We start from the raw sequence: 129579 nt of genomic DNA, 5'->3' as shown, positions 1-129579 counted from the left end.
GAAGCAGAAATGAGCTACAAATATTTCAGAAGATACATTTGGTAATCTGTGCTTGGCACAATGTGAAGCAATGAGATGGACATGCAGTTACAATTGACCAACCCAAATGGGGGAGGAAAGAAATATAAATACTAAAAGTCACTTGTGAGCCAGCGTGCATGACTGCAACCTCGCATAACTGAAGAATGCACTTTACATCCCATTTCCCAGAAATCTCAAGGCAAGATCTTGACATGTCAGCAAGTTAATCAAAGCCAATTAGAGGAGTGCGGTTGTGAATGACTGAAAGGGGTCAGGTTATGAACTCCTTCACTTCGTTCATTTAGCTGTGTTGGGGACCTGGCTGCCAATAAAAGAGAGCACAGTGCAATTCAGACAAAAGTGCGCTGTCACCCACGCACCAAGAGAGGAAGAAAGTCCGAGACACACATCCTGTCCCATGTACACACCCCCTACTGAGGACACACAGCTTTAATGGTGTTCAAAGCCAGTACATATTATTGTTTACAGATATAGACATGTATCAAAGGAACTACCTGCCCTCCCTTTTCCCTCTGTTGGTCTTATTTAGGCAGATATTTTACAAAGGGAATTTAGCCACTGAGGAGAAACATAAATAAGGAAATACTTCCTTTGTGTATTTTACACTGCCAAAGAAAGGAACAGTCACTGGGCCTTGTACTTGGGATTGTGAACAGTTGTAATGGCACTCTTGTAGATTGGGTTATCATCCTGCAATGAATAGAAAGTCAGTCTGTCAAACATCCCATTTCAATTAATAACAAAGTGTGACATTTAAATAGGACAATGACACCCTTGGAGTTCATAAGGCCAACAGTAAGCTGTATATACTTTACAATTATAAGTTTAGGTGCATGTGTAATTGGAACCTGATGCTAACTTGAAACTTCATCAGGAAGAAAATATGTAAAGTGTTACAGTACAATGTGGTAAGATGCAGTGTGGTACATTTCTGTGTGGTAAGATGCAGGGTGGCACAGTGCAGTGTGGTATGATGTAGTGCTGTACAGTGTGGGATGCTGGCAAACGGAGCAGTCCCACTCACCATGTCCCATTTGGCCTTCCCCAGTTCTTTCTGGAAGCGTGCAAACTCCCTCCTGTCGTGGATGGTGGCGAAGAGCTTCCACACCAGCAGCAGCACCAGTCCCAGCAGCACAACGGACCCAGACACCAGGGCGGTGATAAGTACCACATCAGGGCCTGCTGGACACTCTGAGGCAGTGAGGAAAACCAGGTCAGATTCAGGAGAGGACTGGCGCAGGGAAACTCACAGTGAAGCAAACAAAACGTAATATATTTCATAGGAGCATAACATATTGCAATGTCTTAGTGGCAATAATTCTTATATTTGGCAATATATGGTGACATATTACAAAGGGGGGTATTACTGTACTGCTTCTGTGGGACAAGCACACAGCTTGACAGGCCTACCTCTCTCATTAGCAACATGGATTAGGGCAGGCTGGTCTCTGTGCTCGGCCCAGTACAGGAAGTGCACCCAGCAGCCATCTGTGTCCTTCTCTTTACACCTGTGGAAGCTGTTGTCATTGTTTTCCTGGAGCTGGTCAGTGACTATGATGTTGAGATGGCTGCAATCTCTGTCGCACTTCTGGCCAAAATCCTGTCTGAAGACGTGACAGAGGACACACTCCCTATGGGAGAGGGACATGGGTCACCAAGGGCTGCGTTAACATAACATGACATGACATGACATAACATAATGACGAGAACAGGCCCTTCAGCCCAGAAATGCTCTCCACTATATGTCCTGGCAATATTTTCCACACATTGACCACTCTCTGTAAAGAAATACTTCCCAATGGACATGTGGAATTGAGCCTTTGCTAATTTCCATTTATGCCCCCTCATTCTAACATTACCTTCCTTCTCCGGAGGGGTTGAGGGGGGGGTGTCTCACCTGTGCTCGGTGCAAAGGTCAGGGCAGGAAGGGCAGATCTCACAGGTGGGGCCCTGGAAGCGGCTGTCGTCACACACACAGGTACCGCACACACAGTGGCCCCGGCCGCTACAGAGGAGGCCGCTGCGGGACAAACATGTCTGCAGGCCGAGCGCACACTCACACGCGCTCCCGCTGAACCCTGGGAAACACTGACACACTCCGCACTCGCACGTGCCCCGCCCTGAGACGCAGACACACATACACATTCACACATACTGCATCATGCAACATTTAACCATGATACATTTAAAAGTACTGTTCAAATAACATTCTTCATATTCAATTTTACCAAATGAAAGAAGCAGTAGTTTAATTTTCATTTTATTTTGGCTTTATTTTACCAGGAAGTCCCAATGAGATTCAAATTTTCTCTTCCAAGAATTTTTTTTCCAAAAATGGCTGCCAGTAAACATAAAACAGAAGCAGAAAAAGAGCAGAAATATAAAAGTAATAAAATTGTAAAAGTGCAGTAATAGTTATAGGTCACCATATATTTTTGTTTGAACTGAAGTGATCAAGCTGGAGCTTTGACTGGAGCTTATTCCAGTCATACTATACGAGGCAATAGCTCTAGTGAGTTATAAAAACCCAGCACTACGATGAGGCTCTGTATAAGTGATTATGTGATTAGTCTGCCCTCACCTCCACACAACAGGCCCTGGTACTGGTCACAGCGGAAGTTGTCACACTGGCAGTACTTCTCGTAGTAGACGTGGTCAGGATTCCTCCTGCTCTTGTGGCACACGCACTCCCCGCAGACACAGTCCCCGTGTCCGCTGCACACCTCTGAGGCGTTGTCCCGGCGACACAGACCGGTCATGTCACCCTTGTTCAGCGCGTTCTCATCACACTCGCAGAATGTACCCGTGTGACCCTCTTCACACCTACGATGAGACTAACCAAATGATTATGCTCTTATGCAAAAACATTGCATTATTACTGAAATATTATACAGTACATGGAAATATTGCTGAACTTTCTATGTTTACACACTGCATTACTTCTGAGCACTCTATACATACACACCACATCACTTCTGAGGTCTCTATACATACACACTGCATCACTTCTGAAGTCTCTATACATACACACCACATCACTTCTGAGGTCTCTATACATACATTACTTCTAAGGAACCACATAGCGGAACCCATTGGCGGTAAGGACACAGACTGTCAGGAAGAGAGAAGTGAGGTGGTTCTGACCTGCAGGCCCCACATTCCAGCACCCCTTTACTGTTACAGCTGGGACTGAGGGCCAGTCTGTCCTGGGAACAGTTGCACTGGCACACCGGCTGCAGCACAACCTCCACCTCCTCACTGAATCCCTGGGGCTTGATGAACACGCGCGCCTCACCACCACCGTCCTCACACCCCGTCGCTGTGATGCTCACCTGGAAGCTCACCTGAGGAGGAGACAAGCAAGCGAAGACGCATACAAACGCGTACTGATGCGGTGCGGGAATGTTTAGACCAAAAGGCCGTTTGAGAGAAGCCCACCTCATCACCGATGGAGATATTTGAGCACTTTCGACCCTCCTCCCCGGTCCGAAGCACGTGGTCCTTGCAGGAGGAGCTGAACGCTATCTGATACCCCTCTGGCATTTTGCTGTTGTCCATAATAACCTCTGAGGTAAGGGCCTAGGGGAATTGGTTCAAGTTCACAATGTTACAAAAATAAACTCACACATGGTTGGTCCATTTAAATTGCAGTGGTAAATAAATAAATAAAATGGCTGTGATGAACGCTAATGTATGTGTATTCATGCTGATGTAATCCTGAGCAAAGAAGGTAACTTTTTAATTGACTAAACCATTTCAGGGCCTGTCCAGTTGATGTTAAATGATAATATTTAAGCTGTGTAAGTCACCTGTAGCTTGATACATTTGACAGGAAACACAAACAAATTAATGCAAGTATGCCAGTGTCACCACAGTCTTCATCTGCAAAAAATGTTTATCTCACTAATGCATGAATGTGAGCTGTCGATAAAGAATAGTTAACATAAGACATCAACTACTTATCCATACGTTACAAAGGCTAGGGCTCCCACCTGATTCCCCCCCCCCCCCAATATCCCTGTTGTCTAACCCTAACTCTTAATAAAAAAAATTATAAATTAATTGCACTTACGATGACTGTTGTCTTTTTGTTTAGAACAGCTCTTCATGCATATTTTACGAGTTATGGATTTGATGCTTTCAACTGGTGGAAGAACCTATGCAATTGTAAGTCGCTTTGGATTAAAAGCGTCTGCCAAATGACTAAAATGTAAATGTAAAAATGTGGTGCTAAATGTGTGTTGTGTCTCATCTTGTTTTTTTCTATACGTCCCACAGGACTGCAATGGAAATGGTATAAATGGCTTCTGTAGGACATTGTAAGCATCAACAATAAACTGAAATGTGAAACTCAGGCCTGTTGTCCCATAATTAAGGAATACGTGGATATGGACATGTAGGGCTCAGGAAATTTAATATGTATTATATTCCCTCCATTGCGAATCTATTGGCCCTTTTTCAGTGGCAGGAGCCTTGGTAGTTCCAGGAACATGTTCCTGTTTGTTTCCACCAAACTTCTAGAACTGCGACAATGAGAATTTGAGAACAGTAGAAATGACTTATGTAGGAGGGAAGAAGGACTCACATTGTAAGCATCAACAATCAACTGCAGGATGTTGTGGGAGTTGTTTGACAATGTTCCAACAGCGCACTTCGGAAACAAGCCTTTTAAACCCTGTCAGAAATAATGAGACCATTACAAGTGCTGGTAACAGTCAGAGGCACTAATTTGTGCTACGTCAGAAAGTGATCAAGAAAACAAGTATTAATTTATTTTAATCATTTATGAAATATTAATACTCAGAGTCAACATTAAGGCAGTTTGCGTGTAGATGGTCATTTTCATTTACTATTAATGCCGAATGATTAAAGCAAAGGGCCAAGTGTGCTTGGACAGTTCCTACCTCATACAGGTGTTGCACATCCTGGGTCACAGCAAATATGGTCTGGATATTTTTCTGCTTCAACTTGTTAGCCACATGGGCTAGAGAGGGATAGTCCTATTGAGCCACAGAATGCAAACACTCTTATATTAACATGGACATTAACAACCCTTCTCATCACCATTGTACTCACAGAATCACAAACAAAAGCACAGAATGCTTTATACGCAGGCAGACATAAATAAGCACAGAAGGAGGAATACTATGCAGGATGCTTAACATACCTAGGGTTTCTTTGTATTAGTTGGCTTGACAAAACCTAACTGCAACAATGCCTGTAGCGGTACAGAATGCCTGTACTCAAACCGTGAGTACTGCGGACTAATTCTGATATGGGGAGATACAGATAGGATACAGATATAATTGGTAATCATGTGCATTCAGGATTCAGGAAATTTAAAATCTTGCCTGAAGCAATCACACAAAAGGTTATACATGAACTCAAGAAATGTGAAACTCAGGCCTGTTGCTGTCCCATAATTAAGGGATACATGGATATAGACACGTAGGGCTGAAGAAATTATCGGAAGCCCTGAAACAGGAACATGTTCCTGGAACTACCAAGGTTTCCGATAGTTCCAGCTACAGATGTTTCCAGAAATGTTTCGTGCACTGGAAAAGGGCCAATGTGCAAAAAAAATGCTAAAAGCTTGCTGCCAATTTAATTCAATATAGAAAACCTAGGTGATTTAAAACAACCAAAGTAAACCTCATTAGTCAGATTTCTTGTGATCATAAAATTCATTATGAGAAACAATGGCTGTTTTGGTCCAGAGGCTGATTGTTTTGGTCCAGGAATTTGTGCAAACAAGGGCACTTCAAAACACTTTAAACTTAGACACAGATGCATTTCATACAGTCAGAAAAGAAGGCCCTTAAGACCTACCTCTGGAACTATCCAGATTGCTGCCAAGATTATGTCTGGCCCCTCCTAACCATTTTATCAAAGGTTCCACATTGGGAGGTGACTTAAGTTAACATCTTGTATCTATTTGTACTACTATTTTTATATTAAGGAGGGACTTACTATAATAACTTTGTTCTGTGCAGGAGGTGAAGAAGCCTTCAGGTAAGCATATTAGAATATGTACATAGTGTATAAATCTACACAATCTTTACACGCATTCAGAAAATAATAAATTTCAGTTCATTACAGTCCTCTTGTGGTGTAATTACTTATTTTGTATTGTGTTGTATTTGTATCAACATTTAAAAAAAATAGTCCCAGTCAACTCTCCCTGCCTGTTTTGAGGTGCATTAATTGAGCATTTTCACATTTAAATAATATTTTTATTTTCATTTTTACATAAAGAATAAAGTATAGAGAAATAATGTCATTTAATGTGGCTTCATTTAATTGCTTCATTATAGCAGTACTTTTTGTGCTATATAACTTACATGATGGTTGCTCATGGTGTACATGTTGTTCTCCAGGTGGCATTTCCCATCGTTGGGCAGCACAATCCCGCCAAGTTTCCCGTCTCCTGCGAAGTGGAAGCCAGCGTCGGTGGAGAACACAAGAAGGCGAGTCACGTTCCTCCAGCTAATCGCTTCCTAGGTGGGTGATAAATACCTTAAGCCCCACAACAAATCCCTCACTGCAACCAGAAATCTGGTTAATTTGTGTGAAACAACTAGATTAGTTGAGGGAGGAGTTCAACATTGGGCAAATCAAATAATGCAGGAAATGAGCACAAATCAATAGCAATCGCACAAATAGTCTAATGAAGACAAAACATTTACTTTGTTGGGATGGGAAAGGGAGGATACAAAAAAACATGTTGATGTTTGGATGCTTAATTTTAAATCAGTATTGCATAAAACGGTGGTACAGAATATCCGCAAGAACTTCTTTCAGATGAAGCCAACCAATTGTGTACGGTATGTAAGGTGTAAGGTCTCCTGGGACAACACTCACTAGAAACAAAAGCCAAACTCAGCTGAGGGTCAAAGACCCACCCCACCCCACCCCCCTCACCTCACATGCAGCGACCTGCATCAGGGCGTCCAGCCCCCCTTCAGGCGAGTCCAGGTTTCCTGAGATGTTCTGGCGGCCCACGAGCTCGCTGAACAGGCTTCCGTTGCGGGTGAAGCTGAGGACATGGCGGAAGCTGAAGGCCGGAGCGCAGGCCTGCGGCTCCTGCCTCTTACAGGGGTTCTGCAGCATGGACTCTATGGTGCTGATGTACGGCATCACCGTTTTGTCCACAAACGCGCCAAACCCTTCACATGCACACCACAGTTTCTTTTATAGAAATTTGCAGAAAATTTGTAGATAGTCCTAAACTCTCAGACATAATGGTATGAAAAGCGCCTAAAAAGGTACAAATGCTTCTTGCTTGAGCCTATACTGTAGGTGAAGACAATTGTACCCCTGGCCAACAATATATAATTAATTTGTACCTTTTTTGCTTGGAAAAAGTACTCATTTGCACCCAAAGAGAACATTACTGTACTTGTAGTATACATTTGCTAAATTTGACCCTTCAAGAACAAAAATTAACCTCCACTGGATTTACCAAACAAGGAAAAAAACTAATAAACAAATCTTAATTTACAGAGAGTGCATGAGAATACTGAAATTTACATTTTAAAATGCTTATCAAATGCTCATCTGAGCAAGTCACACAGCTTACATTCTTTGTGTACAATCAATTTTTACAGCTGGATATGCCCTGAATCATTCATTCATTCATTATCCTAACCTGCTTATCCTGAACAGGGTCACAGGGGGGCTGGAGCCTATCCCAGCATGTGTCTTGCTCAAACGTATATCAGTAGTGTTCCACCTGGAACTCAAAGCTCCAACCTCAGATTTGCAAGCCCTGTTCCCTTACCATTATTCTTCATCCTATCTAATTCCATCCTCTCCATTATACTGAACTGCTGAAGGCCTGTCCCTCATATTTTAAACAAATACAAATCCAGATTAATTCTCCAGTCAATTCTTTCAGTGGAGATGTAGTGGAGCCTACACTTCAAGACTACACTTTAATCCAGATGGGCAACCTTATTCCTGAAGATCTACCCTCTGTTGGTTTTCACTTCAACCTTAATTTTTTTCACTTAACACCCGATTCTACTAATTAGCAGCACAATCTCTAGCCATAGAATGAGACATGTTTTATTAGGGATGAACTGAAAACAGGATGGCAGATCTCCAGGAAATGGGTTGGGTAGCCCAGCTTTAAGCTTTACGTGAGAGAGCACAAATGTAAATGGATGATAATGCTTTTTGCTCTGAGACCGGCAACAATGAAGCAATATGTGTAACACCATTCAAAGAATAACCAGACTGTTCACATCCTGCAGTGATTGTCTAACGAGGCGATATCCTGCACAAAGATGTGACTCACCCATTCGAAAATCCCTTGTGATGTTTCTCATCTCCTCCATCAAATCTGTTCCCAGCTGCTTCACGTTCAGCAGGTCGTCCTCCATGGAGAAGGACAGGTCCATGAGATAGTACAGGTCAATGGGGTAGCCCTCCACTCGCTTGAACTTCACTTTGAAAGTCTGAGGTTCCCCTGCCAAGATATTATGGTAACATATTATAAGGCCACTCAGTGTTCAGTGACACCGGTAACTGTTGGCAACGAACTGTTGCGCAAGAGTGGTCTTCAGCCCTACCTCTAACTAAACCATCAGCTTAGCTACCTCAATTAATTCCTTACTATAGTGGGTGGTTTCAGCCTGTTTGCCAGCCAGCTTCATAACAGACTCCAGTCTGGAATGAATAGGCGTGACTGTGGAAGCCCTGTGCTGGTGTGGGAGACCCACCTGGCCTTAGACGCATTAGGACCTTCTGTGGCTGCAGCTGTACAGTGGTGTGGGGCACATGCCGGTTCCAGTCCCTGTAGCGGGATGTGATCTTATGGTTGAGTAGGAGCGCGGTGTCACCCCGGGGGTCCTCTATTGAACCCGATGGGCACCCCCTCTCCACTAGAGCGCTGACCGTGTCACAGCGCTCCCAAGTAAACTGGCCAGGCCCAATGAAACTCTGTGCAGCGGACAACATGAATAGATTACACAGACAAACAGACCGACACGCATACACGCACACGCACAGAGACTAGGATGACGTACAAAACAGGGGGTGTAGTAACCCACTGTAATATGGAGCAATATATATACATGAAATATGAAATGAGTGATCACTAGAGCCTGCAATGACAAACGAGGAGGTGCTCACCTCCTCTGAGCACCAGGCACAGCGCGGCCCTGACGCCAGGCACTCGTCACAGCTTTGCGCCCCAGAGGCATGGCAGCCCTGCTCTCTTTCACCTGGGTGAGGGCAAAGCCAGACAGTTTGCCTTTTCCAGCACCACCAGCAGGGAGACCGACAGAGAAACATACCAGGGATCATTCCAATTGCTTATTTTTCTCCTCTTTTTCCTTGCTCCTGGTCCGCTATGTTTAAGGACAATTCAACTTGTTAAATGTTTGTTCTTGGAGCTAGAAGTAGAAGCTAGGAACTCCCAATCTTGCCTTAGAGCAAGGAAACATGCAAAAAGTATTTTTTCGGAAAGCGTGACATAAACCACCTCTTGCCACATCTGTCACTGATGTGGATTTGAACTGATTTCTGAAAGAGCAAAGACATTCCTTTTGCCTGATTCACATTCTCTCAATTTCTTTTTTAGCCTCTTTTTTAGCCTCTCCCGATGGGTGGAGCTAGGAGTACAAAAAGGAGCAAGGAAAAGAAAAAAGGAGAAAAATAAGTGATTGGAATGAGCTCCAGCTTGCAAAGGTGAGGCAGGCAGACAAGTATGTGTCACCAAAAGTGAGGTTGTGGACAAACCATGCGAGTGTCAGTGGTAACCTTACCCTGTTCTGCCTTGGTACTATCCCAGCAGCATAGCAGTAATACCACAACTGAAACTTTCATAATATCCTGACAAAAAACAATAGAATAAAACATTAAACAGCGATACATCAACGTAATGGCTTACTCTGGCAGAGTGAAATACACCATAATTATGCTTGAATATTCCATTGTATTGTACAGTGACAGCAATCACACAAATCGTTCTCAGTTGTATGCCTTTCAAACAAGAACAAGAAAAAAAGCATTGAATAGCCATTTCTTGAATAGCTTCAACTACAAAGCTTACAATTAGTGTAAAGAACTGAATGTTTCAAAACATCTACATGGCTATACAAACACCCAGATATTAAATTATGTAGCTGAAAGGAACACATTTTTTGTTGCAAAAAGGAACACTTGTACACCTACTTATTCATGTGATTACCTAATCAGCCAATTGTGTGGCAGCAGTGCAATGCATACAATCATGCAGATACGGTTAGGAGCTTCAGTTAATGTTCATATCAACCATCAGAATTTTGAAAAAATGTGATCTAAGTGACTTTGACTGTGGAATGATTGTTGGTGCCAGACAGGGTAGTTTGAATATCTCAGAAACTGCTGATCTCCTGGGATTTTCATGCACAACAGTCTCTAGAGTTTGCAGAGAATGGTGTGAAAAACATCTAGTGAGCAGCAGTTCTGTGGACAGAAACGCCGCATTAATGAGAGTGGTATGAGGAGCATGGCCAGACTGGTCCATGGAACATGGCGATAACCAGTGGTATGGCCATAATAGTGGTATGCAGAAGAGCATCTCTGAACACACAATGCATCAAACCTCTAAGAGGATAGGTTACAACAGAAGACTTAATAAATCCAAAAAATAAGTCTAACAAATACATACTAAAGTGCTCAGTGAATGTATATGTGATCCTGACATTACCTTATTGTCCACATACGTGCAGTCCCCTGTGCTAGCCGGTCCTTATCTCTTCAATGTATCCTGATGCTTGCGGGAACACTTGTGGAGACAGGCTGGGTGGTGTGATAGGGAAGTCCAATCTTCTTGGTTTCTTGCCTCTCTGGAGGTGGGACAGGACTGCCCCCAGCTCCCAGCTCAACAGCATGAGTGAGACTCAGGATGTGCCTGCTGTCTTCAAACCCCTCCCCGCTTCGCATGACATCAGAGACCATCCACTTCCTTCAGATGACCAGTGATGGAGTTCAGTGCTCCGGTCATCTCAGTGAAGGGTAATGCTGGGTCTAAAACAGCGAGTCATTATGGAAAAATGAATCTGGCTGGTGAAGCTGTAAGCCCAGATTGAATAATAACTGACTGGTCATGTTACATTAGCTCAACTGCAACACCTCTGTGGGTGGTCGAGACTCCAGACTGTGAGAGGTGGAGCATTATTACAGAGCAGCAGGGAGGTTTGGAGAACTCCACGTCAGCAGGATAGGGCACCCCCTAGTGTCCCCCTGACTTTGGCCTTTCCAACATAAAGCTAAATGTCCAATTATCTTCTACTAGCCTGCTTTATAAATAAATGATATAACCACATATTGCCATGATGGAAGGTTTGTAACCAGAGAGCAGACCAGGGGTTTGATTTGATTCAAGTGCTTGTTCAAACGAGGATGTGAAAACAAAGAGAATAAAATTAACTAACCTTCCTGCAACTGATCCAAGTTACAGCAGGAACACTAAACTTGGCACACATTTTTACACCACACTGGGGGAAATGATCTGTGAATTTTTCAGATGCAGAAATTACTACGTCTCTCCAGGCAACAACCTTCCTCTAGTTATGATTTCTTATGTTTTTTGTAACAGAAAAATAAGCATGGGTCCACATTACAATTAAAATAATGTTAAAATGAGTTTGAATTGCACGATTTTCTTGATATTGTGGATTAAAAAAAAATCTATTTACTCATGTTAAGACCAATATTTACTCCTGAAACCTGGCAGAACATAGGTACTTTCATTTCTTCAACATAATTCAAGTGTCTTGGATGACAAAAAACATACGCATAATGAAAATATTTAAAAAGAAATTATATCATTACTGAATGTCCCTTGTAGTGTAGCTTTCAGCATAGTAGAATATGGTTCCTGAGATTAAGACCAGATACAGGTGCCCTGCAATGTGGCTCCACCTGGTGGAAGAACTAAAGTGCTACAGAACAGCATGATCCAGAACATTTTCTGGAAGCTTCTCTCGTGTATATAAAAAACATTTGGATAAGTGGAGAAGCTTCCAGAGACCATCCAGAGTCATATCTAGTCATACCGATACAATGGCAATCTCTCTTTGCCCACGTTTACTGAATCTGTGCAACCCTGCCTGTCGGGGGTGTTTGGGATGTTTCTGGCCATTTTCGTCTTTCCATCACTTCGGTATGGTTAATACTGGTCTTATCTGTCTATACAACTGTACAAAACTCAACAGTTTTTAAAAATGTACTGAACAAAATCATTAATACTACAATTGATAAAATTGTAATTGCCAGCAGCCGTGCACTCTGCTCCTGCCAAATGGCTGAAGCTAACTGGGTGTGGGCTTAGTTAGTACTTGGATGGGAGACTAAGTTGCTGATGGGCCAGTTAGGGAGCCGATCTTCCCTCTGTTCAAATTATCCCCAATGCCCCAGTGCAGTGATGGGAACGCTGTGCTGTAGGAGACGCCGTCTTTCGGAGGAAATGTTAAACCAATGTCCAGACTCACTGCGATCATTAAAGATCCCATGACACCCTTTGCAACGAGTAGGGGTTCCCCAATGTTCTGCCTAATTTCCAAACCTGGCTCTTGGAGCCTGCCTTACTAATCAGCCCCCATTCAATTGGCAAAAAACATTGTTCTCTCCCGCTAAACCTCGGTTAGTGTGTGGTGAGCTTTCTGGTGCAAAATGGCAGCTGTACATCACCCAGGCAGTTGAAGTCAGTTTCCCCCTCATCAGTAAAGTGCTTTGAGTGTCTACAAAAGTGCTGTATTGTATGAATGCAATGCTCTATCTATCCATCTATAAACATATTTTAGAGAAAAGGGAGGCCAAATACACATGAAGCAGGGTAATGGTCATTTTTGGTACTTTAATAAATAACTTCAGAGACAGTATTGCAAAAGTGAACATAATGCAGAAAGAAAAAGGCACTTTAAACAGGAAAACAACGCGTGGAGTACATGTGCCGTTAAAAGTCTTTAAGAGTCCAAGAGGGCCTTTCCCTTAACACTGATCTTCAAACAGTAATGTGCTGGTTCATGTTCATGTTCCATGTGGAAAAGAGTGACCAAGCCTCTTCACTTCAGAATGCAACAAATAAACAACAACAATACAAAAATACAAACACGCAAGCTCTGACCGCTGAGGCATTCTGTACCCTTTCAAAAACAAATTAGCTTAAGGCGATTGATGCAAAACAAATCAAATAAGGCAAATACGGCAGCTATATTTGGTATAGCTTAAAATTTGAACACCGAAAAGGACCTGAGTTTTTTTACATGAGAAATTTCTACCTACTTCCAGTACACTGCTGCCTATTATTTTAACTGACATGATTCTGTTGACAAATATTTTTCCTCACATTTTAACATTTCCATCGAATGTTTCAATAATAATAATTCTAATAATGAAAAAGAAAAGAATCTCCTTATTTGCATCTTTATTCAGAACAGAATCTACTAACACACAACCCCACACTGCACCACTGTATGGCTGTTTGGGCCACTTCATGATGCGCAACGCTAGAGGTCTTGTTCTAAACTCAGGTCCCATATGACACTGCCTAAAATTCCATGTATAAAATGAATCCCCCTGTCCGTACGGGTTGTGTTCTGTGAAAGGCACAATATGACCTTAGGTCTCCTTGCCAGTCCTGTGGCAAAACAATTTCAGACGATTTAAAAGTATCAACGCCGAAAAACTGAAATCGTAAATTCCATGTTTACACATACTGTACATTTTATCCCCCAAATGATGCATAGAAAAAACTAAACAAAATAAAACTATGATTAGTAAAACATACGGAAAGAGTGACCTAATGCTATGATAATACTGTATCTACAAAAACAAATTAAACTGGGGAAAAAAAAGGAAAAGACAAACAAAAAACAAAACAAGCAAACAAACAAAAAAAACCCACCCGCCTTTGCCCGTCCCCTCCCGTGGACTATTTTGCATACAGTGTTGTATTGAGAGAACAGAGGCTCCGTCATTTGCCCTCATATTTGGGATTGACCACAGTTGTCACAGCACTCTTGTAGATGGGATTCTCGCCCTGGCAGAGGGGGAAAAACAAGTATGAGTGGGCGTGGCCGTCAGCTAGCAATGTGTCAGCTGGTGATAGAAATGCCATGACGTCAAGTTATCACCAGTGCTTACCGTTCCTCCCAAAATACACTTCCCACATGCAGAGCTGTTGTTTCTACAGCACTTCCCACAATCACTGAACTGGCAGTGATCTTAAACAAGATTTATTGCAATGGTAGTCTACAAACAGTACCTCATTAAAATATCTGTAGTTGTGATCTTAGACAGCTTCATTCCAAAAGTAGTAATCAGTGAGCACTCATGCCATATAAAACTTAATTCAGACTATAACAACATCAATATTATTAATGTTTTTTGTTAGAATTTAGTATATCATGAAAGTACATCTGTTCAGCATGTTAAAAACGTCAAACTTCACAACATGCAGTTGTGAGCTGGTTTAAAAACTGACTGGATCCCCGACATCCCTGCCTGTGAATGGTGTGCATTGAGAATGTGTGTGTGTGTGTGTGCGCGCACATTATCTCCCACCTCTAGGGTGTCTGTTGCCCTTAAACCGATTTATGAACTTATCATCTCATTGCAAGTCTCTTGAAAAGAGAGTCTTGCAAATGCGAGTAATATAACATAATGTAATGACTAACTGGAGCCATCCTGAACCCAGAACAGCAGGCTTAGCGTTGTCAAATACAAAGAGGATTCCGAGTTGTCCACCATGTTAAGTGAAGCAGCCTCAGGCCTGAGTAATATACCATGGTAATAGCGGCATAGGGTCATGACATTGACATGCCCAGAGCTGAATATTGATATTCTACGTGCCTTTACACGGGGCACATACACAGTTCACACTTCACATATTGTCCAGGATATATACTTAAGCAATGCAAATACCATGACTCAAGGGTAGAATATCAGAGTTTCAAATAGGAGCTGAACCTGTAATGTCCTTGGGCTACAAGCCTGGCTGTTTTTTATCTACTGGCCCACACATGGCAAACTTCACTTTGTCAACATGAAAAGAAACCAGGACCCTGTTTCATGAAGTAGGACAATGGAGTTAGCTGGATAACTGTGCCAAGTAAAACCTGGAATAGCTCTTTTGACTTCAGTCCTGATTTTTTGAAGGTTCTGCGTTTTACTCCTCACAGTTATCCAACCAACAATCTAGGCTGTAGTCCTGCTTTGTGAACTACCCCCCAGGTAAAATCCCCCAGTAATCTTGGTATGTTCAAATGGATGTGTGGATGTAAAAGATGGCAAGGATTTTGAGAGAAGGTGGAAAAATGAAGGAAGCTCGGAAAAGAGCCAACACAAACACTTGCTAGAAAAATCCCATGCAGAAAAAAGAAAGAGAGTAATACGAACTCAAAACTTATAGAGCCACAGCTTTGCGTCCATAGTTTGGATTCTGGAACTTATTAATAGGACTCTTGTATATGGGATTATCTTGCTATGGGCAGAAAATGGGGACAGACACAGAAGAACAGAACAGAAGGAGACAGATCAAGGGCAAGGTGTGAGAATGAGAACAGGGTGGAGCAATGAGCAGACAGAGGAGAGACTTCATTATTCAGAGAGATTTCACTATTCACATTCATGCTCTGACATCTGTACTCCTGAAGGATAACCAGCACATTAAAGAGAAATGCATGGACCCACTGACTGAACACACACACACACACACACACACACACACAGTCTGGCATTCCTGCTGTGTATATTAAAGGGAACTGCGTGTACCCACCGGCCACACACACACACCCAGACAGTCTACCATTACCGCTGTCCAGATGGGATTCCACAGTGGTATGGAACTGAATCCAGCGCACACAGAAACCATAAACAACCTCAATTGACGACTCATTTGAAGTGGAGTTAAGGGTGGCTGAAAAGGACACTTTCTGAAAATCCTCCTTTTTATCCGCCTTTGAGGTGCCTTCGTGTGACTGATGGCGTAATCATCGGCACGCCGTAATGAGAGTCCCCGAAGCCTCACCGCCCTGCCCATGTGACCAGAGACTCGCTGTGAGTAATCGGAACAAACTGAGTCGCCCAGTCCCTCCCCCAGCACTGCTGGTGTCCTTGTTATGCCCTCTGCTTAAGAATAGACAAGCAGTACCGGAATCTGAACAGCAGGGGGCAGCACCACCTCGGCATATACACTGGAAAAAACAGGCCTCTCCCAGAAAAAAAGGAAAGGCAGACACTTCCACTGATCCTCTGGGCCCCAAATAAGCCTGGGGCTCTCTGTAACAGCCCCGTCCACAGCAGCTGCTATTGTTGGCCGCTGTGGCCAGAGGTGGCATCCGCAGCGCGTGCGAGGCTGATTTTAAACAGCCGGCCGAGGGTCTGGAGCTCTGTGGAGACTGCTGCAGCAGCCCTGGAGGAGGCTGAACTACATTTCCCAGACAGGCCGGCGGAACAGCAGACCTGGCCTGTTAAAGACATCAGGGGCCGAGGGCCGTCCGAGATGGACAACCGCGCCCTGCGGCTATTGGGAAAGAAGGCTGTTTTCCGCAGAAGCCCCCCCGCTGTCTGTATTCTCCTGCACTTATCAGGTCGGGATAAGGCGCTCCGATCGGGAACGACAGGAAATATAGATAAAAAAGGCGGAAACTCTAATACCATACGAGCAGGGAAACACGCCAGCCCCTTACCGTGTCCCATCTGGCGTTCATCTTCTCCTTCTCGAACTTGGCGAACTCCCTCCTGTCATGGATGATCATGAGCAGCTTCCAGATGAGGAGCAGCGCCAGGCCTATCAGCACGATGCCCGCCACCACGCCCGCGACGATGGGAATGATGTCAGGACCCGTAGGGCACTCTGTAGCAAGGTATTGTGGGACATGAAGTCAGTGCCAATTCCTCAAATTCATTGCCTCTCACATCTACACTAAGGGGATTGAAAATGGATCACCATTTTTCATTGAGCGAAAATACACACAAATTAAACACATCCAATAGTTATTCCCAAGGTATATACACATACATCCATCTGTGTACACAGTTGGCACCCTTGCTAAATATGCACAAAAGTGCTGTAAACTAAAAAAAGAATAGTTATTCACAAGCTTGATTTTCCAACATGTGTATAGTAGAGCACTTTATTAATGATTCAATGGAGTCAACCGACTTACATTTTCCCCCCAAAAAAATAGGATCCACAATAACTACGTTGCTCTGGATAAGAGCTTCTGCCAAACGTAAGGTAATGTAACGAAGAGCCACGCGCGTTCCCTTCCAGGCAGCAGCACCCACCGAGCGTCTCCACCACGTGCACCTCGTTCTCGGTGTCGTTGTTGATGGCGTAGGTGTAGTAGAACCAGCAGTCGTTGGTGGCGCGCTCCTTACAGTGCATGAGGGGGAAGGCCTGCACGGGCTGGGGCAGCTTGTCCTGGTCCGGGACCTTTATCATTTTGAAGTAGCTGCATTCCTCCTCACACTTGTCCTTCTTCTCCCCTGTCCCGAAGGCCCGGCACTCCACACAGTCCCTGCGGGAGGGGGGCAGAGGCCACAGTTCAACCCTCCAAGTATGTTTTGATTTTATGACCGGTTTTCCATTTGGGGTCAAATTGAGCCCAACAATTTAAATCAACAGAAAAATATTGGAATAGAATTGTTTTTTTTTTGCACATAGTGTGGTGCCTGCTTATTATCTCCCATATTACTAGCCTTTTATCCATAAATATGAAAAATCTGTGTGAAACATCTCATTTTAGAGCCGAAGGAGCAGTAAGTGAAAGTTTGGCATGTGTGGGAAAGTGCCACCGGAATCATGCACAAAGAAATCAGAGAATAAAAATAAAAATGGTTGTACATTTTCTTACATTTTATGCAGTTACAGAAAGATCACACAGTATCAATACAAAAAAGGGTTAAGTGGTTTTTAAGAGATGTCAAATATAATAAGCGTTAACCCTTTCAGTCCAAAGCCAAACATGAAGTGGCTCCACCCAAATCCACCAAAGGGGTTTTGTCTTTGGTTGAGAAAATTGAGAAATTAGTCTTTTAATAGGGGCTCAAAAGAATATTACAAGTCATTTTGATTGGTTGAAAGGTATAAAGAGGGAATTCTAGGGTAGTTATGCTCGAGTGCCGTGTGGCACTCTTGAGACTTGGAGGGTCATATGCCCAGCCTTTACCATAGTCACTCGGGCCTACCCTCAGCTGGGTGGGGGAGGAACCGTCCGACATTTCACCGAGGCGCTTGTGAACTTTACAGCACAACACAACCTCCCACAGTGGACTACAACTCCCACAGGCACCACAGCAAAAGGCTTTCAAATCAGCCCAGTTCTCCTGGGCCTGAGCGGGTGAAATGACCCAGCAGGGGGAAACTTTGCACTGCTCAGCAGGCATCGCTGTGTTTACCCTACACTCATGCAAGGCATAGAGTGACCGTTGGATAAACAGCCTGGAAAAACGTTGTCCCTCCAGACTAAAGGCAGGAATTTTATCACTGGGTGGGAAGGCAAGCTTAAGTGATCTTTGCCTTCAAACAGGATGTGGTTTTTATCTGTGTCCAATTTTAGAATGTTTTTGTTTTGCTTGTTTTAGCCCTTTGCCTGACCTGCAGCTACACATGCACAAATTCATACTCATACATTTTCTGAATGCATTGCTTCTAATACAGGCAGAGCATGGCCGATTAACACAAACGCTGAAATAAAGTTTTAAACGATTAAAAAAATGAATACATTCATAGAATGTTCTCTAGTCTTTTGGTGATTTTTAAAAAGGAGCATCACATCTCTTCAGGAGATAGTCAGCGTATAAAAATAGCCAAAACCGTCATATTAAGAACCTGACAAGATGAGTCAGAAAAGTCACAGCGATGGAAAAAAAGGACTCCCCTGGGACTTGTGCAGCCCTGCGGTCACCCGGTCAGTTATAAGGGACAGGGACGCAGACGGCTGCGCAGACTCACTTGTGCTCTGCGCAGATCCCGGGGCAAGTGGGGCAGATCTCGCAGGTGGGGCCCTGGAACTTGGGGTCGGTGCACTTGCAGGTGCCGCATTCGCAGATGCCCCGCCCGTTGCAGACCTGCTTGTTGGAGGCGTGGCAGGTGGTGTTGTCCAAGGAGCAGTCGCAGGCGCTGCCCGTGTAGTTAGCTTCACAGATGCACACCCGGCATTCGCAGCGACCGTGCCCTGCCGAAGTGCAAAATGAAACCAGGTTAAAACCCGGTTAAACCAGGGGTGCACAACTCCGGTCCTGGAGGGCCGGTCTGCGAGCTGGTTTCAACCAATTACCTTCATTTATTTTTTTATAAATTATGTTGGGTTACTCCTGTACTTGAGCACAGTATAATCTTTCGGTTACATTAGCAGTCTGCAGCTGTAGCTGGTCCATATACAAATGTCTGCTCAAGACATTATTTAGCTAATTAAATAATTAAGAGCAGAAGTTGGCACAAAATCCTGAAGCGGATAAGCCCTTGCTGTTCACCTCTGAGTTAAGTCCACGTCTCGCCGCAATCGTCTTACACTGCTCTCTGTAGTCAAACCCATTTTTAAATGTCTACCCTCTCATAAATGATACATACAATTACCACATTATTGGGTAATGATTTATATTAACTCTGTCTCCATAAAACATTCATTACACATTAATGAGCATGAAAAAGCATGTGCATTCATGAATATGCTCTGTAGCCCGCAACATAACACAATCATGAGATAAGTAAAACATATTATAAAGCATTCATAACACAGTATAATTGTAATGCAATATTTTTATAAGGCTCACAAATGCATAATGGATGCTAATGTAAATCATTACCCATTATTCTTCTAAGCAGATGCATGGAACCAGATTATGCTTCACATATAATTATACAGTTGCTAATTTATACATTCGATTGCTTACTGAAGTCTGTTCAAGGGAACAACTGTGTAGCAGCAGAATAGTGCAGTAGTTAAGGAGCTAACTCTTGCCGTTTAAACTGATAGCATGACAAGACTAACAACAATAGCAGAAACCTTTAGATATGAACCCACAACCATCTGGTAACAAGATATGTTCCATAACTGCCATGCCACTGAGTAGTGGCTGCTACTTTTGGAAAGGGACGCGTTAATGGCGGGCCTCACCTCCGCAGAGCTTGTTGTTGGAGCGGTCGCAGTTGAAGTTGTCACACTCGCAGTACTTGCTGCTGTAGCGCTCCTCTGGGTTGTCCCTCTTCTTGCACTCGCACAGGCCACATATGCAGTCCCCATTGTTGCTGCAGATGTCAGTGCCGTTGTCACGCCGACAGTTGGCGTCCAGGTCGTCGCTGTTGACATCATCGGTGCGGCACTCACACTGTCTGCCAATGCGCCCTTCATAGCACCTGAGGATCGAGAGAAGCGCTCTGAGAAGGAGACTAGAGACTCAGTGATAAATACCCATCTAGGGCTGGAGGATACAAAGCCCTAATATCTCATACCAACACATGATACTTCCTCTCAGACACAGTATTCAAACTCCCTTCTTCACAAAATTATTTACAGAAGAACTTTGGTGTTTTGTGAAGTTACAGTGAAGCAAAAAGGCCAGACAACATTAATATTTGGGAAAGAAAAAGCAAAACATCCAGACAGACTAGCATAAGAGGAAGCTTGATGGACACCTAACTGGGTGCCATTTTGAGCACAGCACTGCTGCAGCCCAGTGAAGGAGTTCATCATGCTGACGTTGGAGACCGTACCTGCAGGCCCCACATTCGAATGTTCCGTTCCCGTTGTGACAGATGGGACTATTCTTCTCTCCACCAGCCTGGCAGTCGCACTCACATATGAAGTTGAGGACAATCTCCACCTCCTCTGTGAAACCCAGGGGCTTGATTTTGATGGTCTCTGACTGGCCGTGCTTTGGGCACTTGTGTGCTTCGACACTGATTTTGAATGACACCTGAAAGGAGAAGTTTGACATATCAGAATGCATACAGTGTACCGCACACACACTCGCACAGTTTATTTTCACACAAGTAGTGTGCAATGCTGTCATCGTTACGATTGTCATTACCGTTAATAGCATTCTATTAATGCAGTTCAAAAGATATCAGCAAGGAAAACATGACCACAGATATATTCTCTTGGGCATCTGGAAAAGATAGTTAGTAGTCCAGTTGGCTTGAATCACTGCGTTTAAGTGGAGCATTACAGACGTCCTACTACTGACCATGGATGTATGGATGCAAAGCACATCACTATATAAGTTGGTGGGCTTCTCAAATCAACCAGGTCAGGTTCATACAGTAGTCTTCCAGGAGTCTTGGTTTTCAGCAGCAAGCCTTATCTGCACTGTACTCGAGCGGTTGAAGTAGAGGTTAGGTTTCAAATAAATTAAAATTCCGCAAGCAGATGAGAGTGAGAGTCTAGGCAGACAGAAAGACAGGGACAGATGGACAGAGAGAGAGACAGTAAAGAGAGAGATTGAACTTTGAAAGAAGAGGGCTTGTGCCAACCTCGTCCCCGATGGAGATGTTGGAACACTTCCTGCCGTTGTCTCCTTCTCCCACCACGCCGTTCTTACAGCGGGATTGGTATGTGATCGTCACCCCATCGGGAAGCTTGCTGTTCTCCAGAATCACCTCTGAGGACAGGGACTACAGAACACAGCAGAGTGCTTACTTCACAGCATGGTAGAACACAGGAGTTCATAGCACAGTTTGGCACTGTACATTTAATTTTGTAAAAACCTTTTGGTCTTTAAAGTAGACAGGTACAAAAACTGCCTCGAGGGGTCAGCAATACTCACATTGTAAGCATCAATAATGAGATTGATGACATTGCTGGAGTTGGCAGAGAGAGTCCCGACGGCAGACTTTGGAATGAGATTCTTCAGTTCCTGGAGAGGAAATAAAGCAAAATTCTTGACATTTCCCAAAACAAAATTTTCTATATATGCTATTTTTATGTGCAAGAGAGTCATTTTTACCTTGTTGAGACAGATTTAGATTTCTAGCATGATATTTAAATTTGGCCCTAAACACATATTTGTACAACTGGAGTCTAGAATTACAAGCCTTTTTCCAGTGTTGTGGTTTGGTCACCACGAAGGGCGTTCCAAGTTAAAGTCTACCAGAATACCACCTCATTTCATCCTGGCTGAACACAATCCCTATTGGGAAACCATACAAGGGCATCGTTTAGCGTTGGCGAATTGTCACCCAAGAGGGATGGAACACAAACTACCAGAATACCACCTCATCCCATCCTGGTTGACCACTACAGTCACTATTGAGAAACCAGACAAGGGCATTGTTTAGTGCGGTGAACCAAACTGCCACCAACAGGGATGGGACACACAAACACTGATAGGGCACAAACACGCTAATAAGGAGCAGATGGTTCAGTCCCGGGGCAGACATTCCACAGGCATTCAAATAGCTGGATCTCTCCCAGACCTGAGCACATGCAAGGCGGCTGCTATCTCCAGTCATGGACTACATACACGTGCAGGCAGACTCACACAAGCATACCTTGTAAACGGGCTGGAACTCCTCAGTGATGGCAAAGATGGTTTGAATGTTGTTATCGCTGAGTTTCTGTACCAGGTGAGCGATTGAGGGATAGTCCTGGAAAGGGAGAAACAAAATAAGAATGGCTGATGATCAAATAGAGTAGGTCAGATGTCAGGATGGGGTGCTGTAAGTTGTACATAGACATGAGCTATGCATTATAGCTGGACTCTATATAATTAAAACAAAAGACAAAAAACATTTTAGAACAAACTATATTATGAAGAGTTTAAGGTAGTTACACACATAGTAGTGACTCATGGTGTACATGTTGTTCTCCAGGTGGCATTTCCCATCGTTGGGCAGCACAATCCCGCCCAGTTTCCCATCTCCTGCGAAGTGGAAGCCAGCGTCGGTGGAGAACACAAGAAGGCGAGTCACGTTCCTCCAGCCAATCGCTTCCTAGGTGGGTGGGGCAATGGGTAGGGTGGGGGTACAGAGGTTCATGAACACCTTTGGCTCCAGAAACAAATCCACTACAGTAGCTAAAAATCCAATTTGGTAGGAAAAAACTGATTATATAGGGAAGGAATTGACCATTGCTTATATAACTAGTGCCAGGTCAAAGTACTGGGAAATGGGAGGTCGCAAAGTCACAGAGTTTTCGGTCTCTTTGCGGAAACAGGAAGCCGTTACACTTACGCCGCAGACCGCCACTTGCATGATGGCGTCGAAGCCGCCCTCGGGGGAGTCGAGGTTCCCAGAGATCTGCTGCTGGCCCACCAGAGTGTTGAACTGCTTCCCGTCGCTGGTCAGTTTGAGCACGTTCTTGTAGCTGAAGGGGCTGGTGCAGTTCTGGTCCCCGGTGCAGGGGTTCAGGAGCTTGGCTGGGGTGGTGCTGATGTAGGGCATGACTGTCTTCTCCACAAAGGAGCCAAACCCTAATTTGGGGAAGGGGTGAGGGAGGATGAGGACGTGGCTGATGAGGACCAGACTTAGAGGAATGTCCCTGAGACAGCATACCATGTGGAAATCAATAGAAATCAAAGTGGCTTAGAACATCTTTATAACCTTTCCACTAAAAATAAGGATGTGAACATTCGTGAAAGAAAACACATTCCCCTCATTCTTCTTGGGATGAGAGACCAGACAAAATCAAGACAACTGGAGAATATGACAATGTGGATCCTTACCAATTCTGAAATCTGAGGTAATCTTTGACATTTCTACCATCAGACTTGTTCCCAGGTTTTTAACATTTTCCAAGTCATCTTTCATGGAGAAAGAGAGGTCCATAAGGTAGTACAGATCAATGGGGTAGTCTTCTGCCCTTTTGAACTTGAGATTAAAGGACTGGGCTTCACCTGCAGAGAGAGATAGAGAGAGAAAGAGAGGGGAAAAGAGACTCCAGCTTGAAAAATACCCTTCCTTCAGTGCAAAAATGCATTTATGAATATCCTGTTGGACAGCTTCATGGCCTTACAATGACTGCAAAAGAAGATGCCAGACTTCGCTTCTAGTAAAACTGCTTCCTCAAGTTATTGATTATGATGAACTTCCTAAGACCAAGACAACAGACTCGCACTGGAATTTTCGATTTTGGCTATGTCTGCTTGCCAAACTTTTATGGCCAGTTTCACAAGGCTTTCAAAAGTCAGCTGAGATCGAGTTTGTTATTGATTAATAACAAAACATCGCATCATCATGAAATAAGTAACTGCACAAACAACCAATAATTACATATCTACATAGACGTTACATAAACCAACCCCAAAATAAGTTATTTTTATAATACGCATACATTTTTAATCAGTGTGTACAGGATATAGGAACATCAGCACTTTAAAGACTGACCATTATAATAAGTACATATGGCTAGGCTTCAGATGCTCCACATATGTTTTCAATGACCTCTGAAAATCAATTTTGCATGCTCCATTTTTAAACCACTAGACAAGAAGTTTAAAACATTTTTCAGCACTAAAAGGTAATTTCCTAATGCACAGCATGTGGGGGACCAACCCCTTACAGGGAAAGAGCCAGGGGTGAGTTCACAACCATGAAAAAAAGGAGGCTGGGTTACCAGAGCGGAGGTTGAGGGTGAGCTTCTGTGGCTGGATCTGTGTGATCTCCTCGGGTTTGAGTTTCTCCGCCCCGTTCTTATTACGGTTGGTGACCGGCACGTCCTTGTTGATGGTCTGACTCCCCCGGGGGTCCTCAATCAGAGTCACGTTACATCCCTTCTTCTTCAACGACTCCAGCTCATCGCAGCGGGCTGACGTGGGCTCTCCCTGCTTCAGAAACTCCTGCAGGGAATCAGGAAGTCAAGCCGCTGCAGGTACCCGCTGAACCAAAATGGAGAACAGCTACACAGTTAAATGCAACTGGATAATTCCTACTTAATTTGATTCCTACTAAATTATTATCACTGAATTACTGTGCAGTCAAAAACGATGGGAATACTGTGGAAATTAAAAGCATTCTGGTTAAATGACCTTTGGACAACTTCACAATATTTTTTCTAGTCTTCCAACAGGACAGTCCAATTTTTCTTTCTGCAATTTCAAATGTTGAAGGAATGGAATGCACCAAACACTATTTGTTTTCTGTAACCACCTGTTGCCAAGTGTTCATTTTCTGAGGGGTCTCAGTTCAAGGCAAGTGAGGGGTACACCAAACCCACACTGTGTTCCCTTATAAGGCCTAAGAAAACACCAGTGAGAAGCAGAACTAGTCTGAGTACATAAGAAAGAAAGAAAACCATTTCATGTGCCATTCTCAGTCCAGGGAATGAAAAGTATTAACGTGGACAAAAAACCCACCATCAAAAGGTGCAAAAAGAGAAACAACAGCTATCCTGACACTACAATGGACACAAGAGTAGAGGGTTAAGACAGAGAGGCATTGTGCATGCAGGTGACATTTTTAGTACTTAAACATATTATTCAATTTACCTGGAAAGCAGGTTTGTAAGTAAATAGAGTGAGCGAGAGTGAGATGTTCAGGTTGTCCATGCAAGGTCTGGGGCTATTCTGGTATCGTTATGTATATGATGCCATTGTGGATCCCAAAGAAAACACTGAAGAAACTTTCAGAAATCAGAGGTACACGCCGTCTCAACCTTTGCTGTATGAGGCTACACCGAGTACATACACCAAGGGAGTGTACACCCTTCGGTAGCCTTCCAGATGAGCATTGGATAAAATTGGACAAGTCCCTGCATGAAGCAGACTTATTGAAAATCCTTGGGCGAAATTGTGCGGATATTAAACGCCAGTGAGAAGCAGAATCCACTACCAGACATTATAGCAATGGCCAGCGTAGAAGTCGCAGGGTTTGAGAGCAGGACAGAGTACTGTACTATTCACATTTTACAGGGGAATAAAGGAAGGGGTACTTCCATCCTAACCCCCCAAAAAAAGCACTTACTGGGTCTGTACACCACCCGCACTTCTCTCCAACTTGAATGCATTCTCCACAGGATTTTGCATTGGCCTTGATGCAGTCATTCCCTTCTACAGGGCAAAAACAAAAAAAGAAGAACATTTTAGAAAAAGGAATAACTTGCCCAATGTGACGCAGTGCACACACAGTATTTAGTTTGGAAGGCAGCAGCTTTCTGTTCCCACCCCCTCTCTATGGGGCAGGCTGGAGTCGGAACATTCCGGTCCTGTGTCTGTGCCATGTTGGAGAAGGACCGGGAGGGCGGCTCCTCAGAGCTATGACATCACTCCATCAGGCCTGCGGGCTTGCTCCCTCACGGGATGTTGAGTTAGCGCTGTGCTCTGATTTTCTGCGCATGTCTTTAATGTCACACTCCTTTACAGTGGCATTAAACTACCAGAGACATTCACTGCTATGATCGTGTGACCAAGCAGCAACTTGTTGAGAGTTAACAATAAATCATAAAACAGAGTTGGGGAAAAAAAAGAAGAAAATAAATTCTTACCTTGCTGGGCACAGCTGTAACAAATTATCCCCGAGAGAGTTGCTATAAAAAGTACCTTTAGGTCCATCTATAAAAAAAGAAGAATAAAAAAAGTTACAAGAGTAATTTGGAACACACAATGTAGATGCAGGATGATTAGTTCATGGAAGTTGGACACAGAAAAAAGCAACATTGAGTTGCTATAGGAAATGCCTGGGAAAACCATTGTGCTGTGCGCATGAATCATGCCAATTCCTCTGCTAATTATAAAAAGTGATCAATTAATAATTAAACATAGTTTAAAAGTTGAGTTCCCTTCATTAACCATGTGGAATGTGGACCATGCTTAAGTGCTTCTATTTCTGTGACCACATTCATTACTGACAGCTTGAGAGCTCAACTGAGCAGTGTTATGGAGGGCTTCCTAAATCAAAGTCAGCCATGGGATAGAGAGAGAACAAGAGTGTGCAAGTGTATGTATGTATATATGTGAATGTGTATGTGTGTGTGTATTTCTTTGAGCATGTGTGCGTGTGTGTGTATGTGAGTTTGTATGCATGCAAGTGTGTATTTCTTTGAGCGTGTGTCTGTATATGTGAGTGCACGTGTGTGTGTGTGTGTATGTATATGAGTGTATTTCTTTAAGCATTTTTGTGTGTGTGTGTGTGTGTGTGTGTGTGTGTGTGTGGGCCAGACGTGCTATTCTCAGGCTGTGACAGGATAGCAGAGGGGGCTTCTGAAATAGGTGGTGTGGGCTTAGTGCTGGGGCTGCAGCTCTCCGCCCTGTAAATAGCACAGGTCCCCTATGGTCAGTAGCCCTCCGTCTCCGGACTCCCCCTCCTCCCTTAGCTCCAAGTCATCTCTATCGATCCATCTGATGACGGGCAGATCAATGACTAGCCCTTAAACAGTACACTCATTGCTTTGTGAAGGCTAAATGCCTCATCCATACCGCTCCACCTCCCTCTCTGCTGGGAAAACACTTGACAGCTAGAGCGAGTAACGCCCCAGGAATAAGGTATGACACCCAAGAGTCTCTCACACGAAACCAAACCCTGAGTCGATTAGACTGAATTTCCAGTCACTCCGGTGTGTCCGGTGGCAATGCCGGGTGAATCAGTCCTTCGTGAGCGTGCCTGTTATATGAGCAGCAAGAGAGCCAGCAAGTCTATGACCCTCAATTAGATCACATAGCAGCTTTTAGGGCTGCAGAACCAAAATTAGCCCTTTAACAGCCAATGTCAAGCTAAAGGGCCACTCGTGCTACTCTTTATACAGTAGGTCAAGATATTTAATATGTTAAATGTTAAATATGCGCGGTAACCAGCATTTTCTTTTTTGGTCAGACCATACTTAATACTTAATAAAAATATTAATTTCAGAAAATCTAAAACAAACCAAAACAAAGTAGCATATTTGCCGAGCATGTACCAAAATATTTACCCTATTTCTTTTCTCAAGGTCTAGGTTTTCAGATACAATCCGAGATACAGCGTGTTCATTATGTCTCGAGAGCTGCACCAAGATAACCTGTGAACTCCATGTCCTGCTACTATTTGTCTTCTGCTGCTCGCTGCAATTAGCTCCATCAAGATGCTGGTTGTAACTTGTAAATTATAATATGAATCTTATGCACTAGGGCGGGAATTGGAATAGTCGTAACTATGATATCTGTGATAGAACACGTGAAAGCCCACCAATGGTAGTCTTGAAGTCTACATGCAACAGCAAGAAACCCTTCAATGTGTGGGTACAGGAAAAAAAACAGGAAATTATTATTCAAACTGCTATCTTTCAGCATTTCCTGTGTTATCAGAAAAGCTCACAGTGAGGCTGGCTGGAACTTTGAATCCAGCTTTAAGTTTACATTTGTCTTTGGTCACAAAGCTAGAGAAATGTACTGCAGTGTCCCAGTAAAGTCTTAGTCAAGTATTCCTGGTGCAACAAAATAAAGGTGTGAACAACCTGAAGGGTGTTTGAGGGAACGGTGTGTCAGTTTAATTAAAAGGAAAAAATAAAACCATTTTATGAACACTATTTTCAAGTACAAAAACACCAATGCAGCAGTTGCTAAGGTAAGTGCAGTCTACTATCTAGATGGTATTTTAAGCACACCTTCAGACAAGGTGGTGAACATCCCTAATATCATTAGATTAAGAGCCACGGACATCAAACGCAGCCTGGTAAAGCCCACAATATATAAAGTTTCATATATACGCTCAATATAGCACTTAGTTCTTAAGAATGTGATGTATATACTGTATGTATGTATGTGTGTGTGTGTACATGTGTGTACATTCACTTTTTTCTAAAAATACATATGTTATATTAAGGAATCTGATATTAAAACCAGATTGTACCCCTAACCTCTTTGATTCAGGACAGATTGGTTATGGTTAAGGTTAAAAACAGAGCCTCAGTAAAGAAGCCTGCATGAAGAGAGGAGACACAAATAAACACCAAGCTGGGAAGAATACGAGCAGACTCCTGAAGGCGACAAACAAACACAGACCTACTGAATGAAACTGTTCTTCTACTGCATTGTTAGTCTAGCTGGTTAGCTGGACCCGTTGCCCCTCACACATTACCCGTGAGCCTCACTCCGTGACTAACAGCCCTGCCTGCTTAACACGCAGGGGTGCGCAGCTCTCGTAAACACACCAGGCGAGGCGGTGATGTACTGCCTAAAGCGCGTCTAAAATGGGCCTCGCTGCTCCAAAATTCCTGAAGGGCTGAATCTCCACAGACCTGAACAAGGTCGAAGTTCAATCATGGCACACAGCGTGCGCAGCTGGTGTTCACGTGCTGCCATATATGGATGGGTGGCAGCCTCAGCCACACCCCCTTCCCCATAACGGACAGCTCGGTTAGAGACTGCTCTGGATTTGCTTCACTTCACTCCAGCGGGGGGGAAAGCATGCAGACCAAGCTGCTCGATTGATTGACTGCCTGAGCGGTGCTTAAGTTGAGCAAAGGGGGGGGGGCATCTTTGTTAAATATTTTTTGAGCTTGTGTTGTTGGCTGTCACAGTGAGGGCACTGGCCACAACAACACCACTTTATTTCTGCCCTTTCAGTAAATTAAATTGTCAGAGAAAAAACTCATTTCGGCTGTAATTCAAATACAGAAAAGGCTATTGTTTTTTTTAAAGGAGTCCGCTAACAGTGCTGCAGCAAGGGTTACTAGGGGCCAGAAGAACCGCCGTGTATCAACCAGACCACGGCCCAGCTGAGGATCAGTTTTATTGAGCGAGGAATCTAAATGGGAAAAGGGGGCTTTCAACTGAAGGACACAAATACGAAACCGTGATCGACTGTAAAATCGACCAGCGCAATGCTGCATCGGGCCAGACCCAAACCTCCTCCAAATGGAAAAGTGGATCACTACCAACATAAAAATGTTCTACTCATTATTCACTCCCACCCCACCCCCACCCGTGAGAAGATCCGACCACAGCTCCTTCAGCTAGAGCCTAGAGCCAGCATGAAACACGGCCCGGCTCAGATGTGGACAAGCTGTCGGAGCGTAGGGGGAGAGTGCCAAGCAATCCCTCTTGTCACACATAAAATTTGTACATTTGTAAACCTGAGCAGCTTCTTGAAAAGCCTACAATAGGCTAGCTTCCTATGGTCACTATAGCAGCATCACAAAATGCGCAACTAGACTCTGGCTTATTCAGTGTTTGTCCATTTCCTGAAAGTAGGAAGCATATGCCCTAGTCAAGACAAGGAATCCTCCTTTTCTATCATTGGTGAGTCCAGATCTAGAGCCAATTGAGGCACTGTGTAATTTGTTTTCTTAATTAACCATCCTCACTATATGCAAAAATGGAGCATAACATCACCTCACCTGCAAATGGATAGAAACAAAAAGATGATTTCACTGTCTTGGCTTTCAGTCCACCCATAAATATATTGCAGTAGAAGTGTGCTGGGGTATTTTAAGAGATACACAGCACATAACACTTCTTATCTTATGAGACAACCTCAGTTTGATTTTCTTTGGCGAACAGCCAGTGCACATTCCAAATCAACTCCCACCACAGGAGATTACTTTTGCAACCTGGACACCATTTGGTCAGCTCTCAGCAGCTGGAGTGTTTGATATGGAGTGGATATTGCAGGAAAATCAGGAGTGGAAAACATTGAGATTGATGCCAAGCATACCACATTTACAGCAAGAATGCCAGCGTATTAAAGGGCTTCATTCAGGGGTAATACATTCAGAAGAGGCTTAAAATAAGAAGAGGCTTAAAGCAATTAGCCACACTTCATGAAAACTTGTGAGGCTAAGTTTTCAATCTGAACACATTGGCTTTAATACGAGGGCAATCACACCCAATTGAAAATGCACCCACTCCATTCAATATCCCTCATAGAACACAAACACAAACAAATTTAGATTTTACATGCATTTTGTAATCTATGTACCTTCTTTGTACACGCGATGCACACATGAGGTTGAATGCTTACACTGTAACAATATGCTACCACCCCTCCATTTGTCAATTAGGTCTAAAGATCAGCATTAACACTAAATGGGAAAAAATATTTTGCGTTCATTCTTTTTTGCATTCATTAACCAAATAATGTCCCATAAATATACTTTAGGCAGTATTTATAGTGACTGCCTAACATTTCACAGGATGAGAGGAATGGGGCAATCAGTATGGATGATTCAATCTCCCATTGTGGGGCATTTTACAAAAGTGTGCCTCTCTACAGACACCCAAAAGACACAGATTGTGTTTCCCATGTTGACACAGGGTCTGCCAGGTTTGATGAAGAGACAGTACAGGCCTATTGCTCACATCATTGCGCAATCCTACCCCCTCACTGGAATGCTCCCAGGGCTGTTAAGTAGAAATAGTACTGTATAAATCATGAGTTTTCCACAAACGGTGCTATAGCTAATTTGGTGTCATTGGTGGTGTGGTATACTGGGTGCTGAATAAAGATCTTGAAATACCATTTAGAAATAAACCACAGCGAATGCAAGTTACATGTGAGTCAGCAGCCAGCTGTGCTACGTAGGTTAGGTGTTTTAGATGTACAGAGATAACATCAGCAGGAACATGGTTGATACCGCTGTCTCGCCAACCAATTAAAAATAGTTTCCAGAAGGAAAAGAATTCACCAAGTTTCTGGGCATTGTTTCAGCAATGCAAAATCCAAGTTCTTTCCAATCAATTTTTAGGATTATTGCCGCTTTTATTTAATTCCTTTCATGAAACTACATGTCTATCGCATTTTAAAAAATTGATATTAATATAGTCAAACAGACAACACAGAGGATTGTTCAGATCTGTGCTACTCAATACCACATCCCGTGGGCCAGGTATTCACACTACACAGCATGGTTGGAGCAAATACCTGCATACACTGTGGCCTGCAAGATGTGGAGTTGAGTATCGTTGGTTTAGATGCAATACAGACTATATTAGAAAATTAACCTTATTTTATTTAGGCTCCCAAAAAACCCACCAACGCATGAAACTAAAGATGCATGGAAGGTGTGACGGTGTGTGATGGTGTTCTGAAAAGCACCATTTCCACACAATATAACATTAACATTCACACCGAGTGTACATTTCCAAACCATAAATTTCAATGGCTTTTATAAAATCACAATGCATGTACCATCCGTAAAAATTCCCCCATCTCATTATGTTATTCGGCAGATGTTCAGCAGTTTCAAAGTCTAACGTGGTCCAGAGTTGGTACTGCAATATGATCTGACTCAAATGGGATACAATGTGACACCCTCAACCAAATCTGTGAATCTGATGGGTCCAGAGTCTATACGCGGGGCCTCCTGTCCCTCTAAAAACCGCTGAGTTGGCCTTTCTGCTCCTGTTGCTCAGAAAATTCTTCCCACCCAATCACAAATGGCATGCTGTCTGGCTGGCAGCCAAAACCCCGGAGTGGGACATAAAAGAGTCGGCATTATCTCCATGGTAACAAACCCCCTCCCCCCCACCCCACGCAAAAAAAAAAAAACAGCAACAGCAGGGGTATTTCCCTGGAGTGGCTGGCCTGCTTCCCAACTGTGTACCAATTAAAGCCTTCCTTTGGTTCCAGACCTGAAATCAATCCTGCTTTTGTTTTCAGTTTTCTTTTCTTTTTTTGTTAAAAGCATTGTCAGCGCTAATCTGAAGTGAAGTGCTCAAGCTGAAACTAAGCTGATGAATCCTGGCCATAAACCAATTTTAAATTTAAACAGAAATTTAATATGACAGTCAAGTCAAACAGCAAATTAAGGTAGCAGCCAAGACGTGGCATAGTTAACTATAATATTTACAGCAGGAAGGAAGGGACTAATATTTCACACAGGCTTGGTATAAGACCTGTGTAAACACGCTGTTCATAGTTTTGACTGGTACATGGTTGAGGGAATCCTTTGCATGACCATTAACAATCAATAACAATCAATAAACTAACAACTACTTTCAAACCCTGTACAGCCCCCCATATTCTCCCTTAGCTGTAGGTAATGCACAACTACCATTCAGCACATTATATGAACATACGTGTAGATACACTAGGAATCTGGGATACTCCACATTAGCTGTCAATTACATGAGAAATAGGTTGCATTTACAACAAAGTAATGGCTATGATATACACTCAGTGAGCACCATTAGGTATTCATTAGACTTCTTTTTTTAGACTTACTGCTGTTCTGCTGCTGTAGCCTATCCGCTTAAGAGGTTTGACGTGTTGTGTGTTCAGAGTGTGCAATGTGTGGTTAGTTGTGTCAATGTCACCTTCCTGTCAGCTTTGGCCAGTCTGGCCATTCTCCTCTGACGTCTCTCAATTACAAGGTTGTTTTTGCTCGGAGAACTGCTGCTCACTGGTTGTTTTGTTTTTCGCACCATTCTCTTCAAAGTCTAGAGACTGTTGTGTGTGAAAATCAGAGATATTCACACCACCCTCACTTAGATCACATTTCTCCCCCATTTTGTCGGAAAAACAACTGAACCTCTTGACCACGTCTGCATGCTTTTATGCATTGAGTTGCTGCCACATGATAGGCAGATAAAATATTTGCATTAACAAGCTGGTGTACAGGTCTGCCTAATAAAGTGCTCAGTTAGTTTATAATATATATATATATATATCTACTAGCAGCTTTTAAGAAAACCTTGAGGAAGCAATTTGGTCTGCGTTCACTGAAGAGTCAGAGGGAGTTATGAGTGTCCTAACATTGGACTGAATTTCAGCACGCACTTTGCGGGCTACTGGAGAAGAATGTTTTGTGAGGCCCTTGGCCTGATATTTCAAGCTGAAATGTACAATTACGCTGTGAATGACTGTTAAGTCATGGGAGGGAGCTCTTTGGGTTTTTGGGAGGGAGCCGTGTACACATTTAGCCCATTTCTGTAAAGCCTTCGTAACAGGACATGGTATTTTAATGAGATTCAGATGCTCCCGATTAGGCGGAATTGAAGATTCCCCTTGCAACTCTGCAACTTGCATCTACCAGTCATTTAACAAGCAGGTTACATCGGTAGGCTCTGATGTCTCTCAGAAAATAAATAAATAAATAAAAATACTAATAAAAAAAAATCTAACTCATCTATCTAAATCAATACAGGATTAAATTTGGATTTATTTTCCTGTTTTCAGGTCAAGGAAGACCATTAAACAAGGCAGTCAGTGATATCATGTGCCACATTCAAAATGTAACCGATTTTATGTCCTGGCCTATATACAGCCTGTGCCATTTGGGAAAGCAAATGTACCTGTTATGTACGGTTATATATACCACTTCATACTTCTTTTACAGTAAAGACCAACATTTTAAAAACAAAAGGCAACTAAACTTGAACGTGTATGCACTGCACCAAACACTTTGAAGTAAAAATACACAGGTCCAATAAGATTGTGCTCTCACAATCACCATGCACTCAAGCAACAACAAACAAATACAGAACCAAGCTGACCCATGTCATCATAATCATTTAATCCTGTGAGAACTGCAGAACATTACAAGTGCAAATATGGTGTATTGGCAAAGGGAATCATCTTGAAAATCAAAGGCTCCAGGTTTATACCCAGGTGAGACTTTGCTGGTGTATCATGCTGAAATTCCCAGTAAATATACAGTTGTATAGGAGAAACCTATGACAAATGTTTTGTTGTCCCATTTTTAAGCAAAGCAGGCCATGATAAACAGGTTTCATTTTCTATTTATAGCATGGCTCGCAAAGCAATTTTCCGTGCAAACCACAGCAATTTAAGGCTGAAGTGATGTAAGCACCTCATAGACACAACGCAGTTCCCATCTGCATGGTGAGATAGCGGTTTTACGGACATGCACGCATATTCCACTCTGCTGGACCGTTACCACAGCGAGAGTCCAGCTGTTTCCTCTTGATCCGAGCTGGCAGCCTGCATTGAATGTTTGGAATGTTTGAAATGTTTCGAAAAGACAACTTTCTCTTCCCCCTCCGTCTGCCCTTGTGCAGAATCGCAGTGCGCCGAATGGCACGTTTGCCACAAAAATGCAGGCTACTGTTAGCGCTTTTTGGGAAATGTTTTATGTCAAAGTAAAAAAGTAAGAAATATCTTATTAAGAATGCACCCATCCTCCAACTCTCCATTCTAAACTTCAAATTCTAGGGTAGAACAAGGACAGCAGACTGCAACACTGTACTTAAATCCCCAGGCCACCTTCAAGGAAACTACGAAGTGTGACCAAATGGGCTTGTGGCATTATCGGCTTACATTTAGATTTTCACCATTTTCATCATTTAAAAAGAGAGAAAATTCTGTACTCATAAATGGATTTTTATTTGACTGCATGTGAATTTTTTGTCCAAAGCCTTTCTTACTGTTACCACAGGAATTACAAATGGTCACCCAAGTGACTCTTTACCAAACTGAAATTTGTATGGGGTTTGCAGTCTTCAGAATAGAATGCACAGAGTAACAGTCTTAACAGGGTGTTGTCAGCAGGTCTCCCAAGGGATGGGTGTTGGAATCTCTGCTCTTTATTTACACTATCCTGATGTGGACATGAACCACAAAAGAGATACATTTGCCAAATATATATTAAAGTGCTGGAAACGTTCACAGCTTCCAGGAGTATTTGACAGTTTTAGTATTGCTGAGATATGCCTCAAGTCATACTTTTCCTAAGATTTGACAATACTGCTTCTATATTTGTTATTCTTTTGTAAAGGATTGTATAGAGAACGAGATAGAAGGGATCACAGTTCAGAAAATGTCTTTGTCGGGGACTTCCACCACTCGATTACATTATTGGCATTTGGCAGACGCTCTTATCCAGAGCGACATACAGTTGATTAGACTAAGCAGGAGACAATCCTCCCCTGGAGCAATGCCGGATTAAGGGCCTTGCTCAAGGGCCCAACAGCTGTACGGATCATATTGTAGCTACTCTGGGAGCTATCTCTTGTAGCTATCTCTACAGTACTCTGGGATTAGAACCACCGACCTCGCGTGTCCCAGTCATTTACCTTAACCACTACGCTACAGGCTGCCCTATGGCTGGAGACGTGGCCAATCTACAGAGTGTATCACACTTTTTTGGGGAACAATATAGCCATAGAAAACTGAGGAGGGAAATCTATCCACAGTGCAGGGAGCCATCATGCTCCTTACCAAACCACCATTTTAACCCAAACATATGGCGGCAGCTTAAAGCCTACTTACTGATATTGCTAACTTGCAGGTGACGGTCAAACAAAACACCACAGAAAATTCCACTGCAAAACAACATTAACCTAATTTAACAGATCAAGGAGTAACTCATTAGGTCTCTCTTAGTGGCTCGTTAAAGTGATCTCTACAGTGGTAGCAACAGGAGCTAATTTGGTTGAGGTATACAGTTACGTCATGATAATGATGTACACCTCTACCCTCGCTAATTTCTGAAAAACTACAATAGACGAAGGGACCTTCATCTAACTCAGAAAGAGAGATGGAGTAGCTGCTTTCCCAGTGTAAACAGTACCTTCACCCCCATCTTGTGATATCCGGTAAAAATAAATTCCTTCCTTCACGGATATTAAATAACCCTTGCAATTTGTCACAACAGCAAAGCAGCATTTTCTTTTCAGTAGAACTGAAGCACAAAAGTAAACTGAAAACCATAAATATAGAACATTTTCTATCTTTAGTGGCTAGCCTCCTAGCAAGTAATGTTAGACTCTCTCAAAGAACGGCTTACAGGCCGAGTAGTAACGACTGGCCCCTTTGTATTCAGTAGAAGTGGAAACCTGTGACTGCTGTTGTCAGAAGCCTTCCCATAGAATGTAAGCTCCAGCCCTGTTATAGTACATAGTAAAGCATACTATGCAAAAGCATAGTAAAGCATAAAAATAAAAAAAACTGGATGGCACAACAGAATTGAAGTACTGAAAGTGTCGCATTACAGCAGCAGATGGTACTCTAAAGTATACCATTTTGAGGGGTAGGATGCATGAAATTAAGCAGGTTTCATGGACTTTGCTGGTACAAAGGATTGTGACACTCAGTACATGGGCCATTCAGTAAAGTCAAAATTCAGCAATATAAAGTAGAAATTATTTCATAAGTGTCTCCATCTTAAAACAAATGCTAGAAATACTAGCAATACCATAACTGCCTTTGACCACAGAGGAACAGGTGATGTAGACTAGTAGTCGCTGTTGAATGTTCACTTAATGAATCACCTTAATAGCAAAATAAAACAGTAAAAAAAGACAAAACAACTCCACAAAAATAAAACAGATGTGGTTCTGTCAGTAATGCAGGAGGCCACAGTAAGGCTGAGTGCTGTGGTAACCAATGTCTACTAAACAAAACACTAAATAGTCCATCACTGAGTAATTGATAGAACAAATTGCTTATAAAAAGCCATTACAGTGTTTTACGATGAAGAAAGCATCTTGATTGGTTCACTCAAGTCAGTGATTGACAGCCCTGCCCAACTCCGCCCATTAAGGCACCAAAGATGCCTTGCTTTCCCAATAGCAGAGAGGCTGATTGAACTGAAATGTGACATTTTATCAATGGCTGTGGTCACATTAGAGGCAGCTACCAGAATAGGTAATGCAGAAAAACTGACAGACCTAATGGAAATAAGTGAAGTCTGCATTTAAGCCTGATCACATTGACTTCTACAAATTCTACTCTTGGCAATGTGTTAGTGAGTTGATTCACTGAATGAAAATATATTTCCCTTGGAGCACAGTTAGAGTATTGGGTACAAAGCCATTAGAATACCATTTTCCAAGAGCAATCTTCCTCTGAAAGGAACGTGTCAGACTGAATTTCAGAGTAATGGAACAATTTTCTAAGAGTCTAAAGTCTTCCAGCTTCCAAATAGCTACATGTATAGTAAATAAAGGCTGCTGAGAGGTAAGACTTTCCCAGTGAGCAATACTGAGCAATACTGCACATCACTTACTAACAACACGAGGTTAGCTGACTAAGCTTACAGACTGCACTCTGCATGAAAGACATTGACCCAATCGCTTCATTTCGGTTTGCTTTTTTTAGGAGGGAGGGTGGGAGCCTGGGCCCACAAAATCATACAAAGCCTTTGAGCCTAAGTGGGGAGTGCACCATGGAGCTAAATATGAGGGGCTGAACCCAACCCTTTCACTACAATCTCTCAGAATGACAGTTCTCCCACAAATAAGGTCTTTGTAGGTTGCTCTCATACACACCCAAAGAGAATGTACATTCCTTGGTCTGGCTTGGTTAAAAACTTTAAAACACAAATCAGTCAATAGAGCTCTTCTTGTACATGACAATAGCCCATCTATGGCAGGCAAATTTTCACCATTGACTGCATTAGGCTATTGCTGGGACTGCCCATTAGTGAATTGAAACACGTGATTTTTAATGTAACGGCTTTATAAAAGACTTGTGGCCCATTGACCATTGTGCTAACTGCTCCCCCCACCCTCCCTCTGAGGTCCGAAAATGTCCTCACTATCACGCAAGATCATGTTGGATGAGGTCACTCTTAAGCAGGGAATACACCAAGCCAACAGACACCCGATAGTCGCCCGGCAACAGGGTGGAGGGGTCTTGTCATCACAGGATCAGTGATCAACCCCAATTTTCTGAAGAAGTGTTCATACTGCCCAGGCCATCGTCATTTGTATCTATTCACATTTTTTGCCTAGTATTTTAAGTACAGTATAAGGGCTGTTGACATGGTCCATGCAGCAGCACGACACAAAAAGCTCTGCTCTAGATTTGTTTATCTGAATTTATCCACCTGGACACATGCATGCAGGCTCTAATTGCGTAGCTAGTAGCAATTAAGTATGGTTTTGAAAACAGTACCTGCAGTGTCTTAAGTGAAAAATAAAGTACTCATCTGAGTAAATTCTAGAAGTCCCTATAGGCAACTCTCCATTTTTCAGCCAAACTACCTGCAACAGTCATTAAGCACAGCTTAACTAAAGTTACTGGCAGTTCATAACCCAAGTTTTTCTTGGATATACCTTCAATGAATCTTTCTAGAATAATGGTTACGTCTCCTCTGGATACGCTTACCATGCAGAACGAACTGACAGTCTGTGCTGAGCCCATTGCCTTTACATGAAAGCACATAAGAATCCAAATAAAAGGAAGGGACTACTTTGTCAAATCCAACTTCATCTTCTTGTTTCCTTCCTTCCTCCCTTCTTGCAGGGGATCAAAGCTTCCCAGGCAAGGTTTAAAATTGAAGGTAAGCTGCAGGGAAATTGTATCAACAAAAGATCCCAACAAAGCCCAACTGCCAGTACAGTATTGTATGTACACTACTGTAACTAATGTGTGTTTACCACTTCCCTCTTTCAAAGGACAGAAAAGAAGTTGACACACAAGTGGGTTTCTATGCATGCAACAGACTAGGGCTGGACAATATGAGGAAAATATGCGATATGCGTTGTTGAATATTGTGATGACGACATGCCTTGCGATAAATAAACAAATATTGAAGTGTGCATGTCTTCCTACTACACTGCTAACATAGCCCCCAGATGATGAATAGCCTATGCCCACTGAATAAAAACAATTTAATACATTATTTCCAAAATTTCCATTTATTGAACAAATTGCACATTAACAGGCAATCAATTTCACACATCAATTTGAATAAATACTATTCAAGCAGTCTTTTGCAATATGTTTATCTTGCATGTTCATACGTCGATAAATATACGATATATCGTGCAGCTCTATGACAGACTAGTGTAACAAAGGAGGTGGAATGTATCACAGGGCTGGGTTGGAGGGTTCTAGTGAGCTGTCAAACTTCTCATAAATCTGACTGGCACTCTGCCCCCCAACAGCTGCTATCTGGGGCTGGAGTTCACAGTCATTCAGCTGGCATGACTCACGCCCCGCCTTCACCTCTCTTCAATTAGCTCCTCCACAAAAAGCATTTATGTACCTCCATTCCCACAATCTAGGACAAAGATTCCCCACTGTAGCAGGAGGGAAATTTGCCTTCTTCGTTTGGAGAAGCCCTTTGGATGAAGCCCAAATTCCGATAGGAAATTTAAAGGTGCAATCTCTCCCAATCAAAAACACCTGAATCCCATTTGGAGACTTGAGAAAATCCTCCATTTGTGGACCACGTGAAAACGCCATCACAAAAACGGGGGGACACTATGCACTCATGTCATTTTTGCATAGAATGGCTTAACCCAAAAACAGAATTGTGATTTGTTCCCTGCCCATTCTTCTATTTACTTGTTAAGTAACATCCAGGCAAAAGTGACTCTATGGCCCAGCAATTGCTGCAAGACCCAAGGAATAGCAAACACACAAAGGGCAGTATCAATGTGACTACAAAAGCATTTGGAATGCATGCATAATATTGCAGTTGTATCGATTTCATTTTTAAACTGATAACAGATTCAAATGGATGCGTGTGTGGGCCAATAAACCAAGATTACAGCGGATATGATGGGCTGATGTAGATCTAACATGCATGCGCCAGATAGGCAAGACATCGGCTGTGTTGCCAATGCTGTAAATTAAGTGAAAAAGCTGCCTAATCTGAAGCTCTCTTTGTATCATTTTTACAGGCCAGACTAATAAGCAAAGTTATTCGGAGACTCTGTCTAGACTAACACCCTCTGCTTAATAAAGAAGCAAGCATGGTTAAATATTTTCTTAGACAAATACAATTTGCTACAATTCATGTCCCTGCTTCTGCCATTAATATAAAAAGTCAGTAGCAGTTTGCTATAACAAAGAAGCCTTCAGTCAATATGATCAGTCACACACTGGTTATTGATCCACAGTTTCCAAATCACGCTTGCCTAAATTTAACATGGCTGTACTGGATGATCGATCAGCTGATCCAGACAGATATGCATGCAAAGTTAAAACAGGTGAAGCATCAATGGAGAATGACCTCAAATCCCTTTTACCCCAGGAGGGTGCAGATATAGAAGCAGGAATTCAATAAGCACTTAAAACGACAACCCACCATTGATCAGAGGGCCTGAATGTTTACAGTTCTGTTTATTCTTTATAGATTATTGCCGTTTATCTGGGTGGAAGAAATCCTTGTCCAATGCTGTTAGTTCTTTTTAAAAACACATTATCTATTGCTATAGTTGTAAAAAACATTAAGGTTAAGTACCTGTGTAAGAGTGTAAGAGTTTAATGACAGCGTCCTACATGGAAATCAAGCGCCAAAGCCCTGTGCTTACAAGACCATTTCCAAAGTCACAATGTCAGAGCTAGACAGCTATTATTGTAACGTGCCTATTTCAGAACAGTTGCACCAGCATAAGATTTAGATCCATCTAATGTGCCAAAAAAATACACACCTTAAGGCTCCCAAAGGAAGCAGCTGAGTGACACCTTGCTAAACTAGTAATCAATTCAGTCCAATCAAACATGCTGCATCAATACCGGCCCTCGGTTTGTTTACCACAGCTAAAGCCGGCTAGCCACACTCACAGATTACTTGAACCTAAGCACAAGTGTAGTATAAACCATTATTCGCAATCTGCATTGCTCCCATGACTTTCCACAGGGTTGAGTTTTTTTTGTTTTACGTAACACACACTGTGAATGTCTCTTCACAACCTAGGCCTATAGTTAACATGACAAACTAGGGACAAGCAATGTGGTCAAAAGGAAAGCTTTAAGAGACAACATTTTAAAACCAATAATCAAAACACCCACTCCAACTCAAGTATTTCATGTTGTTGTAGTAAGCAGTGGGGTTGTAAAAGCACAAAATCACAGAACCTTTTGTAAAAAGAAAAAAAAAATCCTAATTAATTCTCAGCAAATAAAATAACTTCAAGTTTTGTGCTACAAACAAACACTACTATGATTTTGCATCAAAACAACATTTGTGACAGAAGAGGTAAGGAAACTGTAACAACGGTTTAGTGAGTCTACTGAAAGAGTCAACAGCAATATGTAAAAAGCATTTCCCAATACAAAATGCAAACTCACTTTCCCAAAGCACGTGAAAACACTGTGAAATGTAGATATGAGGGAAATTCCACAGTAATGTCAACCTGAGCATGGAAAATTAAACATATGTCACGAACAGTCGATTGTGACCATTTTGAAGTCAAAATTGATTTATTAGTCCCATTACCATTGAAATCAATCCTATTTGGCAGCCATCAATGTCAAAACTGACATTCAGAACCATTTCAGGACAACAAATGTGCTAAATGATCTAATTTGATTGGGAAGTAGATCGTAAAACAATCCATCCATAACGCTGGCATCTCCTCATAAAAATCAAGACGAAAAAATAAATATTTTCAAAATTGCTATTTTTTCTTTTTGGCCCTTCCCTTCAGCCAAGTAGGTGCTATGATAATGTGCACTAACATTTTTTTAAATCATGTAAGAACAGTAATTTGTCTGAGGGATTTTGTTTGTCATTTTGTGTCCGAATATCACATCCATAATGCTGGAATTGCCCATGAAACGTCATCATGTTTCACTTAATATTTAACAGGATAACGCAGTAAGTAAGGTTTTCAATATTGGTATAACTGACAATTATTCAGATTGCAAAATACACCTAAACCATGTTACGCGTGTCATTAACACGAAAACAGAATGGATTCAACAACTTGGAAAAATAGACTGTCATTGGAAAAATACACATGGTTACAAATTTCCCTTGGGATAAGTACAGTCAAAGACGTTCATGGCTCTACCGTTAATATAAAGTTGGCTTATTGTACCAACATTATAAGTATATTTTATACAAGTAATTACAGTATTAATGACATTGTCGGCACTTGGTCTGTTTGACTTGGCGAATATAACCTCGGCGTTTCACAGATTAAAAAGCTTTTAGGTACCCAACCGAAGTTCGACACAACCAAAAACGGTGGTGGCTGGACAGCGGTCAGTCGCGTACATATTCACAAACACTCCCTAAAAAAGACCAAAGTTTATCACGGGGAATATAGTAGTTCTGCTTCAGCATGCCGACATTTTAACGCGTTTAGTTTTTCAGACCAAGAGCAAGCAAGTAAATAGCGGACTCGGAAAACAAAACAAAGCATACAACTTTTCCCCATAACAAAAAGCGTGCGAATCTACCACAAGGAGCAGAGCAGAGAGCCCTTTAAAAGTACGGTGGCAACCATCTCCTGCGGCGGCAACAAAGTAGAATAGATCCGTTATTTTTAACATTAATTTAAAAAACATTAACGGATCAGTTGGTGGTAACTTGTACTCAGATGTACAATCCAATTTCTAAATGTTTATTTTTAAATCATGGTTGTGGAGTGTGGCCTGGTCCAAAGCAACACTGCATCGAACGCGCCGGAACGAGGGTTCCAGGAATAGCGTAACACAGCCAGACAGTTAGCCTACATTACACATTAAAACATCGAGAACACAATTTTTCATTGTGCGACTCACTGCATGTCAATAGTGTATGGGGTTAAATCATACAGGCTTAACAGTAAAAGATTAAAAAAACTTTTTTAGACTCACACCACCCATCCCCACCAAAAATATCCAAACAGCATTCCAATTCCTTTGGCTATGGATAGAAAGACGTGTCGACTTGAAGGCTACAACAGGCATGCAACATAGTAGGCTACCAGTACGCTAAATACAAGTGGAAAACTGTTCTCGTATAAAACTAGCTAACACGAAAGTAACCCCTCAGCATAAATTGCTAACTGGTGTCTCGACACAAATACCGTACATCGTGCGCAAAAATGTGACAGGATAATCCAAATTTAAATATTCACCTTAAAACGCCAGATCGTTGTTTTCCCGCTTTTAAAGCGACATACGTGGATGTGGTGACAGGGTGGTCCACACAATCCTTTAAAACGACCCCGGTTCAGACGGCAACTCTTCTGCGCTGAGCTGGATAGGCTACTTTTTCTTGGAAAATATCACAAATGTTCACTCCTCTTCTTAGACCATTTTACGCCGCTCCGATGCGATACGGGAAATAGATAAACAGCTCGGACTGAAAATGAGTCAGGGTGCAAACGGGTCCAGATGCCCTTCACAGCATCAAATCTTCCCACAAAAACCGTTAGAATCCCTCCGTACCTAATTTAGATTGGGGACTGAAGAGACAACTCAGCAATCATCCTTGCTTTATCACAACCCGCCCCCACAGGAAATGCCAAACGTACGTCATGCGCGTTGAACAGTCCCACAGTCATTGAGTACCCTACATATTCTGACAGAATTGACCTTGTGATTGAGAGTTCAGTTTGTAGTTGTGCAGGGGCCGCGAACTGGAATTAATTTTACCTTTTGACTTGCACTTTGTGATTCGTGTAGGCTATTGTAATGGCAGAATGGACATTAAATTTTACTTGGTTGGCTGCATGTAACATGTAAATGTAGCTACATATTATGTGCTTATGTTTATTCGAGCCGGAAATGATATAATACCACCAAAGTTTAAACTTCCTGACAACAGTTATTTTGCATTTTGTCGTATGCAGCCAACCAGTAAAAATTATTACATATTACTATTTTACAATCGCATATTAATTAATGGTTTATTAGGGTGCAACCTCTTCACCCAGGACCATGCATTCTGAAAGAATTAAAACAAAACTACATTCAACAACCGTATTTTCCATTTCAGAAATGATATCCAAGACTACAGTTGCAAAACAGCAAATATTTTTCCCCCAAAATGTTCAGAGTTGCTGAATAAAAAATAAATGATTACCTCAACCTCAGGTTTTGGAAAATGCTTATTCATCAGTGTTCAGAAGATCAAATAGATTTAACTGCATTCACCACACCATAACACATTTCCCAACCCCACTTTGGTGCAATCACCAAGCAAAATAGCTTAAACGATAAATATTAAAATGACATCCGTGCCACCATCAATTTTTACTCTTTAACTCTTGTTTAAACATCACAGATGCTTTTGTCAATATTATTTGCAACAATACATCAAAATAATGCATTCAACAACAACAATCAGCCTACTACACAATTACTGTACATCCAGCCTACACCAATATGCAGTTCTGCAAACATCCAGTAATTTGAATTTATTTTTCTGTATGGCTTCATGGTGGAAGTAGTATTTGTATTTAGGTACAAACTCCAACTTGAAATTATGCAGTATTTGACACACTGAAAACATTCTCTGTTCCCTATTACAGTATATGGGTGTGGCGTACACTAATTCCCTCAATGTTGCTGGTCTCAGAGGTGAAAACAAAGGAACCACTTGTGCTCACGAGGGACCCCTTTTCCAAAATCAAAGGGGTCATTCAGACACTTTAACGTTTGGCATTCTTTCAGGCCTTAACACTCCGTTCAATACCTGTTCTGTTAGCAGACCTTCACTTTGACTTTAACGTCTTTTAAACAGTCAACAGGCCTGTGTGCTTGTTCATTCTAAGATTTGTCCTTTTTGTGCCATTTATAAGAGAGTAGAGTTGTTTTCGGAGTGTTTATAAAGAATATATTCATACTTCATACTTGTCCTATTTTATTTACTTTGACTTCATTTTTGCAGATTTTGCAGATACAAAAGTTTCCATCAATAAATAAACATGCACTCATAGCACACAGTGGAAACTTCTCTCAGCCTGTTTATTCCCCAGATACTTGGTTCTTATTTCTATGAATGGCAAACTTGTATCCCCTAGTACCTAAATAGAATAGGTACTAGATGCTGTTATTTACAATGTAATACATCATAAGTACTGCCCTTTGTTATCTGCATAACATTCCCAGGCCAGAAATTTAATTTCTAAATCTACTAGGTTCAGCCACTGTGCTCTTCATAAATTCAATGGAGTTTTTTCAGCAATGTCGATGTGGCAATAGTCATGATCATCATCTCCCATTGTTTTCTTCACTTACAGTAGATGGATAAAACACGGAACCCCCTGAGGTGATGGTAAATCACTCCTCAGATCTGTGCTGTTCTGGGAGACTGGAGCATGTGTTGTTGGTTGGAGACTGTGAGGGTTTCTCCCCACATACTGCATTTTCGACATCTGTTTACTGACTTCTATGCAACTGATGAGAATAGCAAAAAAAGCCTGGAAAAGAGGTCCACATAATTTCACAAGATAGAATACCGTAAAGAATTGCTGTAAAATTACAGTACTTTACTGGCAACTCTGCTGTCAGTAAATTACTGTAAAATTACAGTAATTGTTTTACAGTGAATATGTAGATACAACAAACCGTAACAGTGTGAACAGTATATATCTGAAAAGCATGGTCGTATGTTGACTTGCCTGTCTATACTGTCTTACAATAATTTACTGACAGCAGAGTTGCTGTAATTTCGGTATCCAAAAGTAGAGGTGAGGGAATATTCTGAAATGTCCATGCTTCCTTAAATATTTGTTCCATTGGAAGTCTTTGTATGACATATGTGTTATAAATGCATTCATGCCTTTGATGACTGTTGGTGTACAGTACCTAGAAGTCACCCATATGTCCTGAAAGGCTGAAGTCATTTTTCCTTTTCCTAATTGGTGTGAAAGCTTAATACTTGAGTACAGTTAGTGGGTCAGTGCTTAGACATCATGTATTTCAATATATACCTAGTATGTATATATATTTAAACCATGGAAGTGTTCCTGGATGTGCATCTGGCACTCACAATTTAGAGAAATATAATTAACTGTATTGTAAAGTATAGCAGTTTGTGTGTGGGTGTGTTTGTGTGTATGAGTGTGTCTCTATGTGTGTGTGTGTGTGTGTGTGTGTGTGTGTATGGGTGTGAGCTCTGTTTGGATTTCTAGAATTTGGCTTTGTTATTACCATAGGGTAATTACTGGCCTTTTGGGTTTTGGGGAATGTTTCTTTCGGGGCATCATTGGAGATTTCTTCTTTCTGATCTTCCTCACTCTCATATTTGAAAAGGGATCACCTCTGGACCATCCCATGGCTTCATAGAAAACAAATCATCTGTGATTATTAACAGATAATAATCTATTATTATTATTCTATTATTAATAGAATGGCCCCAGAACACAGTTTTTCCAAATCGGCTGTAAAGTACTGCTGAATAAACAGCAAGTAAATTATTTTTTGGCTGTCATCTGTGTTACACACAAGATTGTACTTGAACTGGAAGCATCATTCAGTTAAACACAGAAAACACAGAACTATTCTGCCAAGAGTGAGCAGAGAGAAAGGATATAAGGGGTTTGTTTTTCAGCTTTGAAACTATTTCAGCCTTGCCTGCAGTTTCTTTGTCTGTGGTATTTATGTGGAGGCTGTGGTGAACGTCCTTACTTTCTCAGACACATGAAAAGGAGGAAGAAAAAAGGCAAGAGAGATGCTACAAATCCCTAAATGTGATTTCCTTCCCTCTTCTCTGCTGTATGGATATTGCACAAGGTTAACTGTCTCCCACATAATGCAGTGTATTAATTTCAAAGCACCTTAAATAGAAATGGTGTTTGTAATCTATTGTCTACTGCAAATAAATATTTATTAAGCTCCTGCAGCAGTATAACGTTGGTTCCACATTACACATTAAGTTGCCCTAATATCTATTTAGTTACAAAATAACCACAGGTTAAGAACTGTGCCACTATTTATATGCATATTATTACATCGTAGTAACTAGGGTAAAACACGTGTGTTCATTGCTGTCACAGCAAAAACCTCAGAATGAATACTTTCATGATGGTATTTTTTTCTTATTTGGAAAATTATAAATACTAAAGCAACTACTAATATGATGAAACGGTCTTCTGTTCTCCTGCCCCCTTGTGGCCACTTTTAGTCAGCACACAGATATTGGACACCAGTGTCTTTAAAGCAATGCTACTTGAAAAAACATTAGTTTGCTGTGTGCCCAAATGTACACCTTGTTCTGTTTCGGCACATTCTTGTATCGGTGCTTTCCAGAACTTAACCGCTTCCTGCAGTAAAGCCAGTAAGCCCAATGTACTGTAATACACTCCCCCTTTTGAATCCAAAGCAATAGCACAGATGATTCAAATAGTTAGTTTGAAAAAATCAAGTGTCACATGATGAGACAAAAACATAAAAAGAGCAGGAGCCACATTTCCCCCCCTCATATGGATTCTTGTTGCTCTTGGCAGTGTGGCTATATACTAACTGGGCCCAGACATCTTCTCCTGTAAAGACTGCATCAATGAGAAAGGAGAAATGGATGAGCGAAGCATAAATGCTGCTGCTAGTCTCGAGCTATATGACCAAGACAGTCCTTTCAGCAATACACACCTGACTGAGGGCAATCACAGGTCACGCAACTCATATTTCTCTTTGATTACAATGAGAAAGGTAATACAGATGGAAACGCATGCACATACATCCACACGGACATGCACACATGCAAACCAATGCACACACACAAACATACACATGCACACGTGTACATACTCTACATATGCTCTCTCTCGCACCCACACACACACACATGCACACACACGTACAAACACACAGCCATGCACACATACATACATATGTATACATGCTCACACACTCACATGTTTGCTCATATTATCAATATAACAAACAATTTTCCAAACAAATATCAGTGCTATAATTTCTAATTAAAATACCAATGCTATAATGCTACAAATCACACAAAGCCATTACCAGCCAACAAAGTTTGGCTGTGATTTTCCGTAAGCCTTGTTTCCCTTTGAGACTAAATAATTCAGCCCGTTCCTTGCGTGACTGCATAGTCTTTAAACAGAGTCAAAACTAAGCAAAGGTACAGTGTGCTTCTCAGCTTTGCGCTCAAAAAGAAATATCTTCCAAAAGAAAGTAAATATCCACACAGGCTCTGCTTGGGCTACAGCCAGCGCCCTGAAGGAGTCTTCCTCATAGGATTATCCCATTAGAGGAGATTTATAGGATCTCCCTGAAGAGAGCACAATAGATCCTCACTTTTTCCATAATGCAGAGGGCAGCTATAATTCCATACTGCTTTTTTTCCTTCTTCCCTGCAGAGGCTGGGAATTCGTAGACAGCCAAATTGGCAGTGCTCGCTTGCTACAGACAGGCTCATTTCCGCCGAACCAGGATCTTCATTTTCACGAGACGGAAAAAAACCTACAGATGTGCTACTGTATATTGTAAAGTGACATAGCACCGGCTCATCAGCCTTTCTCATTAAACTATGCCATGTGTAGTCGACCGGGGATAACGGTCAGCCATGGAGGCGGCAGGGAAGTGTTAGTTTCATCCAGTGAATTCAGTCCCTTGAAAACATTCCCAATGCTTATTCCAGAAAATAGCACAAAGTCCAGAGGAGCTTGCCAATGTCTGAATACTTGGGCCAGAAGAGAGTTTCTATGTGTTTTTCTACACACAGCATCCCACAGCCGGGCACACAGCCTTGCAACAAACATATCAAGTTGGCAAAAAGAAGAGTATTAGCAAAGGCAGGCAGATCTCGGCAGGCAAAGACTCAACCAGTGGAAGCCCTAACTGTCACAACAGCCCATTCAAGTTGAATAAATGTGGTCTGAGAAAAGTCTGGACTGGTTTCAACCAGTTTTCAGGCTTTGAAAGAACAGGCAGAGAAATAAAGTAAGGAGACAGGGCCTAAGGACTTGGAGGTATAACTCCCCTATCAGCACTGTATGTCTGTTAATAGGCCAGCGCCACTTAATTACTATACCTCCTAAGGGTACGGCCACATCAGAACCATGAAAGACTGCCTGGCAGTGTTAATAGACCTCAGGAAAGAGACTCTGGCCTGCTGTACCCAGAGCAGCTACATACCCTGCTGAAAAAAACAGCTGAAGCTAGATTTTGAAACCGCTGGTAGCTGGTTGACCAGTTCACACCAGCTCCCAGCTTGACATGGTTTTGCTGGTTGATCGGTTAGGGCCGACTCTCTTGAAACAGCTGATAGTTGGTTGACCAGCTACCATCTCAGACAAGCTACCAGCAATAGCTGGTTGACCAGCTCATAGTCACCCAGACCAACTCATGAGCAGCTTGACCAGTTCAATTTTCAAGAATGTCAAACTGGTCATAGCTGGATTTTACAGTAGGGTACAGCAGCCAAATAGTGAGACATCATGTCTCATGGAGGAGCACAACCAGGCCATAAGGACAGATCTGGTGGTAAAGACTGAGTCTATAGAGTAATATGGGGGGTGGGGGGCTGAAACACACTCTGCATGACGTCCATCTCCAAAACCTCTCCGATTCACACACCATCTCACACAGCTCACTCACACAGCGGACGGACCGAGTCAGATAAGCTGCTCAACTTCAACTTCTGCACACAGCTCATTAAAATCATAGTTAATTTAAATTTAAATTTTAATGAAAAAATAATTGTGCAATGTCTGCATAATATTTACTCCCACTTCACCGCTGGAAAACTTGCATTCCCATTATTTTGTTTGCTACCTGTAGATAAGATGGGAGTTTACTTGTACTCCTGTTTCTTGGCATTGTCAGCTCTCAGTAGTCTTGTAAATAGTAAATAGTAACCCAGGGTGCAGGTTATCTTCCCAGAAGGAGCATTGCTGCTGTAAACCACTCACAAGGTATTTAACCCGAAGGACCTTGGTGGATGTATCCTGCTGTGAAAATGCATTCTGTTATGTTTTATTAACATATCCTCCACAGACCCAGCAGAAAAAAAGCTGAAGTATTTTTTTACATAACACAAGTGACAAAAATGTTTTTCAGTGTACATATTCATTTATCATTTATTATATTTCTACTGAATGTCCTTGGTAGTGTAATATATGCTTCTCGAGATTAAGACCAGAGACCCACTGAGAATGGCCTGGTCTTAGTAGAATATGTTGAAAGACGTAGGTGAGATTTGTGGTGTAGTCTATTTGACAGCTAGTTCTTAAGCCACATATGAGTCACCTGCATGGTTGTGGGTTCAGTCCTGTGCCCTGGCTCTGTGGTGCCTTCTCTATCTCTAATTACAAACTATGCTTTCTCTGTGTCTGAAAAACAAACATCAAAGGAAGGCACACTGTCTGTCTTTAAAAAAACATAGAAGCAACCTCATTTTTTAATACAGGATATAATACATGTACTAGCAATTCCCTCTCTAAAGTCTACTAAGTAAGGCCTGTTCTTGTTTACTTTCAATCCCTCTGTTGGCTCCTCACTTCTGCCATTTAACAAACCAACCACCGGCCTTTCTAACTCTCCTGTTCACTCTTCTATTTCAGACAGTCTCTTGCTGTTCTCTCCTTCAGACGCAGCCCCTTAAAGTAAGTAAGCAATGTTGTGTCTTTCCAGAACAACAGGGCTGGGTAAGACAGGGCAAAGGCTTGGGCATGATATCTGGCTGCACTGTGTTCATTAGCAAGAATGTATTTATTTTCTTTGTTTTTCTGTCATAGATCTCTGAGACCCATATTGCTCATGCAAACATTTGTTGATGTTGCAGCTTATTTAAGTGGAAGAAAACCTTTTACTTCCATCTCACTTTTTATAGTACTCAACACATTTTAAAGATAGATAATACAAAATAACAAAGGCTGCAAAATATGAAAAGTTAACAAACCCTAAAAGCTAGTAAATGTGTGGATGTAGTTAAGGGAGCTTGCCTATCTCTATACTGTTTATTTTTCTAACTGGCCCTCCAGTGGTGAAATGAGGTACCTTCAACCATCAAATTCACAGAATTCCTGCACTGACTGAAAACACACCTGTTTCTTATCTTTGCCCTTGTCCTTATTCCTCTACTGAGAGCTATAATTAATCCATGCAGCTTCATGATGGCCTCTAAATAAAATGGGGACAAAAGTAATTACCAAATGAATAACTAAAGAATAAAGTCTAAAGTGGTGTCACCAAATACATAGACAATATATTTTTTAAATACAGTATTTTAGCATCTTAAAGTATATAACATGAAGCTCCGTTAAATAGTGTACAAGAAAAGAAAACTAAACTAAAGGTGCACACAATGTGCAATTCTTATGGAAGGTTAATAATAATAATAATAATAATAATAATAATAATAATAATATTTTTTGCTATTTAAAGGTACGGTAACGATCTCTTTGGGTGCAAACGTTACATTACATTACATTATTGGCATTTGGCAGACGCTCTTATCCAGAGCGCCGTACAACAAAGTGCATACCCATAACCAGGGATAAGTTTGCTGAAAGACCCTAGAGCAGAGGTGCCCAATCTTATCCTAAAAGGGCCGGCGTGGGTGCAGGTTTTTGTTTTAACCCAGCAGTAACACACCTGATTATACTAATGAACTAATCGTGGTCTTTAATCAAGACCTTGATGAGTAGAATCAGCTGTCTTAGTACTGTGCTAAAACAACAACCTGCACACACACCGGCCCTTTCTGGATAAGATTGGACACCCCTGCCCTAGAGGGAAGTACAATTTCAACTGCTACCTGTACAACAAAGATAAGGACGAGAACAAAGAAACAAACAAACAGAGCAAAAGTGACCAAAGTTAACTATCCAAACACTGCTTACCTAGCCAACTAAAAATACCGATACACAAAGCAAGTCACAGAGACAACAATTAAGGTTCACAGGGAGGTAGGGAGGTAGGGAGGGATGGGGAGAGGTGCTGCTTGAAGAGGTGTGTCTTCAGCTTGCGCTTGAAGGTGGGGAGAGATTCTACAGAATCTCTACAAAAAAATAAAAATAATTCTTCAAGCAAAAAGCAACAAATTTCATACATATTGCTGTCTAGGGGTAACATTTTTGTACCTGTAAAAAGGGTACCGCCCCAGTGACAGGCATTTGTACCTTTTTAGGCACTTTTCATAGCTTTATTTCTGACAGGGTAAATGACAGTAGCCAACATTTATTAAGTAATCCTTTCGGTTTAGAGGCTTGAGACTGCTCTTTGTACATCAATGCCTCTTGTGCTTTACAGGGGTATTTAGAGTATCTACAAAGCAGGCCTGTAGGGGGATCCCAATTGCCTGTGGGACCCATCAATATAATTGAAGTACCTGCAAAGTTTCCTTTTGTAGTCAAGCGGTCTCTTCATGGCTATTATCAGGGTGATTAAAATCATTACCATAGAGCAGGGACACTCAAATTCAACACCAGCAGTACTGCTGCTTCTCATTCTCCCCTTCTCATCAGGACTTTTCTAAATCTGGGATGCCAGGTGACTCAAATCTCTGGCCAATTAGTGGCATTAATTGATAAATTAACTATCAGGTAGAAAAGAAAACCAGCGGTGATGTTAGCCCCCAGGGTTAGATTTGAGCATCCCTGTCATAGAAGAAGAACCTACTCAGACTCAACTGCTTATAAGTATCAGGATGAAGTGATTTACTGTTTCATCTGTCATATTGTAGGAGCTCTCATAAGCTGCTTATGAGTGCTGCTGCACCAGTGAGTATGTTGATGGATCTGGTCGGGTGATTTATTATTATTATTTTTTAAATATTCAGAAATGCTGTGCAGGAGCCCTTTTGTCAATGTTATCTGAGAGCTGAGACACTTGCACAACATAATTAGCATAAAAGTGTGGTTGACGGAGCTAGACGCTTGCATATATAAGTAAACAAAACTGTGACTCGAGTCTTGCAGAACTATGAACCATTACATTAGTTTGTTTCCTTTCCCATCCTTAAAATTACATTTACACAATTAAAAGCATATGAAACGGTCCTTTCAGCTATCCGTCTAATTCTTACTCCTTTTTTCAGAATGTCTAGTTTTCATTATTGAGAAATGTTTTATCTGTGTCAAAATCATACAGTACTTTTTGATAAGCCAGCACAGCTGGGCTTTGATATGTTGAGTTACTTCAGAGACCTGTGGGTTTAGGCCAGGGTTTACCATGAAGCATGATCTCTGTAAAATGTGCTACATACGTACATAAAATCTCATTTGAAACTTTGATTTGACATACTGGCGGCACCGATGGCGCAGTGGGTAGCACTGCCGCCTCACAGCAAGGAGGTCCTGGGCTCAAATCCCGGTCGGCCGGGGCCTCTCTGTTTGCATGTTCTCCCTGTGTTTGCGTGGGTTTCCTCCGAGTACTCCGGTTTCCTCCCACAGTCCAAAGACATGCAGGTTAGGCTGATTAGAGAGTCTAAATTGCCTGTAGGTATGAGTGTGTGAGTGAATGGTGTGTGTGCCCTGTGATGGACTGGTGACCTGTCCAGGGTGTATTCCTGCCTTTCGCCCAATGACAATGCCCAAGACAAGATAAACGATGGGGTCAGAATATTCATTTGTTAATTTTGCTTCGCTGCAATTTATTTATTTATTTTTTAAATCCAGTATGTCTGCCTAAACGTAGATATAACATAAACATGTTTAACTTTCTTTTGTAAATATGGGGGCAAGTGGCTAAGAATTGAGTGTTAAATGCTTTGAATGACGTGATAAATGTTTAAAAAACAGAAACTTCAGAAACTTCATTTTACTACTCTCCACACAAAATGCAGAAATATATTTTCTGTAATGATAGTATTTATTTTTTGATGGTTCATGCCTGATTGGGTCCTTCTGAAAATTGACTACTTGGTAAATTTGCCATTCATTCAAAATTCAATTCAAAATTAGTGTGATTTATGTCGAGAATCTGAAGGAGAGACAGGCATTTACGCTTTATGGATAGCACAGACATAAATTATCAACATTTATGTCTCAATTGAAGTACATTAAATATAGCCATGATATGCTGTGCACTGCATTGGATTGAATATAGCTGCAACACAGTGTATATTTATAACTGTGCAACATCGTTACCATGTTATACCCTGCATACATTAAATGCCTCATTAAAAAATCGCTGCCGTGCTGTAGCTCTGGAATGGATAAAATAGAATCATAATAGATTGTCACCGCGGCGTAACTCTCCCGTGGTTTAAATATAGCCATCAAACACTGCGTCCCAAGCTGTAGCTCCTGCCCCAAAGACGCTTTTGATTGACTGCACCTGGATGTGATTCACGGGCCAATGCCCGTATCTGGTTTCCGTGGTATCCGAGGCAGCCACCTGGGATGGCGCAGCTGGTGTCGTACGAGCCTCAGCGGGATCCTCTGCACACACGCGCGGGGCTAGCCTAGCCTGTCCCCACGGGCGCGCAAACGCAGAGCGTTCAAAGACAGTCAAATGCACTTCAACAGATTACACAATTACCTTTATACAGCACAACAAACAAATGGCAGTAGGGATTCTCCAGAGACCGCTATTGTTAGTCCCAGTTTATTATGCGAGACTTTATTGTTCGAATGAACCTCTTTTTCCTGCTGTTTTTATCCAGAGCAAAGATTTACATACATTGCATTAGATTGGCAATTTAGAAGATGCAATTATCCAGAGTAGCTTACAAAATATGTGCATTCCTAGTGGGTACAAAGTTTCAACAGTGTTTGGAACATTGTACCCTCAACGAAAGCATCAGTGCATCTGAGATCTATATGTCAGGTGCTGCACATGATCAATATGTCAATATGTACGAGACATGAAGCTGTAGCCAGATGTGGTGGAAAAGTAGTTGAGCCAGTAAAATTCAAAGTGGCTTTATAGCAACACAAGTTCCAATGACTGTGACATAACTGCCTGACTGGTGTGTGACTGCTAGTGTACCTCTCCATTTAACCAAAGACACCCTTGTGCTGTTGTCCATATTGCCCACTCAAAACAGGTTTAGTTGTGATGACACAAAAAACAGCACCGTTAGAATTTTGAAAGGGGCGCTTTTATACCCAACCATTCTTAGGTAAGGACTGGGTCTGTATGGATCAGTGCTAAATTAACTCTTAAATAGTACACATGGTCGCTATTGGACTCATGCACTCTGTTACAGTTAAATTAACACCGGCCTTTTACTGTGTGTTCAGATTCATATCCCTCTGAATATAAATGTGCTGCACGCTACATGCTTAAAAACAATAAAATATAGAAAATAGTCCCTACGAAGAAATATGCTGTGGATAGAATCAACAATGATTAATTTGCAAATGATTGTTGGCCGTGATGGGTACGTAATGGATTATTTAGTCAAAGAATAATTTTCACAGTAATGAGTCTCAGGATTAAAGCTTTGTTATCCTTGTCAAAACAGAAGTCTTGGCTTAAAGAATACTTAATGCACTATCATTATACTGATATATTATCATATCATGTTGTAAAAGTGGGCTGTGTCGAAGTGTCCCTGAGCAAGACACCTAACCCCTAAATGCTCCTGACGAGTGGATTGGTGCCTTGCATGGCAGCCAATCGCCATTGGTGTGAGTGTGTGTATGAATCGGTGAATGAGAAGCATCAATTGTACAGCGCTTTGGATAAAGGCGCTACATAAATTCCAACCATTTACCATTTACATCACTCCAGCACATCTGCACCATTTACATTTTAGAATGGCTTCTTTCCACATTCTTTATCAGCACTAGCTAAGCATTTCTTTTTAAAAATGACAGACAGATGCTATACCTTGCAACAGATGCATAATTTATATGAAAGTATAGGCTGGGCTATTTAAAACATAAAAACAATAGCTACTATCTGAATATCTATTGCAGAACCTGTAAATGAATATTTCTTAGTTTTTAGTTGCTTTCTTAACTCTTGCAGAACCAGGAAAAGTAATTACTTGTCTGAAATGTCCCTGTTGAGACACTATTATGGACTGGACCCATATACATAACGGTGGGTTGTAAATCAGCCATTTCTGTTGATCGTCTGTTGAAGTCCTTTTCACAAGTTGGATGGGTTATTCTTGTTTTTCTATTAATGTTTTTGTGTCATCCACAAAAGGTTTTCCACAAGTCCTTGCACCAGAGGATGTTTTACAGATATGCATGAATTCATGAATGCAGTTTCATTTTCCTTATTTGGGAAAGCTACAACCACAACATTTTGCTAAATTAGGCGAAATAAATGGTTCCTCTGATAGCCCTGGCTGTTGAGGGACAGAAAAACATATTGTCAACTTTGCCAGGGAACTTCTGTATCCAAACATTTGAATGAGTGTTATTGCTAATTGTTACTTTTTTTTTTTACATAAAAAGAGGGAAGCAGCTACATCTTTGGTTGAAACCCCTATCAGGGTAAAAACAAGGTGTGCTGCAAATTCAACTTGAATTGCCTTCAAACTGCCCTTATTCCTAATCACTTTACATACTTATGCTTACATACTCCAAAGCAGAGTATAAATAATGCAAAATAATAAAACATCAAAAATGTCTTAACAAAACATTTATTTGAGCTGAATCTTTGGAATGTAGTAGTCATAGATCAGTCATGTTTAGAACAGAAACAGATGAATTGTTGAGACAGATCTTGGGTGTCAGAGTACAAACATTATTTAAATTTTTAAGGCCTTGCTGTTTATTTATCTTTTTTTCCTACAACAGCAAATTACAGAAGCAGTATTGAAAATAAAAACTTTTTTTGTAAAAAAAATCAGCACAAAATTTTTATGACGGTACAAAAACGAAGCAATAATATACCAGTTAAATGGAAACATTACTATAGGAAATTTGCTTACCTTTTTCAATAATGAAAACATCTCGTTAATTGTACATTTCAGACTTATATCACATAATCTGAAACCATAAAAAGAAAAAGAAATGTAACACTGTATTTTTTAATTATTATTATTTTTTTACAAACTAATATTATAAACACATAAACCTTTTAAATATATTTATCAGTGCAACATTTTTTTCTTTTCACGCTACAGTATCCTTTTCCTCTAGCTATCAGACTGAACCAGTCGCATGGGCCTTCTTTGTAGGCATATTCAGATTCATATATCGTTCAGCAGTGAGTATTGTTGGAAAGAAAACAAAACACAAAAAACATAAACCAAAACAGAAAAATGTATTAACAACGACACACAACATAACAACGGAAATTCACCGGAATCTCATTTTTCGGGTGTGAACGACATCACACCTCTGGTTCTGTGCCTTGATCAGTGATGGCCGCTTGTGTCTCAGACACTTTATGGCCTTGGGTTGCCCTTTTCGTACAACGATTATTCCGCCTGCTTGCCCATGGCTTGGATATGTCACTGTCGGCTGGAGTTTTTCCATGGGCTTTCGAGTGGCTCAAACACATTCAGTCCACTGTACAGATTTTCTTTCGCAGGAATAAACACAGAAGCAAAGCCCAGAATGACGTCTTTAAGCACTGTCCCTGATTATCGACTGGCTCCTTTTGTCGGGTCGCTCTTGTGTGTCTCGTCTCGAACAGCACGTACTGAGCTCCTGTGTGATCCAGCCACAATGTTGCAGTGAACGAACATCATAATGAGAGGAAACAGGACCTTTGGTAAAGACAATGAGCGGGGTCCTCAAGATGCGCTAGCCAGCTAGGCTAAAAACAAGCACTGCTTCTGTGCATCTTGTCTGTGCCCACCGGTGGGTTCATGCGAGACCCAACATTGCATGAACAATCCGTCAGCTGTGGCGTTAGACCCTTTACATCGAGCACCCTAGAGTTTCTTAACCGAGTAATATATGGGCTCTGCGCAGAAGACAAACTGGTGCTACAGAAAATAGGAGTTCTTCCCTCTTTGATTGGCTCTCCCCACTCCACACTGTTTAAAATGAGGTTAGACAGCAAAGGACCAACAGTGTGTGCGTTGAGGCTACACCCATTTTAAAGGCAGTGCTTCTCAGAGCAGTCTGGACAGGACAGAGATGTCAGGAAGGTGCTAGCCTATGATTTACGCCACAACCAATGCGGCGCTGTGATTACTTTCAGGGGTTAGCTGGCAGACACAACCCACATCTGATAGTGGCTCAGTGCAGCGGACCAACACATCAATTTATCATCATGTTAACACACTTGACTGGGGGAGATAGAAAGCTATGACACAATGAAGCATGAGGCAAGAGAGAGGGAGAGATTCATGTGAGTTTTCAGTCCCAATATAACCTAACAGTGCCACAGGAACACGTACAGTACAAACTAATGCAGAAGCACCACATTCAGTTCCTTTTCAACCAACACAAGCTTATTCAGTACAGTGGCATCACAATGTTTCACACGGATGAGGTTGGAGCTCACAGGCGGTGATTGAAACGTTCCATTGTACAACGATCATTACGATAAAGGCGAATGCTGCAGGACCACACTTAGCCTCTCTTGCGCTAGCCACACGCAATTCAACCGTAGCAGCCGTAGCAATCATGGCGATGGAGGCCATCGATTAGTCAGTCAGAAGGCTCCGCCCACCACGAGATCAGCGGGCTTCAAGGTACACGCCCGTCATCGAGAGATAGAATGGACACCGACACACTTAGTCACCTTTCACAGAAAAACAGCCAGACGATTGTATTTACAGCACACAACCCACAAAAAGGGATACTGCAGCCTGTTGCTCAATAGTTTCTTTCTGTTTTTTCTTTTTTTTTTTAAAAAGGGCATTAAAATATATTAAAAGGTTATGTACAATATGTGGGTCTTGACAAAAAGCGGTGAAGGTGGAACTCTTGTTTTGCAGACTGAACCAGCTGATGTCCTTTTGTTATTGTTCCAGCGCTAGCAAAATTAGAAAATCCAAAATCAACAAACAAAGCCAACAAAGATGTCCTAAAGGCACTGTCGGAAACCATACCAGGATCGAGGGTGGGGGAAAAGTCACAGGACCCTCAAGGGGTGGGTGGGGGTTACACATAGAATGTCCAATAGGAAGCTGAGGGGAGTGGTTGAAGGGGGCAATACTACATATTTGTCAGTATGGTTAATTTGGGGGTTTGACACTTCTCCTTCTACACAAAAATAATGGCTTTGAAATCAAAAAATAAAAGATTTTCCTTCCAGAGAAATGATAAATATTTTAGACATTATCTTAATTGGTCTCAACACCAGCATCTGATTGATAAGGATTAACAACAAACGAAAAAACAACATTCAGAACGTAAAGTGAAAAAATTAAAATAATCATCTAACTGTACATATATTTTCTCTTCAGTTTTATACACAGTGTCCCCCTACTGGTAGGTGTCTTTCACTGCAGCTCCTGAGAAAATCACGGCTCAGTCACCACCTCTCACACCGAATCTGCTTTTTCTTTCTCATTTTTTCAAAAAGGCTACTGGCAGTCCTGTTTGCCCTTGCTACCGGCCCCAGAGGTCTTGTCCAGCCCTGTACTCATGCCTCTGAATACGAATTCTGTGTGGTGAGTTTATTATCTTTCTTTAGCTTGACTCCGTCCACCAGCTCGAAGTTATAGTTCTCCAACGCCGATAAGTTCCTGTCCGACATGCTGCTGTGAGAGCAGGCACAGTAGAGGACCACCCCGCAGATGGCCCCCAGGAACACTCCCAGGGCGCTCATGGCGATGATGGTGATGAGGATGGGGTCCAGGGTCTTCAGCATGTTCCCCGCTCCGCGAATCTCGTTGTTTTTCACAACGTCGGGGAAGTCGGTGATGTCCACTACTGCGGGGTTAAAAGGAGATTGAAAGTCAGGCAATGCAATCAAAAAATAAAATAATAGAGGTAAGTGTTTAGTATTTAGCTCAGGTGCTAGGTAAAAAAAGAAGAACTCAAAGTTAAAAATGAATACTAGCACACAGCTGTTAATGTTCCCTGGTGTTATATTTATTAAAGTGACCAAGACAATGTTTAGACCAGTTTGGTCTTCATCAGGTTAATGCCTGATGATGTGCCTTACACGACGAAGACCAAACTGGTAGAAACTTGTCTTGGTCACTTTAATAAATTTAATAACATTAACAGTGGTGTGCGGGTATTACTTTCTCACAATACAATCAACACAAGCATTGATTCTGCCTTCCCAAATATGAACTCCCTATCACTTGTACTGTCCGTGACTGACATGCCAGAGTTTTGAAGGATAGATGAGTTGTCCAGTGGTGTTCATATCCAACTGTATTAAGTGAATCAGGAACTGTTAATCCCACAATCAAAGATGAAGTGTGATGTGATGGCAGTATCTGGGGTGGTAGATAATTAGTATAGGTCATTGCAGATCATATATTACCAGTTTTGTAATATTAATATTTTGCCACAATTTTCAATATGAAATTCATAGAATTTCAGATATGTTTATAAAATCTAATCAATGCATTGATCTCAATCTCAAAGATGCATATTCAGAGGCCTAAATAGTTTACAGTAACTGAGGAATACTTTCTTTAAAGTTATTGAGCAATTTTTAAACATAAGAATTCTAACTGAGGCAGTGAAAAATATTCAAAAAATGAAGTTTGTCTTGCATGTCAAGTTCACCTCATGGTAATGATGTGGTTTGGATTGTGCTTTGTGCAGAAACTGATCTAGTAAAACTTATGACATAAATACAAAGACATTTTCTTGGCACGTAAAACCAGTGGTTTCAAGGTAAATTGAGGAAATCAGTCATTTTTACGTTATAATTTCAAGTCTTGGCAATCTAAGTACGTTTTTATCAACGTGCGAATGACAGTTCCTGAAGTAACCTGAAGAAATGTAGGTTTATCCAGTGAAGCATTATTGAACACCAAATTAAGACACAGTCTTTTTGAGTTAAACCTCTAATACAGCAAAGATCAATGAACTACACTCATTATTGATTCTGTCTGCCTTACTCATGTGCATATACCAATATTTACATTCTGAAAGTCCAAAGTGCTGTCCCTAATGATGTTTACACTACTAGACCTTGGGACAAGTTCTCTTCAGCACAGTACCTAGTTTCCCCAAACACTCCAGCTGCATAAATGAGTGGTTTACTGTGTGAAATGTAAAAAAAGCTAAGTACTGGGAGATGTATGAATAATTAAGACAAGATATGCAAGATGAACAGAATGACATACTGATTTCATTGAAGTCTTCCTCTGGTTCCACTGACTCGGTCGGAACATCGGGATCTGAGGGCCAGCGGGAGAAAACGTTTTTGAATAAGGATACAGTAAACACGTCTCTGAATAAATAATCAACGTGGATTGAGTTTCCGTCTTTAGCTCTTTATTTCTATCACAGTCTATGAGCTCCGTGCTGTACCAAAGTGGGGTTTAGGGAAAGCCAGGAAGATGCTGTGCTCACCTTTGCAGTCGGCCATGTTGAGGCCGTCCAGGATCTTAATATCATCCACGGCGATGTCACCCCAGCTCTTTCTCTCCACCACCCCTTCAATCAGCACCTGGAGGAATGGGCAAGAACACAGACTGAAGACCATGGCATAAACACTATAGCCAAAATTACACACTGTGGCACAGTCACACAATGCAAGCATTGGGCAGTAACACAATCCAGACTGTATGCACAAGGCTTCACTGACAGTCAGAATATGTACTCTTATACTTACACTGTATTTTCACAACAGGATATGCGCACCACCACCAAGCTAATGCACTATTCACAGTCTGTTATAACGCAGTCAGACTGTATGGATAACTTAACTCAGGAACTATCAGACTATACACTCAGTTTCTGAGTAACATGCAAAAAGTTCAGTAGCTGTCAGATTGTGTACATTCTCATTATGTAGCACAATCACTTGGTAACTGTAAACCCTACAAGTCTTTTCTTGTATGTGATGAGACTGAACATCTTATTTTTTCTCAAATAGAAATATTAGCTTGTTTTAATGTAGTGTTTGCTAGACAAGTTATATTTTCATACCCCATTGGCAAATCTGAGTCAAAACTGTCTCACCTCACTGGCAATAATTTTGTCTTATTTAGCAAAAGAAGTACAAAAATAAGAATTTCATTTTAAATATAAGACTAAAATACTTGTTGAGATTGACTTATCTTTGTTTTCATCAGTGGAACTGTGACAACAAAACCTCTCAGTCACACCCAGCTGAAACTGCACATTCAACCTCAGCAACAGTCTTACACAGCACATAATTGCACACACACATATCCTAGTCATATGACAGCCCACCCTGCCCCACCACTGTTTATTAGTACCTGATAGGGTTTACTGGAGGGGGGCACCCGCACCCGGCCCTCCCTCCAGCGGTTGCCCTGGTGCCCGCTGACGGTCCAGAGCAGGATGTCGGCCATGCCGTCGGCCGTCTCCTTGCGTTGTTTGATGTGCAGGGTGCCGATGTGGGAGCCGAACATGTGGTACCAGAAGGAGACGCAGAGGTCTGCGTCCATGGTGGTAACCTGCGGGCTCACCAGCCTGGCCACCTCGTTCTCCTGAGCGCCGGTGGCCAGAGTGTAGATGAAGTTCCCGGATCCACCTGTAGGGGGGGAGCACACAGGGGAGTAATGTGGGCTCTGGCCTCTACCAATGAAGAATTTAAAGCAGGCGGAAAGACAAGAGTAAAACTAAATAACCTCTGCTTGACATCGAAGAACACGGGACAATCATTCATCTCTGGGTACAGTACTGCGGTAATGTCCCGTGAAGGGTAGAGCTAAAAGAGCCATAACTCATACGATATTATGGAACTCCCTTTGTCATACACACACACAAATCAGTACTTTTAAAACCTTCTGTAGGATAATAATCAGTATTGGCAGGTCACTGGACTTGTCCTCCAGTTCAGCAGTCAAAAGGCTCTCTGGCTCACCTTTGTGGTCCATATTGGGTCCTGTGTTGAGCGTTGGGGTCCCGCTAGACTGGATCTGCCATTTGAAGTTGCTGTCCTTCTCTGAGGTCCAGCCACAGAAGGAGGGGTCTTCGGCCCAACCAAAGTCACAGGCAAACCACAGGTATGCTGCAAAAACACAGAGGTCTGTTAATATTTGGCTTTGGCTAAGTTATAGGGTCCTTCAATTGGGGCAGCATGTAGCTTGTAGCCTAGTAGCTACGGTACATGACTGGGACACAGAAGATTGGTGGTTCAAGCCCCGGTGTAGACATGATACAATCATCACTGCTGTTGGGGCCTTAAAGGTACAATAGTTAAGATTTTTGTGTTCAAATATTGGCCATTGTAAATCCCTTCCTATTATTGAAAAAGGCTCACTGACATGTTGACTTACCCTCTACCTGTGTTTATAGTCCTTAGATTCAGGTTTCAAAATATGCAGTTGGTACGGGCCGGCACTCTGTACCAAAATATTGTATAGCTGTACAATAATTCAAGCTCATTGGTTGAAAATTGCTTCAAACTGCCACAGCCAATGGCATTTCAACTTCAGCGCATTCACAGGAAACGGGCGGGGTAAACAGTGTTGTGGTTTCAGTGTGTTTGTTGCTGCTGTAGTTGAAGTCCGATATTACCTATTGTACCTTTAAGCAAGGCCCTTAACCATGCATTTTGCCAGGTGGGATTGTCCCTTAATCCAATCAACTGTAAGTCACTTTGGGAAAAAAAATTTCAGCTACATAACACATTACATTATCATTATTATTATTCAACTAAATGAATGAGGCATTTATTAGAGCTGTCGTATTGGGAGAAGTGATCTCAAGCCCCCAGTGATGGAAAATTATTGGTGTACTATTTCTTGTATTCACAAGATGGCAGCAGAGAGCTACCCACGCTCTCGCTGTACCTAAATTGAATGCCTCAGAAGTAGAAAGACAATAAAAATGAGACAAGGGAGAGAAATCCTGACAGAATTAGGTGCAGAACATTCCAGAATTAATGCAGACCCTACAAACATCTAAGCGTAGATTGAATTAATGTCCCTTAATACATATATGTAAGACTCGACGTTAATTTAACAAGGAGCAAAAAGAAAAAAAATGACATGCCGCGCGAAAGGCCTTCCTCACAGCCGCCCACAGAGAGGGTCGTTTTAATGAGCAGAGCTGTGAAAAAAACCATAGAAATGGTCCACGCAATGGGCTGCATTCTTCCCAACGCAATTCCCCCCGGAGGACAGCAATGGCTGTGGACAAATGTGAGGCAGCCAAATAGCATCATTTTGCTATCAAATTGGAATGAACGGAACTCCCAGGACACCCAGCGGGAAGATATATTGAATCTCAGCTATTCCAGAAAGGGCATGTTTGTGCTGCAAGGAGGCGAGAACACATACCAGTGTTCATTTAATAATCTGGAATTTTATCTGCAGGCTCTGAGGTATTTGCTCATTGAACAGAGAGGGAAGAATTCAACCGTGAACCACAAGTCTGCACTGCTGCCATGTTTAACAAAGAAAGAAAAAAGGAGACAGAAAATAACTTCCCCGTGCAAATTAACAAGCAAATTCAAGATATTTCTTCTTTAAAAAAATGGCAAACTACGATATGCGTGTGCAGGGAAGAGTCAGACCAGGCAGTCTGAATATATGTCTGATGTGCTTTGAATGGCTATGTATATTTTAGAAAGGGATGGAAATGCAGAATTGCCCCTTTCGGCATGAAGAGACTGTTGATGAACTGATGAGCTTGTGAGCTCTCAGGCCTCTATGTCCCCCAATTAGCCAAGGTCAAACACATCCACCCGCCCCCTCCCCCATCCTCACACTTCTCCACCCTGCCTGGGCGCGACCTCATCAGCATGCGGGTAGCACCAAGCTGATTAGTGATTATGCTGAAAACGCAAAACAGTGTAGATCATAAAGGAGTGTCAGAGAAACCGAGAGAGAGAGAGAGAGAGTCCCCTCGGTCAGCTGGTTTTGAAACGAACTAACCCCGTAACCACTAATATATATGAGTTTCAGACTAGCACTGCTAGACAACCATGGATTACAGTCAACCAAATCATCAAACATGGGACAATGGGACATAGAAACCAAGTTACAACACAAAGTAGAATGTTATCAGGCCCTACAAAGAGAATACAAATTGGCTGATTATCTCTCCACTGTCAGAGATAGTAAGCATTGACAGATCCTTACCAAGTACAGGCTCAGTGACCACAGTCTAGCCATTGAAAATGATAGACACTAAAAATCTACCAAAAGAGCAAAGAATATGTGGTCACTGTATGACAGGTGAGGTAGAGACAGAGATGCCCTTTCCCCTACATTGTGAAAAATTCTCTTTCTCACCTGGGATAGTGTCCACCTCCACTGTGGTCTCTGCGACAGTGGTTCCTCCTGTTAAACATAGAGCACAGAAAACCTGTTATAATGTGGGCCTCAGAGTCATGCTGCACTTTCACACCCCAAACAGGGTTACAGTTTGGTACTCTTTTTGGGGTTGGGAGTAGAGATTTGGGGAATACATGCCAGGGGTGTGTAGCGCACAATGGCGGGGAATGCAGTTTGATAAATTGGAACACCACACACACAAACATCTCCTTTCAGGTTAGTGTGGAATGCATGCAACCAGGGGATGGATGAGGGGGCTCAGCCTCATTGGGTGTTATCACCTGGCAAACACCCAGAATTCATATTGGTATAGTCGTATTCATCACCTGTTCCGCTGTGACAGCTGGCCTGCTCATCGTCGCACTCGTCTGGGACGATGGTGGAGGCCGCGGGCGTGGTGGGTGGGTCTGTGGGCGCTGGTGGCGGGAGAAAGAAAGAGCGAAAGAGAGAGAGGGGTTACATATATTCAGTAGAGCCCAGCAAAGCTTAGCAGTAGTGTGGTGTGACACATGCGTTCCCTCCCAATCTGAATGCCCCTGGTTTTCATTACCGAGCTATTAACAGACGCGCTTTTATCAGGGAGCAGATGCCCTAAAAATAGTTTGGGGCGAGCTTCTCCCCTCCCTGATCTGCGCTAGGGCCACTGCGTCCTGTCATTATGCCCTGCTGGATGTGGGCACATCTCAGCCCACCGGGCGGGGCGGGGTGGGGAGTGGCAAACGGGGAGTAACTTTGTTGACGTTGAAACCATAATGAAGTCTCCTGGCCCCTGAGCGGCCTTTGTGGGAATAAACAAAAAAACAAAACAAAGCTTGTTGTGTCTCAGAAATGAGGGGTAAGTCCCTGCAACATAGACTGCATTACTGATGTGTTGCACACGGGGTCAGAGGTTATACGTACACTATCTGATGAGTCAATTGGAGACACCACAGATTTAGGGCCAATTATCTTCCAACAAGTTTCTCTAGAATTACTCCCGCCTCGCAAAGTCGGTCTTTTGTGGCTGGAAACGGGACAATCTACACATCGTGCTGCGCCAGCTTGCCTCGCATCATCAGCTATCCCAACATGCGAAAAATCACCTGACAAATTCGCTCCACATTGGAGAATATGTGGCTTCACCTTTAGATGCTTGGAGGAGCCTAGCACACTCCCCTCACAGACAGCCTGGTACTGCCAGTATGTTCACATTAACAGTGAAAACAAGTATTACCATTGGACTAAAGCCCCCTCGGGATTCATCGGCTTACACGGCCAGATCCTGCAGCCTTTTCAGAAATCCGATATGCAAATCCACTCACATCGGCCTGTCTAAACATGTTCCCCCTTTACAGAACTGCATTTCTTCCCTTCATTATGCTGAGCTTTCATGGCGGTGAGTGGCGGGGAGGAAGGCGAGGAAGATTGGAGTGGATCTGTGTGATGAGGGGTCTTGACCTGATGTCACTATAGGGTCACTATAGAGTGCCATCATTGACCGGCCCCACACACAAACTTGTCTCGTTGGCTCAAATTAGCTTCATCTCCTGTCTTCCTGCTGTACCACCCAGCTCCAACTGAGGGTGCCATAACTCACCATTCCTGATCTGGTATCTAAGGTAGCGTGGGGGCAGTTACACTACTGAGTGGTGGCAGCCTGCAGCCTAGTGGCTAAGGTGCATGACTGAGACCTGGAAGTTTGGTGGTTCAAGCCCCGGTGTAGCCATGATAAGATCCATGCAGTTGTTGGGCCCTTGCTTAGTCAACTGCAAGCATCAGCTAAATAACTGCAATGTAATGAGTGTTTGCATTTTGATCATGCCCCTCATGAACCTTGTTGCGAGCTGAGAATTAGAAGGTTCTATCTGTGTTCTGTTCAGTATTTTTGTATAAAACTTCACACATGTATTTAGTGCCATATAGACAACATATATTCATGACATTAACTTATTTTTGAAAAATGTCAGTTAGAACCTTCTCAGCTCACGTACTTCCATGGTGGGCAGTTTGAGGGTAGGGGAAAGGCTTGTGGGAGGTGATGCTCACCTTCAATCTGGCAGCCCAGGAGCTCCATCCTCAGGCCCATGCCAGCAGTGGTGGCCCTCTCTGGGTACACCCGCAGATAGCGCGTCAGCAGGGGCTCTATTGTGCGCAACTCCGGGGTGTCGTAGTTCAGGTTCCCCTCGAAAACCTGCGAAGAAAGAGATTGAGAGAGAAAGAGTTAGTGAGAAAGAGAGTGAGTGAGAGAGAAAGAGAGAGGGGGGATTGGAGGAGACATTTCCGTCAACTGACTGACTGATATCTGTTCCTAAGCAAGGTGCCCTTGGGGCTAGCTTATTACTGGAGCACCTCGGAAAGCCAGCGGAACAAACAGAAGGGGAGTTTTGGAAAAAGACAAAAAAAGCGATGAAACAATGAGCAGGGTCCTCCGGCTGACATTTGAGTGATACCGGCGTCTGGATGCAGTGCTGGTGGCTGTGGCGGCAGGATACTGAAGATCAGACAGGAGCGGCGCTTTGAGCGCGGCATCACAAGTGCTTTCCACTTCAGCCGGGCTGCAGTCGAAAACAAAAACCCTCTCTGGGTAATTGGTAACAAAACACAACAGTGGACCTGTGTGACTGGAATAATGACCAGGGGATGCGAACGTGAGCTTCCTCCCTCTTTGAACAAAACAGGCTTCCAGCAAAGAGATAGGATGTAGGACAGGGGCAAATCTAGGTTCAGCCCCTTTCGTAAATCAAGAATCAGGTCATTTGGTATAGATTGATGTTCCTACCCAGCCCGTTTGTAATTGGGAGACCTCGGGAGGAGCCTGGAGTGTACCGAGTCGACTGATGCTTTTGAGATATACAGTGGGGTGTCAGGAGCCTCCTTGCAGCCCCAGTCACCCCCTCTCTAGCTCCAGAGCAAAATGTGACTTCCAGGGAGGCACAGCTCGAGTGGAATTTAAAAGAAGTTGAACAAGGGGCCTGAATAAGCTTTTAAGAAAAGTTGCCCTAAATGGAGCCACTTAGGGCAGCGGGAATTCACAAAGCCTTTTATCCAAAATGGCCTCTCAATGCTCCAGTGCTCACACACAATACCTGTGCGGCGAATACCTTTCAATTTTTAAGGTGACCTCCACCATCAGTGGACGCATGGTTACACAGAAATGGTTATAACATCTTGGGTGCACCTTAAGCATATTCTTGGTAACACTCACTGAAATCTCCAAATGCATATCTGAAATTAAATAAGTACCTTGGCTTCACACATAAATTGCTAATGCCGATTTATCACGATGGCCATTATTTTCCTTCAAATTATCCTGCAGCACTGCTGAAGAGTAATATGCTCACTATAATTAGTGATAGCACTTGTTAAAAAGCTTCTTCTCTGAAAAAAACCCTGTAATCTGTTTTTAAGGGGCTATTTTCATTCAGCGGTGGCTTCAAAGCTAAGTATGTGATCTGACCTAGCTAAAATGAGAAGACAGAGCACTCTAGTGAACTTTTTCTTCTCTGACTCTTCTCCTCTCTCTGTAATTTTGCAGGTGCCTGACTCCTTGCACTCCTCCCTAACTCTGGTATCTCTATGCCTCTAGTGTCAGACTCAAAACCCCCTCCTGACACCACTTCCTGTCTGTATCTTAACAGTACTCTACGGAACTCTGAGCAAAACATACAAGTATGCTCCACCATACCAGACTGTTTTGGCTGACTTCAAGCACTGGTAATAATACCACACTATAAGAGTCTTTTAGTGTGGTTGGACGGGGACAGAGAACAGAGCTGGGAGCTTAAAATAAGTGCTGGTACACAACAAAAGGTCCTGGTACTGCAAAGCACGAAACACCGGTTCAGTGTACCGGTGAGTACCGGCCCACTTCAAGCACTGAGTATCAGGCCACTGACTCCTCCATTTCTGAAGTGAATAGCTCACCACTGACTCCTCTCTTTCTGTAAGTGCAGTATCTAATCCACCATGGTAATTTCTCCTTTCCTAGTATCTGACTCCTAACCCTGCTCCCACTCTTTATATATCTTGTCTCTAACTCCTCCAGGTATACCTCTCCAACTTCTATCTAGCCACCTCTTTAACTCCAGGGAGGTTTGCGGTTGTCTTAGCTCACCTTGGGCTTGTTGCCGCTGGCGTCCTGGACCATGGTCCAGTGGGAGCCGTTGTTGCTGTAGCCCACCCTGAACTTCTTCATGAAGACCTTGTTCTCACGGTGCTTCCCTCCCTGGATGATGAGGCCACGCACCAGCTTCTCTTCGCCCAGGTCCACCTGCAGCCACTCGTTGGTGAAGGGCTGGGGCTGGGGCAACAGGGTCCAGCCCGAGCGGCTGGTCAGCAGGCGGGCATTCTCCGGGACCCAACTCCGGTCCGTGTGGGAGGAGGCTGTGATCTGGGAGTCGGAGATCAGGCCCGAGACCATTCCCAGCATGCCTGAGCATGGGTACTCTGTGTTGTGGAGGAGAGAGGATGTCAAAATATCAGCCTCCAAATCATGACGGTAATGGCAAGAATGACAACAATACAATAATACTGCTCCTACTACTACCACAACTGATACTATTACTACCACCAGAACTACTAACACGACTACTACTCCTACTACTACCATAACTACTACTACTACTACTGCTACTACAACATCTAATAATAATAATATTCATCCTCATCATTATCACCGTCATTCATTTATTTGCTAGTTAGTTAGTGAATTATAAAGTCACCATTATAAAATGCATTAAAAGACAACACATACATGATAAAACAGAAAGTTTTGCATTATGTGTGTGCGCTTGGGTGTGTTCACAAGGACCCGCAGCACTCCTGCCGGAGGGACAGGTGACAGTGCTCCCGAGGCAGCCTCGCTCCGAACACCAGACAAGATCCCAGCCGTGGGACGTGTGCCGAGCCAGATGAGATACACCTGCACGCTGGCGGAGTTTCATGTCTGCACTGAACGCATGACAGGCCTGCTACAGGCAGCGGCCATGTAGGGAGGGAGCGTAATGAGCTCGACACGGCGACCGTCTACGCGGCTCGCTGTCTCACATCCCGCCACCGCCAGCCTGCATCTCCCCCGCCTCAGGTCCCGGCCCTCCGACCTGCTTCCCGTCCGTGACATCACCGGTGTACCCGAGAGAGCGAGAGAGAGCTGGGGAGCGCCGGCGGCGTCATCGCCTCATCTCCTCTCCCCCTGGACGCCTCCATTAATGTCTCCCTGACCCCTCGCGTGCTTAATTTCCGCCCGCGGCATTAAGTCTCCAGGCATCTAATTAAAGGCCTCCCTTTCCTCATTTGTCCCCTTTCTGCTTTCTCCGGTCCTCCTTCCATCTCCCGGCGACATGTCGCGGCTCCGAACCCCCCACCCCCCCCACCATCTGACCTGCTCCAATCGTTGGCCGGATCCTGAAAGGCCGCTTCACCTGCTCTCGAGGCTGCTGCAGGTTGCCAGTGAAAGAAAGCCCTTCAGGCAGTCTCGTAAAGCAGGGAGGGTCTCCGGGAGACACCGTGGTTAAACACAGACAGACCGTCTGCTTCCACACGGTTCCTCCCTGGGCAGTTAATCACCTGACTGTGAGAGCCCGGCCTTCAGTAAGTAATACCCTCTTTATGATGTCCTCCTGGGGAGGGAATAAAGGTTCTCCTGGAAGCACCAGCTGTATATAATGCGAAGCACAGACGACCGTGTTGAATGTACACCAGGAACGACCCGGCGTTTTTTTTTGTCGGTTTCTCATCCTTATCATCAAATAAATGGTCCTGAAATGAAAAACTGCTTTTCGCCCACTCTCGCAAGAGCTCAGGAATCCGTGGCCATTTTAGTTTGGCGCCGCAAGGGAACGGACGATCTTTCTAGATCCCCCCCTCTCACACCGACCCGTGACATTTCCCTTTCTGAGGCTGCCAAGAACATTCTGAACTTGATCTCTGATTCGGTCATGCTTTTTTATGCTTTTAAAGGCCTAGTTAGAAGCCTGTGGATGTGAAGACCGGGATCCTCTGTTACTGGTCAGGATGAGAGACTGCCCAGAAGCAGTTGTCCCTGAATGTTCAAAGTGGTACCAGTAGTCTGGAAGCCTCAGACATGTTCCCTCAGCTGTAAAACACAATTACGCCAGCTTGACCAACTTGAAAATTGAGCTGGTAAAGCTGGTCATAAACTGGTCTAGATGGGTATCAGCTGGTCAAGCCGCAAATACTGTTAGCTCGTCTGAGCTGTTTCAAAACATACTTAGAGCTGGTCAAACCATGTCAAGCTGGGAGCTGGTTTAAGCTGGTCAACCAGCTACCAGGTGTTTCAAAACCTAGCTTGAGCTGGGCATGGCTTTCAGCAGGGCATGGCTTTACTCCATTCAGGCTCCGAGGTATACGCTGCTCTCCACTGACTGCTGCATGCCAGGGGCTCAAACAAAGGCCTGTTTTCCTGGGAGGATCACAGACTAACAGCAGCCACGCTCCACCCCACCTTGGAACTGTGCACAGCTCTGCATGCCCAGCATGGGAGCACTCAGAAAAAAACAGCCATTTTGTTTCCACCAGCAGGTGCTCTGGGGCTTTTGATTGACGGGAATACGCTTCAGCCAGCTGTGCCTCCGCAAAGTGCCAGTAGTGGGTTGATGATGTCACAAGGGGTCCTGAGCAGCGCTACCCAGCAATCTCCCAAATATGGAACATCCAGCTGTCTCTCTGTACCACCCTGCTAGCTGCACATGCACACACATAAACACACTCGCACACAAACGCGCACACAAGCATATAAACACACTCAGTGAGCACTTTATTAGGTATTTATTAGACTTATTTTTTAGACTTATTAAGTCTTCTGCTGCTGTAGCCTATACACTTAGAGGTCTGACAGGTTGTGTATACAGAGTTGCTCTTCTGTATACTGCTGTTATAATCCGTGGTTATTTGCGTTACTGTCACCGTCCTGTCAACTTTGACCAGTCTGGCCCTTCTCCTCTGACCTCTCTCATTAACAACTCGTTTTTGCCTGCAGACCTGCTGTTCACTGGATGTTTTTTGTTTTTCACACCATTCTCTGCAAACTCCAGACTGTTGTGTGTGAAAATCCCAGGAGATAAGCCGTTTCTGAGAAGCTGTGCATGCTGTTATGCCTTTAGTTGCTGCCACACGATTGGCTGATTAGATATTTGCATTATCAAAGCTGGTGTACAGTTCTACCTAATAAAGTGCTCACTGAGTGTACATGTGTGATTACTTATACATATACATGCACAAACACTGTGCACAGAGCACAGCAGTGTGCTTCAGCCTTTCATTACAGGGGTGTACACAAACAAAACTGTTGAAAGGCAACACAAATCATCTGAGCCCTGCGACAGGGCTGTGCTGCCAAAAATGTGGAAGAGGGAATGGCTGGTAAATCAGTCTGAGCCGGAGTGCCGTTGAGGCGGCCCTGTCATTAACGCAATTCATTTTGAATGAACTACATCCAAACATCAGGTAACATAAATAGGTAATAAACTTCATGTGCCACTCATTCATAATGTAAAACTGCTCCAGGAACCGCTCTCTCTAAGGGCACCAGGGTTAGGAGAAAACATTTGCTTTCATGTTAAGACAGAAATGAAAAAAAAATAAAAGTAATGTACAGTAATATAAATGTAATATCCATCACATTAATGAAAATGGAATGGAGCAGTGCGGAGAACCCAGCGGAGCAGTGCTCCCCAGAATTCTCACACGTCTCTCCAAGCAAACACACCCTTTGATGAATAAACAGCAAATGAAGAACAAATGATGAATACATCAAGGAATAGATGCGCTGTCCTCACTGCTTTCAATGCTCAATAAAAGGTGAAATGAGAACAGTGAGAATGCGCCAGGTACAAAACAGAAGAAGGCCATTGTTTTCGTGAGCTCAGTGCTGGGAGTACCCACCCCAACGCTGCGTGTGAGGAAGAGGAGGAGAACAAAGGCTCACTGGGACTCACCGGAGACTTTGCAGCCGTACACCTCGAAGCGCAGGGCGATGCCAGTCTCCCAGGAAACGGGGCGGATCCGGACAAAGCGGGCGAGCGTGGGCTTGGGGAGGTCAGTCACCTGCACGTCGGTGGGGTTGGAGTTCCCCTGGAAAATCTGGCAGGCAAACAAAGAAAGGTTTTGAATTATTCAGGTTGTTTGTTTGAGGGACTCACCGTGAGATGGGCTGTGGGGACCTGTGTGCCCCAGAAACACAGAATGGTAAAAGAGCCCGATTTAGGTCATCTTCCTCAAAAGCAAAGAAAGGGGGATGAAAGACATGGAGAGAACGTTGTTGTCGTTATTGTGACGTGCAGTGCTTTGTAATGACAACCGATGAGGAAATGGACAAGCAGAAGACATGTAGTATATATGTAGTAATGTAGCGAGAGGACCAAACCAGTCCACATGTTCCTGCTTATTATACTGAGGGCACATATATACACAGTGATTGGTCTGTCATATGTGCTCCTGTTTCATTTAATGACCGTAATATCTGATTTACTGCAGGCAAGTTGCTTGTCTTCTTTATATTATTGGCATAACAATTTGAGTTAAAAGTTGAATCTTTAAAAAAAAAGACATTCGTTTCAGCATTTCTTATTATTTGGTATGTCCACATTTTGCGTTAATGGCAACGTGCACTTGAGCTGGCATGGAAAAACCTGATGAATAATGTTATCGGAACATTGTGTTCCAAAGAGCATCTTGTGATGTTACTGAACGCTTGGCTTTTGTCAGTCTTCAAGTGCTCCCATTAGAGTTCAATGGGGTTGAGGTCAGGTGATTGTGGATTGTCCAGCACTCCGTGCTCTTCTTTGGTCTTCCAGTAGTTCTTGCAGAGTTTTGTAACTTTAATTTGTTTCATTTTTTTTAAATCCTAAAACTTTTTTTTCATTTCAGGACTGCATGAAAAAACCCCCAGATTTTCAATGTGGTCTCGTACTTTTGGACCCTACTGTATATGTACACATACCTGGTCATGCTTTTTTTGAGTTAGGGTTTAGTCCTCCTTGATAGCTCCTGACGTATTTTACAAGAAGTCAGCCATGCTACTGCTCACCCTCGGTGAGTCACTCTCTCCCACCACTGAGGTAATTACACACCTCTAAGTTCACTAGAAACATGGAATGACTCCTGCACCAGGAAGATTCCCCCGTGTTGGATCTATCTGGGGGAGTCCCCACTCCCGATCCCTTCCCGGACGCAAAGAAGCTATAGGAAGTGTCTCCCGTGGCGAAGCCTCACTCTGAAACACTGGCAGAGAGGGCCATTAGTCCATCAGGGAGCTTTGTCACCGCGGTCCCAGGACACTGGCTGCCTCGCACATGATGGAGGAACACAGAGAGCCATCCACTCTCCGAGCGCTATGTCGATGTCCCACTCTGCCGCAACCTACAGTATTAAATAGCTTTTCATGGCTAATGGTGGAGCCAAAAACTGCCTGGTCAGCATGCAGTAAATGGGCCTTTCTCTTCACAAAAGCACTTAAGTCGCTGGAAAATCTAAACAACCTGCCTCACGACATCACTGTTAAGGTTGGCATTTTGAAGAAAACCATAATTCAGAGCCATATAAAAAATTGGGTCTTCAGGTAAAGTAAACACACTTACACATAATAAGGCCAGTTCGATGCCTGCATTTACAAGCTACAGTCCCTACAGTCAAAGACGCACACACGCAACACACAAACACACACTCACACACACACTCAATCTCTAGATTAATGACCACATAAAGAGTCCCAGTTTGCAATGGAAAAGACCCAGGCTATTTATTGCTGCCTGATTGGTGATCGATCGAAAGCTGCCAAGATCAGCCATACAGTTTAACAGAAAGCTGTCGAACCAGCCGGTCAAACGGAGGGTGACTCTGTGCAGATTAGCTGAAAGCTGTTGTACCAGCCGGCTAAACGCGAGATAACAGATAGCTAAAAGTGGGTCAAATGCGGTCAAACGTTGTCCTCGTTCCTTCAGACTCTTTCTTATTAGGACTTTGTTTTCTCCAGGCCAAAGCAAACTGAAAGTGGGCCCTGTAACCAACGACATCAATGCCCCTGACTTCGAGGCTCCCTCACACAATTTGTGTTCGCTAACATTCCCAGTAGATTGAACAGAAGCAGTAGCTAACCAGGCCATCACTGTGTTCTACTGCATAAAGGCGGATGCCCTAGCATGACACCAGCAGGACAAGGCTTAACTTTACACCTCATTTGAGCAGTCTCTGTGAAAAGCACAGCAGGGGGGCATCCTAAATCAGCCCCACGGCCGATGGCTTAGACGCAGCTCTGCGGATCTTCAAGGCTCTTTTACTCATCTGGCGTCAGCAGGGTTTGAAGGGTACGTTAGCTCTGATTGATTGCGGCGCTGTCCTGGTCGCAGTCTAAATGCCATTTCCGCCTGAATCTATGAGAGATCATTGTCTCCGTGCTCACTCGTTCAGGCTAAGAAATTTCCACAGCAGATGAGGAGCAGGAGGACGGAGGAAGTTTCTTACTTTCTGCTTGGAGCCCTCCTTCAGCGTGATCCAGTCCTCGCCGTTGGAGCTCACGTCAACCTTGTAGGACGTAATGTAGTAGGACAGTTTGGTTTCCTGGGAGATCGCTCCTTGTGTCCCAATGGCTGAGACGAAGCGCAAAAAACCTAGGTCCACCTAAGAGAATGAAAAAAGGAAAAGTTAAAATAACAGCAAAACATACCTGTTAAAATAATTACACAGGAAGTATCATTATTGTATAACATATCTCAGAGAAGGGTTAGGAGTGAATTTTAATAAGTCAGGATAAAAGCTCATTTCCCATTAATAAAAAGACAATAGTTGAACAGTTCATTTCCTCTGACAGGAGACTAGAGCTTATCGGATGTAAGCGAATACTAATATGAAGTTGGGATGCTTCATGAAAAAATAGGCAATAAAAAACACAAAAATATGAGGGAAAATAGATTTTGAAATATATTCCACATTAACAATTAAGCTTTCATTAAGTAATTATGAATTCCTGTACCACATATAATATTTTCATATACATTTTCAGAGTCAGAAACCACATGTTTTCTTTCTGACTTCACAAGTCAGATTCCGGTCAGAGAAAATGTTAAGTTTGATGATGGGCAGACTTCTATATTCAGTTTTACTTATTTGTAGAGACAAGCAGAACCCTTGTTCGGTTTGCAGATTTGTAGAAAGAGACATGAGTTCAGTTTATTGGTTTGTAGAAACAGAGTCAGAATCCCATTATTTCACAAGGCAGGCTTTATCCTCATTGTACTGTAAGTCTCTCTCAAAGCACCCGAATCAGATGTTGTGCAATCTCTGGGCGAACCTGTTGCTTCACTTATGCCCAGTGGATTCGCTGTCTGGGTTTCTCATTTCAAATAATAATAATAAAAATAATTGCTCCAAAATGGCTGATTCCTGAGTCCTGAGTCAAATCTGGCCCACAAGGAAAAAAGGAAGTAGCCCTGGTCTGCTAAGCTGGTGCTGGTCTGGTTTGCTAATGATGTCCGGCAGCTGACATTCAGTGGTCAGGACTGTAGTGGGGTAATGCAACTGCATGCAAACAGTTAGGCTCAATCAAATGTACATTTGCGGGGAAATGAATGCATCTCGGATTGACTCTTTGGCATAGAGCGATGGGAAATGCTTTTGATGCAGTCGGAGGCAGTCTACAGCTGTGATGGATGGTGGCTTAGCTGCTGGGGGATTACTTAATAAACGTAGGATGGAATAAATTAGATCACACTGTAAATGCCACAAGCAGTGCAGCAGTCACAATTCAGATATGAAATACCTTTGTAAAATACAAATATTTAGACGAAGGAACGCTACAGTGTACCCAAACACGTACTTGGAGTCCATGTGAATAAGTGCTATCAAAATAATGACGCACATATTGGTTGGGATTAATATTTTATTTAATAGAATTTGAACCTCAAATATCAACAATCCAAGGTGGTGGGTGTGTGTATGATATCGCACACACGTTCCTTGAGTCATAGGTTTCCTTGGAAAAGGACAGAGAATGTGAAAAATGACAATGGTCACCAACATAAAAAATAAACCAGGAGTTTATGCTGAAGAGCAGCCTTACCAAATAAGGCCCTGAAACCCTGACACAGATTAAGTAGAATCCCATAATGTAGACCATTTATTTTTTTAATAACAGAGAAAAAAAAAACCTCTAGCCGCAGAGAAGAATCTGGAGGAATTTGAAAAGTCAGACGGATGTCTGGACACAGACTCCGAGAAGACGACAGGCCGCCCTTTCTCATCCTGACCTGCCACTCCTGATGAACCGAGCCAATGAAGGAGAGGTTGAGATACGAGATATGATTGGATACGCCCAGGGATTTACAGGACTACTGGACTCATTAGGCCTGAAAGCTGTTACTCACCCAGGGAAGCTGAACTAAAGGTTCCATCCCTGAGGAGCCTCTTTAGAGATGCTTCAGTGCCGACGTCAACACACTTATCGAATCCTGCTTGATGACCCATGAGCACTGTTCACCTGGTAGCCTCACTTGGCGGCTTCCTGGCAAAGTTTTGTTTGTGGTGACTCCACACTAGAATTTATGTTTAACTTTGATGAAGGTTTAAGGTTTTGTGGAAAAAGTTTCATGCTTGTCATTACGAATACATCAAAGTTAAGGAGAAATGTTTATCAAATACAAGTCTAGAGCATAAAAATGTGCATGTGTGCCCTATGACCAAAACTATGACTGCCAGTCCAGCAGGGTAAAGCATAATTGGTCATAGCTTCAGGGAGAGTTTCAGTGGGCCCCAGCTCCTGACAGAATGACTACTCATATTATGCAGAAGATGTGGCTGAGTATTAAACGCTTACTACACATGCTTTGATGTGGCATTCTGCTCTCTCCCAAACTGATGTGGAGCAGGTGACAAGTTGACTTAAGTTGAGTTATTTATTTACCAGGGACAGTACACATTAATCAACATTTTCAGTTCCCACATCAATGTGAATGTGTGAGAGTTAGCGAATGAGCTTATTTTCATCTATAGTCCCTAACATGCATGTCTTCAGACTGTGGGAGGAAACCAGAGTACCCGGAGGAAACCCATGCAGGCATGGGGAGAACATGCAAACTCCACACAGAAAGACCCAGGCAGGGCTCAAACCCAGGACTTTCTTGCTGTTCCACCGTGCCACCCCATAGACAGACCTATGTTTGCTGTTAGCCATTTGAAAATTGAAAAGCGTAAAAAATGAGTATGCATGTGCACGTACAATGCGAGAGGAGTGTTTGGGCCCAGAGCTGTAGGAGCTCGGGTAACAAGTATGGGGTGGATCAGTTTCACAGACAGAAGCTGATAAGAGCGCAGCACTAATGAACAGCCCATGATTTATGTATGGGCCCTGATTTCAGACCGAGGGGGGAAAGATGGTATTGACAGACAGGCAGGACTGGCTCAAGCCTTTCATGAGCAACAGCCAGAAAAACTGCTAAAGTTATGAAGATAGAAAATTACTCACGGCACCAACAACACGGACATATAACGCTGCTCAAAGCAACCAGCACTGGAGCCAATGGACACGGTCCAGTCTATTTTACTCAAAATGCATTGGCAGAAAGCCATGAATAATCACCTCCCTGCCCATAATCATTGTGCAAAAAGGGCAAATAATCAAATATTCACATCCCTAAGTGACAAAACTACTTCGCAAGTTTGCTGAAATAACAAAAGAACTCCACTCCAATGGGGCAACATTGGCTCAGGAAATAAGAGCAGTCGTGTCAGGCAGCTGGTTCGATCCCAGGCTGGGTGTGTCCAAGTGTCCCAGAGCAAGACACATAACCCCAAATTGCTCCTGATCAGCAGGTTGGTGCCTTGCATGGTAGCCAATTGCCGTTGGTGTGTGTGTGTGTGTGTGTGTGTGTGCGAGAGTGTTTGTGTGAATGGGTGAAGCATTAATTGTACAGTGCTTCGGATAAAGGTACTATATAAATACGGACCATTCACTTAAAGTACCAAATCAACCACATGTGCCATCTCGCATCTCCTTTGTGTGAGAGGAGTTTTTATATATTTTTCTTCTTTTTGCAGTTGAAACCCAATGAACTGCAAATGGATTCTCCTCACCTGGACCCGCGATGGAAATTTCCTTAAGCTGTCATTCTTGCTGTGGTGCTAAACACTGCCGAGAATCATTACAGTGACAAATGGAAGCAGAAAGGAAGGGAGAGAATTAGTCCTGCTTAGCCTGGTAGGCTGCCTGTAAGTCCCGGTGCGCAATTAGATTAGCAGGGGTTTACCATGACGCCTGACGAAAGCAGGCTCGGCGAAACAAATTCCCCATCATCCTTTGCTTGCTGTTGTGGGTGTCAGTGTTATGACACCTCCCCACTGATTACAGGTACACCATTTTCAGCCTGCATTGCATAGTCGGGCACGGGGGTCGTGTTTCAACTCTGTCGTTTGTTTATTGCTTTGTGATGGTGGGGGGTTGGGGGTACAGATTTGTTTTGCTGTGTTACCTTTTCTCATAACTGAGATGGTGGGAGGATAGCTGGTTTGTGTTTAATAAATAATTTGAAAGAAAGTTTACCGATTTTTTTTTTCTTCTCTCCCGCGTGGTTTTCAGACTGTTGGGAAAAATAGCTACCCATCTGTCTGTGTGGGCTGAATGAATAATCCAGAACTCAGGGGAAGGCACATAAATGTCTCACCGATTCTCTTTTCTCTCAAGAAAACAACAATAAAAAAAAACTAAAGATCACAAGAGAGGGAATTCTCATGCACAGTTAAGAGTCAAAAGCCATCTGGTACCAGCTGGCCCTACATGGCCAGTGGTCAAAGTCCTGGCAGAGGAAAACTTGATTTATATTTACCCGATAAAACAAAGAGAAAGAGAAGGGCACGGTTGTTGCCAGATAACATCATTCCATTCATCAATTTTTACCTGAGCCTTTCCATCTAATTTTATGTAGAACATCTGGCTTGCGTTCAGGTTTGAAGAATTCCATTACCTAAAGGTGTAATTAATTCTCTTTCATGAAAATTGTATTACTTGATGCAGAGAGACCCACAGTTACTCTTCAACCCTTAATCCATCACAGAATTTACCTGACAGAATTACCTTGGTATTTTTAGTTTCCATGCTTCTTTATGTCATTAAATTATGCACCTCTTCCTGAATAATGATCATCTATCGTCTTGACAATGAGAAATTAGACGAACAGCCAGAGAGCGGTGTGTATGTTAGGGAGGCGGGATGAAAAAAACAATCCATAACTACAATATCATCCTAATGATCATTAACTGAATGGCTCTGGTTTAAATCAAGTGGCATGCAATTCAACCCTGGCTTGCTTCAGGTTTATACTGCAGATTGAGGCCTCATTTCTCATTTGCCTCCACCGTGGTCGCTGTACTTGCAAAGTCATGAATTCATTTTTTTACTGATACCACAAAGCAAGCACAAGACTACAATGCAGATGAAACAAGTCTAGCCATTTAACTTCATAGAAAGTACAGTCAAGATTCTGAGGGATGCCAAGCTTTCTCATACAGGGGCCTTGTGTCTGAAGTGGAACTTACTGCAGCCAAAAGAACAATTTTCATACTTCATCGATGAAAGGCCCTCGTTAATTTTGTCCCATACTCATCTCCTGGCATAGAGCAAGGTGTAGACGAAAATAGCCGCTCTAAGAGCCCTTGCTGAAAAGCGACGGCGAGTTGACGCCATTGCGCTTGGCCAACTGCGGTAAATCGAAAGTCTGTATTTCCCGTTCAGCGCGAATGGGAAATCGCTGCGTTCAACGTTGTTTCAGACCTTGGCATTCAGCCTTCGTGCTTCGCCCTCCTGGGTTTAAAATGAAGGACAAGGAGAAATGCTTCCAATGGGGATGTTTTGTAATTAGTGCCTGGGTGACAGCAGCAGCAAAATTCACCCCAATTTCCAAGCAAGGTGCAGTTCTGTATGAAGGCGTCCACACAGTTCTGGTTTACCCAGCATGGGAAATATGCGTTTTCTCAGTAAACGGCAATTCCCAGGTCGACCATCTCTGCTCATAGCACAATAAATCAAGACATGAATACTTCCTCTGGAACCGGTAGTCAACTGTGTCAGATTAGCAAGGATTTTTCCTTCAGCAACATATGTGATATTCTTTTATAAACACTGTTCTCTCTCTCTCTCTCTCTCTCTCTCTCTCTCTCTCTCTCTCTCTCTCGAGTTGCTGTTACCCTCTGCTGGCTTTAGATAAACATTTTTCGTCAAGAGGTTTTACATGAATGAGTATCGACGTCCTTTCCCACAATCAAACCATTTAGACGATCAGCACAAGGTGCATTATTAGTTTAAAACAAACTGAATGTTAATGTATTCATATGGCAAGATTTATGATGATGGTCATATACTTTGTAAATAAATTATACACACAGAGGATGGCATTATTATGGAGTGCTCCAAAGAAAAAAAAATATGGACTCACAAATTGCGGCCCCACCATTTTATGATAAGGCTGTGGAAAAGCTTTTAAAGTATTGACAGTTGACTTTTCCAGACAAAATGCATAATGCATGCCTTGTCTGTGATCAATGACCGTGGTCTCTGGGAATTAGTTGGTTTTCAGATCGCTTTTTTTGCTTATATGATTCCGCCTGAGGGAATTTCTGACCGGCTTTGTTGCGGCAGCACGGCGGTATCCGAACCATCTCCCTGACGGGGCCATTCTTCGCCAGGGTCAGAAGTCTCCAGAGATTGGGGCCCATCCTCCTCCTCCTGTCTCTGGAGTCTCCCTTTCTCTTCTCGTTCTTTCTCCTCTCCCAATAAAGAAGTCTCCCCATGGACTTCAATGCATTGCCCAGATGCAGACACAGGCTTTTTTCCACACAAAGCCGCACGGAATTGGGTCGCTTCCGTGAATGCTTAACCGGGCAAACAGAGCCTTTTCCCTGAATGGTGTGTGCGCCTTGGCAGCCCCACTGCGGCTCAGCCTGTGGCATTAACCTAACGGACGTGGAGGAGCCCCTACAAGCAGCGTTCACACCCTGCAGTAGAGTGTGCTTGTAGGACCATACACTCTACAGTACAGTCTGCTCACAGGAACATACACTCTGCAGTACAGTATGCTCACAGGAACATACACTCTACAGTACAGTATGCTCACAGGAACATACACTCTACAGTACAGTGTGCTCACAGGAACATACACTCTACAGTACAGTATGCTCACAGGAACATACACTCTACAGGACAGTATGCTCACAGGAACATACACTCTACAGTACAGTGTGCTCACAGGAACATACACTGTACAGTACAGTGTGCTCACAGGAACATACACTCTACAGTACAGTCCGAGACCGTGACGGGAAGGGCCATTGGCATGTCTGCCGAAGCGTATTCGACCCAAGTCTCAGCGGCGACAGGCTGTCTCTGCTTTAACCAGAGGACCGTTCCTTTAATGCACAGGGTGCGATTAATCACAAAGCAAACCCTGAGCTCTGCACAGAACCACAAGTCCACAGCGTAATTTCTGCGAGAGCGAACTCGAGCACGCGCCCTCATCCGCTGCATGAGAATGAGGCAACATTAAAATGGATGACAAATGGTATCCTGTATATGCTTTGAATAAAATATAAAATGCCTGGGAATCCAACCCCAGCCCGTCATGAATAATATAACTGTCTGGTGCGAATGTATTCAGAAAATAATTAAATAAATAATGAATTCATTATGTGCATTGAACAGCAAATGAGACGATTTGTGCATTCAGACCGTCCGTGCCATTAGCAAGCGATTGTTGTGCCGTGCTCCGGCGTACTTAATCAAAACGGAATGAAGAATTCCACTCTTTTAATAACACTTGTTATAATTAAACTCCTTGAGGAGAGCGGGGCACCGAGAAGCAGATTTCTTTAAATTATAAATTAAACATCGACAGCAGGGTTCTTTTTTGTTCCCTTGGAAACAGATGTGCGGAGCTCAACTTTGACATCTGATTGGTTAAAAGGGAATTGCAGTGCCCAGCAGAGCATGGCTGAAACAGCCAGTTTCTATTTTTTTGTTCAGATTTTTCTGCTGAAAAAAACCAGATCAATTTTCTATTGAGACCCCTGAATGGCAACAAATTTTTATTATATTTCACCCACTGCTGCACTGTGGGAGATAGTCTATTTAGGATTTCATTAAAATATGGAATGACTAAAACGGCTTTAGCAAGAAAGACTTAAAGTGACTATGAAGCCTACTTCATTATTCTGAATAAAATTCGAAGAGGCAACTGCAATTGGAAGCCTAACAAACCCTCCCCTTTTTGTGGAATTTTTTTCTCCTGTAATACATTCTAATTATCAACAAGCTTCACACCCAAAGAACTAACAATGAGCATTTCCCACCTCATAAAAACACTTCAGTCATAGAACCATCAGGCTGGCTTTCCTACCCGTTTCATATACTTTGTGGAAACCGTTGCACGTTCCAACCATTTGGAGTGACAGCTCAGCTGTGTGCCCAGCTTTTAACCTACAGCTCACAGCTACAGCTACAGCTTGAGACCACAGAGGCAGATGTAGCTTGGTCCTGGCAGGTCCCACTCAATAACAAGATGGGTCCTGGATGTCCTTGGAACGTTCCCATGATCCCACAGGAAGTGCGTGGGGGGTGTCTGTTCCTTGGTGACTCAGAAGCACTGCTCAGACCTCCCGCTCTCCCGCTAGCTTTCCCGCTGGTCCGAGGGCCCCTGGATGATTGAATTAGCCTGCAAGCCACATGGGGCCCCCGGGACAATATTTTCATAGCAGTGAAGAAACTTTCGCTGGTGAAGTGCCCTGAATAAATATTTAGCTCTGAGACGGCCTCGCTACCGCCCCCCTGAGGAATTTGTTTGGCCGTACCTTCAGACGGGAGAAGGGGGGAAAAGTCCCTGAATATCTGCGGTTTTAACCGTGCCTGCGGGCATGAGTTCACTAAATCCCACCTTGTGCCTTCCGCAGATCAGATTTATATGCGCCGTGAAGCCGGAACATTCCGCCTGTCATGTATGCCAATGAGTGCATGGCTGTAGCTTTTCCACGGCACTTAGCAACCAGACAGAACAATGCCTTCTGATGGGATTTCAATATTCCGCTGCTAGAGCACCGTATGCTCTGTGAATGATTCGATACGCCTTCACATGCAAGCACATTCCCATGTTGATAGTATGTTATGCGCTGTGGGGTGGGGGAGTTGGAGGATATTGATGTGGGGGTATGTGGTGCTGTTAAAGTGGGGGGGTTCCCCGCCCGCCTGCCCGGGGCTGGTGCTCTCCCAGACAGGAAAGCAGCTCTTTCAGGTATTAAGTAAGGAAACCAGAATGGTTCTCAGTTGAACAAGGCTTTTGTGAGTCTGGTATCTCAGACTATGTTGTTTTTTTAGCTCTCTAATTTGCCTTTTCGTGGTTTTGCTGGGGGAGAAAATTTGACTGATTTGAGCGTCGGATAAAAAACAAACTCTTAAAATACTTAAAATACCAAAACAGTGAACACATTATTAAAAGTCACCGGGAAGTCAAGTATTTGTTTTTTCAAGTTCAGTTGGGGAGTTGATATGGTTTATGGGAAGGAGTAGCTGTTCTGCTTCAGTAATTGTTGCTATCCTGTCATGGGCAAATCCCTTGTTTTTGTTGTATTATTTCTGGGTTTTATGGGTAAACCCATAATTTCTGTTTTGCGGCACATACCTGTATCCACTCTTTGTTGGTGTCATACGCGGGGGTCCAGCCGTTTTCATAGTAATTGAGCCGCGAGCGCTCAGAGGACCAGTTTGGGTTGTACTGAGATGAAGCCGCGATCTGGTCCGAGGCGATCTCACCGGACTCCATCCCCAGTGGCTCCTTGCAGTCAAAGTCTGCGGATCAGAACCAGCCGTCGATCAGGAAGTTATGAAAACTCTCACCCCTCTCAGAAGAACCAAAGAGTGAGTCGGTCGCCCCCAACACCCAGGAGACTGGCGCACTCCATGTGCAGACACTCCGCTCGGTTGGGGGAATAAAGTGCAGATCAGTGCTGCTTAAGCGATTTTCACTTTCCACAGAAAAGGAAAAAAACATTAATGGAAGTACACCGTGGAAGTGTATTACATTAGGACAGAACATAAAGCTTTATTCATAAAAGATTCAGTGCCAGTGCTAAGTTTACACTTGTGGAAAAAAAGGGGGACTGCTAGGCATTTTGCATCTTTTGCAAATTGCCTTTCCACAGCTCCCTATAGGCACTTTATCTTTGCAGATTGTGCAGATTTTATAATTTAAGCAACGGGTGGTAGAGAGGCATACACCCTGTCCAGTGTCTCGCCACTTCTCCTAAGATGGCGCCAAAGTTCTGCACAAGATGGTGGTGGGTTTCTCTCTCTTTTATTACAGTTATTTAACTGATGCATTGATTAGACTAAGCAGGGGACAATACCTCCTGGAGCAGTGAGGGTTTAAGGGCCTTGCTCAAGGGCCCAACAGCCGCAGTGACTTGACTGTGGCTACACTGGGGATCAAACCACCAACCTTCCTAGTCCTTCCTAGTGCCTCTTCTTTCTTGCATTTCTATGGGATGACTAGCCAGCGGTGAAGGTATGTTGGGCGACGCTCAAAAGAGGCGGGAAGGTTAGGAGCAGGGCCGAAGCTCGGCCCCTGACCGGGGATAAGAGGCACGCACGTGGGGGAGCAGGCCATAGCAGCCAGGAGGGGCGCCTCTGACAGAGCGCGGCAGATGGGGGGACCATCTGCGTTCGCTCGGAGACAGCCACCCGAGGAGCAGCTCTCCCTCACTCTGACACCCGCCGCCTCCCCCCAAAAATGTTGTTCCACGCGGGAGTCGAAGGGCCGTCTCGCGCCACGACACCACTGCTCATCTTTTTATTCATATGCACACTTCTCGAATTTCGGGTCGGGGGAAGGACGAAGGCTGGCGAGGAAAAAAAATACCGTCTGAAGAATTTGAGCCAATCGCGATCTTTTTTTGTCTCTCAATTACTTGAAATGAGGGATAAAAGCTGACATTTGGCGGTGATTGTAACAATAAAGTGATCATTCAAAAGGAGCTCAAAAGTTGCTCAAAAGCAACTTATAACATCACCCTGCCTGAGTTCCCCGAAACTACAGGGTAAAAACCCTTCTAGGTGTACACAAAAACCATTTGATGAAAAACAACGACAAATGTGAAGAATCACACCACACGGCCTCCTACGATGGAAGTGGCGGAGTGGCTCTCAGTGTGCGGAGTGGCTCTCAATTTCTGCTTGAGCCTGCTCTCATCCTTCAGTCTGGTGAAGTCACCGTCGCTACACTTGGAGTGAAAATGCATATTAATCCCTGTGGGTGTCTTTAGCCATCTGGGATAATTAGTGCTTTATTTAACACCAATGATTCTGATAACACCCACCCGCACTGTTGTCTGTGGACAGATTTACAAGCTTATGTTGGTTCTGCTCACAGGCGAAACGTTAAGTCAGAGCATTTCTCAAATTGGGGTGAGGGGGTCACCTCCCAGGGAAATATTAAATATCCGGGGAAGGGGGGTGTCTGGGAGCTGTCTGGCCGACCCTTTCTGTCGGAGACGTTGTATTGAGCCAGTTTGTAAACCACGTCTTGAAATCAGAGGGAATGGCGACTGCCTCATAGCGTACTTGATTAACCAAGAATCTCAGCGGTGTGATTTATGGCGTCAGCAAGTCCCAAAGCTCCAAACGAGCTATATCCATGCATTATTAAATGCCAGCGCTTGATATTTGTAGGGCGATGGCCCACTTAGCCCTAAACCCCCCCTGTTGTTGTTGCCTCGGCTAAAATCTGACCGAGGAGAGGAGATTGTGACGGGTATTTGTGTATTTTTCTTTCCGGAACCTTCCGCTCACCTTCCGGCACGGTTCTCTGGATGACTGTGAAATTGGCGGAGAAGCCCTCCTTGGCGATGGCGCTATCCGTGTTGATTGTCAGTGCCAGGATGCCGGTGTAGGACAGGATTCGGCCCGGGGTGTTCTGCCCACAGTAGCGGCCGACATACGGACCCACTGCAAAGAAAAAGAGTGAGAGAGAGAGAGAGTGAGAGAGACAGAGAGATCGAGAGGTTCGTTAACATGGAAAGCCTTGTTTAATGAGCATATTTTTTCCCCGGTGATGCATATCAGGTATCCTGGGGTGCTGTGAGAAACATGGAGCGGGTCACCTCACACTGGCGTGTGGGAAAAGCAGGCCGAGGAGCGCCCCCTGACACGGAGCAAGGTCATCGTTTGTCCCTGTGCACGATTTCCAGCAATAAATTCCTTTGGCTTCAAAGCAAACGGCAATCGTCTTCTCAAGACAGCCATGGCCATGACAAAAAAGCCTTCCCAAATACCACTACAAAGGGGAAAAAAAGGCTAAAGGCAAACAAATGGTAAAGGGGGAGTGGAGGGGAGGGAGTTGAGAAGAACAGAGCAATAAATGTAAAATCACGACACGTTCCACTGAGCACGCTGAATGCAGGAGTGCCTATATTTCAGAGGGACCGAGCGTTAGCCTACCCCTACGAGCTGGCGGATGAAAGGGAGACCATGAGACCCACTGCTTATCTTTGATTAGGGAGCCTGTGATCTCTGACGAGTGACAGCCACAGACCCTTCTTACCTCTCCTCATTTAAGAAATGTGATTTACAAGCGGGCAGCCAGATGAAAGCCTTTCTGCCAACCAGGATTTGGGGGTGGGGAATCTGGTGGCTCTGGGTGATCCTCACAGCATGGAAAACATGTACGAAGCGGGAGGGGGGGTGGGGGGGGGAGGGAAAGAAGCCATCTACGAGATTATGACTCAACGGCGCGGCATTAAATTTTAAAGAGCTGTGCTGCTGTGAACTCTCTTTTAGCCTGGACAGGGGCCTGGGGTAGCGGGGGCCGCGCTCCCTTCCAGGCCTGTCTGCACGGGACGGGGGGGAAAAGGGCCCGCGACTCTCCGGGGGAGCCCCACAGCGAACTCCAGCCTCCGGCGCTAATGCAGTATTGATCCGCGTGGCACTGCAGGTAATGCACGGCTTTAATCACGGCCTAGCACGTCTAGCCCCCTCTCCCACCCCCAACACCGCCCCCCCCCCCCCCCCCCCCATATACCCATTCCCCCCACGCTCCAAACCCTGCTGCCTGTCTCACACGTACGATCGCACGGTATTGGTCTTCTGCTTCTTCCGTTCCTTTCAATTTCGAGAAAAAAGAAAACCTTGAAATCTTGAACAAAAGCTCAGCAGTCCCGTGCTATCAGGCTGTGTCCTTGTAGGCCGGCCGGCTTTGAATGAACAAGAAGCCTCACGAGAGGGACTCTCTGCTTAAACACGACGCGAAGAAAGGAATCTGTTCTTTAGGAGCGGCTTGTTAAGTGGGCGAAAAACTTAACTTTGTATTTATTAGCGACGAATGTCGAGAGGGGACGAACATGTCTCCCTCGCTGATCTCTGTGACTTTCCACCCTCTGACAGAAATAAAGGTGATAATTACGTGAGAGCAGATACAGCCCCACAGGACTTCGCAGCCTTTTTAATTAGCGCTTTATCCTCAGGTCTAAATTGGAAAAGGAACAATGTCCCCCGTATTTGAAACAAAAATGCATAAAAGAGTGCATTTATTGACACCTCTCCCGAAGGGTAGACAACTAGGCGCTCAGCATTAAAGCCACAAACAGCATAGCAGCTGCTATAATGATAAAATATAACAGTGGTAATTAATGCAGATGACACAGGCAGTGGTCATATATTTAAAAATGAGGTAATTACAAAATGTGTTGCCCCCTGCCACAGCTTGTTGCCAGATGACCTCACCTGCCCCACAAGGTCACTCTACAACCAAAATGGCGGCAGTGGCTCTCGCTGTAAATCCTAAAACAGGGGTAGATTCTTCACATCGTCCGACCCTTGCAAGGTAGCTACACTGGCATGAAAAAAAAACCCTCAGCGTGGAGTGGTGCTGTAGCTGTAACCCTGGGTCTCAGGATAGGATAAAGGAATAGGTGGGAAACTATGGCTGAGGCCATCTAAACACCCCCCTCATCCCCCCTGAAACACACAGATGCATGCACGCTTCATTAGCCAGTCAGACCGCTGCCAGAGAATGTGGTCTCCAGTAGGTGTGGCTGGTCTGGGGAAGAAAGCAGCCAAAGTGCCCTGCCCCTTTGTATTGAGATACTGCCAGAGCACTCTTCACTCTTGTCCAGACAGGGGGTTTAAGGCCACGTAAGGCCCTGGACTCCAGGCCAGAGACTGATGCAACACCAACACCATTATAAGAAGGAAGCATGTGCAGCCCATCAAAAATAAATGAAAAACGAAAGAACACTCAGTTGTGCACCGTTCTTCCCATTTTCTTATTGTGAAGTCCACAGTCAAGCTACTCCCTGAATACCCTGAGAAGAATGTTATTTAAGTAGTGTGAGTATAAAATATGTTATTTTTATTTCAGGCCAGACTCTTCTGTTGAAGTGATCTGGATGGGGACTGAACATAATTACATCGAAATGTATATCAGACCTATATGATATCTGTGTATTCAAGTGGCTTGATTTATTGATGTGACCATGTTGCTGTTTCCAGTCTTCCACATTTAAAGCACACGAGCCTCGTGTTCTGAATAATAATAACTGAACATAAAAATATGAGAACAGCTAGAATTGCAGCAAATGAAATGACACTTTTGTCCTTGCAATGGCAGAATGGAATTCCAGTCTATTTAACAGCCGCCTATGAATCACAACAGTGTAAATGATTCAATTTATAATTTTGGTAATCATAGTCCCTGCACAACTGCATGAACAAATACTAACTACTATAAATAAAAACCTAATGGTCACAATAAAATGTAAATGTCAATGCAAGAGTGAGACATTCAACTGGAATGTCAACAGAATATGGTCAATAGTGCAAGCAAATAACCCCTTTGACCCTCTGGTGACCGCTCACCTCCAGGGAAGCCATCCCAGATCTCCAGCCTGTCGTAGCGGCAGAAGACTCCATTGGGCGGCGTAGTATCAGGCTCCAGCTCAAAGCTCTCAAACTCCAGGACGATCTCGGACATTTTGGGAGCGAAGATCATGAAGGTGCAGTCCAGGTTGTTGGGGTACTTCTCAGGGAAACCCGGAGACTTTATGACACCGCTGTTGGAGGTGAAGTTTCTCGAACACTCCGGCCCTGGAAAACGACAACATTTCAGTCATTCAGCAACCAAACGAAAAAACTCAAGTCACCCCTGTTAAATACTGTTTCACCACATTTTATGACACCAGACCAAAAGAGTCTGCCATGGAATCAGCTGCCTCTCTCATTCTGCACATTCTAACTTATAGCCCTGAGTCAGGGGTTTGGAGGTTTGGTTCATAGTTCCAACAGCTCCTTACAAGTGATGCCCAAATTTCTCTATAAATTGCTAGAGGGATTGGTGAAGCCTGGAGAAAAAGAGAAATGGCTTATTCCAGGAACTACTCCTAAAATAGCTGAGTACACCACTTCCATGAGGTCTGAAACCCAACCTGTGTCGATTGATTCCAGAACATGTGTGTAACTTGTGTTGGGCCTGGCCAGTTCGCCAAACATCTGGACATCATGGGTCTAAACTGTAACTCATAGCAGCAATCACCAGCTTGGGACGTGTGGAGGCACAAATTTACATCTAACTGGGCGAGTCCTGGTCCTTCTCCAGCTCACCCTTTCATTACGCTTCTGTGCGACCAATGACAGGAGCCTGGAGAAGACGCACATACATATGCAAATGCACACACACACACAAAAACACACACACACACACCTCCTCAAAACCTTTACTCATAGCTATCTGAAGGGTTGCTTTGCTCAGAATAGAGCAAAATGAGCAAGTTTAATGTGAAAAGAAATTCTGTGGAAATGTGAGGTTAAAATGAATATGTTGGGAATCCATCATGTACATCCCACTAGCAAGTTACTTTTCCTGTTCAAAGGTCTGCATAACCCTTTGAAATGTCAACTTGACAATTATGCTTTTTTTTCCCCCTGAGGTAATTCAGAGGAGCCTTAGTGAGAAAGATAGCTTTCATTAATATGTGTTCTGATTAAAGTAATTATAAGTGTATGGCTTCAGGCTGTCTTCTGTGGCCAGGTGACATGGTGGTTAGGGTTATTCTGCCCTTCAATGTCCTTTTCTTTGAGAAAATCCATTTACCTCCGAGAAGAAGGTACCCATCAGAAAGCTTACTGCAACTGTCAATCTAGAGTAAATATGGCCAATCTTTCTCCCCTTGTCATTTTAGTCATCTAGCAGTCCCAAATTTCCCAACCATCAAGGCCACTTCAGCCAAATCTGACACACTCTAATAAAAATGACACCGTCTTTTTCCAAAAAATGGTAAGAGCATGAGTTCATCTCTAAACGAAGCTGACATTTAGCGCTGCACTTAAAGTTGGGGCTTTGAAATGGTGGGGCATTTATTTTACCGTTATTTTGGTCCTTCCAAACACCAAGAGCCTTCGCTTCCCTGCTGTTTTTTCCTCTTCCTCAAAAGAGAATGTCCGTGGGACACTGTCCACCGAGGCTGTTCTTAGCTCAGGTTTCCCTCGGTGGGAGCTGGTGGACTGAAGAAGCTGACACTGGGGATGTAAGGCGCAAGTCTGGGGAAATCTGTCTGTGATCATCAGCTGGGGGCTGCCCAGGAGTGCACTGATCCGCTAAGGGGAGTTGGCAGGGCCATGAATGCCAACAGACCGAAGAATGAGTCACTGTGAGAAAATGCAGACAGCTCCTCAGAGACGTGTGGAGCTCCAGTGTGAGCTTGTTCAGTGAGGATGGGAGGGTGAGGGTATAGCTGCCCCAAAATAAGGGTAGCTACTACAGTAGTGTTAACTCTTGACTCATTAGCCAAACAAAGGACTTGGCACTCAAAGTCCAGGCAACACATGGTGGCGCTGCCTAGTTAGCTATCCCATCTTAACGTATTGGTCAGTAAGGCCATTTATCTCTTATTCTGGCCTCTTCACAGCTGACATGTGCAGACTTGTGCAAGGGTCTCAGAAGCACCACAGGAAATGGAGAGATAAGGAGCCGCATGTTAAACAAACCCTTATCTTCAGTACGACAAGTCATGTGCGTTTCAATTCTGGGTTGTAGATTACCGTTCTCGCTTTTATTTCCTTTACATTTCATTTGGTGCCGCTTCTTTCGTAAAAGGGCGAGATCAAACGGCAGAGCCTGTGATCGTGAGCCATTGTGTTTTAAAGGATGACGGACACCAAGCTGAGAGGAGATGGCAATTGCCCGGTTTTTGTCCCAGGCACTTTAATCAAACCTAAAAATCTCTTTTATCGGGCCTTTCAAAAGACCTGCATCTGAGAGTCTGTGCTTCCATTTTGTTTCCTCACCAAGTGTTTTGTCTTGCATGACCGCGGCCGGTATTTACGCTGAAGTCGGACACAGATGCTGGGGCTGTTTACAGAGACGTCACTGTGAAAGGTTTGGGAAACAATCGCACAGCCCAGTTAACACGGCAATAATAAAAACCCTTTTCTTTCTCCTCTCCCCCCTTTTTTCTTTTGTTGTCATTGCCCTTTTCAGAGAAAGAAGGAGTGAGGACAAACGTGAAGCAGTAAACAAGAAGCTTGTAGTCTGTAAATACAGATGTGCACTTTCCCTAAAAACAATAAAAGCCTATCTTTCTGTTTTCGCCTCCCCTCCGTGCCCTGCCTCTCCTTTGGTGGATGAGTTTAAATAAGTCCTCATTGTGCTCACTGGTGATTTTGTCTCTATAATGGAAAACAGACTTTGAACCCTGGATTCAAACACTTCGATGAATTTATAGAGAAAAAAAGATGAAAATTGAAAAGGGTTGGTATATGTTTATTGTGGCATTAGCATCTGGTTGTCATGGGTTTTATTGCACAGGCACATGCAAGACCCATCTTATCAGTTTAAGCGGTTACTGCTTTCGTAAAATCACAAAACACCTCACAAAGGCTGAACATTTCAGATATGTTTCCAAAGCCCTATTCTTAAAATCGAAGAGATAAGTGTTAAGTCTCAAAACAACAACACTTTTTTCTGTTTCTCAATGGAAAAAAACAGATCTCTCAATGTACTACTGGCTGAATGTTCACCTTCAGCAGCCGCTGCCAAAATAAAACACCTTTCATAAGAGCTTTGTGGAATGATGGCCTTTCTGGTTATCTGGGTACCAAAGGTTTAAAAGCCTGGGGTGTTATTTTAAGGCCAGCATGCCAGCTGCTCATGTTTGTTTTCTATAGCTCTGTTGGTTGATAATTAGACATGACCCTGTTGGCCACACTCATTGAGTTAATGGCTGCCGGTGGATCAGCTACGTGGATTTTGGACACACAATCAAACATTAACCTCATGGCCCAGTTACAGGCCCTCTCCCTCAGGTAGGTACTGAAGTTACTTTAAACATGCTGACCTTCCTGGCCTTCCACCTCTCCCCTCACCCACCCAGACTATCAGTGCACACGCCCTGCACACGCTCGCTTCGCGCTGAGATGACACTGAAAATATATGGGGGTCTGTGACTCTAAAGAGAGAGTTCGAGTCTTGGGTTTCCAGAGGGTACGGTGAAGACCCGCCCATGCCAGATGTGACCTGTACCATCCTTCTCCGTGTGCCGCACATGAAAGCAACATGACCCGGGTTAGGGCCACCGCGCTATTGACACAGGTGCTGTTGTAAACTTGCAGCGGTGCAGATAGAGGTGACATGATAAATGGCGTTGGCGGGTGAAGGAGTTGCAGGAGCTCCATGCCGACTGAGCCCCTGGAGTTCGGAGGGAGCGGCTCCAGACTCAACCCACTTCAATGGAGCCCTGGCCTGGTTTGATGTGGGTTTGCCAACTGCAGGGCCTCCAACTAGAGTCCATGTGTTTTCAGTTTCGGAGAAACACGCAGGGGTAGAACGAATCAAGATGACAAGACAAATATAGATCCCGTTTTTAAAGGGACATCCCATTTGGGGTTCCACGGTTATAGGATGCAGCAAACATGCATTACATGCCGAATGTTCTGGTTGTCGGGGGAGGGGAGGTAGGGCAGTTGCCAGGCTAGGTCTGGATTGTGCGGTCTCTGCCCTCTTGCAGCAGGTGGGACCACCACAGGACAGTCCTGATTGGCTGTAGCGCAGGCCCCAACCGCCGCCCGCGTTGCTTAGCGATTGCGTTCATGGGCACAGCCCATGTCATGAGGCCCTCAGCTGAGCTCATATATTCCACTAGTGCTGGTGCTCATGCTCCGGGGTCAGTGAAGCAAGGCCGGCAATTTGCTGCCCATAAAATAAATTGCAGAGCTAATTAAGATGCCTGGACTGCAAAACAGCAAAGTCATTTGAAAAGCAATGGAGGAACGCAAAAACCTAACAAGTTTTTCTCCCAATTAGACATTCCTCTTGCCCCCCGCTGACCCCCTCCCAACACTGCCCCTCGCAGCACCAGGCCTGGTCTCTGGATTAAACGCAGAATGCAAGCATGTTTCTGTGTGTGAATGTGAGCATGCGCAAAAGTACTGTATGTGCATGTATGTTTGTGTGTGAACCGATGTGAGAGGGAGCATGTCTGTACATGTATGCGTGTTTGGAACAGCATGTGTTTGTGTGCATGTGTGTGAATATGTGCGGGAATGTTTTTGTATGCGAGTGTATTTGCGTGTCTGTGTGAGTATATGTATATACATGTTTATAAGTGTACTGTATATGTATATGTATTTGCATACATGCATTAGACACATATGCTCCTTTCAGGAAAGTAGGTTAACACCACATGCTGCTAAAGATGTACACTCAGTGAGCAATTCATTTGGTATTTATTAGACTTATTTTTTTGACTGGTTTTCTGCTGCTGTAGCCTATCCACTTAGAGTTATGATGCGTTGTGTGTTCAGAGATCCCCTTCTGCATACCACTGTTGTAATGTGTGGTTATTTGGGTTACTGTCACCTTCCTGTCAGCTTTAACCAGTCTGACCCTCCTCCTCTGACCTCTGTCATTAACGTGTTTTTGCCCGCAGAACTGCTGTTCACTGGATGTTTTTTGTTTTGTGCACCATTCTCTGCTAATTCTAGGGACTGCTGTGCGTGAAAATCCCAGGAGATCCGAGCAGTTTCTGAGATACTCAAACCATCTTGTCTGGCACCAACAATCATTTCACAGTCGAAATCACTGAGATCAAATGTTTTCCCCATTCTCATGGTTCTCATGAACATTAACTGAAATTAATGTTTGCATGATTTTATGAATTGCACTGCTGCCACAAGATTGGCTGATTGGATAATCAGCCAATCTTGTGGCAGCAGTAAATTAATAAGTGGGTGAATTAGGTGTTCCTAATAAAACGCTCAGTGAGTGTCGCTAGGCTTACAACCATAATACTATTCAAAAAAAGAGAGGTGATTTAACACCCATCTGGGGTAGTGACATTTTATCATCAGTCTCACCTGGTGATAGTGTACTGCACTGTGCACTGATTGGCAATCCCTGAGGACTGTAAGTGGCGCTCATTACTTAAATGATATCTTGGGAGATTCTATGAGAAATAAACACAAAGATATAGTTTGGCTGGACATGCAGTACTGAGAATGTATGATTCTGCTATCTAAGGGGCAAGGACTAAACAGTTTCCCCGGTGTTCCTTTTTGAAATAACAATTATTTTAGAAAATATGACACAATTTTACATCTCCTACACATACACACATACCTTTTACGTACCTTTACATGAATTTATAGTTAATTTCTATATGCGTATATAAACAATGCTTGTACCTTAGTACACATCTTACATCAGCGCACCACGCGGTAGCTGAATACGCAGATGTTATTTATCTAATGCGCTTGTGTTGATGAGCCTCCCTAACGATGTCATTGTCTCTTTCCCTGTGTGTTTTTAATTGATCTCAGTGCCATCTCTTCAGCGGCGCCCGCCTCTCCCGTAGTCAAAACACAACATGATTTGAAAGCAAAACATTTGTCTCCACTCGCAGAGGGACAGGGGGACCCTCCCATGACAATTCCGAGAAGGGGCGAGGCTGGAGCAAACCACTCGCCATGAATTTGCAGACACGCCGGTCGACTGTATCACAGGACACGAAACACACTGCAGTCTAGTCACAGAAGTGGCACTACTGTCGTTTTCTACTCTCCAATCTCCACATCTTTAGTTGTACGTTTGAGCAGGTCACACCAAACGTTCAAGGAAGCACAATGCCTCATCATGATAGGGATGAACAGTGTCACAGTGTTTGACCCCTGTGTTAAGGGGGATGGGGAGGGGAGAGGCTGGGGAGGGAGCAGGGAATGGGAGTGCTGGAGGTCATTGTCACGTTGCCCTCACTTTACACTCTGCATGAATCTATCCACACTACTGTTGCCCCCCTACCGAACCCCCACCCACCATTCTGTTGCTCGCCTGGCTAGATTAAAATGAGTTCCTTTGGAAAGAATAAACCTTTCGGGTCATGTTCGGATGTCTAGAGACACGCGGCAGACTAATTAATGGAATGAAGGCTGCTTAACATGTCTGGGCCAATGAAGATGTGATTTCCTCCTCTCTCTAAAGGGGAGGAGTTTGGACAAGAAGGAAGAAGAAAGAAAAAAAACAGGAAGTCCTTTCTTATTGCTCCTGTTATGTTTAGATAAGAGAAAGAAATGTTGCAGAAAACAATAATGTTCTGGACTCCAATTGACCATGGTCCCACCACTTAAGGAAGGAACTTGAGAATTCCTCCTTTATCATCAGGTCCAGCTGTGCTTCCACCCGTGGAATCTTAGCACTGGATGCAAATAGTCACCCTCCTCACTCAAAACAGGAAGCAAGCCAGAGCATTTCCTGTCTTTAAACCCTTACATGGATATGTATTCTCTCCTCAGTCCTGCAATGAGGACAAGAGGTGTTCCTTCCCCTTCCTCTACAAAAAGTCAGCACATGTGGTTTTGATGCTCTAGGTTAAGATGTAGTCTTACTTTAGGGGCTGTGGGGCCATTGCTAACACTGTACAAATTACCAAGAGTCAACTCAAATCACAGATTTGTTTCATCAACTTAAGTCTGAAAACTTGGAACAGCACAAACTAAGAAATCCTTAAGAAATCCTTCTGAATTAATTACCCATTCATATAGTGTTAGCACTGGCTGTGGGGTCATTGCTAACAATGTACAAATTACCAAGAGTCAATTCAGATTTGTTTAATCAACTTAGGTCTGAAAATTCGAACAGCGCAAAATAAGAAATCCTTCTGAATGAATTACCCTTTCATTTACAATTATAATGCAATTAAAGCCAATGTCCAATGTACTTTTGCTGCTTCAAATATGCATACTATTTGGCAACAATTATGCCCAAGATCTCTTGTTCTACAGTACCAATTTTCTGTAAGGGGAATTGATTTAATGTGCCTTAGCATTACTGAAACTTAGCCTTGCCATTAGTATCCAAATGTTACAATGATGTATTTATTTATTTATTATTTGAATAAATGCTGTCCAGCATGAAATGTCAATTATATGCAATTTCCCACAGCTTATTTGATGGTAAATATCTGTGGTTCTCCTCCGAAACACCTAGTGTTACATTCTGTTCACGCCACGGCTACAGCTAAGCTTGCATAGAGTGGAGCTGGAGGAGGACCTTTCATATGTGACTTTGACATGCCATCCCTGTGTGCCCGATCACCCAGTGGGGGTTGTTAGGGAGTAATGAAACACAGACCTCTAACCGGCTGAACCCTCCAAAACCGTTGGTGACACAATCCGCCAACTGCGTATTTGCCCTTGGGAGCTTCCCACCACAGTTGGCACTAGCATGTTCTGGATGCCATCCGAGACGATGGTGTACATCCTTGCACCACTACATAGTGCCTTAATCGAATGAGCCTCCCATCAGCCTGGTCATAATGATTTGTGAATCACTCTCATTTATCAAATACCTGTGTACCACTTGGCCAATGGCAATACCGGATTAAAAGGATGAGTTTTATGCCATAGCCACCCTTGTAGCACAATGTGTAGGTGTTTCTAAAATGGAGTAGCAATGGGCTTAGGAATGGAATAGGCTTAGTGCTCACATCCTCAGTCAGGTTAGGGCTACTACGTCAAGCGAAGCTCACCTGTTTTGAAGATCTCATAGCGAATAGAGAAGCCGGCGCCGTGCGTCTCGTAGTCGGACACAAACTTGATGTAGAGCTGGTTGCCGGAGGAAACGACAGGGGAGGGGGCGATCTTCCCGCAGTACTTCCCCACCAGCTGGCCGTTCTCGTCCATGCCGTCTCTGACCTCCACGTAGTCATACCTGCGGACAGCAGACAATGGCGGCCATGTTTAAACCAAACCTCTTATCGTGTGGAACAGCACTAAGGTGATATCTGAGAACGCAGTCCGTAGATAACTTGCACCTGCATGTGGCCTACTACAGCTCTGCATAGTTCCATGTAAGCCTACAAGTGTGCAGCTAGTGAACATCTGACCCACCTTGTGTGGTTCTGGATAATTCCACAGTGAAGTGCAGTGATTGTCTGTGCTGTATGCCTGTCACACTGCACGTCCTCGGCTACTCCCCATTAAATACAGAGCACCGGCCTTAAAGATTCCCAAGGTTAAGACTATCAATATTTAATCTGTAGGTAAAGTGCAGTGAGCCATTATTATTGCCTTGCCGTTCTGGATAGTCTCATCTAAGTACACAAGCGAGCAGGAAATGTGTACCTGAAATAGATGGTATAGCTCCATAATAGACTAGTCACATTTCCATACGAAAACGGGCAGCTAAGATATACTCTTACTAGCTCCATAAAGTCACATCTCAGAAAAGTATACCCTCGGCAGGCAGATAAGCACTATCTGTTCCACATGGCATTTCTCCGGGTAGCTGTACTTGGCAACGCAAACACACCTGATTACAGCCCCTCCCAAGACACGGCATCAACACACACACTGCTGCTTCTCTTGGGATTACAAAGTCCTTTGTTCATGTTTTAATCCCAGCAAGCCTGCATCACTAATAGGCATCCGGCCTCTCCTGTGCTTTAGTGGCCCAGCTCATGTCATAGGTAGTGACAAACACAGGAAAGTGACTGGTTCTATAGTGTGCTCAGTATCTAATGTGACAGATCACATTTATTCCCTCTTGGTGGGGGGTGGGGGTGTACGTGAGGCAGGTGTTAATGAAATCAGCTGCCTGCTTTCACAGGCCCTCCTCACACACACACACACACACATTCACACATTGTAGTCACTGCGGAGCTCCCTGAAATAGAATAACACACTCCTGCTTATTGGCATGTGAGCTTTCTAATTGAGACAAGCCTGCATTCAGGGCAGGGTCAGGGAGGCGGGGGGGGGGGTCTCAGGTGAGTAATATAAGTGGGAACGGGGAGAGAGCAAACAGTAGCGCCAGAGGAGAAAGCTCCTTTATGCTTTGTTTTATTCTGATTGACAGGACAAGTGGCACTGAGCTAAGCCCGCACAGGTTTGGGTTACCATGGCATTTAATCAACCGTAACGCACATTTTCCAACCGGGTTGCAGGAGAGGCAGTTATTTATCGTGCTACCGCGCAGTCCTTAGTGTTGCCTGCCTACTAGCGAGTACTCCATCCTTTTTCATTACCCAGAGAGAAGGAAAATAAAAATAGCACCATACCGAGTGTAAATAAATGTAAAAAAAAAACATTTGGTGTAGCAGCCAGCATAGTAGATCTAATATATGTATTACCCAAATGAGTGATGAAACAATTACTGTTACCCATGAGGTAAGCTGTGTTTTTAAAGCAGATCTTAACTCAAGACTCATTTGGGAACTGGGGAGTAGAGTGGGATAAAACCCATCCCTTGCCGGCTCCCCCACCCCAAAAAAAGGAATTCCGTCATCCTGCTTCACATTCGAAGGGAGATTTACAAAACAAAATTTTAACGAAGGCAGGACAGTCTGTGCAGTGGTTATCAAACACATCAGGCTTAGGGCAATAAAGTGTGTGAATGTCAGTGTGTGAGTGTGTGTGAATGAGTGTGCGCAGGGTTAGTACGAGGGTTGAATAAAGGGGGGAATCTGAGAAGCGCTGGTGCATGCTGGGCTCTCTGTCCTCGCTGGCAAAATGAGGTCCCCAGAGGAGCTATATAATGCAGGAATGACTTCACCCAGCTCTGCAGCCACTTTCATTGGGAGTGATATCACCTCATCACTCACGCCCCACTGTCACCCCGGTTTCCTCAGCATTGTCTGTCGGAGGCTGATGGACTCCCGCGGCCGGAGAGCACCAGTCTGAGGGGGGGAGTAGGGAGGAGAATAGAGGTATTGGGGGGGAGAGGTGAGGACCTATCACTTGTCTGTACACAGAGCTTTCCACTTCAAAGAGACCGGCGGGGAGCCATGACTACCGATGCAGCGTTGGAGCGGGGTGGTACCGGGCTTGTGAGAGCCGGGTCGGTAATGAGCTTATGGTGTTTGCTCCGGCTGTATGCAGGGACTCGCCCGGCCCTTTCTTTCAGAAGCAGCTGTGGAAACAGCGGCAGCTTCCACAGAGCCGCACCCTTCGCACCTTCGCGTCAAGCCCCAGTATGCACATGTGGGCCACGGGTGCTTGTGAGGCCGTGTCCCCCTTTGTGCTGCTGTTGAACAAGTTTCACGACACGAAAGCGGGCATGGTCCCCGGAGCTCCATGTTTAGACCAGGCTCTTCTTAACATCTTTCTCTCTCTGTCTGAACAATGCTTACTGAGGTGAACATATACTGTATCTTCATACATTATAGATGACTTCGGAAATCCGGATGCAAATGTTATTTGTTGAGCCGTCTTTGTCTCTCTCTCTTCCTCTCCCTGGGCATTTTGATGGTTTCCTGAACCCGGTTGTGTAATTGTGTACTGGAAAACCACAGAAACACCTTTGCTTTTGTCAGTATCCCATATGAGCAGATGTGAGCGATAAGCGTATATGTGTGTGTGACAGGGTTGGCCAGGGTCATGTACTTCACACTTCACGGTTTAATCTGGTTTGCATGCTCCACACCAGGACGGAGAAAGTGTATCCATGGAGATAGCTGGTGTGTGTGGGGGGGTGTTCCGAACAGCTGCTACTCTATCTCCAGCAGCATCAATCTTCAGCCGAGGCGCTACATCCCTCAGCTCGTAACTCACCTCCACAGCCGGCACCTGGATATTCCGCGGCCGGGAATGGTCCACACAGACACGCACTAGGAAAGGGAGGTCAGGCCAGGCCGGATTTCCATCTGCCACCTCCCGCATCGGGAGGCGACACAGCAACAGGTGCACTGTGGAGGCCGTGCGATCGCAGGCCCGCTCGTTAACACCCCTAACCAAGCTCAGAAACTCCATTTATAGCATCGTATTCACACCTGGTATGATGGACCTTTTAAAAGCACGAAGATGAAATGCAGGAATACGGAAGCGCTTTTTCAAGCTTCTGAGGAAAACGGTTCTCTGAACATCCTTTCAACATTTTCTGAAATGGCATCTCACCTGTCCCTGCCCCTATTACATTTTCCATTTCAATAGGCCTAACGGCCATGTTCTGAGGCGGTACCAGGTACTGCTGTCGTCTGGAAGCCGTTATGGGGTCGTTTGTGGCTTGTTCGCCTACCACATTCTCCCTCGGAATGACTCCAGGGTTGCCAACCCTGAGTCACTGAATAAATTCATTACTAATCCATAGCTGTAGCCACCTGTGGTTTAATCTAGCCTGGAGTGTTTAACAAATTTGGAACACTTAACAGATGCGCTGCGAGATCTGTTTCTCTTCTGTCGCTGGGGGAAACCTTGGAGACTGGCGGCGAGGCAGAGCGATCTCGGCAACGGCGGCCCACTTTCCACCAGCGCAACGATTCACAGACCAGATGCTGTCTCTCTCTCTCCCTCCTCCCTCCCTCCCCTCAGCCCTGTGCTAATTTTCCGCCACCCGTCCTCTCTGGTTAATTTTAGATCCAACGGCATGGATGGTCCATTTTTCTGCACAGTGGACCTGGAGATATGGCAGTCCGGCTGGATCAGAGATGAACATCTGTTCACCTTGTAATACCATATAATAGCCCCGTTTGTGTGATCTTGATTATATGCTCAAGACTCATTACAAGATTATCTTCTATAAAATGTGGATCCCATGCATATCTTGACAGTTAATTCTTTTCTTTAGAGCATATATCTTTTGCATATATATATTTGACAATGTTTAAATAATTAGAGGCAGAAAAGCATTTTAGAGAGCCTGTGAAACTCACCAGAAAGCCATATCAGGGATAAAAGTGGAAAAGTGTTACCTTTTTTTCCTGCATTATGTTTTGCTTTTGGCATTTGGTTTTAAAAATAAAACCATTTCTAACACAGACCCACTGGCATAATGTTCCTCTAGAACTGTCTCTTAAAACTGTCACTCCGAAAATGCACCGTTAGATGAGAATCTCAGGAAAAAGGGAAAGGGAAAGTCCAAACAAAAGGGCTTGGAAAGCAGTGGGAGGCCGGAGAAAGGGGTTTCTGGCAGCTGTCAGGGGATATGCACCTATCCCCACAGTTCTGTAAGTGAAACCATCAACAAACTGCCACTTAGTGCCAAAGCATGACATCGTTACCAGCAGAACAAGGCTGGCACAAGTTTATCAACGTGTTTTCAGGTGCCTGGAGGGGACTCGCAGCTCATTGAAATGTACAGCGTTTTCCTTCGACATGTGACATTAATTAACCCACCCAAAAATAATGGTTTTCCACCCTGCGGCCCATTTTCAGGTCGGTAATGACCTCCCATCAGCTACACTGACAGACAAGGAAGGAACTGGCTAGAGCTGTCGGTGCATTAAGTGGTCTGAAACGAAAACAGTCCCTAGCAGTTATTAGCTTTGTGATTTCAGGCCATCCGCCCACAACTGAATATTGTTTGAAATCAGACTTAACATCAGAGCTAACGGATGTCTCGCACAATTATGGGCTTTTTTCCACCTGAAAAAAATAAATAAAAAAATGCAGAGAGCTAACCTGAGGGCTAGCTCTCTCTCAAGTAGCTTGACAGACCCAAAAGTCTAGAAGCTCTGTGGCACTGTGGTCTTCCTGAATCGATTGCAGCTAGACTTTTCAACTTGAGCGCACCACTTTGAAAAATGAGCAGTTGTACTTCAACTTCCATTGAACTTCCATTCTTTATGCAGTTGAAAATATAAATGTAAACGACTCTAGATTTTCTGTGGAGTGTCGGAATGGCTGGGCAAACAAAGCAGACTCTAGCGGAGTGACTTATAAACTTATTGGTACGTCCAACAGGGCACTTTCCCTGGGTTTTTGTTTTCTAACAGATCTACCCTAGATGCCTCTGATGGAACAGGTCTCTATGCCACACACCGCTGGGATCTCTGCCCACCAGTATAGCTGGCTGAGGCATGCTGAAATACATGCAAGTTGCTTCATCTCTATTCAGCTGGACTTGGGTCAGACACATGTCTCTGTACAGGAAAATCACTGTCAGCATTGATAGATTAGCATGGCTCCTTTCAGTCTAATTACGTTGCTGAGAGATCCGAACAATCGCATTAAACAACATTAAGTTTTTCAGACCCAATTATGCCCGATTTGCTCTCTTTTTGGATACACTATAATCTTTTACGAGGAAGCCTGAGGATGGACAGAATGAGACGCCGCCTACAGTATACTCACTATCCCCGCTACAAAGGGCCCCACTGTTCTTAAGGGGTGGTTGGGTTCTCAGATACGGCTTTTGTGCATGGCTCATCCAGCATATGCATCTCAGTATCAAAAGCATGTCCAGCTGGCACTTTCACCCCGGTTGGAATCTACCACCACCCCCACACGTGGTAAGCCTCTTGTGCCAAAGGACCTGCAGTATTGACGTCAAGTTAGAGATGAGTTCACTGCCTAGTCACAGGATCATGAACATCCTGTGAAATGAGTGTCATGACTGGAACACGTCCTGGGAATGATCACCCACTATCATAGTGGGGAACACTAAGGGAGTACTTACTATTTGCCAAAATGGCTAAAGACAGTCAGGCCGCTGAATGTCACATCATGGTCAGCGCGTGGCGTTGTACCAAAGATCTAATGACTGTACAGACTGTACTTCTCACTCCAAATAATCTAAAAAAAGACTATTTTGTAGCTTGTATTAACACATGCAATGTACAGAGCAGCAATGAATTGACTGATAAATGTATTTAACTGGTCTGATATTCAGGGGGCTGTAGGTTTAAGTGCTGTGCTGGGAAATACGTTTGCACCTTGTGCAAGTTGCTTTGCATATATCCATTGGAATAAATGAACAATGAAAATGTGTGAAAATGTAAGCAACACCAGGAAAATTAATAAACATATTAATTTTCAATTTTGCGTTGAACTACAGTATCCTTCTTTTGAGGGTTAACTTAAGCATTGCCAAAAATAAGCAACAAATATAACAAAGTATTCAGTGCGGAACAAGGGGGGTTGGAACTTGACAAAGAAAGTCCTTACTGTGGATAACACATCCTGTTATTACAAATAAGTCTAGAAAGAGCCATTATAGTTAATTAGAAAATTGCCGAAGGCAGAAGGGAAATATGCATTCACTACTTAAATGAAACACTTATTTCTCTGGGGTACCAGTGAAATAATTTATAATGTAGAAGTGCAAGTAAATATTAAAAACATAAGCTTATCGGGAGATCATTTCAACATATGTGTTATGTATTCCCCAAGCTGTTATCTTATTTTTGTGCTTCTTAGGAACATGGACATGGAAAAACTAAAATCCACATTTAACAGAGGCTACAAGACTTTAAATAAAGGGCCAAACTGCCCAGGTCTGATTTTTGGCCCTTGCTATGTGCACCAAAAGAGTCATGCATTCTTTTGCCAGTCAATGATTATCTGTATGATCCTCTCACAAAGAAGGAAACCAAAAGTGATGAGAGGAGGAAACCAACCATCTCTGTTGAAGGAGCGTACTTGTGGAAGCATCGCGGAGAGAAAATTCATTTGGGAGTGGGATCCATTTGCCTGACCTTGACACCTGAGGAGGCTGTCACTACAGTGAGTGCCTCTACAGTGCAGAGCGGCGACTGGCAATCGGTGCAGCCTTATTACTGCCATGAGAAGTCGGGGGTGAAAGTGGTCCTCAGCCAACAGACACACACCGTCTGCCGTTAAGCAAACAACCCTAACCGTGCACCCCATCTCCCCCGCCCCCACCGCTTCTTGCGCTGAAGCTCAGTGCCAAGGTTTTTGCACCCTACCCCCCCCCCCCCCCCCCACCGCCCCTGACCCCCAACCCAACAGCACATTACAAAACTGAGCGACTTCCTATTTAATGAAGGAAGTTCATTGAACCTTTCTCTCTGGCTTTGTGACATTTGGCAGTGCCTCAGGAGAGACAGGTTCAGAGCCTGGTCATTCAGGATGAGCGGGTCAGCAGTGGGTCATCCTGGCTGTGCGATGGTTATTTACATACATGCATATTTTACATCCACATGTAGAACACTCGATATACGATTTTATCACAGGGCACAACAATGATCAGATGAACAAGAGCATAAAAGAGCTAGGTTGATGAAAGCAAAATAAAATGTACCATAATGAGCCAACTTTGACAAGATTAAAAATGTATGTGTAATTCACGCAAGAACGGAATTAAAGACAAAGCAAAACCCAAAAAGCAAAAATAAAACATCCATCCATCCATCCATCCATTATCTTAACCCGCTTATCCTGAACAAGGTCGCAGGGGGGCTGGAGCCTATCCCAGCATACATTGGGCGAAAGGCAGGAATACACCCGGGACAGGTCACCAGTCCATCGCAGGGCACACACACCATTCACTCACACGCTCATACCTATGGGCAATTTTAGACTCTCCAATCAGCCTAACCTGCATGTCTTTGGACTGTGGGAGGAAACCGGAGTACCCGGAGGAAACCCACGCAGACACGGGGAGAACATGCAAACTCCACACAGAGAGGCCCCGGCCGACGGGGATTCGAACCCAGGACCTCCTTGCTGTGAGGCGGCAGTGCTACCCACTGCACCATCCGTGCCGCCAAAAATAAAACATAGTAAAAGATATATAGGGGAAAGAAACTGGACATATGACCTACTGAACTCTATCAGGAAAAAACTGTGCTATGGTTTATTATTTACAGAAAAGCGAGACAAAATATACACAGTAAGGGAAAAAAAAACGACGCAAACAAAGACAATGACAAACTATGGAGCCAATTTATTTGCCCTACCGCAATACATATCCCCCTGTGCCTAATGAGCTGTTTACTGAATGCCCCAGAGAACAGGATAGGGGTCACCCAGAGGTAAAGCCCTAGGGTGCTGCCCCCTCCCCCCCCAGCAATGCAGGCTGAGAGGCAGAAACAGGGAGCCAGAGACTGTAAAAGACAGACTAATGGGTGACAAAATGAATCACGCAGTGGTCTCTATTCAGGCCCTGCTGTGCTGCTCTCATCCGGCTGCTCCTGGTTCTTTTATCTTTTAGCTTAGATTGACCGGGGGGAGCTGGGGGGCAGTAACAACTGCACTGGGGTTGATTCTGTTAAAGCAGGAAGCAATGTGCATGTGTGTGTGCATGCGTGTGCACGCACTTGTATGTGTGTCCATGTGTGTGCATATTAATTTGATCTTCACATTTCCGTTCAACTTTTGTGCATTAATTAAACTTGCTAATTTCACTCCATTTGAAGCAAAGCAACCTTTCAGACAGCGATGAATAAATGTTTTGAGATGGTGGTACAAAAGTGTGTGTGTCCATACATGAGTGTATGTATGTGTGTCTGTGTGTGTGTGTGTGTGTGTGTGTCCGTAGGGGTGAAGGTCAGGTCTGAGCTCTGCTCTCTCTGCCCAAGTCAGTGGAGCAGCCAGTCATGATTACACTGACTGCACAGCTGTGAAATAACGCAAGTCTGCTACATCAAACTATTTATGTTTTTATAAGGACAGACAGTATGGTGGAATGCCAGAGCTTCACACATGTTCTGAACTGTAATTATATGATAAATTACCAAACTGCATGGGGCTACATCAGAGGCATGAGAGAGTTATGCAATGGTATCAACATGTCTCCAGACTATACCAATCTGTTCTAAAAGCCATCAAAAAACTGTTTTCATCAAGAATATCAGGCTATTTCAGATGATGAAGTTATCTGTTGAAAGCGATAACATTCCCCATATCAGACCTATCTTGATGATAGTCTCCTGTCTGCATGTTTTGATCTATGTATCGCTTTTGTCTTGCTTTTGTCAGCTGTCTTCAGACACAGCAACGTATCGAGATCCAAGGACGGGCACCTCTCCGAAGCAACTGGTGCAGTCTGACATGGAAGGGGGCTGTGGCGAGCCACAGGCTGATCAAAGCCCCGATGGTGCTCCTGCCAAATTTCTGGAGGGCGAGCTGACCTAGCCACTCAAACAGCTCTTACCCCAACTGCCAAGTGGGATCCAGGCTGCCCCCGTAATTAGCCGCCTCCACATTCTGACAATCTCACGCCCGCAGTGCACGCAGGGTGGGCGCTAAGGAGACAGGGTCCTCTCAGCCGACACGGGGGGTGGGCTGAAAGTGACTCCCTCCCAGGGCGTCAGGCAGTTTTGCTGGGAGATCTCCGGTGCCCCACTACCAGGTATTTTGGGGAATTGGAAGGGGTGGGTTGGGAGAGTAGGAGTGGAATTATAATCACAATTGTGGTTTATAAGGTGTGACTAAGGACACTGAAAAAAATCAGGTCAACAAAACTGAATTTGCGAGACTGATCTGAGCAGGGAAAAAAAACAAAGCAGGAGACCGCGTAGCCCCTCGAACTGAATCAGGGAGGGCCCGCTTGGCTCCATCAATCACTGTCTCCTTGACACCCGCTGCCGTCAACCTCAAGTGCGGAGGGAAGGGAGTGGGGAGGGCAGGCTTCTGGGAGAAACCAAAAAAATGTGTGACTGATATAATCTGATATCCAAGGGGCTAGCCAGAAAATAAACCGGGCGCCGACTAAAAACATGTTCTTTGTTGTTGCTTTTTTATATTAACTTTGTTCCACGGATAAACCTAAAAACATAGGCTACAGGCGGGGCCAACCGGTAGAGTCTGCACCCTGATTGTGGAGGGCCCCAGGCAACATGCAGGTCGTGGCAGAGCACGGCACATCAATCAAACCAAAGGTCCCATTTTGAAGCACTACATGAAGCTAAACACTGCTGGTACGGCCAGACGTGTTGGATCAAAACCGCAATGGGTCACATCAATTAAAACCGGCTTTTCTTTCTTTTTTCACACTTCATTTTCTCCTGTCCTGAAGGGAACAAGCAAAGGTGTTCTTTCAGGAATTCCATTAATCTGACAGGGCTTTTGTTTCCCTTTTCATGAACAGTAATTACCTGTTCACTTCTTTTGCCTTTGTTATTTTCGAAAGCAACCTCACAAAAAAAAAATACATCTATAAAGGCCAAGTAGTATAAATTTGAATAACAAAAAATTAACTCAATAAAAAACCTGTTACTGATATTATGTTTCATAAAAGGCATGATTCAAGTGCCAGTTCTGTTGGAATAGAGCACTCAATTCAATTATGACTTTAGTGTTTCATGCTTTTCGACACGTTAGGAGGAAAGCGAATGTTCAGCTCCGCACCAGTCCACAGATCTCCGTCCAGACTGAACTGAATGAATCTGGCTGCTCACCATGTTGTCCTCTTAAACAACACTCCACCGATACTAGCTAAAAGCCCCGAAAATAAAACTGAATAATGCCTCAGCTATTTGGACACCATCGTGGTCAATTGGAAACCACCATATTGCAACACCATCAGCTGCAGAACGGCAAAAAAAACAAAGCCGAGTAAATGGGGCATTAAGCTCCTGCCTCAGTTGGTGGCCCGCTGCCTCGCTTCCAAAGCCTGAATGCTAGAAATTCATTAGCACCAGAGAAATAATTCTGCATCTTATTCGCAGCCACCGTAACCCTCCCCACCTCTTTCTCCACCTCGGTCCCCAGTCCTGACACCACATGTGGGGTAAAAGAGCGGCTCGTCAGCCTGCCGTGGAGCCAGCGAGAGAGCCAGGCGTACATGAATCAAGTGTATGACAGAGCAGCAGGGAGGAAGGCAGATGTCACTGCAAGAAGCTTTTCAATCAGGCTGCCCTTCCAGCTCGGCCAAGGTGAAACTTCTCCAGCAACCCCCGCCTGGCACACGCTCCACTTAGCACCTCCGCCAACCAGACCCCAGCTCCACCAGCGCCGTGTGCCACGTGAGAGCGGAGGGGAGAGAGAGAGCAAGCGAGAAAACAAGCAAAAACGAGAGAGTGACTGCGCTGTACGAAAATCTCTCCTTCCGTGCTGCTCCCGTTAGCCCTTTATCGGAATCCAAACGACGGGGCTGAACTCTCTGTGCACAGCAGTTCACATGAGCAGTAAGATAGACCGGTCTTGTGACCAGTGCTCTCTTTTCGCGAGGAAATATTTCAGTGCTGACTAAGCCCAAATGCCGCTGGCCACAGACTGGCAGTTGATGCTGTGTACATATGGGCCAAAATAGTCCCCTCCATCCGCTTTTGTCTCTTTTGTGTCAGTGGTAAGCCGAAACACCCAGAACAAACTCGATTTGGGATAATTTTGAGAGGAAATGGCTGTACAGTTTCCATTATTGCAAATGGCTTTGAATGACAACACAACTGCGGTTTAATGGCCTGTTTTCTTTTTATAGAGGAGCAATTAACTTATTTTGGACACACTTGGGACACAAATTAGCTATACATAAAATAAAATAATTTTGGATGTGCTAATTCTAGACCATCAATGTTTTCGAACAGAATCCATGTTTAGATTTCCCTCCCCCATCAACAACAATGAAATATTATTTTTCAGCAAGTCAGGAGTTACTGGGGATGCATTGCGGCATGCTTTATGATGAGATACAGATTCACTGCAAGTCATGTTAATGTTATTTTAATCCTAAAGATATCTGCAGCTCAGATTCCTCACAACACTCGGCATTTTCAGACCCTTGGGCTGAACCAAAAAGGCTCTTGTTTTTTTTATAAAGGTTCATGAGAAAAAGTGTAAAAGGAGTTTTTTGCTACAGTGTGTTTCTTGCTATGAGGCTTTGTAGTGTTGTAGAAGATTTTGGGAAGGAGAGAGCCCCTGAATTCGGCCGGGGTCATGCCTCTGTCCCCTGGGTCAATGGACTCTCTGGAGCCTCCACCTCCATGCTCTGCCCTCCCCCGGTGCTAGACTTTCAGCCCAGACTGTCTTACACCGAAACCCATCGAACAAGCACCGCCGGAAAACCTGCTATGGCATGGGACCCCCCGTGGACCTGTTAAGGAGGGCCATGCCTCCAGGTTATAACACCTCCAAACAAGCTCTGACTGCACTATTCCAGAAACCATGACAACCGCTCTAAACTGCGCGGTTATTGTCGGTTATGACAATAACGCTCGTTATGCCGGCAGAGTCCAATTCACTCGGTGAGGTGCGGAACGGGACTGCAGGACCTGCAAGTCATGCCCCGGGGCTCAGGCCTTCCTGGCTGGAGGCTGAGGACTGTCTACGCTCACAGCGGTGGTTGTTTGCCCTCACCGTAGGGAAGCGCAAGTCTCTCCGGATGTGCTGGGGATCACTCACATTTTAAAGTGTGGAGAAGAGGGGGGGGAGGGTTTTGCTGATTCCCACTTTTTCAGCTTTGGGTTTGTGGGAGTAGCAGGGCTCACTACTGGGGGGCATTGTGAGAGGGGACTTTGAAGTCTATCCCCCTCCACAAAGGGCCATTCTGAGTGGGCATTCCCTGAATACTCCCCCCCCCCCCAGTCCAAACTCCCCTGACCACTCCATGACGGGTCCACCACAGTGGAATTGTGTGTTCCCGGCCAACGTCCAGCCGGAGAGGCAGAGCGGTGTGGGCACACGGATATGAGGTTCTCTCTCTCTGTGCTCTTCGGCATCTCTACCGTCAGAGTGGTCACTGCAGTCTGCGTAGCTACAGAGGACTCTACCAGGCAGAGAGCACATCCAACTTTCTGTTCCGTCAGCGATTCCTGACGCATCAATAATTCATTGCGCTGTCAAAGCTTGTCAGCGAAAAATATAGATTCTGAAATGGAATTTAAGAACAACAACAACAGGCACAGTGGTAGAGTAGGAGCTTAGCGGCTTGACTCTAAACACACGCAAGCAAACACTACAATAACATAAGCTTCCTCAAATACTTGCTAAAATACATTGCTGAAATATACATTAAAGAAGACCCATTATAACTAATTGACTAAGGTCAATTATAATGCCTTTACCAGAGAAACCATCCATGATTTGTGAAACTTGTTTGACTTGCGAATATGTTCAGATAAATAAGCCCCTCGGCGCTATGTATTCAGTTTCAGATAGCATTGCATCAGACTGAAACACTGGCACACAAAAGGCTTTTTGTTGTTATTTATATTTTTTGTCCATTTGAGCATGGAGAACTTGGGCCAAGACTTTTGAAAAAGAGCGCAAATGTTTTCCTTATCAACAGTCCTTCTCTATAACTTTATTAGGTTCCCGAGCAGTTCTGTTTGACAAGGAGCTGTGGCCTGAAAGTTCTTGGGAGAGATACACAAGTAAATTCTGACTACACAACTACCTTAACGTTGTCCTGTAATTTGATTTTCTCCCTTTCTCTTTGATGAAAGCCAAATGTTCTCCATACAGAAGCGTCCCATTATAGACGAAGCCACAAAGGTGAATTCAGTCCTAACTTGCCTGCAAGTGGATGTTGAGTGTTTCTTGTTTGGTTTGCTGATGAGAACTATGTTTTGAAGCATACTGACTGAGCATGTGTGTTCTATTTGCCGATAATTTGATTGCAGGGGAGCACACTGCATTACCCATCCTCAATCCCTGATCCTCTGATAACGTAAGAATTCTGACCGTTATTACAGAGGAACTTCAACAAGAGTCAAACTACCCTCTGGACAACTGACTGCTGAACTGTGGATCAAACTGACAGAATAAGCAAGCCATGTACATTGTACATTATGTCCTATCTGCCTCATATCCAAGCTAGAGCAACTATTTTTATCCCAGAAAATGGCCTGGTTTCAATCAACATTTGTCCTTAACTTTGCCCCGCAAGTAAGGGAAACAAGTAAGGGAGTTTTTGTTTGTTCAAGAACACGGTTGTCAAGTTAATCCAGGCCAAAGAAGATAGTGATTTATAGCTGCCTGTCACAAGGAATTAAGGTGGGAAAATCTTTATGTTGACTGTTTTCTTAAGTAATTGTACTTTTGGCTGTGATAAACTTTATTTCACATGCATCCCTCAGGATCAGATTTGCAGTTCATTAAACCCGTAGCCTCATTGTTTCCATTGCTTACATTTAAAGAAAAATAACAAGACATAAATGCAATTATACAAAAAATTGTACTGCAGGTTAAATGAATTTTATACAGTAAATACACTTCTGCTCTACACCATTCTCAAAATGTAGTTTTTCTGTCATACATGTCCACTTCGCAGTTATTTTTGGAGTATCTTCAGGTCTGCGGACATTGTTATTAGTCCCAAACAGATGATACTTTGCGGAGTAGTTGATGAGAACCCCCTCTGGCTAGATATCCAAGTAGTCACCAGGACCATAAAATACAGATAGTTTGCAGAGCTTTAAAGCAGCAAAGACCTTAGTAGAAAGTACAAATTATAGGTGGTTTTATCTGGTGGGGGAAATGGGGAGGGGGGTAATGATACAGGATAAAGTAACAGTATTCTCTGTAGCAAAGTATATGTCCTTGCACCCTCTGGCAGAAACTAAAGAGGTGATGTGCTTGTTTTACAGTCCGTGAGAAAACAACATTGGCCAAGCAACATGGGCAGCCCGCCACACCTTTGGGCCCCCAGAAAGGATATGGCATTGCTGTTAATCTACAGTCTTTACGTGGCAGGGAATGAAGCCAACCACTAAACTTTACTCATTAACTGAATTAAAACCGAAAAACTCATTAAACCAAAAAAACAGAGATTTAGGCATAGACAAAGTACTATAAAACATACAATGTTTTACCATTAAACACATCAACAAAGGACACAGAACAGCAGCAACATTTCTGGCTAGATATTTCGATCAATCTAATCTAATCTAATCTAATCTAATCTAATCTAATCTAATCTAATCTAATCTATCGAATCTATTGCTTATATAACAAGTTAAATTTCAAAACATACAGAATCCAGAAAAGTAATGAGTTGTTCTGCGCAAAGCGATTTCACTTAACTAGAAGTACATTCAATTTAAACAGTTATATGACCAGCAGATGGCGCAGTTTCACGCAAAATTGTAGGAAGACCGCATACTAACTTGCACTCTCGGTCCTCCAGATCAAAGTGCGGGTTAAAGTTGATTAAAATTCTCTGGTACGGTCCTGGAGCTGTTATCACCCACACGCACTTCTGAGATGGTGAATACGACGTTGGATAGTCAGGTGAAGTAAGGTAATTAGCGCTTGTAATTCTGATGTTATCCCCACACTTATCTGTAAAAGGAAGAAAAGAAGAAGAAGCAATATTTAGAAGCTATCGACATAACTGGAGTAGTCCTATATGCTATGTCAGCTCTGCAAAAGACGGAGGTGGCAATTACTTATTATTGATATAAGTAACTAATAAGTGAATAGGAGGGTCTATTTGCCATGTTATGAAAACAATTTACGCAGAGAATATGGATAACGGTTAGTAGCATATAATGATCTTTACGTTTACATTATTGTTTATATATGTTTATCTGAAAATGTCCTAGATATATTTTGTAATAGACAGATGTATCTAGGACATATATGTATATGTGTATTGCATAGCTAAACAATTCAGTCAGTGATACAATGAGATTTTCGCCGGGCGAGCGTGCTTCGCAGGCCAGTATGGCTACAAGCAACAATGAGGCCCGCAAGTTGCCTGGTACAATTTCGCACAACAAAAAAACATAAAAAACCAGAAGGCTAAATGAATGAATACATTCAGGAATTAATCTAAAATATATTGCGTACTTTTCAGAATAAATCAAAATAGACGAAAGTATATGATTAGTACCATCAAATAGTCATTTGAAACATGTAAAACAGTTTTTTAAAAAGCTAAATCAGCTAGGCCTAGGCTATATAAATAAATGTAACATGAACGCAGCTTTTAATTGATAATGGATAAATACTTTAGTAAATTCCCAACAATAATGTACTTCCCAGCTAAATTATCAAACACTTAGACCTACTGATCAGGAACTTATATTACTAAAAAGTGCAGTGATTAATTAATTTAAAGTCCAATGAAAAATATCGCATGGTTCAGCAATCAAGGTAAAGTTTACCAGTACAACCTCAGATATACCCATTTGGACATTCAGAAAAAATATATTTTTAACGCAATATCTAATAAGGAATCGTGTGGCTACAATTTATTGCCGAGCGGAGGTAAATTTCCCTGTCGGCTGAGGAAAATCTTCTGTTACTACAGATTTGAAATGTTCCTGATAAAATACAGCTATAGGCTATAGGCTTCTGAATAAGCACTTGAATTGACCAAGAGAACTTTCATTTTAAGGCTACAGCATGTCTATAGAGTATACAAATGAAATGGACTGAAGTTTTAAAAAGAGCCGTTATTATTTACCAAAGCCTATTTGAAGTAAAATCACAAGGAAAGAGAGCGCATTCTATGAGCCATTAGACTATTAACCTCTGTCATTTTATTTAAAAAGCTCTGGTAGGCTATCCTTTACAAAATGACTTGACATTAAGCGTTAAATCCTCGTCTCTGTGAAGTATTACCAACAGTTCAGAGCAACAACTTTAAATGATCGAGAGAACCATTAGCTTCAGCTCGGATAATGAATTAATTTAACGGACAGTGATGTGTACATAGGACTGGTCAGTGGCATTAAGAGAGCGCCCAAGAAGCACGGGACAAGGTTAATGTTCATTGCGGCGACTTCTGGGCCAGATAGCTTTAGTTAACATTGGCATCTGATATAGCAGGATTCTCCCTGATAGTACAATCTTTCCCGAACGACCAATGAGAAACGAAAACAGAAAATATCAGCTTTGCTGCTGATGTCGGGCCACTAGAAAGGTATACGATTTAATCAGACTAATTTAAGTTATTTCTCTTAATGGACAGTGTTACATATATTTTATACATGATACCTTCGACATTTTTTGGCGGGTATGTTCTAACAACTGTTCGTTAGACTAAGTAAATAGGAATGTTTTACATACAGCCCACCAAGTGTTATTTTGATCCAGTTTATTCTGAACACAGAAAAGTATTCATTATTAACCGTCACATACCTTTCCGACATTGAGTATAATGTAAACACTAGGCTATACATCTAATGACTTGAAAATATTCACAATCTGCAATTAAAATAACGTATTATTCAGTATAGTGCATTGTGAAAAGACAGTCGGTTACCCAAAAGTGAAGAGACAAGTTTTTCAAACAACTGGGTGATAAAACGGTGTACCGGGCTAAAGCAGTAGCCTATCTCCATCGCATTTTATGGCTGAGGGGCAGTCAGGTGAATAGCAAGCGAACGGTTCAGTAGCTAATATTTTTGGTTTACATGCAGTGTTGTAAAAATACATTTCACAACGGATATCAGTTGCCACTTACCATTTTTGAAAGCCCTGGCAATGAAGAAGATTCCAGACAAGAGGATCAACGCTAATCCACAATGCATCCTTGTGTTGGGAGAAAAAATAAAATCAGAAAAGAAAGCAAAACTCCTCGGTTATCCTTGGTGGATTTGATTCTTCCTGCTTGACTTGAGCAAAGAAATAAATGAACAAGAAGTGTCTTAATGTTGTGGAAATTCGTCTTTATGTGTCTAAGGTCGCCTGCATCCTGTCATTTAGCTCTCGTTTCCTCTCTCCTTTTCCAATCCTGTTCCTCTCCCAGGCGCTGGCGTTGCCATTTCCTAGTAAAGAAGTCTGAGCCAGTAAAAGAAAAGGAAAAAATAATTCCTGCTTCACAAAGCTCCTCGAAAACGATGACTGGGCAGACGTAATCCTTTGCTGTCAAGAATGAAGAAAAAATATTGAGAGACTAAGCGATGTTTCACTTTAAAAGTGGACAGATTAGCAAATGAAGCTCGTAGTGTCTCTGGTGTCCTGCACAGTCTCAATTCTGACAAGACAGGAGTTAGTAATACAAACATCAGCAGAGCGGCACTACCTCTAGAAAGATTTAAGGCAAGCGATATTCCCCTTGATTACAATTAGGCTACTTGCGAAGAACCGGCTTGGCTGTTGTAGCTGAAATCGGTTTGATTGCAATATAGAACGCTGACCTAGGGATCGCTCATTAAGCGAGTAGACGCAGTCGCTGCTGCTTTAAGACTCGGACACGCTCTCTCTCGTCTCGAGCAGATATGCAAGTGACAGGACACAAACGCACACGCCCTCTGTTCACGCGCTGGAGAGGGCTGTGACCAGCTACCGCATGTCGCTAAACTTGCTAATCAACAAAGCCGGCCACCATCAACAGTGCGATCCTGTTGAGAAACAACTAGATTCACATCGAACCATTTGTACCTTTTGTTTGATTCGTTTTTGTCAGAACAGACATGTCTACGTTCCCTTTTCCGTGTAGTCTATAATACCAAATTCAGATAATTAAATGAAAATATTTTATTTAACAGAGAATGACGTTAAATATTTAATATATCAATACCTGTATGTCATTTTATATTCAATAGATACATAAATACTTGTACGTATGTCCGCTGTCCGCGCAGTTGATATAGGCTACTACTGACAAAGAAAAAGCTACTTCAGATTACATTTCAGCAATAGGTTGCATAAATGTAAAGGTACATCCACATCAGAAGTTCAATGTAATTTTAAACTACGAGGCAAAATTAATATGTAATAAAGCGCATATTATAGAAGCGCGATTGTTGGTTCAACATCACAGGTGTGAAAAAAAACACTGAAAGGAGTTTGCGCTCTATATAGGCAATATATCTGAACCGTGGAGTTTCTTGTCAATGTAATGCACGTAGGCATACCGAGAATACGGTCACTGCTCTGCCGCTACAAACAGAAGGACAGACTGTAACACAGAAAATGATAAAACATAAGCAGTTAATAGACATGCAATCCAAAACAAATGTTTCTGTGTTACATGTATTTAATCTGTTGCGTCCCCGTTGTAATAAATGGGCAATGAAATGTGTCCATAAAACAGTCTATAAATAGACATTCAATGAGGCTATTTTGAAACATACAATGTTACATCTGAAGCTTTAATTCTAAAGCTTTACTAGAACCAATGGTAAATATACTGTCTAATAGAGAATAGAATATACACTTTTACGCACAGTATTCTTTGGACCCGCAGCCTCATCCAAACAAATACGCGCACCATTCATTGCACATAATAATAATAAAAATAATCACCTGTTTCTTCAAGATCCACAAATATACATCCAGTTCCGTCAGAACGAAGATATCACATTCATCGATTTCACCCGACTGAACGGTAACGTACAATCAGCACGATGCGCACCTTTCCAAATAGTCTAATGTAAACCTGAAAATAAACACAGGAGGATCTTTGCAATAAAGGAGACAGTCAATCACGTTGGGTTCTGCAGATCTCTTCCCCCGGCTACCGGTATCAGACAGCACTATTTAGAAGTGGCGCTCCGCGCAAAAGCGAACAGCTGCTGCCGTTGATGCTGGAGCCACTTCCACGAGACCAGGACAGCCAGCCCACCACTATCAGATCAAATGCGGGTCTGCTGACAGATACGGCTGCGAAGTTCGAGAAAGCGCGGGGCGGATGAGGAAAACGGTCAGTCAAGGAGGTAGGAGGAGGTATAAATGAAGAGTGTAGACGATTCTTCCTTCTACAGAACAGAATTAAGTTCTCCCTCTGCACGTCACCGCTTGTAGGCTACGTACAAGCTAACAGCGAAGACAGGAGTTCGCCTGAGACGTTTGTTATTACTCAGCCACACGCCCCTCCAGTAAGGGTTGGCTCATCGAGCCAGATTTGACACCGGGGTTGTCCAATAGATACCAACGAATGCCTGATAAGGTTACAGATAGTAGCAGATAAGGAATCAGCTAAAAACACGAAGCACTACTGTGTAGCTTCGCAAGAGGCTACATTCACCAGTCACATTTTTTGTATTTTGGTGATCCATGCTGAAAATGCCAACCCAGGTCGTGAAATACCGCGCGAACAAAATGAAATGCTTTGACTTTAAGCCTACTGTGTAGCCTATGGCTAATTTAAATAAAATCGACAAATTTAATATTGCTAAATATTTTATTTAACACTGGAGGATAATAACGCGAAAGTGACACTACTTTAATGGGACAAAAAAAAAAGTCCTACAGAGAAAGTTTTTTTTTTTTTTTAAGTTAAAATGGTATGTCAACATGTACACTTAAAACTCATTTAAAATAACAGTTACGCAAAACAATTCTGAACCACCGTTATAAAATGGTTTTAACTCCAGTGACTAAGACACAATTTTCAAAAAACATACTGCGCCATTCCGCGGAATTCCCGTACAATCAGCATGTTTTTGTTAGGTGAATTCTTGCCGCGCCAGGGCAGTTCTTCAGAACGAAAAGCTTAAGCTTCACGGATGCCCTGGATTCAGCCCCCAACAGGGAGCGCGCAAGACATAGATAAGGCAGCCGGCCCTGTCGGTGGCAAACCTAACTCAGAAACGCTGGCGAACCTCGGATGAACAAATAGTACAGGGCAAAGAGAATACTAAGTCTGTTCTGCGATGGAAAACCTCTACGCTGCCTTTGATGATTCCCAAAAAGGAAGAATGTACCGAACTGACAGAGAGGAACTGCTGGGGATACATTTTGCGGGGATGTTGTGATTTTCTCTGCATGCTTTATCTAAACACGTCTCCAGAGTAATTGTAATTAATTTTAAATGAGCGGCATGGCAGGCCACAGTCTCTTTTGCAGGTTTTATTTGCAATGAAAAAGGTAACGCTCATCCCTTAGAACACCAGTACAGATTAATTTGACTGTAACGTGAAATTAGGCAATGACATAAGCAGCATGACCTATCACATGTATTATATTGAAATATTTAATCGACATGTTATTTGCAACCCCAATATTACATTACTTTTTTGTTATTTAGCATATCCAGAGTGACAAACAATAAAGTGCAAATACGAACCAGGGACAAGTACGCTGAAGACCCTTGAGGAAAGTACAGTTCCAAGTCCTAGAGTGATCACATACGTTGATAAAACTTGAACCCCTGATGAATAAACAGATAACTATGTTTTGTATACTGTGCACTATGTACTATGTACTGTGGTTCATATGCTGTTGTGCACAAAGTTCATAATTTGAGGATAGGACAAGATAAGTGATCATTTTTGTCGTGAACAAAAATACATCACACTCCATCTGTTGAGAGATGCCTGCATTGGGAGTTTGACAAGTGAAAGTTTGATGTGCCCATTAAGAAGTTTGTGTTTGGTACATTACCATTTGGTGATGTACTGCAATCATGAGAATGCTATCGTAACCAGAAGCTCTCAGGTGGCCAGTGAAGACAACGCAGCTGTGGTGCAGCACTACACCCACTTCTGTTTAGTAAAATCCCAGCAGAGGATTTTACTATTACTATTACTATTTCAGAGTAGATAAGCTGCACTGTTTGTTCTGCAAAAGAACAATGTCATTTTGAGGCAAGGCCTCCTGTTACCTGTGAGCAGTGTATGTGTGTGCAGGTCTGACATTATTCAGAGTAAATACAATTAAAATCATATTGCAATAAGCTTGCCAGAAGAACAATAAGAGGATATTGATGCATGCTCTTCTCCCGATACAATTCCAAATATCATAATTGAGATTGTCAGTTATGCTCACAGAGAAGTGGAACACTTGATTTAGAGTTTCACAGCATGCTAATGGTGTATTTCCTCGACACAAGAATTCATCACTTTAAAACAGCCAATGTGGGTAATTTCATACTGTCATATATAACACTCATTGGAAGAGTGACACTGGGACTCCCAGTCAAAGCAATATGAACTGGACAGAACAAGGGACAGACACAATTGGGGTGAATAATAAGGGAGGTGGTTGTAGCCTGAAATGAAGAGGATTGTGCAGGAACAAACAATACTAGTTTAAAAGACATCTAACATTTTTGACCCCCCCATGACAATGGTCTGGTTGACTGCATTCATGTCTTTTCATCCAATGGAACTGGCTGAGACAGTAGACTAAGAAATTAAATCATTTATGAAATAGGCCTACATACTGAGCACAAAAGAGAAAAGAAATGTCGGGGAAATTTTTTCCCCCAACTGCAACTACTGTGTAAAGTTTAGATATTCTCAGACTTCCCTCAAATGATTGGGTGTATGGCGCCAGTTCCGATGTAATGTCACCCTGGGATATGCTGGATACCATTTATGGGTTCAGCTCGTGTAGTTTTTTTCCCAATTAGCTGTAGGACCGCAAAGCTGTAATGAAGAATTCTACCATACAAAAAATGTTATATTACTACATCACACAGCTTCAATGGCATATAAATGATAACAAATGATAAGTTATCTGCCAAATTATAACATGTGGTTGCAGCCTTGAAGAGCTTGGCTTCTTGACCTTCTGCCACATCTAACCACTGAAGTTGGCATTTCTAAACCAGTAAGAACATTTAAATATAAGCTTTTGATATGTTAATTCTGTGGAGCTAAATGTGTTCCATTAACAACCTACATTGTTACCTCCTAATTAAGAAGTCTGTTTGCTTCACACTTATATCCACAAACAAGATTATTATTTTGTTTCCCCATGCCATCTATCTGTTGCCACAGGCCTTAATAATGCTTTTATTCTGAGGTTTTAGTAAAACATCAGTACACAGGGTTTGTTTCCTGGGAAAATGAAATGGTTGACGTACCTGTACAGAATATACAGTGCCCTCCATAATGTTTGGGACAAAGACCCATCATTTATTTATTTGGCTCTGTACTCCACAATTTGGGATTTGTAATAAAAAATCACATATGGTTAGTGCACATTGTCAGATTTTAATACATGTAGAAATTACTGTTGTGTTTATACAAAGGTCCCCAATTCCAAGGCACCATAATGTTTGGGACAAAGCAAGGTTATGTAAATAAAAGCAATCATGTTTAGTATTTGTTACATATTCTTTGCATGCCATGACATCCTGGCAGATAAATAAATGATGGGTCTTTGTCCCAAACATTATGGAGGGCACTGTACCTCTAACAGACATGTGAGTGTCTGTTTGTGTACTTTTGCATGCATGTTTAGTCTGTGTGAGCACTGCTGTGTTCTGTACCATAATGCCTTGTTTCATTAAAATCAATAACATTAGCAAATCCAGTTATGACTTATCAAATAAGTTCTCACCCGGACATGTTCCAATAATGTAATTTGCCTGGATTCTATGTGGTAATTGTGTGAAACAACAGGTCCTGCAGGATCTGGTTTAAATAATTCCCATTAAGACTTGTATAAAGGGGTACCTTCATCAGTCTGACCACGTGTAGCTACATGTTCTGTAAAGTGGTCCCTGTACTGTCGTACACAATTCTGCCTGTAGAGAAACTGCAGATAAAAATGCCTCTAACCACTATGCAACACGGGCATTACACAAGAGCAGTGTCAGAGGTGATATTAGCACAGGCAATGTGTTTCTCAAGAGCCTTCAATGCAGGTGAAAGCAGGTGTAAATGGAATTACCACAGGAGGGAAACTCATCTGAAGTTGTTCATTACGAGAGAGAGCGAGAGAATGAGAGAAAGAGAAAGGAAACTAGTCAAATGAGCTCCTGCATTTGTAATTCATTCTCTTTTGCATAATGAGGAATACATGAATGCGGAAGGGAAGGAAATAAAACAGAGATGAAAATGCATTTATTAGAAAAGAAAAGACATTTACTGTGACATTTAGTGGAGCGGAGGAAACGTGAGTGAATATATGCATAATGCCGCTACAGAATATTGAAGGGTTTTGGAGGGCTAGACTGATGGGTGTTGCATTAACGATGAGGCCGGAATGGAGGGTGTAGCGGGGCTGTAATTGGGCACGTGCAGTTTACACACACATCTGGCGAACACTAGCTTTTCACAGCACATGAGTATTAGGAACCAACCTATTGTTTTTTAGATGGTGCATGCTTGATAGGCCTATTGCTCAATTCAATTGTAGTTATAAATTCATACTGAAGTCTATCTCTTACATCGTTACTGTAAACACTGCATGGGGTAAGACAGCAGTGCGTTGATACAGCTAAATGATATAACTATAGATTTTTTTTGTGGGGCTGCTTATATTCCCACCCCGTGGATCTTCCTTTGATCCCGGATTAAAAGATTTCCCTCACGTTGCATGTGTGTGAGGGGTTTACAGTGAGTACATTGCACCCCACGGAGAACCCTCCTTTCTCACAAAAATAAAATGGAGCCAATAATAATAGAATAGGCGTGCTATTGGCTGAGGATGATATTGGGAAAGACAGTATCTAGGTCAATCTAGAAGATTGCTGCTGTGATAGTGCGGCTCTATACCAACAAACTTAGTCAGGAAGATTGATTCCATTTCCCCAGGACCGCCTACCCTCCAAAAATCAGAAATAAAACTCTCATGTCAGAGTGAACAGCGACAATTCCTGCTACCCTCTCCCACTTATCGCCGGGTGCAGTTGTGACCGAAGTAAATAGCCCAAGCAATTAAATAGATACAATCTCTTTAAGTTGACATGAAACACCAAATTATGTGGACAGCATTAAAAATCAAGTACTGTATATTCCACAATCAAAATTCTATGACTAAGGCAAATTTGTTGGATCCATTTTGTTGGATTGTGCATAATTTTGCTGGCTGGAGCCACATACAAACACACAAACGCTCACATTCTTGGTTTCAGACACTTAAATTATCAACCATTCATATAAAAACAGACACATTTTTGGTTGTCTACACTCACCTTAATTAATTAATTAATTAATCATTACACACGCACACACACACGCATACACACATTTTTGGATGTGAGCATTCGCAGGAAATGTTGGGAGAGGTCTCAGGCAGCTGATACTGTATGATCAAACAACTGCCTGCAATGACTAAAGCTTTTTCTCAGGAATCAAATGAGGAATGACCAAATTCATAAATCTCTTATCTGTGAAGCAGCGTCTTCTAAAGATCAGTCCTCTCTTTGAGCTCGGCACAGTGGGCAGATATATCAAAGAACAAGTGTTGCCATTAATTTATTTGTTGGAAACCATCTTGGATTCCATCGTCCCCATTCATCTGAGAAAAATGGACATGTAACAAGCCAACCACAAAAAAACCATGCAAAGAGCTGTGATCTATGGAGAGTGTGTGAGAAAAAGAAGTGCTTGGTGCATTCCTTAGCACTTGATGCTTTTTTTATACACTAAGAATATAAAAGAAAAACTCACAGTCCAGAAGTTGCAATGAGACCTTAGACTGAGACATGCTGCTGCATTAAAAAAAAGGATCTATTCAATTCAACTGCAGTCAACATTTCCTCAAATTTACCCAGTGTTATTCAAAAATGAAAGTATTTGAACTTTGGCGGTTGATGAAAGCCACATTTGAATCGGTTCACACATATTGGTGGAACACAGTAAATTTAAACGGTTAACCTGAATTGCAGAAGCAGATTTAACTGCCCGTCCTCCTTCCAAAATCCAAATCCAATCCACTACCCTTTTTCCTCACACCTCTGGTTAATTAAGGATAAAGCATGGCAGTTGAGTTCAGGCATTCAGCTGAGCCACCCCAGGCTACCTGTACATCATCCCCCCATAGTTTGGCCCGCTGTCGCTGTCGCTGTCAATGTCTGTGGCTGTTATTCCGATGGCACGTTGAAGCGGCAACTCCATCTCACGGTGTCAGGGAGCGACCCTTGGAGAAATCAACCTGTCTGCGGAGACAAATAAAGATGGACAGAGGCTGCGCTGCACAACGGTAGCAGCATACTCAGGTTATCAGAAAACCGAGGTGCGGAGGTCTCACAATGTAAACACATCTCAGTGATATTGCTTATCTGGCTGGTTGATATATGTGCATATACATTTAAAAAATACGCATATAGATCAAGCTTTCATATGAAGAACAAAGGACAGAGATAAGCAGATGTGTTGATATGTGAGAAAAGATTTTAAGAGGTAGGTCAGGTCCTGGAGACCCTTGGTGCCAGATTAGCTACATTGCGGAACGCTATGGTGATGACTTTGCTGTCCTGCACTGTCAGGTCAGAAACCGAGATGGCAGACTGTTACAGCGCCTGTAGTGACATATATCTGTCATCATTTAACAAGTGATTAATCAAAGTGGCTGTTTTGATGAATGGACATGCAGATTGCAAGATGGCCTATAGTTATGTTTAAAGTGAAACATGGTTATAAAAGCTCATGCTTACAACAGAAACATTTTGAAAGCTTATTGGCCAAAAGATATATACAGTGAATAAATGCAGTCTACACTCAGTGACCACTTTATTAGGTAGACCAGTACACCAGCTTGTTAATTCCAACATTTAACAAACTGTATGTGGCAGCAACTAAATGTATAAACGCATCCAGATGTGGTCAAGAGGTTCAGCTGTTTTTCAAACCAAATGTCAGAATGGGGAAGAAATGTGATCTAAGTGACTTTGACTGTGGAATGATTGCTGGTTTCAGTTTCTCAAAAATGCTGATCTCCTGGGACAACAGTCTCTAGACCTTTCAGAGAATGGCGAGAAAAACAAAAAACATCCAGTGAGCAGCAGTTCTGCAGGCAGAAGCCCGTTGTTAATGACAGAGGTCAGAGGAGAAGGGGCAGACTGGTCAAAGCTGATAGGAAGGCGACAGTAACCCAATAACCACACATTACAACAGTGGTATGCAGAACACACAACACATCAAATCTCTAAGTGGATAGGCTACAACAGCAGAAGACTTAAGTCAAAAAATAAGTCTAATTAATACCTAATAAAGTGCTCACTGAGTGTATATTTAGCTAATTATTAATTTAGGGTGCAAATATGAATGACAATATTACACACCAGTAATTAGACAGCAACAGGTTTGTGTAATGTGCTCTGGTTTACTTCTGTTACAACATGCAGTAGGATTATATGTATATGCAATTCTGCTGCATGTTCCAGCATTCATAAAAATGGACTATCCCAGCAGGACGCAATTACCATCCATCCATCCATCCATTATCTGAACCTGCTTATCCTGATCAGGGTCGCAGGGGGGCTGGAGCCTATCCCAGCATACATTGGGCGAAAGGCAGGAATACACCCTGGACAGGTCGCCAGTCCATCGCAGGGCACACACACCATTCACTCACACACTCATACCTACGGGCAATTTAGACTCTCCAATCAGCCTAACCTGCATGTCTTTGGACTGTGGGAGGAAACCGGAGTACCCGGAGGAAACCCACGCAGACACGGGGAGAACATGCAAACTCCGCACAGAGAGGCCCCGGCCGACGGGGATTCGAACCCAGGACCTCCTTGCTGTGAGGCGGCAGTGCTACCCACTGCACCATCCGTGCCGCCTACGCAATTACCAGTGATTTTAAAACACTGCTGAAAGAAAATTCAATGGTTGCTGGGTGGCAACCCTTCTGTTACTATTCTGTCACTATGTTTGTGCGTGGATGGGCTTCACGGTCTGGTTTTAAAATTGAATTGTGCCAGGGCTGACTATGGCCGGCAGCCGCACAGGGTGAAGCGCAACTGGCTCCAGCATAGCTCTGAGATGAGAGGGTTTTATTCGGCTGAGAAGACAATGACTCATCGTTTGCAATTTGCCTCCGCTGGCCAATCGGAATGCCTGCAAATCTGCCTTTTGAGGTACACACAAAGTGTCTTCTTCTGATGTCAGACACTGCCTAACTTTCAAACTACAGCTGACATCAGAGGAGAACACATACTTGACTACACTCTTCCAAATAAATAGTGGATGTTGCAGCAATGAGTGTTGATAAAATACACTCACCGAGCACTTTATTAGGAACTTTAATTTTTACTTTATTACACCTACTTATTCATGCGATTATCTAATCAGCCAATTGTGTGGCAGCAGTGCAATGCATACAAGCATGTAGATATGAGTCAGGAGCTTCAGTTAATGTTCACATCAACCATCAGAATGGGGAAAAAATGTGATCTATTTTACTTTGATTTGAGTATCTCAGAAACTGCACACTAGTCTCTAGAGTTTGCAAAGAATGGTGCAAAAACAAAACGAAAAAATCCAGTGAGCAGTAGTTCCGCAGAAACACCTTGTTAATGAGAGACTTCAGAGGAGAATGGCCAGACTGGTCAAAGCTGACAGGAAGGTGACAGTAATGCAAATAACCACACATTACAAGAGCAGTATACAGAAGAGCATTTCTGAACACACAACACATCACAACTCTAGGTGGATAGGCTATGGCAGTAGAAGTCTAAAAAATAAGTCTAATAAATACCTAATAAAGTGCCCGGCGAGTGTATGTGACCCACTCTATCATAAGTTCTGATGGCCAATTTCACATAAATCGATGTCTATGTAAAAATGTTCATTTTTGGCTCTTCTAGGCTTTTGTCTTCGTTTTGTAGAACAATATATTGGCTTACATAATCTGCATGTCTTAATGCCAAATTCAGAGTAAAAATATTGTTTTTAAGCTTTTAAATGCAAGATGTAAAAGTGAAAGTAAGACCGGAGTGGTTCAATGTTTGGAGGCTAGCCAGCTTGTCACCGTTCACCAGTAACAACTGCATCAGCTGCATTTGTGGCTACATGTTCATGTATTTGCTTTCATGGTCTGCATGTCTTAATGTCAAGAGTAAATGTTCAGAGTTTATACATAAGATGACAAGTTATACCCCTGGAATTTCATTAGCCCAGTGTCGGTAGTCTCCCAGCCTCATGTAACTCTCACAACGAAACTTTGAAGCAATTTTTCTCCAAAACATGGTTTCGTGGCACACAAAATGAAACTCCCTTGATATCTGTAGTAGAGTGATAACTTTAGTTTTGTTAGAAAGTTCTCCTCTCATTCTCCTCTTTCAATTAGTTTCTAAAACTCAAAATATTTTTTGGGTCAATACAAATGATTTTGATAGAGCAGAAAGGGGAAAAACAGGAGGGGACCATAACAAATCAGCCTAATTAATTTTGTTACATGAAATGAATGTTCAGACAACTGTACTAGTGGCTGTAATTGCATTGGGGTTGACCTCTGACCTCATCTGTTTCCCAAGACTCCATTGGTTCAGAGCTATATCACTACAGTGTTAGTCTGCCTGGTCTCAAAACTCTGAGAGGATCACGCTCAAAACCTGTAGGCACGGGCGCACTTTATCACCTCACAGTATGGCATGGGCAATCAACATCACATCACACGCTCATTCAAGACGGTGCTTGCAGAGATTAATGCGTTCAGAAAATCAGCTTTATGCATGGCTTTTTTTCTCCATTTGCGAAGCACGGACATCAGTACTGTCATGTGAAACCCAGAGAAATTCATCCAAATGGGTACTTCATTTATCTCTTTGTCATTAGTTCCAGAGATGCCCTGCAACCCACGCCAACACTGCTTCGTATCGGATATCATACTGTACCATTCGAGTAGACTTACAAGGACGCGTGCCAACTCTGTTGTCATATTGATGAAATGGAATGATAGTGTGTCATTATATATGTCATCATTTCTACAGAGATAAACCAAAGACAGATGTAACCAGCGGCATCTGTCTCAGGATTAATAGGCTTTTCAGAACCGCAACCCCCCCCCCCCCCCCCTCCCCCCATACATGCTGGTCTATGTCCCTGCTAATCTGTTAGTCAACTAAAGTTACAGAAAACATTACACTTTTAGATGAAACATCTCCATGGATTGTCTTGTTTTTCCAGAAATATTTGGCCCGTTACCTGATTGCTTGGTTTCTGGCCTATTTTACTTGTCTGCCTAGCAGGACTGTGGTGTCAGACACCTGGGGTAGAGTGCCTGAGCGATAACTTATGGTCTTCCCAGCTGCTCATGTCATTTCTAATTCAAGAGTGAGTCTGGAGTAAAGAGTAAAATGCGCAGGATAATGTCGCAGTATGCAAGTTCCTCAAGGAAACATACACGTTTGGGTTTCACTTAGTCACCTATGTGATAGGCTAATAATAATCTGTTATCAAGCAATGAATCATTGGATCATCCAACTAATAAAATTATATTTAGTTTCATTCTTTTAACCCTCTATGTTACACATTATGAACTAGCACTTCAAAAAATAATTTTTTGTTGTTGTTCTATTTCACCTTAACATTAATTCACATTTGTAAATCGCTTTGGATTAAAAGCGCCTGCCAAATGACAAATAAAAAAAATACAAAAATTCTTCACAACAATGATTTTTTTCAAGTTTAACCTTTGACCTTTCATGAAAATCACTTGTCCCTTGCTTACAAAGCACCTCAGCCACTGAGGTCTTATACCTCTACCTAACACTTTATTTCTGATAAATAAAGAAATGCGATTTCCAAGATGTTTCTAACTTTTATAATCTACTGATTTTCCCATAGAGGGTTTACTATGAATTTGCTTCAGAGTGCAATTGCAACCATGCTTTCAGGTGGTCACTGTAGAAATATCTAGAAGTATTAATGTGTGCAGGTAATTCAGAATGTGTATTGGGTCTCCTTGTGAAGAGAACTAGCAAGAACAAGTAATGATAACTTTACTTTTTCTCCACACTGAAGTCTATTGTCCATGTCTGGATGGCACTTTCCTCCTGGTGATTATTCTGTTATGACCCGCTTGTGAACCGAATGAGTTTTATGTCTGCTTGGTACACCAGAAATACAATTTACCATAATTTATGCTGGCTAGACCTACCCTATATGGTGAGCCTGTGTGTACTTGTTTTGAGTTTAG

The 129579-nt window shown here is 43.2% G+C and overlaps 3 protein-coding genes across 4 annotated transcripts; all 3 read right to left on the bottom strand.

Annotated features, from left to right (window-relative positions):
• Positions 1-435: 435 nt before the first annotated feature.
• LOC133126343 (integrin beta-1-B-like) lies at positions 436-10878 on the bottom strand. The gene is made up of 16 exons (XM_061238482.1): positions 10739-10878; positions 9813-9879; positions 9178-9269; positions 8766-8985; positions 8342-8512; positions 6964-7208; positions 6384-6539; positions 4947-5042; positions 4628-4717; positions 3481-3621; positions 3187-3386; positions 2624-2865; positions 1940-2162; positions 1453-1673; positions 1067-1233; positions 436-732 (listed from the first exon to the last, which is right to left on the bottom strand). The coding sequence occupies exons 2-16, from the start codon at positions 9871-9873 to the stop codon at positions 667-669; spliced, it is 2391 nt and encodes a 796-aa protein (XP_061094466.1). The 5' UTR covers positions 9874-9879; positions 10739-10878; the 3' UTR covers positions 436-666.
• Positions 10879-12869: 1991 nt separating this feature from the next.
• Positions 12870-44018, bottom strand: LOC133126197 (integrin beta-1-like). Of its 2 annotated transcripts, XM_061238145.1 has the most exons (17): positions 43654-44018; positions 26460-26526; positions 25940-26025; positions 24594-24816; positions 23704-23874; positions 23213-23451; positions 22817-22972; positions 22532-22627; positions 21808-21897; positions 21515-21655; positions 20756-20958; positions 20160-20398; positions 18995-19217; positions 17326-17558; positions 16725-16891; positions 15433-15517; positions 12870-14074 (listed from the first exon to the last, which is right to left on the bottom strand). In XM_061238145.1, the coding sequence occupies exons 2-16, from the start codon at positions 26524-26526 to the stop codon at positions 15440-15442; spliced, it is 2412 nt and encodes an 803-aa protein (XP_061094129.1). In that variant the 5' UTR covers positions 43654-44018; the 3' UTR covers positions 12870-14074; positions 15433-15439. The 2 variants fall into 2 exon arrangements, with proteins under 2 accessions (XP_061094129.1, XP_061094130.1); XM_061238146.1 differs by lacking the exon at positions 15433-15517.
• Positions 44019-57021: 13003 nt separating this feature from the next.
• nrp1a (neuropilin 1a) lies at positions 57022-118554 on the bottom strand. Its single transcript, XM_061239553.1, has 18 exons — positions 118060-118554; positions 116273-116673; positions 113967-114141; positions 98772-98953; positions 90616-90843; positions 87553-87708; positions 85388-85554; positions 76200-76355; positions 73676-73820; positions 69835-70166; positions 67767-67911; positions 66068-66157; positions 65700-65747; positions 63323-63469; positions 62712-62989; positions 61840-61936; positions 61611-61664; positions 57022-60231 (listed from the first exon to the last, which is right to left on the bottom strand). Exons 2-18 carry the CDS (start codon positions 116337-116339, stop codon positions 59942-59944), a joined length of 2757 nt encoding a protein of 918 aa, XP_061095537.1. The 5' UTR covers positions 116340-116673; positions 118060-118554; the 3' UTR covers positions 57022-59941.
• Between the last annotated feature and the right edge of the window lie 11025 nt (positions 118555-129579).

This window comes from Conger conger, chromosome 4, assembly GCF_963514075.1.
Source record: "Conger conger chromosome 4, fConCon1.1, whole genome shotgun sequence".
NCBI lineage: Eukaryota > Metazoa > Chordata > Actinopteri > Anguilliformes > Congridae > Conger > Conger conger.
This window is presented reverse-complemented; position numbering and strand designations above follow the sequence as displayed.

Bases quoted from the DNA above. Each gene is read 5' to 3' on its own strand.
- LOC133126343 (XM_061238482.1), bottom strand. From the start codon at position 9,873: ATGAAAGTTTCAGTTGTGGTATTACTGCTATGCTGCTGGGATAGTACC. The intron at 6,540-6,963 runs GTGAGGGGGGTG...TCACCCACCTAG, and splicing joins TGCAGGTCGCTGCATGTGAG to GAAGCGATTAGCTGGAGGAA. The intron at 5,043-6,383 runs GTAAGTTATATA...GTGGCTCAATAG, and splicing joins ACACCATGAGCAACCATCAT to GACTATCCCTCTCTAGCCCA.
- LOC133126197 (XM_061238145.1), bottom strand. From the start codon at position 26,526: ATGGACCTAAAGGTACTTTTTATAGCAACTCTCTCGGGGATAATTTGT. The intron at 21,656-21,807 runs GTGAGTATTGCT...TGTGTTCTGTAG, and splicing joins TCATTATTGATGCTTACAAT to TCCCTGTCCTCAGAGGTGAT. The intron at 16,892-17,325 runs GTGGGTGCTGCT...ACCTTGCTACAG, and splicing joins GCACGTGGTGGAGACGCTCG to AGTGCCCTACGGGTCCTGAC.
- nrp1a (XM_061239553.1), bottom strand. From the start codon at position 116,339: ATGCATTGTGGATTAGCGTTGATCCTCTTGTCTGGAATCTTCTTCATT. The intron at 87,709-90,615 runs GTGAGCGGTCAC...TTTTCTTTGCAG, and splicing joins CTGGGATGGCTTCCCTGGAG to TGGGTCCGTATGTCGGCCGC. The intron at 66,158-67,766 runs GTGAGCATCACC...TCCCGCCACCAG, and splicing joins CCTGGGCTGCCAGATTGAAG to CGCCCACAGACCCACCCACC.